The 124,020-nt window shown below is 34.7% G+C and overlaps 5 protein-coding genes and 1 long non-coding RNA gene across 9 annotated transcripts; 4 read left to right on the top strand and 2 right to left on the bottom strand.

The window, feature by feature from the left end:
• Nucleotides 1-29,048: 29,048 nt before the first annotated feature.
• Nucleotides 29,049-33,874, top strand: LOC106663509 (GPI ethanolamine phosphate transferase 1-like). Of its 2 annotated transcripts, none has more exons than XM_014388388.1 (6): nucleotides 29,049-29,677; nucleotides 31,655-32,125; nucleotides 32,188-32,673; nucleotides 32,730-33,124; nucleotides 33,168-33,521; nucleotides 33,578-33,874. In XM_014388388.1, exons 1-6 carry the CDS (start codon nucleotides 29,327-29,329, stop codon nucleotides 33,843-33,845), a joined length of 2,325 nt encoding a protein of 774 aa, XP_014243874.1. In that variant the 5' UTR covers nucleotides 29,049-29,326; the 3' UTR covers nucleotides 33,846-33,874. The 2 variants fall into 2 exon arrangements, with proteins under 2 accessions (XP_014243874.1, XP_014243875.1); XM_014388389.2 differs by having other exon boundaries at nucleotides 29,056-29,677; nucleotides 33,180-33,521.
• A 10,436-nt stretch (nucleotides 33,875-44,310) lies between these two features.
• LOC106663506 (GPI ethanolamine phosphate transferase 1-like) lies at nucleotides 44,311-48,171 on the top strand. Its single transcript, XM_014388382.1, has 6 exons — nucleotides 44,311-44,931; nucleotides 45,638-46,292; nucleotides 46,362-46,723; nucleotides 46,783-47,226; nucleotides 47,534-47,804; nucleotides 47,869-48,171. The coding sequence occupies exons 1-6, from the start codon at nucleotides 44,425-44,427 to the stop codon at nucleotides 48,153-48,155; spliced, it is 2,526 nt and encodes an 841-aa protein (XP_014243868.1). The 5' UTR covers nucleotides 44,311-44,424; the 3' UTR covers nucleotides 48,156-48,171.
• A 33,736-nt stretch (nucleotides 48,172-81,907) lies between these two features.
• LOC106663482 lies at nucleotides 81,908-83,093 on the bottom strand. Its single transcript, XR_001340035.1, has 3 exons — nucleotides 82,683-83,093; nucleotides 82,352-82,496; nucleotides 81,908-82,171 (listed from the first exon to the last, which is right to left on the bottom strand). It is a non-coding gene; the product is annotated as an uncharacterized LOC106663482 (long non-coding RNA).
• A 328-nt stretch (nucleotides 83,094-83,421) lies between these two features.
• Nucleotides 83,422-101,238, top strand: LOC106663480. 2 transcript variants are annotated; one of them, XM_014388343.2, is made up of 5 exons: nucleotides 83,422-83,610; nucleotides 86,775-86,973; nucleotides 97,346-97,398; nucleotides 98,915-99,073; nucleotides 100,968-101,238. In XM_014388343.2, exons 3-5 carry the CDS (start codon nucleotides 97,357-97,359, stop codon nucleotides 101,148-101,150), a joined length of 384 nt encoding a protein of 127 aa, XP_014243829.1. In that variant the 5' UTR covers nucleotides 83,422-83,610; nucleotides 86,775-86,973; nucleotides 97,346-97,356; the 3' UTR covers nucleotides 101,151-101,238. The 2 variants fall into 2 exon arrangements, with proteins under 2 accessions (XP_014243829.1, XP_024082848.1); XM_024227080.1 differs by lacking the exon at nucleotides 83,422-83,610 and having other exon boundaries at nucleotides 86,757-86,973.
• Nucleotides 101,239-102,465: 1,227 nt separating this feature from the next.
• LOC106663418 lies at nucleotides 102,466-104,802 on the top strand. Of its 2 annotated transcripts, none has more exons than XM_014388237.2 (3): nucleotides 102,466-102,629; nucleotides 102,701-103,084; nucleotides 104,612-104,802. In XM_014388237.2, exons 1-3 carry the CDS (start codon nucleotides 102,580-102,582, stop codon nucleotides 104,682-104,684), a joined length of 507 nt encoding a protein of 168 aa, XP_014243723.1. In that variant the 5' UTR covers nucleotides 102,466-102,579; the 3' UTR covers nucleotides 104,685-104,802. The 2 variants fall into 2 exon arrangements, with proteins under 2 accessions (XP_014243723.1, XP_014243724.1); XM_014388238.2 differs by having other exon boundaries at nucleotides 102,500-102,591.
• A 372-nt stretch (nucleotides 104,803-105,174) lies between these two features.
• LOC106663477 (nocturnin) lies at nucleotides 105,175-121,676 on the bottom strand. Its single transcript, XM_014388339.2, has 7 exons — nucleotides 121,451-121,676; nucleotides 107,302-107,486; nucleotides 106,355-106,420; nucleotides 106,167-106,288; nucleotides 105,898-106,104; nucleotides 105,501-105,794; nucleotides 105,175-105,441 (listed from the first exon to the last, which is right to left on the bottom strand). Exons 1-7 carry the CDS (start codon nucleotides 121,492-121,494, stop codon nucleotides 105,244-105,246), a joined length of 1,116 nt encoding a protein of 371 aa, XP_014243825.1. The 5' UTR covers nucleotides 121,495-121,676; the 3' UTR covers nucleotides 105,175-105,243.
• Nucleotides 121,677-124,020: the final 2,344 nt, after the last annotated feature.

Below are 124,020 nucleotides of genomic sequence, written 5' to 3'. Positions count from 1 at the left end.
GTCCCATCTACCACGCGGTGACGCCTGTTGGACAGTTGAGTAAAGGTTGCGCAAACCAAATTGGTGGTCTGGAGAATTTATAATCGGAAGAATTCTTTTCAATAGGGGTTTTTCTCCCGGGTAGTGTGAATACTATCAGACTATCATGAATTATCTTGTTTTGATGTGTGTTTGTTATTTTTGTCTTCTTATCCACAATTGATGGGCTCTGAGTTGCAGTGAGGCTAAGAATAAGATAAAGAAAAAAGAGAATCGGCTACCATATTATTTATCTCTTATCATAGTTCTTCATAACTTGATTGGAAAAAGAAGGTCAATAAATTAGAGTAGGATTAAAACGCAAGAAAGGCTGGAAAATAATAGCAAAAATAGGTTTCCCTGCGTGATGTCCATAGATGGATTTATTTGCGATTCACGTCCCACGTCTGGATTATCTCCTATACAAACTAATTTGGTGACAAAATACTAATCCTTAACTGCAGATGTTGAGAAAAATAACCGCCATGTCCCTTCTAAATTGTTAATTTGTTCAAAAGCATATTATTAAATGTCGGTGAGATTTTAACAAACTAGGACTGTGCCTTTGCCTTACCTGTGTTGAAAATTCAAAACGCCAAACGTAAGAGGCAGTCTAGTGAATATCGTAAAGAAGGAAAGCAGGTTGAATGGCATTTAATCAACCACTAACAAACCAAACTTGTCCACTCATAAAATCATAAACCAATTTTTCCACATTACAAATATTTTACTGTCGTGAGAGAAGTGAAAATTAACATTGTAGGACTTTCCGGTCATTCCTTGAAAACACTGGAATATCGGTAATTTTAAAACATAAGGAAATTAACGTTATCGCACCATCTCCGACGATTGTAATTTGATAAAGATAAAGAGTTAGTTTGATAAAGAGTTTGATAAAGAGTTAAAGTCTTTCGTGGGTCGCTGTTGGCAGTTGTTTTTGATCAATTTCTGGTCTGGAAAGAAAAATTCCGTCGGAATAAAAACTAATCCATTATATTAACCACTTCTTGAAAACTAATCAGACGATTCTTTCAAATAATGAATTTATTACTATAATGCAAATTTGTTTGGGATGAAGGGACCTGCAAAGGGAACTTTCTGAGGTTGAGCTTTGCCTTTTGTCACTATTTTCACGTTTATATCTAGATAAAAGTTGACAGGGATAAAAACATATAAAAAAGATAACAATATGAACTTAATTACTTATCGACCTTCTGTTAAATCGTTAAAATAAACAAAGATGAATTATAATTTAACTAAAAATTTTATTTAAGCCTAGAATGTTTTGGCGTCGTCTAGAAAGTGGATTATTTTGTTTTCGTTTGTGTGTGGTCGACAAGGCTATTGTCAATGTATTGGATTCATCCTCATTCAAGTAGCGCGCCCTTTGTGCCCTAGAAGACAATAGCTTTTAAGCCTTTCTCATGGTCTATTATCTACATTTACTCTCTTCTGATTGATTCTGCCTGTCGGACGTAAAAACCAATTCAATTTTGGACTATGTAATGGTTATTTGCTGGTTAAACACCGACGAGCACATTGTTAATCTTTAGAACATCGAAGTTCTCCATTTGTCCATGGTTCCTTGTAATCAAATTGATTATCACTGAATAAAGCAATTGAATCTATTTAATGAATGATTTCGTGAAAAATATAATAATTGTTTGAACGAAGATTACAATTAACGAGTCATGACATTATAAAACCTTTATCGTCCAAAAAATCCGTTTTAATCCCGATTAGCCGTCCAGATAATTCTTTATTCATTCAGATCACATTTTTTGAAATTATCAATTAAAATTTGATAAAATTTACAAACTCTTTTCTGTAATATTATTAATATGATTGCTTTTATTTTAAAAAGCAATTGTAGGAATTTTTTGTTTAGTGAAATAATTTTTTTTATGGCTACATTCTGTATTTAAATCAATCTTTAATAGTACTGTTAACGTAAACAAGCACTAAACACATATTTCTGCTAATTACAATTGGTGACAAAATAAATTGATTAAAAATAATGATAAAACAGTGTTATACTAATAATTAATGAACAGCCGATAGTGGTATATATTCATTTATTTATTTCAATTTTAAAATTCAATTTAATGATCCTGACTAAAATTTCAGAATCAGGTGGTTCAAAACTCCAAGAATCATGAAAATGGTTTTCAAACGGATTGAGATCCAGACTAAGTGATTTCTATATCATTGTATCGATTTCATTTAGTTCTAAATATTATTTTCATGGCCAGATTTGTCGCAAAAGGTGTGTAGATAACATATTCATAATAATCAGAGGCAAATTCGATTAACCTCTGGATAGGAACTGGTACAAAATGGCTTAAATATAATGCTGAAATGGTGCCTAGAAAAGGATCTAAATATAAACCCCTCCAAGGTAACAATCGTACTTCGCTACGAAAAAGAAGCTAAATATTATAGCTTTAAACCTACGAAATCAAGAAATAAAGCGTTCCAAAAGAAAGTCACATACCTAGGAGTAGTTTAAACGCTACCAAACCCATGACAGAGCACAGAAGGCACAACGCATATGACTAAGATTCTTTGGTAGAACTTGGTAGTAAATTTTAAAATGATGGCATCATACCTTCGGAAATATAACAAAGAAAATCAGGGGACTACTACAAAAAAGCCAAAAAATAGTATGCCTTAGCATCACTGGTGCTTTTAAAATAACACCCACAGCTGTAAAGGAACACTCAGGTTTACATTAATTATTTATTATATACCTTAAATTGAGTGTAATCGAGGAATTTAGAATTCATCGGACAATGGAAGAAAGCATAAAACAAATGCTGGGCATACCAACATTTTTAATAAATCCATTATATTTAGTGGTCTATTGGCCAAATTACTTCTTTCAATTAATTAATCTTTTTATGGTTCTAACTCTCTGACAAATGGCAAAAAGGAGGGAAAAACTAAAGGTTGCAGGTTGAGATGAGGGTGTCCGAGTGGATCGAAGTCACGATAGATCAAGTGGTAAAAAGATTAATTAATTTTTGATAAAATCAAAAGAAATGGTTAAAACTATTTCTGGCTTATCAGACAAAATACTTAAAAAGAGTTAAATAACTATTGAATTGAGACAAAAATGGAAGCATAAAAAAAGAAAATCCTGGTGTTATTCCATAGTATAGAGATGGCTCAAAAATGGGAAATAGGACGTGGATGGGCATAAAGGGACCCAATATGAATTCCACGTGGTCATCGGCCCCACCACGACTATCTTTCAAACCGTTGCCATAGAAACATGTGCTCATGAAATCAGTAACAATCATCTCAAGGGAGCAAAATTAATAAAGTTTTTTTAAATAAATTAGTCAAACCAACACCTTTGCACAGCGTAATATATTCTCTTGTGAAATATTTGGCAGCCTTGATCAAATCACCATGCTAAAAATGGATTGAATTTTTAAAAAGTCCTTTCGAGTGGTTCGTACTTATAAGCTATAAATAAATTAAAAAAAAGTAACGTAACGATAATTAAAAATGGACGATAAAGTGGCAATCGTAGTTAAGGATAACCCAATTTTACGACGCATTGATATAGTACACAAAAATCTCGATTTTGCACGCGGTTTTCTATGAGGCACGGATGTTCGATTATGTAAAAATACATATTTGATACATAAAAATATATATGATACATAAACATTCAAGCGCGTTAAAATTATCCAGTATTTCTTCAGCGTCAAATTGTACATTTATTCCCAACATATTCTATGAATTTATTGATTGCAGAATTATCAGCAACTATAGCCGACGAAGAACATTCACATAAATTACATAAAGAATAATAAACACGATCCCGATCTATGTAATGTTTAACTCTGTGTCTGGAGCGATTCTTTACTAAGGGTGTCAGATTTGGGGATTTCAGAGATTCGAAGCTGTGGAAAAGGACGAGCGATTTTTCTTTAAAATCTTTTTTCCCTACTAGGCGGCATGCCAAATTACCTCATCTATTTGGAAACTGCCACCGATATACTGTTTGTGTTCACTCTCTATTTTCTTTTATCTTGAAGACCCTAGGTTCTCCAGACTCGAGACTCAAAAATTACCTCACTTGAAATAGTTCGATCAGAGATTTCTTGGTTCTCTGCCTGGAAATCACTGTTCTCGAAGTGTGATGTTGACTTCTCATTGGAAAATCACACTAACTGGAGCACCCAATATTCGGATCTCTTGACTCGGATTAATTCCCAACACCGCAGAGTTGTGCTGCCATGAGCTCAGCGAACCTTTCAGTATATAAAGAGTTAAGGGGTCCAGCGTTGTTCGATCTAAAAAAGCCAAATTTTAAATGTTACTCTTTGATTGAGCTGCGTTGGCTTTTTAAAATGCGCTGCGAGGTCTCCAGCTGAACTCGGCTGGAGGGGTAGGGATGGCAACGATATATCATATGTTGATATATTTCTACATATATTGAATATATTTTTATCAATATACTTGAGTATAAATACTTGAAGTATATCGATATATTCGATATACACAGGAAAAAGGAAAACAAGTGGTAACTTGTAAAATATGCTCGAAACGTTTAAAAACCGTAATTTTTATAACTTTAATCTATTCAATTTCATATCTTTTTATTACTACTTAACAAGAATTATATAATTATTAATGACCATGAGTATATTTTTACCATTAGTAATATCATTCATTGTTCCAGTTGGGCCTGCTCATATGGATATTATAAAATAATCGTAATGTACCTAAAGTTAAATATATCGATATAAGTGTACGAAATATCGTTGATGCTGATATATAGTTTTCGATATATCGGTTTTCCGATAGATATAGATTAAATTTTTCTATCCCTAGATAGGGGTGAGCAGGGCTTCTGTTCGCTTTGCAATTCGCATGCCCTCGAATCTGTTTTTCGTTTCTTGGCAGAGTGATCGAAATTCTGGGTGAGATCCGCTTGCTTCACCTAGGTTGCTTCACTTTGTCAAGGGGCGAAATTTTGGGTTTCTTGGATGGTTCAAGATCTAGGCCTTTGATTGGGTTTGTGAGGCAGGCTTGGATCTACAGATACGAGCTGACAGAAGAATTTAATTTTTGATTTTATTACTGAAGTTTTTTACTTTTTTTTTTTAAATGCATATAGAATTTTTATTGCTTTAACATGGCGACCTACGGCAGACGGATTTTTCGATCCATTGTCTATGTACCGATATGTTTTTCTTCTCTCTATTGTAAATAAAACAGTTTTTCATTCATTCATAAAGAATAATATCCCACACGCTACTCTGGTGTGTCGGATTCATTTTATTCAGTATAAAAGTATCAGATAAAGAAAATGAAATATACCAAGATTTGTAAAATGTTATGGTCATTACCTAGAAAATAATTGCGTTGAGATGAACAAGTATTGGTCGATAAGCTTTATAGAAATTCCGTTATCTCAAACAGAAAGTACAGCTGCACAGAGGCCTTTGAATCGCAAACACCTGGGTGAACATTGAAAAAAAAAGTACGCTAGTAACGGACTAGTCTGACATAATGCTACTCATAGAATGTGTTTACGGAAATTACCATTTTACCTTCATCAACGATATAATCATATTCTGTGTTAAGGTCGGTTTAAGTAAGATGAAAATGTCAATAAGATTTGCACACAATGTGAAACACGGCTTTGAAGTCAATCGGCTACGCCCGCCTTAAAACTTTGTTCAATTGCGTTTGCAGACTTGTCACTTCGTTCTTACATGAGTCTTGACTTGAATTTTTTTTATTGTAATTGAAAAAGGTGAACCAGGAAATAAGGTTGAACTGTTTTGGGTCGTGTAACACGATTCGCCTTGATTTCACTGCCGAGGATTGCTTTCTTTCATCTCCAACGCCAAAAAACAATCACTCGCAAGCATTAAATTGGCGGATAATGGCACGCCAACCTTAACCAAAAGACCTACATTTGTTCTATATTAAAGCCTGAACAGGAAGCTGAGCTTTTTGATTTATTTTACACAGTCGTGGACAAGGGTCATTGTTGTCTTGTTCAGATGGGTGTAAACTCCCTAAAAGAATAATTACATACCAGCTATGACACTAAATTGAAAAAGAGAAAAATAGAAAAGTTCGTGATTTTAAAAGTCGCGTCGAAAAATCGAACCTGAACTCCTATCTATTTATATAGTAATTATTAAAGAATCATTTTAACCAAATCAATGATGCCAACCGACCTGTTACTCCATCATAGTGGATACGGAAAAAAAGGGTTGGTTCACTAGCTGTACAATATGTTCCACCATAATTATTTTTGATACCAATTGCAGTTAATTTCAAACGCGCTAGTAAGTAGATGTCGGTTCAATACTTGCCATTGAGCTCACTTTTAAATCGTTGTGCTAAGTTCGCATCAAGTTCAATAAAAACCGCCCTTTACTTCATTATCTACTTAAAATTTTTCAGTACCGATTGCCAGACCTAACTGGACCATAATGAAAGAAACCGGTGATTTAAATTGTTTTATTTATTGCTTTCTCCAATATTTCGTCATACAACTCCCTCCAGCAATAATTTCTGTGCCTTGTTGATTTTACAGAGCAAAACTGGCTAACATCAGCTGTCATCATGACACACACCTGTCCTCACTGACAACTATATGCGCCATCTGCTTGCGCGTTAGCATTATTTTGCTTACCTAAGTCACTCATACGGCTGCCAAGCACCTTATGCCAGAAAGGCTCTGTTGGTATGTGCGCCATATTTATTAATATATGACGATTTTGTCTCTTTATGTTGTAATAACATCTTGACCATTAACCCATAATTAACTTAAATTACATTGTCAATGCTCAATTATTGCGCAAGTGAATGGCCAACTACGATGTAATGGAATATACATAAAAGTATGTTTAATAATAAGGTCAGATTAACCTGTTCTCGGCAGGATTTACAATTTTAATGTTCTTTAAGTTTCTAAAAATGCTTTTATTGTACCAGCCTTGACATAGAACGGTTCTGATTATATTAAGAGCCTAGCTCTGCGCAGAAACTGAGTCGATGACATGTGACAAGGATCCCTGCCAAACTACACATTACAAATAAGAGAGGAAAGCAAATTAAAAATAACTAATACGGGAGTTGAATAGAATTAACCTTAATTAATTGATTATATTTATAGAAACAACATATTTATTTTCCGATCGAGGATTGTTAATCATATTAACCCCATTTTTTAATAACTAGGAAGTTGTATTAACAGAATAAAATAGTCATCAAGGGCGAATAAGCAATGTTCAAACGGAATAAATGTAGATGTAGAAATATATGTAATAGTCGGTGTGTAATATACTGCGCCCTTTAAGAGTTATTGTATCCCTCGTTCTCTGCCTAAATCACACCGGTAAGTCCTAGTTCATCAAGGAACTGGATTAGTAGGCCCGGTTTCAGTGGTTGAATCTATTAGAAGGCCATGTAAATCCCAAAGTACTTCCTCCTGCGGGCACAGTTTGTTAATAGGTGTCTCCTCTGCTTCTTTGCAGAATCTGCATGTGCCGTCTTGGATTATTCAAATCTTCTTTAAGTGTCTATTTAGCTTGCAGTGTCCTGTTAAGAACCTTATTAGGATTCGCAGTTTATTCCTGCGTCCTTTGACACATTCTGTAACATCTTTTCGTTCAAAATATGTTTGGAGATTCTTGGATTGTCTGTGTCCAGTGAATTCTATTGTTCCTTAATTTTCTTTTTGTCCTTCTGTCTTAAATAATCATTGATAGTGTGGGTTCCTATGCCACAGTAGGGTTCGGGTCCTATCAGCGGTGTAGCAGCTCCTTTCCGTGCAAGGGTGTCCGCTTTCTCGTTGCCTTTTACTCCCATGTGCCCTGAGACCCATCAGAGGATGACTTAGTTCTGCGTACCTAATAAGTTTAATTTAATTTTGCTGTTCAACACCATCTTTGAACTAATGATATTTGAGCTTAGTGCTTTGATGGCTGCTTGGCTATCTGACATGATAGCTATGTTCTTGTTTTTGTACCCGTTAGTAATGTTGAGTTAAGTACATCGATTGCATGAACTTCACCTTGGAAGATACTAGTGTATTTTCCCATGGGTTCTGAGTATTTGGCTCCAGGACCGAATACTCCTGCCCCTTTACCTTCTTATATTCTAGATCCATCTGTGTGATAAGTGCCATTCTTAAAGGAGGTGTTTTCCGCCTCATTCCCATTCTTTTTCGGTACCTAGATTTATTTTGAAGTTTTTATTAAATTCAAACATCCTGTTCAAGTTGTCTCTTGGCGATGGTCTTTCATTATTTTGTTGCTACCTCTCCATTTTAGTTTTATTCCTGTTGTAGGTTTCTCTTTGATAATGCTAATGATAGTTTTCTGTGCTGTCCTCGTTACCATGTGGTGTAGGGGGATTAATCCCAACATTTTTTACACCCTAACTGTGGGACATGTTCATTGCTCCCGTTATGTAGATGCATACAGGTCTCTGTATTTTTGTGAGTTCTTTTCTTTTAGTTAATTGTTCTGCTTTAACGGCCTAGGCTACAGCTCCGTATGTAAGAATAGGGATTGCCATCATGGTGTACATCCAAATGGGTTTTCTAGTCTACATCCCCAGTTTCTTTCTGCTATTCTTCTGCACACCATCAACGCTTGCATCGCCTTCGTAGAGCCGATGTGTTTCTTAAATGTCAAAACGGAATAAATACAACTGTTTAAATTAATTACTATCACAATTATGTAAAATGACCTTTCATTTGTTAACAAGAATTTGTACAGAAATAATGAAAGGGACCCAACACCGTTCATCTGTTGATTTAGTCTCAGAAAATCCGTAAAATTTGTTTGATTTTTGTTTCTATGAAATTTCGTTTAATCAGCAAGCCAAATCTTCAATTTTGTTTTTCAATTCTTCAATTTTTCAACTTCAATATATCCAGATTTTATGTAAATTTTTTAAACTCTGAATAATTTTGTTTTGGAAATGCCCGTTGATGATTTAAATGCGTTTCAAGTCGAATCAATAGACTTTTAAATTAAAGATATGAGAAATTATAGATTCTATTTCATCCAGATGGGCAGTATTCACCGTACATTATAATGTTATGAAATCAACCTGTAATCATTTAATCATTTTTCTTTTTCTATCTTTCTTAGAAAATTGTTTTTATTGTGTTAAAATTGAATCAGACACCTTGCAAAAGACGCAGTACGTTATTATTTATGCCGTCTTTGATTTCTTCGATATGAAACAATTACAGATTACGAAATCATGTTATTGTTATATACTTATCTGTCGTTTTATGTTTTGTCTTATGAGATAGTTCTTATTTTAGTAAATATTGTTTTGGCAATCTTTTACGATATGCTGATCCACTTTTCATCTTCTTCTCCTTATTGTTTCAAACTTGTAACGTTTTAAATGTTCTGCACTTTTTACATCATGCACAAAATCTATATACATTTTATTTCCAGCTTTGTCGTTTCTTTATGTTTGATAAACGTAAAATCAGACAGTGTTGAGGATATTAAAAAGCGATATTTTTATCGATTTAATACCGTTGTGAAGGAATGAAGCGAGGAATAGTAGTAGAAAGGAAATGGTATTTTTTCCATCAAGTAATTGGGTTAAATTAATTATCTTTAAGATCATAAAAATAAATTATATGTTTGGTGTTTAATGACCGTTAGCCAATGATTATTTGGAGATCGTGACATGCGGTCTGGTGTGACGTAGGTTTAGAAAAACATTTTCTTTGTCGTGCCAACGTTTCGATCTTTCTTGAGATTACTTCAGGGCCTGGGATTTACAGAACTGAAGATGCTCTCAATAAAGATCGAAACGTTGGCGCGATAAAGAAAATATTTTTCTAAACCTACGTCACATCAGACCGCATCTCACGATCTCCAAATATTAACGGTCACTAAATACCGCACATTATATTAAAATGTTAATTAAAAAAACAAAAAAAAGATTGATAGCAATCAGTAAGTGATAATGACACAAGTATCAATTAAACAGACAATATTTTAGAAACATTGGAGTAATACCAATGGGTATTTTCTACACTCTTGGTTTCAATTTTGTAATACATGTTACCTTGCTCACTGTTACTTATTACCTGCTTGAAGGTAGTTGTAATGTACTTCAAATTAAAAAAAAAATAAATCTTTACGTTGGGTCATATTTGACAGTACTTTATCATTTTGACAACATGTGCAATAAAAGATGGCTACCAGTAAAGTACTACATACTACCAAGTACTACGTAGTGCATTTTTCTCCTTACTATAGTAACCCTGTAATAAAGGAGTTTATTTCATACTTATACTAATTGCACGTATTTCATTTGCAGTAGTGTATTTTATATTTATAAATATATTTTATACATATATTTATGTTCCTTCATTNAGAAAAACATTCAGCAAAGGATTGTTGTTTTTGGAAGTTCCGCCTGACAAATGCTTTAAGAAAAGAATAGTCGAATTAACAAGAGTGACAGATTCGTGTCTCTGCTTTTTACTGTGAGGGAAGAGTCGATGCATTATCGCGCCAACGTTTCGATCTTTATTGAGATCATCTTCAGGGCCTGGGATTTACAAACATTGGTTAAATTGAACAAATACATATGGATGGCAACATATACATGTGATTGGCACACTTACGCAGAAAACAAACACTTTGAGTGAATAGAAATACTTTTGATTGAATATAAAAACTATATTTTTTGCATTGTATAAATTCACTTCTTTCCACATCCTACATGTATTTGTTAAATTCAAACAATGTTTGTAAATCCCAGGCTCTGAAGATGATCTCAATAAAGATCGAAACGTTGGCACGATAAAGAAAATGTTTTTCTGAAACCTACATCACACCAGACCGCATCTCACGATTTCTGAATAATCATCGACTAACGGTCACTAATCGCCACACATTGTTTAAGCACTTTTCACTGGAGAGAAAGGTAAGGCATTTCCGTCTAGAGTTTTCATCTAAAATCCACGGAAAACTGGAGTCGCTTCTCTTAGACAAAGGAAATGTGGTGAACGTATTGTTTAATTTATTTTATCTTTCGATTCTAAACAGTAATGGAAAGAACTTAAGGAATCTTTAGAAAGCGAAAATTCCATTGGGCTGCCATGAAAATAACAATCAAAAGTAGAAAGCCATATATGGAGGGTGGTTCTTTCTTGGTTTTACACCTGACAATAAACAATGATTGACTTATTTAATTATCTGAAAATAATACTTTAGGCTTGAGTCAAGTCATCCAGCTCGAAGGACCCAGTGCCTGAGTCAGCGACACTATTTTTCCACTTGTCTTCAACAAATTAGATTCGGATCTTTTTTTCCCCACTGAGTCACGCTGATTCACGCAGGACGAAAAATGGATTGCACATCTTGAGAATCGGACAGACGTAAAGACTGAGGCGAGTAGAGGTAGAGGATTCTTCGTTCGGGAAAGCCCCCTATTCAAGACACACTTTCGCTTATAGGTTCTTACGATGAAAAAATAATGAAAGTTGTTATTACAAATTTATATCGTAAGTCCGATTTAAATATGAAGACTAGAATATTTGATCTATATTTTTTCCCTCTCTCAGTTAAAAAAAAACCGATTCAACATGCTGGACATTGTCCACAAGAAAAAAAAATTCTTACTCCGATTCATTGTCGGACCGGACGATGACTAAGGTTGAAAAGTTACAGGCATTCCTCGACGATCGCCTTGCTTTACAACCTGGGATCGTAAATTTCATCCGCCCTTCATAATCCTAAAGCTAGCTTTCCCAGCACGTGTTAAGAGGGATAACTGAAATATCCAGATTTTGTACTTTCGAGTAAATTAGTTGTTATTCTGGCGTCCGGTCGTCTGGAAAATCTTCCCTTTCAAAAACTACCTGCTAAGCGAAGACGTCGGACGAAGGGCTACGGCTAATACAGAAGATATTGACGTATTTGTGTTTAATTGTTTAAAATTATTAAAATACATTGTCCATCAAATAACCGACCACCTGATTTTTGCAGGAAAAAATGGCCAAATTTGGAAATGCATATTTTCTCAGCTTTTTAAGTCACAGGCTCTCATTTTTTAGAAAAATTGACGCTGAATAAGATGGCTTTTTTAGATGTTTTTCTAGATTCAGTCATCCAACAGTAGATTCAAAAATTCAGGACCGTGTTAATTATTGCACTTTTTACAAAAACTTCAAATTGAGCTATGAGGCCAGGAAATCGTCCTGGAGCAGAGTCCTATGGGAATCGATAGGAAATTTTAATAAGCTTTCAATTGGTCATTTTCCATTTTCGACTTATTTTTCCATTTTTGGGCAATAATTTCCGTAATGAGGTAAACTCTTCCGATTTTCAAGAGTGCATAAATTTTGAACCGTAGTGTTTCCTTCCATAAATTTCATGTTGTGCAACCTACGAGGTCTTTTTCAAAAGACTGAACTGGGAAGAAGACAATTCTTACTTTTTTTTATTTTGGCATCGTGGGATGAGGAATTGTGTCTGCTGTCGATAACCACTTATTTACCTCGTCACGGAAATTCAACTTTTCCTTCCCGTTTTACAGGTGTGGCAGTTTGGCTTCGGCTTGTATTGAAACAATAGGTTTATGTATAGTAAAATCGGAGGAGAGAATGATCGGTTTTCCCATGAGCTCGGAAAAAACCACGTTTTTACCCAAAAATCGCAAATAACTCGAAAACGGTTGAGAAATCGGGCAAATTCGAAGGTGACCAATTGAAAGCTTATCAAAATTTCCTGTCGATTCCCATTGCGGGCCGCTCCAGGACGATTTCCTGGCTCCAAAGCTCAATTTAAAGTTTTCGTCAAAAGTGCAAAAATTAACTCGTTCCCGAATTTTTGAATTTTCTAATGAATTACTGAAGCTAGGAAAACATTTAAAAAAGCTATTGTGTTCAGCGTAAAATGTTCTAAAAAATGAGACCTAGATAAAAGACGTAAAAGGCTGAGAAAATATGCAATTTCAAAGTTGGCCATTTTTCCTACAATACACTTTCTACATGCAACTGCAAAAAAATTTCTAAAAATATACAAAAGTCTTTTGGTGGTTTCGGAAATGTGTCTTTTTTGTAGGTGCAAGATTTAAAATAATAATACAGAGTTTAAAAAAAAAATTAAATTAATTTGTGAGTGAAGGGCCGAGGCAAAGGGCCTCGGATTTGATTGATAACGGTTCCAAGCGTATAAACGTTCACTATACTTTCTCCAGGAACTGTCACGTTGCTTCATCTATCGACGACATCTAGTCCCCCTCCGGCCAGGAAATCTCTTTAGTCTGACGTCAACAAGTGTCTTAGGCCGTTGATGTTTGGACAATTCCCGACTGTCCCGGCTTTCTCAAATTTCGACACTCCTAGGCGTAGAATTGGATGAAATAAATATAAAGGATATTAAATGGTGTATGTTTTCTGAAATTTGCTGGTCGCTAGGTTTGGGGATAGTAGTTTAGAATCATCATAGTAAGTTTTTCAACTTAAAAAAAAATATATATTTTTCAAAGTTCTCGCTATTAAAACCCTATTTCACCAACATTTACAAGTTCAGTATTGATCACATCTTATTGGAAATTTAACGTAGTTTTCAATTGTATCAACGGATTTGTCCAAAACGTGTTAATTTGGACTTATCTTTGTATATTTGAAGCAAAGTCGTGAAATTTAAAAAATCAGAAAAATTGAAATAACTCCGAAACTGTTGAGATTCGGACCATAGTTAATTAGGACTTTTTGGTTCCTTTTTGAACGTAGAATCGACTGGCAAAGTTTGTAACACGAGTAGCCGAGCACCCTGTATATAAATGATCTTGGAACTGGTTACATCAGTGAACATAACAAAAGACACAATTCATTGGCTTACTCACATTTTTACGATGTAAAACTACGCAATATTATAATTTTTCATTAAATATAGAACTTCGTTATTTTTTTATAAAGAGAGGATCATTATTCAAAATTTCAAAAACTAAAAAGAAGGCAAAAAATTTTTAATTTCAAAATTTTAAACTATAGCTAAGTTAATTTAAAGCCAAGATTTAATTTTTTCATGCTAAACGTTTATTCTGTATTATGTTTGTTTGTTTTCCTAATACTTTTATAAAGGTATATTCTGTTTATTTCTCTCATGATTTCCAGTAATTCCTGCTGTCTTGTACAAACTTTGCTTTTGTTCAGCAGACAGGGATTTATCAGCATATTGTTTTTTGTTGTAAATTTGTATGTGATGTACGTTCTTGAAAATAAAGATTTATTATTATTAAGTTTTAATCTATTCGCCGTAGGTGACTGTATTTAACCTGTGCATCCGTTATATCAGACGCCTTGAACCAATACTGTCGACCTCGAAATTCGCAGGCCACGGATTTCTAATTTTCCTCCTCTTCATCGGCCCGGATGATATTGCACAACGAAAGGCAATGTTCGATTGATTGTTTCATAATGGAGTTACACGGTTGGGTTCCTTCAGAAGAAATCTGTCATTTCTAGGGCGACCAGTTAGAACAATGCGCCTACAATAGTTAAAACAGCTTTCGTGTCTCAAATATTCTTCACTTTCTAATTGACTTTTAATTGTATAGTTGATAGAAAACATACTGCTGTTCTCATTTTAAAAAAATCATATTTTTTACTAAATCTGATTTTTCACCAGAAGTCCAAGTTTTACTCGTGAACCACCGTTGACAAACTCTCAGTGAATTTTTAATCAGCAACTTGCTTAAATCAACTGTACATTACTTGGTAAGTACAATTACATACATAGATTTTAAATTCAACTTAACGGCTTTATTTTTTTAAGCGTGCAAATATTTCCGACCTTTTATTTAAATAAAATAACGTTTTATCTAAATAAAATGATTACAGTATAAAAAAGTAAACATTAAGATAATTCATAATTGCTTAGTGGTCATATTTGACCATATTAATTATTCAAATTAATTATTTTTTTATGCAAGGTTTTTGGTTGAGATGAAATATTATTGTCACGAGCGGGATTCGAACTCACAACCTTCGACTCATATACCGCTGCTCTTGAGCTATCGTGTTCGCGAAAATCCGAATTGCCCTATCCGAAATGTTGGAAGGATTTTAGGTTTTTCAAAAAATAAAATTATAGATGTACTTAGGACTTACAATTTTAAGCTTTATTTATTTATTGCTCTCATCATGTCCTGGAACTTCGGGATTCTGATTATGACAGGCGTCTAACGTTCCTTGCACAAATGTTGATTTGGAGGCTGAAGAAAATGTTCTTCCATACATCCTATCGGCTGTTGAATCCAAGTTCACCTCTAATGGCGTACTAAACCGTTGGAATATTCGAACATGGGCAGAGGAAAACCCGAGAATTTTGTACCCTTGTCATCATCAGGTGGTTCACAGTATCAAGGTTTGGTGTGGACATCTCGAAAATAAATTAATTGGGCCTAATTTTGTCAAAAATTATTAAATTAATGCACAGTTCCTCATTTTTTTTAGGTTTTACCAACACTACTAGATGATCCTCAGCAACAACGACAAAGAACGATTCTCCATTTTGATGGATGCCCCGAGCATGCAATTCTTTTGCAGGTGGTCATAGGACCTCATGGCCCGATCTGTTGGCCTACTCGGTCACCCGATTAAACAACACTTGACTATTTTCTGTGGGGTTATTTAAAAAGCAGTGTCTACCCCAATCATAACCCAGCAACCTCAGTTTAAGGACTGAGGCAAAAGATAGAAAATGCTTGTCAATCATCACCGCTGACTCTAGCGCTCGGAGCACAGGTGAAGAGTGGTTAAAAAGAGTAAATCTTTGCATCTTTACGCAAGGTAGGCAGCTCGAACATGAAATATGATTAATCATTTTGATTACGAGCATCTTAACACAGTGTTTTAAATTCAATTGCTAAAATACTTGCTGCAGCACACGTTGCCGGAAGAGGACGATGATTAATCTCAGGGAAACATCTCGCTACCATTACCAGCTAATTTAATAAATATATTATCCATCCTATTATGATGAAATAAATAGAAATCCAATTGACTGTTTTTTTACTTTTTGCCATAGTTTTGTTATTTTTTGACCAATTTAAAATCCGAATGCACCATTGTTTTCAGCTTAAAAGATCCTTTAAAATGAATTTAAGGATGTAGAGGGTGGTATTTTGAAAATGAACTTTGAGATCTGAGGTACCTCGTATACTTTTTATTAATTATTAATTTTAAATTTGTATAACATTTTTTAATCGTATGACACCGTAATGAGTAAAAAGATAGGCAACTTAACCCATACGCCAATAAACTACAAGTTTCTAATTTACCCAAACATGTATAAACAAACAAAAAATTGTAAAAATGTGTTTTTAACAACTTTCAGATGTGGATTAGTAAAATAATTCGCTAAATTTTCAGGAATGATTGTTAAAATAAACTATCTTCTTTAGACTACGCCCGATTAGTGAGCATAGGCTCCCCCGTAGATTTCCATTCCAGGTTATAAGTTCCTCCAGTTCTTGGATATGAAATGTTATTAATAAATAGTAATCTAAATCACTTTTTCTTCCAAACTTTTTGCCATAATTTGTCATTTTTTGAACAATTTAAAATCCGATTGCACTATTGTTTTCAGCGTACAAAATCCTTTTAAATGATATGTCAGGATGTATAGGGTTATATTTAAAATTTTGAAGTTGAACTGGGCCTGATGTACTTTGTATAATTTTTCTCAAAAAAGGTAAAAAATTGAAACTAGACTAGAAAAGATTAAACATATATTTTTTTATCGTCACAGGTTCAAGAGAAATTCAGCCGGGCCATCCAAAAAGGACACCCTATAGAAAATGGAGACAAATGGCATTCAACACGAAAAACTACAGACGTACAGGCAAGACATTTCAAGCGAAACAACATAAATATATGAAAGATATACGACAAATTAAGCTGAAAAACAAATAAAAAGAAAGAAGGATTTTACAAGACATTAAGTACAAGAACAGACACTAAACACGAGAAATTGTAGAGATAAACAGACACAACCCATTCGGAAAAGAAAAAGTTAGAAAGGTACTAATAAAACGCATTCAAAGCTCAAAAACCTAAAATTACAACACAACTTCGAAACCTCAGCAGAACGATATGTAAAATAATGATGAACAGAATGAATCTGTAATAAACAACGAAAAATCCAAATTTAATACCTCCATCACACACAATACAAATTTCATTTATTCATTTTGGTTCGACCTCTAATAATGGCGAAACTACGAAACGTGGCTGACAGACAAAACGAGAGAACAAGCAGGTCAAGATGATCAGGGATGATCAAACTAATTATATCACCCGTATTTTATTCGTTCGCAGACAAAACAAAATCGAATTTGTGATAAATATCCCATCTAACGCGATGGTTAGCCGAATTTATCTTCTGTACAAAAGTTTCTTATCTAAGCGAATGAATCTTATCTAAACCATGAAAGTTAGAAAGGACGAATCTATAACGAGTCATTGATTATTTATCAGCACTTTATTTTTCAGTACGCGCCAAAATAAGAAAACGAAATTTGGAAAGGGAGCGGTGCCCGTAAAACATTCCGTGTTTTGTCAAAGAACAACCGCTTGGGTTCCAGGATTGGATGCTACGTGGTCTCCGGGACTAACGGACCGGGGAACCATTCAACCTTAATTGTTTTACAGGAGAACAGTCTAGCGATAACCGCCACCTGCTACACGCCTTCACGGGTGGGAATTTGCATGGAAAGTGTAACGGCTCCCTCTGAGGCAGGTTTACAAAAAGAACCTTTGAACCAAGTCTGTCTTTTTTAAAAAATAGTTCTTACTTTTAGTTGTTTGTATGTAGAGTGTTTCACTCTCACAATTCATGTAGAGAGATGTGTTTGTAACTCTTTCAACCGATGATGAGCGTTTAATGCTTGAAATGAAGTTGGTAGAAAACAACCAACTATAAATAAGAACTACCTTTTAAAAAAGATTAAACAACGTACTCACGCCACCTTTATCATTTCTATAGTGTAATTAATACTGAATAGTTTCTATTTCGCAGTTCTTCCCTTGGATCATGGGTGGGAAGCTTTATGCTAAAACACAAGCTTTCGGTGAAAGTGTACAACTTCAAAAAATGAAGTCGTCCTCACAAGTTGACGCACATAATCACATAATTAATTATTCTCGATATAATTGATATCTGGTTTGAGATGTTATTGGGTATGTGGTCCTTCAGTGAATCATACACTGTATTATACAATTGCCAAGCTTTCGGCTCTATATTTAGCCTTCTTCAGGGTACTACAACAACATAGTAAAATATAAATTTTTTTTGAAAACAAATTCAGTTAATTTAAAAACAAAGAGATAACATTAACATTCAACTTACATGTACGACGTCCTAAATAAAAATAATAATATAATAAGTCAACGATTTTTTAATAATAAATACACCTCTCTACACGTTTTTAACATGGATTCTTTTAACAATCTACGGCCAAGTATTCTTTCATTATACATGATTTTTATTTCATCTAAATTAAAATTGTGCTTCTTGTCAATATATATAAATATAAACTATACTTATTATAACCTGACATTTTCTGTTAAAAACGTGTAGAGAGGTGTATTTATTATTAAAAAATCGTTGACTTATTACATTATTATTTTTATTTAGGACGTCGAACTTGTAAATTGAATGTTAATGTTATCTCTGTGTTTGTAAATTAACTGAATTTGTATTCAAAATTTTTTTATATTTTACTATGCTGTTGTAGTGCCCTGAGAAAGGCCAAATATAGAGCCACAAGCTTGGCAACTGTATAATACAGTGTATGATTTATTGAAGGACCATATACCCAATAACATCCCAAACCAGATTATAATCAAAATAGGTCGATAACTGAATAACCTCATAATTGATATCAGCCTTCAATATTATAATGCTTTATTGAAAAATCAGAGTTAAGGACATTTTGTAAGAGTCGGCAGACAGTGAAGGAGGTCTGCAACCTGAGCGAATTATGACAATTCTGATTTTGTTGAATTTTTCGATACTATTCATACAACGACACCTATTGGCCCTGAACCATTTTCTGGCTTATCAAACTGCAAAAAACAGTATCTAATTAGACAATGGAATTAAAAAAAGTCCGTTCAATGGGGCTGTAGCCAGGGACAGAGGCGTGCAAAAAAGTTTATCAAAGGACCATCGCAGAAACTAACGGCAGAACTACTAAATCTAGGATGTACTAGGACTAGAATAACAGTTGGATTGCTGATAGGGCACTGCAGACTCTGGAGGCATATAGACTCGGAAGAGAACAAGACTGCGCAGATATTGCCAAGGAGAAGAAGAAACTGCGGAACAGGCTTCTGTTGGTGCCCTATTTCGGCGGTTCCCAGGATGGGAATGGAAAAACGAGGGCCTGAAGGGGGATACATTCGGGAGCCCTTAAAAAAAGTTTTGGGGTCTGGTAAAATGCTTTACGAGGAACTCTAGATAAACAAAAATGGAGACGCACAATAGACCAATACTGGTCGTAAGTACTGGTGCACAGGTCGTAAAGAGACCCGGTCCTACATAATCTAATCTAATCAACTCATAAATTTACTATGTTTAATACCATAAGTTTCAGTTTTGTAAGTATATATATTTATTATCTCTGGACATTATTAATAATAGTTTCAAAGTCCTGATGAAGGGATATATTCCTGGAAAGCTTGATGATGGAAGCGAATGTTTGCTTTTCTTTCAACTTGGCCTTAACCCAGATTTTTCAATACAAAATTGTAATTTAATCTGTATCTATATCAAACTATGTTTAACAGTATTTAGCTTTATTATACTGCTCTTGTTTTGGAAATTATACTTTCTAGATTCGAATAACTGTAAAATACTTTTGAAACTTCGATATTATTTCCATTGATGTATAAAATGTGGTATAATTTTAGGATTAATACATTGTTCGGCGTTTTTAAAAAATGAAACTGAAGTCGTATCAGCAAAGGCCCAACTTCTATTCTTCTGAACTTGCTCGTTTAGAACAGAACCTCTTGTAAGCAATGAATTTAAGAGGAAAATTTGGCAAACGTAAAAAGTGGTGTAGAAGTCATTGTTTATGATGAAGCAACGCCATTCTGGCAAATATGTATGAGGTGTTTTACAGACACTCCCTATATTTTGATTTTTAATTTTCTATTCAGAATCAAAATGCATTAAATGTTTTCATCAAATACAGAGTTGAACAGAACGCGAAAGGATTAAGACTTGGGATTAAGACCGCACTTTCATTTCGAATCCGTCATGGAATTCACAGGGATTTGAGAACCCACAATAATCCCCCTGGTGGAAAATAAACAATCGTTTTAAAATATTTACCCTTTCAATTATAAATAGAAACTCTTCAGCCGATTTCTATCCAAGGCGTGTCCGATCTGCCTTTCTATCACTTTCCTAATAAATCAGTTGAGATCTATAGATAAGCGCGATTTTCCGTCTTAACTGAACTTCAATCTAGATTAATATTTATGTGAACCGTTTCAAATCTGTTTTATTCTTGTAAACGAGGAAAAATCGAACGGGTTCAGTCGATGTGAAGTGCTGGAAATGAAAGTGCTTTAAATGAACATTCATCAATTGCACATTGCAACAATGGTTATACAGTTGTTTTTAAATAGACAATAAATAAAATGTTAGTACTATAATTGTTATTAAATAAATAAAATCACAAAAATGTATCGAATGACAACATATTCATTAAGAGTATTCCCTGAGAGGGCCAGTCAAAATTAACAGCTCATCACTAGAATAACAAGAGTTAGTAACAAAAACATTTTTTGATGTTGTCTCAAATAAAATTTGTGGTATGTGCCATACATTTTTGGATGGTATTAAAAAAAAGACTACCCCAATACAAGTGTGTGTGTATAGGCTTTCTATAAAGATTCTCTATAAATATATTTAAAAAAAAAATTAAATTAATAAATTAAGAACGGTGGTTTTTGGAAACGACCAGACGTAAAAAAAGCATGATAGCCATTAATAACCTTCTATTTATCTTTCTATAAAAATTAATTCATGGTGGTATCACATGTGCTTGAGGCAGTCTTGATTTTCCTAACAAGTACTAAACCATGTTTTTCGTGAGGGAGGATTATTAGAATATCACCGCGTGTTTCATAATGTTTTATACGTTTATTAATACCTGAAAAATGATAAAAATTAACGAAACGATCGCTATAGACAAACGTGCTGGTAAAAATTCGTTGGCCGCAACGTTTCAGGCATTGACACGGCGCTCATCTCTGCAAAGTCCCGGGTTCGAAGCCAGCGGCCTTCTATTCGAATTCGACATATGAACTCTGCTGTTCGTTAAAACCATAATTTAATTTTTAGTTAATTAAATTATTTTATTTATTTTAGTTTACAAACATTTAAACTTTTTGATCGTAAAATCGTTTAACTCTAATTGTCTCATTTATTGTTATTCGATAGATGGTAATTAAAGTCGTAGAAATAATATATTAAATGATTATGACCGGCATTAAGATTCACTGGTGTTTAATTTGTTTCGGATAAATAATTATTTTCCTTATTATTTTGTTTAAATTTAAACGGGTTTTCTGCAATTTATCTTTCCCGATGGCACCATGGGATATGTTTGTCTATTTTTAAAATAAATTTGTTGGTGTACGGTGAAGACGGTTGCCAGTTTATTGGTTAATCACAAAAGAAAGAAAACAACAAAAGGCAAAAGAAGACGATTGACGATCAGTGAGCATACAAAGAACGTAAGTAAAGTAAGTAGTTACTTCTATACTCAGTGATGACATTTTAAACTTTGGTTAATTTAAAATCACTTAAACAAAATGAACATTGAGCTAACTGAAGAAAAAACAACTACAATTTCGAAAAGGATTTAGTAATGATGGTTTAAGGAAATATGTAGTTATCCAATATAATAAACAAGCAATTTATTATTAAATTATTTTTTACAAAAATGAACAAAAACTGACATACTTTAAATCCAGAATGTTGGTTATTTTTTGAACTAAACATGCCAATTTATTTTTATGCAATATATTTGAGTTACTTATGCATTTCAAGCCACGACCCCGGTCCTTTTTCAAAGCTACAAAATTATATTATATTAAATAAAGAAATCTTTTTTTATGTACATACCTTGCTATTTATCTGAATTGAATTCACCGATTACAAAGGTTAAAAAACATGAAAAAAAGCGAGGCATGTACATAAAAAAAAATTTCTTTCCATTTTTGATAAAAAAAAAGTGTTTATTTATTATAATATAATTTTGTAGCTTTGAAGAAGGGTGGGGTCGTTGCTTGAAATGCATAAGCAACTGAAAAATATTGCATAAAAGTAAATTGGCGTGTTTAGTTACAAAAATCACTAACATTCCGAATTTAAAGTATTTTTACCACCAAATTAAGCTAAAATTAGTATAAAAAATAAAATTTGAAAAATGGACTGTTTTCGTATGTATTTGTATATTGTCATTACTACGTTCCGGAACAAACAAATTGTATACCTCTCACAAAAAGGAAAATCCACTATGGCTCTTATTCAATCTCGGAAATAATTTTTTTAAAATTTATTTATAGCAAACAAGATTAGATATGATGGTATAACATCTTTAAAATAGTATGATGCAACAAATTAATAATTAAAATATGTATATTTTTATATGTTTTTTGTTTGATGTTGATATTTGACGTTGGTGGCATTAGGAAATACAGACACTTCTGTCGTTAAAAACCTGTTCATTAATGCAGAGTTGGTTTTTTTTTCAACTGGCCGAAAGGTCATCGGACAAATGATTGCAGAGCCAGAAGAAGATGTAGATGCGGATATAATTCGCCACCCGGTGGAATGTCGGTGACCACTCACAGTTAGCCACTTGTAAGGAAAAAATGGTAAAGGACAAGATGACCCCAGGAGTGACTGAATATGATAATTTTCAGTTTTTTCTCTCTCATTAATTTCTCACCCTTTGATCTCCCGCGCCGACATTCACCCCTTTCGCTCTTGGAATCGGCCCACAAGACGAATCCAACGTTCTGTGTTTTATCCATTACAGTTCGTGGTCCGATTGATCAATTAACTTTTTTCAATTAATTAATATTTATGAAAGGTATTGGTTGAAATAAAAAAAAGTCAGTGTCACGAGCAGGATTCGAACCCACAATCTTCGGCTAAATACGCCGCTGCTCTACCACTGAGCTATCATGAGTTCGATCCACTCGACACCAACTTCCCATCTCAACCTCACCTCCCAAATTGAAAAATGGCATAAAGGAGGGAAAATTCGTGAGATGGGAAGTTGGTGTCCAAGTGGATCGAACTCATGATAGCTCAGTGGTAGAGTAGCGGCGTATTTAGCCGAAGATTGTGGGTTCGAATCCTGCTCGTGACACTGACTTTTTTTATTTCAACCAATACCTTTCATAAATATTAATTAATTGAAAAAGTTCAGAGTTTTGTTTCATCGGGAAAAATCAATGTTTTGAAAAGTTAACATTTGATCATGTTTTCTTATATTTTCACTTTTAAAAATAAAAAAGTGCTTTTAGTTTAAAAAAATAATTTGTAGTTTTTTTTTCAATTACAAATGAAGAAATACACTGACAGGTAAAAAATGCCCTTCAATTGATTTTTTTCATTTTCTCGATAAAAGAAAATTCTGCCCTTGATTTGTCTCATTGATTTTATCAATAAATATTTGTTTCTGCTATGTTTTAAATTGGGAATATCAATTAGAGGTAAATACACTTAATCCTTAATCGAAAACAAAGATAGGAGATTTTTCAATGTTTACTTTTTATGGAATTTATTCGGTATCATATCTAACCTGAAGCAATAAACTGTTTAATTTTCATCGTTGTTTTCGTAATTTCAATTTTTAAATTTAAAAATGCCACTTAGTGCTGAGGTGTTGCGCGTGGTGAGGTTCTTGTTGATGATGGACGTTCCATCAGATATGCAGCTATTGCCATCAGAGATCCCTACGAAACACTGCGAGACGCGATTAGGCGTTTTCCAGAAACTCGTTCCTTCCATAGAAGGCCTGGTTCTGGACACCCTGGGGTAACAGAACCACAGGATGACCGTTTTTTGACTTTGAGATCTTACTATTGTTCAAGGGATTCATCAGCTCGAGGAAATTCGAGGTGTCCAAATTTCTGAACGCACTGCTCGAAGAAGATTAAATCAGTATGGACTGATGGCTTTTCGCCCGTAAGAGGACGAGAATTGACCATAACACAGAAAGTTGCACGGACGATTGTTCTGCTGTACTTTTTACAGCTGAATGTATATTTGCTCTACGACCTCCAGATGGGCGTGGAAGAGTGTAAAGAAGGCGAAATCAGGGGTACAAAGCCTGTAATTTTTCCCAGAGCCAACCTTTTCAACGTAGCTCAGTGATGGTGTGAGCGGGAATTTCAATGGAGAAACGCACAGAGTTGGTTGTTGTTCGTGGAGGGTCTTTGACGGACACTCGCTATGTGGATGCAATTTTGGACCATAATGCGTTTCCTATCGCCGATGAAATTAGCGACAATCCTATTCTAATGGACGATAATGCCCGTCAACATGTCGCACGCATAGTACAAACGTAACTTCAGCAGCACAACATCAGGGTCTTATCCTGGCCAGCCCGTTCTCCAGACTTCAACCCCATCGGAAATTTATGGGATAACCTCAAAAGAGGAATAAAAGCACGTCCTTTACTTCCTGATACTCTACGATCTTCAAAAGACTCTTCGTGAAGAATGGGCTAACCTCCAGCAAACAGACATTTCCAGACTGGTACAATAGAAAGAATGCTGAGGCGTCTTCGAGATGTAATAACAGCAAGAGGAGGAAATACGCAATATTGAAATGTTGATTAAAAATCTAAAACAAAATGAAGAGAAATTTGTTTTGTTTTTATTTATTTACTTATTTTATTTATTTACTTTTTTATTTATTTTTTATTATTCATTTTCCTTAGCATTTTACATTTTTTTAAAACTTTTTTAACCAAAGATTCAATTATGAAACGTTAAAAAACGTGAAATTTTGATTAATATATACAAATATATACAAATCAAGTTATATTACAAGTGGGTGGAATTTTTTGCCTCTCCGTGTATTTATTATCAAGCTTGGTTACCAATGTGTATAAAAGCATGTAATTTAAATTAACAGTTTTTTTACATGTTTTCCAATTTTATAAAAAGCTAATTATAAATTAAATTACTTAGAACTATTCTGTGATCAAAAAGTTTTGCAATAATACCAAGAAAAATCGCGCAGCTGGGTAAGTCTTTGGATGAATTCTCAGTAAATCCAACTCCAATAGTTGCTCAATTGACCATTTATAAAGTTCAATGACGAGATTTACGTTATCGAATCACAACTATCGTATTTTCAGCATCGAGATGCTCTCCGTCATCACTAGAGTCACAAGCCAGCCGGGTGACCCAAAAAGCCGAGGACCTTGGTCTCTGTGGAAAAGACCGAAACCCTCTGTTCGTCAAGAGACAAGAACCCCTTTTTTAAAGTTTTTTCTTCTTCGCTTTATCGATCGCGCCGGCTTTTAAAATAAATTGCATCCTGCAATTTGCCTCAATAGTGTCGAATTCCTTCAAGGCTCGGGTCAACGTTTCGAAACTGCGAGAACGGTTGATATAGCTAGTGCGATAAGACCGTGATAACGAAATATTAATGTTGATAACATTATCGCAGAATAATAACATGCGATTGGACTTGAACTATATCACATCATGCTAATAAATAATGTATTGATACGTGTCTTGTAGGTTTAGTATATTTCGGTATGCTGTCACTCATGTATCCTCTCATTGCTCTTATATGTATCATGTTTATGAATGAAAAAAGTATAAATAAGAGTTCCTAAGGCCATAGATGATTTTTCAATGACCAAGCTTTCGACTTATTTTAAGGTCATCATCGGGACCTGTATTACTTTCCCATTATGAAAAAAATATTTTTACAATTGATTTAACAACCCATATAACTATATAGAACTTGCAAAAAATCTTAACTATGTTTACAGATTGACATATCTAAGTCTTTTTACAGGCGATCTCAAATTTAGTTGATGACCCAGTCCTAACATTGCAAAGGGCTATAACGTTATCGCCTGTACTGGCTAATATACCATATGCCGGATATTATCTTCTAGTTATTAAAAAATTTTAAAATTAATTCAAGCGCTGTTCCAGGTTACTCATCCGAGGAATAAAAAATTTTGGTTTTTTAAGGCACAGAAACTTAAAAACGTGCCAATCGAGAGAAAACTTTACACATCTTTTTTCGCCCAACGCAATATTTTCTCCTCCTTTAAAGGAAAAACTGAAAAAAACTTGATTAAAAAGTTTCAATACTTTATTTTCAAAAAGGAACTTATTTTTTTATATATTTCCAAAATATTTTTCCGTCATAGTCTGCAATGTAAAGGTTTTTAGGCAACAACATTAACAAATATAAAAAAAATTAATCACCAACTTAGAGGTTATCACATCGAGAGATAAAATAAGAAGATTAGACGCAGAAATCAGAAAAGCACCAGAAGGACATGTCTAATCACGAAAAAATCATAGTCTGCAATGTAATTTTTTAGCATAAAACATGAACGAACAAAAAAAACATTCACGTCAGTAAGGATTGTGAGGAAGATTTCTTTCTTTTGTGGAAGCAATCCAGCTGTGTTAAAAATTTGCTACTTTAAAAATTATAAAATAATTTCAAAATCATGGGTATTGTTATTTATTTTATACAAAACGTAACATCATAAACATATTGCAATAGCATAAAAAATTAATCAATTTTGTTTGTTTCTTATTAACAGCTAGCGTTAAATTAAATTATATTTGGGCCATTTTTTTCCTAGACCACTAAAATAATGAAAATAAAATAATGGTTTACTAGTAATCTACCTAATTTCAGATTTTATTTACGCGATTTAAATTATTTTCTCGCCTTACTTCGCTATTACTTTTTGTTAACAATGGGAGATTTGCGGAAAAAGACGTGCGATGGCCACGCCATATATATGAATAATCTTTATGTAAGGTATTGGTTGAAATGAAAACGTTAGTGTCAAGAGCGGGATTCGAACCCACGACTTTCGGCTAAATACGCCGCCGCTCTACACTTGAACTGTTCGAATCCAGCTCGTGACATTGACTTTTTGAATGTGAATTTCATGATTGAAGGAAGTTATTTCGTCAATCGGAGCACGAAATATAATGGATTTATTAATAATACACACAATTTTAAGGACTTTTGCTTTTTACCGTGATTTCTCTGTTAATTCAAAAGAAATCGTGGCATATTTTTAACAAAAATTAAGAAACACCTACGGTTTCATTTTATTATAAAAAAAAACTTGATCTTGTAAACGAAAGAAATTTAGTATGAAAGTACCGTATTTGAGAAAAAATCTCGATTAAAAATGGGAATTTTTCAAATTGTGATAACATTTAAAATACTACTTCGAGTTGAGCCAAACCGAGCTTAAAAGTTACAGGAAGAATCCAGCTTAAAATCGGTACCAAAAATGTGAAAATCCAATAATGAGGGGTGGAGCTAGAAGAGAGTGAAGTAAAACAAATCGAACTCGTTGTGCGGGAGAAAACGTAAAAATGGCAAACATTTTGATTGAATTTTTTACTTTCATCGCCTATAACTCTGCGAACCCCAGTCGATTTGGATGAAAAACAGTCTCAACCGTCCTTACAGGATTCTTTACCATCCTGCCAAATTTCACTTCAATGCGATCAAAAATGTGATCACTAGTGATTGTTAGATTTTTGAAAGAAATCTACCTAAAATTAAACATCGACTTATTGGTATCCTACAAGTAGAGTGATCGAAGTAAACAAAGCCAAAGCGTGAACAGTTAATAGGAAACTGATTTAATTTAGGGAAGGTTTATCAGAGGTAACAGATTAAGGTTTTATAATCCTGAGATATGTCTCTTCGCTTAATTAAGGCTAAATTACATTTAACAGATAACATCTTCACTTGACTCCGGGGAGGGGGGGTAATTCCCCTTTTCCACCCCCTTGGATCCTCCACTGAATTAATTTAAATTTTTTTAAATTAATTAAATTAATTAAAAAAAATTAACCTTCATAAATAAAATTTCAGTAATTATTATTTTCCATTTTAGTATCTAGAATTTCTTTTATTCTTTTTCTGAGTGATTAAGGATTTTCATCAAACATTTCAACGTTCAAAAACCGTGTTTCGACCTTGTGTCTTCTACTTGACAATGAATGTTTGATAGTTTTATTACAATCAGATACATGACCATAAATTCTACTTTTTATTCCCTGTTTTGTTGAAAAATGTATTTGATTGGATATCCACTTCGCGAGAACCTCTTTACAACATCAAATAAATTCAACTTTTCTTCCATATATTTGAGTTTCTTAGGTAAAGAGCTCATTTTATTTTTATATATTTGTAACAACAGTTGATGTCGGGTATCCCGACGAATCCCCTCGGACCATCCTCGCCGACTGAAGGGACAATGGCCGCGAGCTCTCCTAGGAAGTGATGGTGTTGATAGTGAAAGTGATAATGACACAAGTATCAATTAAACAAACATTAATTTAGTAACAGAGTAATACCATTGGGTATTTTTTCCACTTTTGTTTTTAATTTAGTATATATTACCTTGCTCATTGTTAGTTGTTATCTACTTGAAAGTAGTTGTAATGTACTACCAATTGGGGGAAAAAACAAAAAAAACTTTGTTTACAAACAACAAAAAATTAAAAAACAAAAAATTAACTGTTATGTACGTTAATGTTATGAAATTCCTTTCCCTGAAAATCTGCCAGCTGTTTGTCTTTATATACTTAAAAAATGTTAAATTTATCTAAAATGATTAGACCATCTTGTTTTTTAGCACATAAAACTTTCTTTAGTAAATATTTGTTTTATCAACTTTTATTTTTTTACATTAAAAAATTGTACTTTTTCTGTTATAACAATGTATATAAAACCTTAATTTGAACTACTTTTCCAGTCTTAGAAGTTAGCCATTTTCAATTTTCCAGCCCTCGGTATAAGAAGGAACAGCGGAAAGATAAAACAACATACAACAAAAACAACATTTGTGCAAGTGCCATGTGTATTATTTAAATTTTCATGTGATTCATAGTAGAACATCAATAGCATACCGGTTACATTCCACTATTTACAAATTTAAAAAAAGTCTAAGTTTGGTTGAGAAGAAGAAGTAGAAAATTCCCTGTGTGCGTAAAAGAATGAGGATCGCCTGGTCGGGTCTGATCTTGCACATCGGTGTCCTCCTCTGGAGTCTGGACATCGGGAAGGAACTGGGAAAGAGGTCGGAGCCGTGCTCGTTGGGAGGCGCTCGGCTCTTGCTCGTCTCTCTCCCGGGTTTGAGCAGAAACCATGTCAGCATTCTTGAGACACTACCGGGGCTGCTCACCGTGGTGCACGTCCCAGATTCAGCCAGCGCGCACCTTTCTCTCGTCGCAGGTCTTGACAGAAACCCTCTCATCCCGGGACTCGCCGACGACATCTTTCACCACACCAACTCCTCGATTTTCTCGGGTGCACTACCGGCTCTCTTCCCCTCCATCTGGACCAGGGTAATTATTCTATTTTTGTTGTATGTTTTCATTTTTTTGGGGAAAAATACAAGAAACAAATGTTTTAATCCAAGAGTGACTAAATATGTGGTGTCATATGACGACTCGATCCTAATTCATTCTTACATGTTCACATCCATTTCACAGTCGAAACATTTATTATTTTTGCCAGATTATAATTATTACATTTTATTTTGTATTACCAAAGCCTAATAATTGCCAATGTCGTGTAAATCCATTTTTTAGAGGTGGCATGAGAGCATATTTTGGTCAAAGCAGACCTTGAACATAATCTTCTTGAGAATGGATGTCTCGAAACCAAGTAACTCACGAATCGAAGGTTGAATCTCCGCATTAAAGCGTCCTTCTACTTGTTTGTTAATCCCATATATTTTCTGTTTCTGCATGATCCTATGTTTAAGGTGGGAATTGATGTTGCAACAGGTAGGTGTTCCATTGGTTGAACCGTTAACCGCCACTTCTTTGGCTAATTTGTCAAACGGTGTTTGGATCATGGTGTCCACTGTGCGATACAATATTAGCATAATTGATTTTGTGAGCAGTTACATATTTAAAATAAAAGTCAATTCGGTAGTTTTATTTTCCTATTAATCACCCCCCCCCAAAAAAAAAAAAAAAAAAAAAAAAAAAAAAAAAAAAAAAAAATAAAATAAAATAAAAATAAATTAAATAAAGATAACTTAGGCATCTTACTTCAAAGCAGCAATTAACGTTTTCGGGTTTTAGACTTTTTCTGAGGAGATAATTACGTTGGGATTATACAGGGAATTTTTTTGAGTTAATTTATTATCACTAATTTTGATGACTGAACTACGCAATGAAAGATTTTAAGATGTTTTTAGCTGAAGGAAGACAGTGTGCCACAATGGGATACAGTTGTTTTGGTTTAGCCCCTATTTAGTAGAGATTGCATTGCATTAGTGTCAACATGAGCGTCCATAAAGTGGATAGGTATTTTCCGAGAATTCTCCCATGTTTATAAGGTGGATGAGGTTCTACTTTCTACTAAAAGCGCATTAATAGGTGTAGAAATCATTCCTCCTAGGCGGTACCTTAAGTGTGTTTTGGATAGAAGCCATAGCATATTCTACATTGAATCAGCGCTTGACATTGTTAGTGTGAACTCCATATATTGATTCTCGATGTGCGTCTGAATATGTTAAGGTTTTTCTCGCGTCTTGTCTCAGTGTACGCTGTGCCGAATTGAAGAGAATTTTTTGTCCAAAACTAAATATAGGAATCTGTACGTTGAGCACTTAGAGATTTTCAAATCAAGACACAACACGTTGTAAACTAACTAGATCGAAAGCTTTGGCTTTGTCTGTGCAGACAGTGGCAACTTGAATTTTCGCTTCTAAATGAGTACAAAAGTCAGAACTACTAAGTTAGTAAATTCTTTTGTAAATCAGCTGTTGAGAGATGATGCGGATGAACAAAAACTATCTAATTACATTTTGTGAAAGTTTTCAATAAAGAAGGAGTTTTGGCTTCCTTTTCGATACAATGCTTTGTACAATTGACGTCTATGGTTTATCATGTCTAGTTGACACGAAAGTAGAATATAGCTCAATGAAGAAGGGCACTCTCAACACGACACGCAAGGATGGCACAATTACACAGAAGACAAACACTTTGAGCCCTGAAGATGATCTCAATAAAAGATCGAAACGTTGGCACGATAAAGAAAATTTTTTTCTGAAACCTACATCACACCCGATCGCATCTCACGATATCTGAATAATCAATGAAGAACATTGAATAGTACATTTATAGTGTGATTAATAAAATTATCTTATTAAGCTATGGAAATAGGCACTGGTTCTTTATAACAGGTAAATTTACATAAAATAAATGTATCATAACAAAAAAGAATTAGGTGGCTCTTATCTGAGGCTACGGGCTCTAATATGATCTCATTTGTTGAATCCGGTTTGACTAAAATTACTTTACTTCCAGATGGCGGATATCGATTACAGCAAAGAGGGCGGAAGGTTAGGTGACAAAGAAGTGTTGGACAATTTGAAACAATTGCTAGTCGAGAGTGCGCTAGATGCTGACCTCGCGCGGCACCTCAGCGCCCGCAGCGTTATAATCTTCCTTCGTTTTCTCGGTTATTTGCGAACGTCGAACATGGACATCCTGCGTCAGACGATAAAAGGTGTCGTCGACTTAAAGGCCGAGCTGGATAAGTTTTACAAAGGGGATAACATATCGATAATATTCTGGGGGGAGGGTGATGGACCTCTTTTGCTCTGGGGGAAACGATTCTGCAAAGGTAAAACGCCAATCAGCTCCAATGACCTGACGACCCTTGTCTCTGCTATTTTGAAACGTGAAGTGCCCGCACACTCTAAAGGCATCGTTCCCGACGATTATCTAAGCTCAGATGAAGACAAGGCTAACGGGCTATATTGCAATGCAGTACAGGTAAATGCGAATTTTGTTGTTATCGTCACTGGAATATTAGAGTATTGAGGAACCTTTTACAGCTGTTCAATTTGGCCTCTGCCACACAAGGGGACAACGATATTATACCATTCTGGAAGAAGTTCGATGTCGAAGAAATCGAGAGCAACTTAACCAAATCCAAGAAACTTCTAGAGCAAGGCAAGTACCAAGAATCGGCGGATGTCAGCCGGAAAATAGCAGTTTTCTGTCTAAAAGAATATAAGAGGTTCGCTGCGGTTTTGGACACTGTGAGAGTTGGTTTGATGGTCGTGACCAGTTTAAGTTACTTAGCGCTTCTTCTCACGGAGTTCGCCTATGACGAGGACGTACCCCCTAAGCCGTTCGTCCTAATTTACCTTCACCTTTTCTTCTGCGGACTGTCCTGCTGTTTCTTTTCCTTACCTTTTATCACGCCTTGGCCTAACACTTACCATCTCTATCTTTTACTCCCACTAATTTTTACCTGGGCGGTTATGAGCAGGTATTACGTTTGGCTCCCAAAGTTCAAGACCATCAATTTACGGACAGTGAGTCTTTCCTCAAATTTACATCCAAGTATGTTTTTTATTTTTGAATTTTTCAGGTGTCGAAAGTTTCTTGGTTTGCACTAGTGCTTGTCATGGCAGCGGAGTTTTCTTTGATGAGTTCTGTAACGACCAGTTCTTTTTTCATCTGCGTCCTCGCGCTGCTTCCGACTCTTCCGAGATTCTCGAAAGCTCCACTTATTCTCACAACAGGTTGGTTCCTGATGACGGCAGCGCTCCTTGGGGCTTTACATCTTCCGGCTTACCAGAAACCCGAAACCAAGGCCATCAATTTTGCAGCGACCATAGCACTCTGCACGTCCGGCTTCGCCGCCCTATGGGTTCGCCCTCTTAAAGACAGGATTCTGAGCATTTTCATAACAATCCTTATTGCTGTCGGGATGCTTGTTGAAAATATGGCTCTCTCTTACAAAGGAGACATTTGGTTCTTGCAGTATGTGATTATTATTCCATTGATGCCAATGATCGGAATAAAGTTTTTTTTTTAGATATTTCGCATGGCCGTTAATTTTCTCCCCACTCTTACCGATAATAGGCGAAGCAAATAGATTTAACAGGATCACACACGTCGTCACTTCCGCGTCTATCGTTTTCTGCTTGAGCTCTGCGCGATTCGAAGGTTTATGCTTTTTTACTGTGATGGCCGTTGACTGGCTCTGGACATTGATGGAAAGCTACAGACTGAAGGAACAACTAAACTGCGAATCCATAAGGCGGTCCATCTTCCTCGTATTTCTCCTCCTGATCGCCGGGCAGGTCGTCAAGACTTTGCCGGACGCTTATAGACCTTTCAGAGCCGGAAACTGGTCCAATTTCATCGATATCTACAGGTAGTGAAATTAATTTTATTTTAACACTACACAAATTTTGCATCCGGTGTTCTTAGGGAGTTGCTGGTCTCCAGTTGCGTTTTGACCGTTTTTCTGACGATGATGGAATCCGACTCTCACGTATACACAACGATACTTTTAAGCATGGTCATAACGGCGATCGCCACCATCAGAACCATAATTGTCCCAGGCGACGTCTACACCATCCAGATCCGCGGGATCGTGTTCGTCTCGGCCTACTACTTAGCACTTGTCATGAGGGGGAAATCAAAACCAAAAACGGAGGATGGTATCGATCCAATACAAGACGAACTAAATCAATAAACATACTTTGTTTAGCCGTCCTTTTGTAATTGTTTTACACTTCCTTGAATAGTATAAGTGTCAACTCATGTAAAAAACTTTTAACTTTGGGCAAAACTATAACATTTCAAGAATATGCAATAAAGAAAAAAATCTTAGGGCTTAAACACGAGTCCTAAGGAGCATATGGATTTACGAACGTGATTTCCACCTTGATAAGAAATCAATATTTCCGTGATAACATAATATCCTATATGGGCCCTCATCATTTTTGTCAATTTTTGAAATATTTTATTTTTGTCATAATCTTTGAGTAGACTGGATCGAAAAATCTACTACTTGGAAAACTCCTTATTTGGCCCGGCCGACCAGATTGAAGTTGTAATTTCATTTCATATAATCGAGGTAATTTTTCGTTTCATTTTCATTATTTTGTCTAACATTTTAACTTCACTTGTTTCCAATTTTTTATTATGTGCAAACTAAAGTAAATACTCTATTTTGCAAAATGCAAGATCATGGTAAACTAAGTCCAAGCCCTAAACGGGTTAAGCCCATTGTTAATGGTTATGCGGCATAAAAAAGCCGATCGACTCAGGAGTGTGGAATGTAAAAAAATGACTATGAATCCTGAAATATTTCTAAAATAATTATGATATTTTCCTTTTATCTCGCTTATTTTTATGTTAACGAGCATAATGCTTGCGCCAATCGACTAAGGAGAGTCGGAAGAGCCCCGATATATATCCAATAAAAACTATCAAATATACCGTACAATATGCACTACTAAAACCTTAAATATATGCAATATTGTATGGGCTAAAATACCTTTAATTATACCATATAAATTTCTATAAAAAATTTAAATTACGCAACATGAAATTTAGAGCATAAATACATGGAGAGTTTTTTCTGGCTTATTTTGAGGTTTCCTAACTACCAAGCTAAGAAGTAGCTTGTGAAGCTTAAGTTGTAAATCCATTACATTTCGCGATCCGATTGACCAAATAACTTCTTTCAATTAATTAATTTTTATGTAAGGTATTGGTTGAGATAAAATCTTGCACGCAGAACTCTCATTTGAACACTAGCAGACAAACATTCAAAGGTATAAGAATTTGGGAAAGGGGGAAAAGAAAGTTGAAAAGAGCCCTTCGAAACAATCACTGAAGACACAGGAACGAATTCCAAATTTACATCTTTTATTAGTATAATTGTAAATATTTCAATAATAAACTGTTTTCTTCTTTTTATCTAGTCTTTTGCTTTATCTATTCTCAGATTTCTCCTGCCAAATATCCTGTCGATTACCCCACGTTTCGCATTTATTTCCAGTTATAAATCAAATAAATTCTTAGTTCAACTAATTAATCTTTTGGTATTGATTGAAATGAAAAATTTAGCGTCACGAGCGGGATTCGAACCCTCGCCCTTCGGCTCAATACGCCGCTGCTCTAACCACTTGATCTATCGTGACCGAAAGTGGTTAGACCAGCAGCGTATTGAGCCGAAGATCGTGGGTTCGAATCCCGCTCGTGACTCTGATTTAAGTTTTAAGTTGCTTACCTATGTAATAAATGGCCGGATAACCACAGTGATGAGGCAAAGTCTTAATTTGAATTCCTCCCTCGGCTTGCTACTCACTCCAAAGCTTTGGGTACCTTCGAATTTACGAACTTTCAACCTCAAAACTTGTACAACTAATTCCCTTCATTGTTGAACAACTGCAGCTTTAAGACCAATATGCTTATATAAACTACTCCGGATCCAGAAATTACCGGATAAATTATGCAAATTGAGGGTTTTACGAGGTTTTTCCATTAAATTGCAAATTCTGGAAACACATCATGTCTCGACATGGACTACAATGTCAGGTTAAACATTTTACAAAATTTACAAAAACAACCGAATTGATAAACCAAGGTTTTTTACAAATAATAAAATTAATTCTTTCAATTAATTAATATTTTTATGTAAGGTTTTGGTTGAAATGAAAAGCTAGTGCCATGAGCGGTATTCGAACCCACAACCTTCGGCTCAATACGCCGCTGTTCTAACCACTTGAGCTATGGTGTCTTTGATCCACTCGGATACCAACTTCCGGTCTCAACCTACAACCTTTCGAATTTCCAAATGTCGTGTAATCAGGAATCGATTCTCGGCGACATATGAAATGGCCACGGGGAGCTATTAGTGAGGAAACTATACTTCATTTTAACATTGAAACCCATTATATTTTGTGAGGAATAAAATTAATGTTTTTTTACCGGCTTTGCTCAGATAATAATTAACAATTAAATTGAGTACTGTTAACCTGCATTTTGGACGATAATTAGTAGATTTCTCATGTCAGGATTAGACGTGGCCTATAGCAAAATAGTCAATTCTGGTAGCATGTACATATGTACAATCTCTTTTCACTTTCAGTTTAGAAACTTCGATTGCCAGCTTTCCTTCTTGAAACGCCAGTTTTTTTTATCTGTTTCCTTGTAATCGATTTTTTTTAATAAACGACTTTTAACAACAGGGTTGTTTATCTGAGGCGCAACGTATAATTCCAACTAATACCTTTCCGTATCGCCCTTGACATTGCTCCGTGGAAACAATGAGGAGAAAGTGTAGTAGAAGGACGGTTCTTTGCCCTAACGACTACCAGAGTCATTGTTTATATTTTATCTCGTGTCCACTGAAGAAAATAAGTTATGTTTATGTACACTAAAGAGTGGAACGTCCAAAAGTTTTTTCCCAACATACAGCAAATACATAAACAAGAGATTTCTGTAGAAGTGTGTAAGAATGATGTAAGTCTTGTAGTACATAAACCCTTGTTTATTTGGAAAACGATCATGCTGGCACGTTATGGGATTGCATGAGCAAGCAATATTAGAAGTAAAGCATTACATGAAAATACACTGACAGTCAAAAAATTCCGCCCAATTGATTTTCTTATCATTTTCTCGATAAAAGAAAATTCTGCCCTTAATTTCTCTCATTATTTTTATCAATAAATATTTCTTTATGTTGTTTTAAATTGGGAATATCAATTGGAAAATGCCCTTAATCCTTTATCCAAAACAAAGATAAAGGATTTTTCAATGTTTACTTTTTACGGAATCAGTCTCATTTCTAATCTGAAGCAATAAACTGTTTAGTTTTCATCGTTGATTTCTTAATTTCAATTTTTAAACTTAAAAATGCCACAGTGCTCAGGATGTTGCGCGTGCTGTGGCACTTACTGATGATGGACGTTCCATCAGGTTTGCGGCTATTGCCATCGGATTTCCATACGAAACCCTGTGCGACGCCGTTAGACGTTTTTGTGAAACTGGGTCCTACCACGGAAGGCCCGGTTCTGAAAGCCCTAGGGTAACATAACCACAGGATGACAGTTTTTTGACTTTGGGAATTTTGTGAAACTGGCACCTTACTGTTGTTCAAGGGATTCATCAGCATGGTATGGACTGATGGCTTTTCGCCCGTAAGAGGACCAGAATTGACCAGTACACAAAGAGTTGTACGGACGATTATTCTGCTGTACTTTTTATAGCTGAGTGTATATTTGCTCTACGACCTCCAGCTCTCCTACGATGAGCGTGGAAGAGTGTGGAGAAGGCGAAATGAAAGGTACGAAGCTTGTAATTTTTCCCAGAGCCAAACACAGAGTTGGTTGTTATTCGTGGAGGGTCTTTGACGGCCACTCGCTATGTGGTTGAAATTTTGGAACATCATGCGATGCCTATCCTCGATTAAATCAGCGACAATCCGATTCTAATGCACGATAATGCCCGTCCACATGTCGCACGCATAGTACCTTCAACAGCATAACATCAGGGTCTTAGCCTGGCCAGCCCGTTCTCCAGACTTGAACCCCATCAAAAATTTATGGGATAACCTCAACAAACGAATACGTCCATCACTTTTGGTTCACTCCACGCTCTTGAATGGGCTCTTCGTAAAGATTGTATTAACCTCCAGCAAAGAGACATTTCCATATTGGTATGCCGGGGCGTCTTCGAGATGTAAATAAGGCAAGAGGAGGAAATCGCGATATTGAAATGTTAATTAAAAATCTAAAACAAAGTTAAAACAAATTTAGTAATTTTGTTTTTGTTTTTTAGCAAAGACTCAATTATTAAACGTTAAAAAACGTGAAACTTTCATTAATATATAAAAATATACAAATCAAGTTATAGTACAGGTGTGTGGAATTTTTTTCCTATCAGTAGTGTATAATATTACTGAAAAGGCAATTATATAAAAATATCAATCTTTTAAAGAGCACCACTTTTATGTGTGTGTATGTGTGTAGCAGTGTATTTATACAATTTTTAAAAGAGCAGTTTCATTTCTTGGTGACTGTGAATATTTACAGTCATACAGTTGCTATTAAAAAAAATCATTTTCATAATTGCACCTTGAAACTCACATAAAATGCCGCCTTAGCCACGGCGGGAAGACATAATTGAAAATTCTGCTTTATTAATAAGTCCCTAAAGGCAAAAGAGAATGAAATAATATAATATTATTAATTCTTTTCATCTTAATAATATACAAATAGCAATAAACGAGAAAGTTGTTATTTAAATATACATTAGATTACTAGTAAACAGGCAAAACTATTAGTAAAATAATTGCTTAAATATGTAGTATTATATTAATATATTACGTTATATATTTTTTATACCATTATATTATACTGAATAAGCGGACTTTTGTTTTGGGGTAAAATTTTTAGTTTTCATATAATATTCAGTATTTATTATAATTACTATTGCAAATAAATTCTTTCCGTAGAATTCTTAATATATTTTCATATTTGTTCACCAAAAAAGAGTTCGATTTAGCAGGTAAAATAGATTAAAAATTTACTGATTTTACAATCTTCCCTTGTCTTGTTTTTGTAGTTTCCGACGCCTCGGCTTTGTCTTGGGGTCAAAATAGAACGGTATCATAATAGCCTATGGTAGTGGTTTGCTCTCTGTCCAAGGGCATCCGAAATCACGTGTCTAACGGGCTGGCGCACGTGCGTACCTGCACACGGACAATTGTGAATCGCAGGCGATGAAATGGAAAAACGACGACAAATATAAAATGCCCGGTTTTTCATAAACTGCTCAAAAATGAATTTATTCTTGTTCTATTAATTTCGATTCAATTAACCGATATATTCTTGATAGTTGGATAAATAAAAGTAGAAAATACAAAGCAAAAACAAATAAATGTTAATCCTCATTTTTAATCGCGGATTTACGTAAGAATAGTAAATGTGAAGGTGACTTGAAGACTCATTTTGTAAGCAAATACATGCTCTCATCTTTTCTCCCTTTTAATCCAGTTGTATTCTCTTTTACCATGGAAAGACATCAATTGAACCAGTCGTTGGTAATATTATTGTGAGAATGAGTCTTCGAGATCACCGGCATGTGGATATCACACAGGCAGTTGGCGTTCCTGAGAGCCTGGTCTCCCGGGCATTAGCCTGATTCTGAGAGACTGGAAGTGCAAATATGAAGCCTGGTAGTGGATCTCAGCTCATTAGCACGTTAAGGGATTACAGAAATATTGTCAATGCTACAAGGCGGAACCCTTTGTTGCCGTTCAAGTACCAGATGTTTTGGCAAGGACTTTTAAACCGATTAGGAATCGTTAGGATTAGGAATCGTTTGTGTGAAGTTGGCCCACATTGTATGCCCTTGAAGACGACCTGTAGCAACAGTTCCCACCAGCAGCATGTCAGGAGAATATGGTGTAGCGAGCACCTAGAAGGGAACACCAATTGAAATGATGAGTCGCGTTTCTGCCTGTATAGTGATAGCTGGCTCGGGACAGTTAACCGAGAACAGGGGATGCATACTATGCCCCATTTCGTCCTCCCTTCAGTGCAGTTAAAGGAGGCGGTGTAATAGTCAGGGCGACAATTTCCACTGGAGGACGAACTGGACTTCATGTCGTCGAAGGCGACCTTACGGCAGTCCGTTATGTCCAAGAAATTATCGGGGAATACTCTCCTCAAACTAGGGATCTTTCTGGCAGGATGACAATGCCCCAGACCTCATCGACGCAGAGTTGTTCATCATTGTTTATAAAACTTGGGATTTTCTCATCTGCCTCTTCTCCCGTTGTCACCAGATTATTGTAAAAGTGGCTAATATGACAGTTTCACGCCTTCTTTATTTGCCTAAGCCATAAAGAAGAAAATTTTCTGGGCAAATTATTGGACAACTCTGACTGAAAAGTATGTTGTTTCCAGTAATTTGGATGTCTTAAAACCGAAATTGCTTTTTAAAAAATATATTGTTGGAGTTCAAAGAGGAAAAGGGAGATTTTCTTTCGGTTCAAGAGCTGTGGAAACTGTACACCTTACAGAGAACTGGATCCAGGTGTAATGGGCGCGAACGTATTATTCCTATACGGAAACATTCTTATTTAGGCAATTGAACGCTAAGCCATATCAAACTACTGATTCTGAGATATTTTCTCTCTGCAACATGTGAGCGGACCACGAAATTAGTGAATTTAATGATTTAAAATGAAGTAGATTTCACTAAAGCTCTCCGTGGCCATTTCATTTGTCGTCGAGAATCCAATCCGATTACACGACATTTGAGAAAAAATGGCAATAAGGAGGGAAAATTCAAAAGGTGGGGTTGAGATGGGAAGTTAGTGTCCGAGTGGATCGAGGTCACGGTAGCTCAAGTGGTAGAGCAGCGGCGTATCTAGCCGAAGATCGTGGGTTCGAATCCGGCTCGTGTCATTGCCTTTTTGTTCTCAACTAAAAATCTTAATTAATCGTAATATATTAATTGGTCAAGCGGACCACGAAATTCGTGAATTTTTGAGTACTTGTGCTACCCTGGACGATCCGGGGCATAGAAGCAAAGAAAGAGTTGACATGTTGACCAAAGACGGCGCCAACATTGACAGGCCCGGAACCCTACTGTGGCCTAGCATTTTACCACAAAAGAGTATAATCAAAGTTACCGCATAGCTTACAAAGGAATTACCGGCAGGCAACCGCAACCGAACCAATATTCTGGTTGAACTGACAGAGCACTGCCACTTAAGAAAGCACATGCACCGTAGGACAGACAGAAGAAACACTGTGCAGATATTTCCAGGAAGATGAGGAGGCCGCAGAACACATTTTACGTATTTTTGAAGGAATGTGTAGGTACAGGTACTTCCAACTAGCACAGGAGAAGCCACATGCATGATCCTACACTAACGTGCCGCTGACAAGGCTATGGAGGTTGATTAACAACCTGAAGCTGGCCAGCGAGTTATAGAAAACAGGGGAGCACAATTCAGGTCGAGGTGCAGAAGGCATTGTGGCCTCTTCTATCACTATCCCTATCCGTTCACCGAGCCGAACACTTATGCCGGATGAGGCTTTCCGATGCTCCTGGCTGGATGACTCAATACTGTAAGTTGGCTACTTATAATAGAGCTGCATTAATGTCCCAACATAACAATCAAATCAAATCAGATACGTAAACTTCCGGCAGACATTTGGATGCCATGCCACCGTGCCGTACAGTTTGTTTGTTTTCATCTTTTTTCATCCTTTTTATTACAACTTATTATTATGATTATTTTTTTAAGGACGTTTTAACGGCTGCGGTCATTTCACGCCGTAACATTTAAACCTTCTTTCTTAGGTTAGCTCTACCCTTCTGAGTGCTAGAACGTTCTGATTCCAAACATTCACACATAAACTAATCCATCTTTTTCCCAACGCAAGCTTTAATTTATCCTTTTAAAATACTTAACTTGGAAAGCTAAATGTACGCAAAAACCCATTTTAAATTATAAAATTAATCCTGTTCTTTAATTAGAACTTCGAATTTCGTTCCATAATTTAAACATTTCCCACAGACTTGTAAGGCCATTAATAATAACAATAACTTTTCAATTAATTAATCTTTATATAAGGTATTGGTTGAAATGAAAAAGTTAGCGTCACGAGCGGGATTCGAACCCACGAACTTCGGCTAAATACCCTGCTGCTCTACCACTTGAGATATCTTGACTTCGATCCACTCGGACATCAATTTCCACCAACTTGAAAAATGGCAAAAAGGAGGGAAAATTCGAAAGGTAGGTTGAGATGGGAAGTTGTGACCGAGTGGAACGAAGTCACGATAACTCAAGTGGTAGACCAGCGTCTTATGTAGCCGAAGGTCGTGTGTTCGAATCCCGCTCTTGTCGCTAACTTTTTCATTTCAACCAATACCTTAACGTAAAGATTAATTAATTGAAAGAAGTTATTTGGTCAATCGGACCACGAAATATAATGGATTTAATAAATTCTTAGTATTCTTTTGATATCAGTGGTAGAATTGACAGAGCAATTATTTCAAATTACACGCAAATTACCAGTCAGATTTTATATCCCTCTTTGATAATAGAGCATTTGCTATAAAAATTGACAATAACCTTTTGGCTTTTATATCTAAACCAGCCTGAGTTGACCACCATGACACTATTTGCCGATGTCAACACGTCACAAGATGGTTCGCTAGACCTGTTTTCAAGAAAATGGTAAATTATCAGACGTATAATAATGGGTTAAGAAATATGAATGTACATTATTTGTCACTAGATGTAGTACTTAGTAAAAAAAACGTATTTGATTATGTGATGTGAATATGATAATCCAGTAATAATTCTGTCTTATGTCAGTAGTTTAGCAGTACGCATTTTACTGCACCTTAAACGTAAAATAAAATATTACAAATGATCATATTCATTGGTATAAAAGAAAATCTTTAATCCACAGTGATCCCGGAAGTTAGAGAAACTGTGAAAGTGACTATCATCATCTTCCATCAAAGCGTGCCATGTCATCCACTCCACGGCCATAATATATAAAACACAGCTCAAAATTAATTTTCCTACCCAGAGGGGAAAAATTATGCATAGACTGAGCTTTCCTGGCAATATGAAAACACTTTATTCCGCCAAGAGAGCATCAGAGAAAGCTTTGGCAAATAAAATAAAAACAGTTGCGGTCGTATTTAGAAAGGGAGTGTCAGGGAGAGGAAGGGGCATGAATATCTAGGCCAGGGCTAACGAGTTTATATTACCGGAGGGCATCTCGCTTCATCCCTAGTGTGTAGAAGCTCACAAAACACGTCTTCCTTTCTATAATTTATAAACTATTTTTTAAAGGTAGATAATTAAGTTGTCAGGTATGCAAATGAACCGACGGATGCATTTAAAGTCACTGAACATTAAATATTACAAGATTTTTGTTGTTGACAAGGTATGCTCATTTTTAACCATTTCAAAAATGCATCTAATTGATTTTGTGTTTCCTCCTCCAAATTATTTTCGCATTCATTATTACAGATTAAAAAATGTTATGTTAAAGAACCATACAATGGTTTCTCATTGAAGATTGTATTACATGCGAGACGAACTGGTTTAATAACATAAACCATAATAATAATAATCGATCAATAGCGAGAATAAGCGGACCTGGATATTAACTTTTCAACCGCTGTCGTCATACTTGCGGACATTCTGTACAACTCCCTAATCTGCGACTGTCGTGTAACTTATTATTTAACCAGTTCGTTTTTTACATGTGGGAAGTCTTCAATTTAAAAAGAAAATAATTATTCTACTAGAAGCCTAGGTCTTACAATCGTTTTAACAAAGTCCAAATTAAAAGTTTAAAGAAAATGTGTGGTGATTAGTGACCGTTAATCGATAATTATTCAGAAATCGTGAGATGCGGTCTGGTGTGATGTAGGTTTCAGAAAAACATTTTCTTTATCGTGCCAACGTTTCGATCTTTATTGAGATCATCTTCAGGCCTGGGATTTACTTTGTTTACATTTAACAAATACATTTAGGAAAAGTGAATTTTTACAATGCAAAATATATTTTTTATATTCAATCAAAGTATTTCTACTCACTCAAAGTGTTTGTCTTCTGTGTAATTGTGCCATTCTTGTGTGTCGTGTTGAGAGTGCCAGTGAGATTTTGCTGTTTTATGTTTATATAAGTTGGGTTTTGAAGGGGTGGGAAAGGAAGTAGGAAGAACTTGTATTGTATAAATTAACTTTTCCACATCCTAAATGTATTAGTTAAATGTAAACAATGTTTGTAAATCCCAGGCCCTAAAGATGACCTCAATAAAGATCAAAACGTTGGCACGATAAAGAAAATGTTTTTCTGAAACCTACATCATACCAGACCGCATCTCACGATTTCTGAATAATTAAAAAAAATCTAAAAGGAATGGTTGTGAATAAATCTTGCTATATGTCTACTAACCCCTCGTCATTAGATAGGCAATAAACCGTTATAAGCTATTAAAACAAAATTATTCGAGTGACAGAGGAAAAGAAGGAAACAAGGGCCGGCGATGATCTCAGGTGTTTTTCAGCCCACGAACCTCCCAATTTATGTATATACTCGAGTGATCTAATTAATAATATATGGAAAGTATTTTATCATAAGGTCAAATATAAAACACATGGTTTTTTATTGTATTTTGATATAAATAACATCGAAAATTGTAGTTATAGTTTAAGCCATTGGTAGTTACTACATTAGTTTTGATACCGCAGAAGGATGATTTAATTGGAAAATGATTTGGATTTGGTGTCCTGTATGCGTGGTGACTGCGTTGATACTGGCACTGGGGTGCTATGAGATAGTGCTAGGCCCCGGACACCACGTTCAGGTGAGTCAAAACGGAGAAAATGCACACGAGAACGGCACGTCCTCCGACCGGCTCTTCCTGTTCCTGGTGGACGGGCTCCGGAACTCGTCCGGGCTGAGCACGTCCAACGTCACATCCCGGGGCGTCTTCGGGCTAAGGATGAGCTATACCAGGATGGCGATCGTCGGTGCGGCTACAGGGAGGTACGATCCCGTCACCTCGTTTCTCTTCTCGACCCCCATCAACGCGGACCACGTCTTCGCCAAGGCGGATCGGGTCTACTATTTCGGACCGGAGGCGACGCCCCGTTACTTCGGCAATCCGGACAACTGGTTGACCGACGTCTATCCGACACAATGGCTCAACGACTATCCGGAGAATAAAGGTCTCATCGACAAACCAGATCAATATGTACTTGACAAAGTGCTCAAGGTATTTTCATCTCCCACATTCATTTTCTTTAATTTTAAACATGTGGAATTATTTTTAATATTCAACAGCGCCATAAATTAGTTTTTTGGCTTCCAGCTGTTAAACGCTTTTGTCCCAGTTAAAATGTCACGCATCGGTGGTTTGTAAGAACTGCGGCAAACCTGAAGTTTATACTTTTGTTTACTTCACTATAATATAATATAGGAATGACCCTTAACGATGACAACACTTTGATTGATTAGTCACAAAACCCTCACTTATTAACAAAAGTTCATTTGCATTAAACTGTTTACCAACTAACTCTAAACGTTTATTTCGGGGGGGAGGGGGGTCATAATAGGCCTGGACAAGATGTTTCTGCCACATCTGTTTCGCAATTGTCACACATTTTCCCTAAGCCCCGACTGACCTTTATTTAGTTGTTCGAAGAGTTTTAGACCTTAACTTGCGTCTCATCATGTTATGGCACATCGAAAATTCTCTCGAAATTTAAGATTCCTTTAAACAGTACTTTATGATTAATATATTATTTTTTACATAAAATATTCGAAATAGTAAACATAGAAACTTTTCATTGGTTCCAAAGGCTCTTGGTAACCTCTTGGTACCTGATTTAAGGACTAAAAATGAGTTTGTTGACAGTTTATACAAACCACACTGCACACCTACACAGACTATAATGAAAAGACAAATATTCTTGTTTTAGCATCTAAAAGAGAATAAAGGGAAATTTAATAAGAAACAAAAGTGTATATACTTCATACACCTAGTGACGATGGATCTCGCAGCGAGGGCTGAAGGAGTAAAGTCTCCGAGAGCTGCTGATGCGATGCTAAGCGTTGAGACATCCATATCCAAAATCGAAGCTTATGCCGAAGATGTGTTCGGTCCATCTCAAACGGCGTACGTCATACTGTCAGGTCACGGCACTGACGAATACGGGAGATCAGGAGGCTCGACTCTCGATGAGCTGCACCTCCCAGTTTTTATATGGGGTAATGGTACGAGGCCCGGTGTGATCCATTCGGGAGTACGTCCTGTTACCGATTTGTGCCCTCTGCTTGCGGCCCTCTTGGGAGTCCCGGTCCCAGTCCATTCCAGAGGGAAGATTCCGAGAGTTTTCGTCGCTCCCAAAGTGTTGCCTTACGCTCTTGCTGCCAACGCGCTACAGCTCGGCGTGCTGTGCAGATCGATGGCTCGTTCCGCCGGTCCCTTATCTAGAAAACTAGTCAGCATACCTTTAACACCCTGCCTTTACTCAGATTACACTTTTAATATATCGGTGCACTTGGAAAAGAAAAATTTTGAAGCTGTTTTCAAAGAATCGACAAATCTCATCGAAATAGCTCACTCGTGTATAAGTAAGAAGGATTTTTGGTATTTTTAAACAATTTAATTTTTCAATATTAATACTGAACTTTTATTTATAGACAAAATGGAAGGATTTTACAGCGGTTCGCTTCTTTTCACACTTGTTATGGCTTACCTTGCTTGGATCGGCTTGCTTTGTTCCACCTTGGCCACTCCTCCTCCTCCCGTGCGATTTGCTTGGAGCTGGATTCCTATGATAATAACACTGATGACCCACGTTCTCTTCTTCTTCAAGATCGTCGTCGTAGCTTTGGTGATTTGGACGGAGGCGTGGCCCTGGTATCTTCTACCGGTTTTCGAGCTTCCCGTTTTCCTCTGGTGGACGGCTGTTTCGAGATCCGAAAGGATTTGGCTTTCGTTCTACAAAGAGGGCATCGTCAAATCGGCCATGTATGTAGCCTTCGCAGTTCTAGTCGTAGAGGTAAAAAGATCATGAAAAATATCGCTCTGAAACACGAGAATTAAAATTAACTTTAACAGGTAATCCATTGGACACATTCTAAGATATATTTCTCAATGTTATTTTTTCTGCCGTACGTAACTTGGACATCGACCATGAATTCTCGATACGTTCCCACCCACGTCACTTGCGTCTGGGTCGGTACGACGCTTATAATATTGATAGTGCCTTCTCTACTCTGGCAAATGAAGGAATTAGGTAAATCCTCCCCGGCCATACTTAACGTCGGAGCCGCCATATGGATAATCGGTGGCTGTCTCAGCGCTTACAGAATGGATCTTCGCGCCAAGGAGCATATCGTCACAGGTGTAGTAGCTGGAGCCGGAACTTTGGCTATTTGGTTTGTCGATCTCTACCACTTGGGCATATGGGAAAACTGGATGAGAGCGATTTCATGGATAATTTTGTCAAGTCCCGCAGTCACAGTTTTCGGATCGTCCACTCTCTCTACAAGACTTATCCAAGTGAGAATACACTAATTTTTCATAAGTTTTCTTTAACAAAATCGACAACTAGTAACGATTCATTGGTCTTATAGCCATTCGTTCACTTCTATGATCATAGTCCACAATAGTTTAACAGAAAATAGGTCATATCATGTTTCATATTTACGCTATGGGAAGTTAACTACTCCTATAACAGTGTACTCTGAGGACAAATGATTCCTAACTTGAAATTTTTGAATTTTTCGATGTGCTTTTGATCTTGGTGCTAACGAAAAGTTTCATTTTATGTATATGACTTTTGAGCATTATTTCCCGTCTGTTCTAGGTATGCATGGCGTTGTCCGTTCCGTTGTTATTGGTTTCTTCCGGTCAGGAGCCACTCTCTTTCCTCATCCTATCGATCAATCTGTACGCCTGGCTAAGATTAGAAGCGTCCTCGCCGCAGTATAAGCACCAGAATTACTTGAGAGCCCTCGCCCTGCATTTTTATCTCAACTACGCTATTTCCGTCATCGGACCGCAGCCAATCGTCTTCACGTATGCGCACAAAGTTTCACATTTCTTCTCTTCAGTGGAAAGCCCGTGGATAAACTTCAGTGAGATCATATATTCGTGTTTTTGATGGGTACTCATTGTCCGTACTGATTTGACGGTTTTCAGGTATGAACTGGTACAAGCTGGGCTTGATCGCCTCTCTCGTCATCTCCTTCTGGAGTGCCGTGTCGCTTTACATCGGAGCTAAAACGTCTCTAACCTTCAAATCCTGGCTTGTCCTGGCGGCAATATCATCTGCCAGACATTGCCTCAGCCTCTTCCTCAACGACGAGCCCAACCTATCGGATCTTTTTTACGCTCACTTCATTTTCTTGGCGGTCCTCATACCCTTTTGTATAATTCCATTTGTACTCCTTGTTACAAAATATAGGAACATAATCAGATCTGATTAAAAACCTGTAAACCGAGTTTCTGATTTTTTTATAGTTGAAAATTCCCGAGAGAAAGTGAAGCTATTATTGGAGAAACACGTATTATGATTCTTTTTTTATTTTTATTCAGCTTTTCCGATATTTATAAAAAAACTGGTAGAAAGTAATGTCATAAAATACAGAAGGGACCATACAGCTCTCGAATCACTCGTTTTTACCAGGTATCGTTTTGTTTTTCCGACCGAATCGAATCGCCGTTCATGGATGAGGGCTATTTCGATAGTTCACCCCCTTTTTCGCCTCGTGAAATTGGCACATTTGGACAGGGAAGATTGCCCGTGAAGAAACGATAAAGTTACAAAATAACTAACAAGAAAAAATTTGTTTTATATTTTTCTCTCTAGTTATGCCAACCCATGTCTATACAGAACTGTTTGTCGGTCCGATTGTTTCAACCCAAAGCAATTTCCATTTGTTAAAAACGGTTTTACAGTTGTATATTCCTTTGAAAATTTTTTAATGGAACTTAAATTCCAAACGCTACACACTTGATTATAATCATAGCCAGTCACTAGTTTAACTTTTGAGATAGCCTATCGGTCAGCATTGGCCATAAGCATATGTCCTAACATTCAGTCACGTCTTGCAAATCAAATAACTATTTTTAAAAATGTGTTGTAAATTATAGGCTTTTGTAACTATCGACGTATTTATTAAACGAATATGACGTAATCATTTTTATGAAGATGACAATATTTTATGTGGCTGGTAGTATTTATTGTTATTAGTATATTAATCTTTATGTAACGTCTTCGTTGAAATGAAAAAGTTAGGGCCACGAGCGGGATTCGAACCCACGACCTTCGGCTAAATACGCCACAGCTCTACCACTTGAGCTATCCTGACTTCGATCCACTCGACACCAACTTCCCATCTCAACCTACCTTTCGAATTTGTGTCGCCATTTCATTTGTCGCCGAGAATCGAATCCTGATTACACGACATTTGAAAAATGACAAAAAGGAGGGAAAATTCGAAGTGAGATGGGAAGTTGGTGTCCGAGTGGATCGAAGTCACGATTGCTCAAGTGGTAGAGCAGTGGGGTATTTAGCCAAAGGTCGTGGGTACGAATCTCGCCCTTAACACTAACTTATTCATTTCAACCTTACGTAAAGATTAATTAATTGAAAGGAGTTATTTGGTCAATCGGACCACGAAATATAATGGATTTAATAAATTCTTAGTATTCTTTTGATATCAGTGGTAGAATTGACAGAGCAATTATTTCAAATTACACGCAAATTACCAGTCAGATTTTATATCCCTCTTTGATAATAGAGCATTTGCTATAAAAAATGACAATAACCTTTTGGCTTTTATATCTAAACCAGCCTGAGTTAACCACCATGACACTATTTGCCGATGTCATAAAAGTCATAACGGGGTTATTAGTATTCTTATTGTTTTTTGTAGATTGCATTTATTTATATTTTTTACCTGACTCCTTAGAGACTAAAAGTTGAGAATTATTGATTTTTTTAGGTCAAACCAATGATTACTTTTTTAATGGTAAAATTTCTAGAAGAGTGAAGTATACTTTATACTTATTGTTTTTTTGTAGATTGTATTTCTTTATATTTTTTTATCTAACTCCTTAGAGACTAAAAGTTGAGAATTATTGATTTTTTGTCAAAACAATGATTACCTTTTTAATGGTCAAATTTCTAAAAGAGTGAAGGGTGATGTGTAGCCGTGTAGCATTTTAGAAGTTTGGTCTGCCAAACGCCCTTTCGGTATTTATATACTATACGATTTATTCAGATGTAAATGTCAATACAATGTGATTTGAACGTCTTAAGAAAAAAAGATCTCGATCTTTTAAGCAACAAATGTGGAGACCAGGCTGATTGCCAGGTAAAAATTCCTTATGGTCGACGGGTGTCAAAACAAACAGAAATGATTGATTTATGGCCATGGGGGATTATTTGTACCTCCACTAAGAGTCGTTTATCCCAAGTAAACAAAACAAAGTAGACAACGTCGCTACTGGGCATTATTCATAAAGATGCGTCTACCCTATTCAACGTCTTCGCTTCTTCCTGTCATCAAATGAAAAGCTTTTAAAATAAATTTTCACCGGCATGAGGTAAACATTCCAAACGTTCCAACTTATGTTTCCTTTGTGCTATAATAAGTAGAAAAGGAAGCTTACTGATTGAATGAAGTGTTGAACTGCATTGCTAGTTTTAAAACTCTTAAATGTTATTTATTAACTATTATAAGGAGTAAATATAGAAATATTGGATCATTTTAACAATTTTATAATCATTTAGCCGAAGTTTCAACTTTACCTCTTGGTTTTGTAACCAGGATATTTTTTTTTTTTTTGCTTGGCATTTCATAGTGATCTCTGTTTGAAAAGCAAGTTTGTTATAAACTTATACAACTCGATCATGTATAGAGTGAAAATATAAACTGTGCCAATAACGGCATCATCACAATGAGTTCTTTATAGACACTTCCATAATCAGAGATTTTAAATTGTATTTACACAGTATGCAGGGTGTTCGGCTACTCGTGTAACAAACTTTGCCGGTAGATTATACGTTCAAAATGGAATCAAAAAGTCTTAATTAATTATGATCCGAATCTCAAGAGAGTTGGAGTTATTCCCCTTTTTCTGATTTTTTAAGCTTTCACGACCTTACTTCAAATAAACAATAGTAACTCCAAAACTGAAGGTGTTGGACAAATCCGTTGATACCATTTAAAACTAATTATTCATTATTTTTCTATGTCCTGGCTACTAAAACGCTTATTTCGCCAACGTTTACAAGTTTAGTATTGAACACATCTTATTGGAATGGTTGGTTTTCAAGCAGAATGAAACTGAACCGATAAATGAACAATATTTGATATTTAAATATAATCAAAAAGTGTAAATACGAATACACATTTAAATGGTTTAATTGTGAATGTACATTTATAACAGAAACTGGGTATATAAATAAATTCAACTAAAGAAGCTACATAAATTATAGATGTAAAGTAAAATTTCAAATTTATAAGAACAACCACAATAACAAAGCTTAATTAATAAAATAAAATTTGATATATACAAAATATACCTAAATAGAATTTGATATATCTAATAATTAAATTCTATTACAGCTTTTTTCTATATCTTGATGCATTAATAATATACTAAAATATTTCTTGCAAATGTCTTCCTTTTAAATAATTTGTGAATACAGTCCGTTTCAATTTATAAGCATTTAGCCATTTTTTCTATTGTTTTTAATGTGGAACACATACACACAAAATGATAAACAATTTCATTTTACAACATATGGCAAAGAGAGCACTTATGTTTCTCATCTTTTGTAGTAATTGAACAATTTAAATTTAACAGTTCGAGTTTTCATGATCATCGACATACATACTCTAGATATTATCACTTATGTATACTTTTTCACCAACTTCAATATTATATAAAGTTCAAGTTAGGAAGGACTTTTGTATATTTAACAACTTTTATTTTGGTTCCACCAGTTCTACCATCTCCAAAATAATTCAATACTTATTAATAATATGTGTTTTAAATTGTAATAATTAGTATTACTAAATGCTCTTGAAGATTTAATTCATTGTAACACTATTTATGAAAATCTGAAAAGGAATAAGTTTTAACAACAATCACAATCTTATTGAATTGTTCAGATAGTATAAAACAGTAAATTTACTGTCAAAAATATAAAAGTGAAATATTTAATTCAATAGTGAAATGCTAAAATACATTTGATCGTGACAGGACGGGTACAGCAAGGAATGATTGAGAAAGTAAAACTACCGCTTATTTATGTAAGTTTAAAAAATAGACAAAAAATAAATTGATAAAAAAATGAAAAAATTTCACAAGTTATGGAGCGAAAAAAATAAGGTAGAAAATACTGAACAGGTCAATCAGAAGCTAGCAAATGTTTTAAATAAACAGATATACGAAGAAGCAAATAACATATACTATAACGCAAATAAATATATAGTTAAAATAACTATTAACTAGAATAAGCTGTCAAGATGTTCACGTACTATAAGAATTATTGATGTTTTCAATGGAAAAAAATAATTAACAACAGCAAACGTGAATAATAAAAATAAGTAGGAAAAAAAATTTGTAAAATATATTTCAAATAAAAAAAACTATCTGACTAAATTCAGAGAGTTTTGAGATCACCTAACTATAGTTCTACGTTTAGTTAAGACAGCTATACAGAGTTTACAGGTTAAATTTCAATACTGCTCTGGTGGATTCAGTAAATAAAAAGTAGTTCAGTGCAACCAGATCGAGGTTTTTATCCTGACCTATTCCTGAGATATTGAAATTTTTGTGATTTTAGTCTAAAACCAGATTTTTTAATATAAAATCGTAATTTCTCAACTTTATCGTCATTAAAATACAAATCTGACCTTATTTCGCAAAGTACATTAAATTTTCCTCAAGATAACAACATTTCCGTTGAAAAGTTTGCGCTTCTGAGTACATTGTAGCCGCTCAAAGAATAACAAATGGCAAAACCCATGTTTTTTTCGAATTACTCAATTGCGGCTCGTGCAATGACTTTTCCATAAAATTTTTGGGGGATTTCACAAAAGTTGCTTATTTTATGTGTATTCCAAGGACCTACTCACTTTTACACTTTTTACAACGTTCTTAGTGATATATCCTTTAAATATGGATGGAAATGGATCTGATTTTTGTTACCAACTAATAAATGTTTTAATTAAAAATATTACATGCACGATGCTCTTGTGTTGGGTTCGATATCACTTTTTTCAACTTTGCAAAGGCTATTTCACTAAGAACGTTGTAAAAAATGTTTGTCCTTGGAAAACTTATAAAATAAGGCAACTACACATTCATTGATTTATTGTAAATGGCAGGCTCGCTGGAACGAAAGTAATGGAAAACTAAAAATACATAAAAATACGGTGAGGCCAAGGCCAGTGGAGAATTTGGAAAAACGTAACAAAATAATATTAACAAGGTTGCGAATAGGTCACACCCTTCTCACGCACGGTCACCTGTTAGCGGGTAGAAGTCAAAAACGCTGCCCACTCTGTGGAAATCCTGTAACGGTGAGAGACCTATTAAAGGAATGTAATTAGTTAAGAGAGTACCGAGAACGGTTTGACCTACCATCTAATCTGGAAATATTGGGTTGTCCGGAAAATAATGCAGGATTTTAAGTTTTCATTCAAAAAAATCTATATAAAATATTCTGTTTACGTTTACAGGATTACTCATTTGTATGAATGTCAACACTTATTAATCCTCTTCCAAATGATATTGTTTGNGGAATGATTGAGAAAGTAAAACTACCGCTTATTTATGTAAGCTGTCAAGGTTGAAGTAATACTACCGAGATGCTGCGACCTCTCTAATATGAATGTATTTATTCGCGTGAATGTTTTGTGTAAATGGACGTGGATGTCCATATTTATCGAGTACTCCACAAGCCCGACAAAAGGAAATTAGTCTAACGGATGAATGAAATTCTGTACATACTGTATGAATGTATTTATTAGCACGAATGGATTATGACTATCGTACCGACTTTTTTTTTAGTTGTATGGGCAGGACTTCACTCGTGCACCTGTACTCTGAGCCTGCCAACTGTAATCATATTCTTAGCGTGAGTGGGTATTGTTAGTGAGTCTGTAAATATTGGAGTATTTTTAACAAACCACGTGTGGGATGGTAGGAACGAGCAACAAGATACTCCTCTGTTTGGTCGGTAGGAAACAAAATTAAAAGAAGAGTGAATGAGATAGAGATGAAGTTGAAATGAAACAAAGAAAAATGCGAGAAGTTTATATACGTGTGGTACCGGCAATGACCCTAGTAATTAGCCGGCCGAAAGAAAAAGAAAAAAAGGCAACTTTGATGAAATTCCAAAAAAATTTGATGGAAAAGTCATTGTCCTTTATGCCACAATTAAGTATTTCCAAATACATGGATTTTGTCATTTGTTATTCTTTGAGCGGCTACGTGAATTCAGAAGCGCGAATATTTCAACGGAAATGTTATCTTGTAGAAAATTCATGCAGTTTGGGAAATAAAGATCAGATTTGTATTTTAATGACGCTAAAGATCAGAAATTACATAGATCAGAATTTAAATCAGGAAAGTGTCAAGATAGAAACCTTTTTCTGGTGGCACAACTTCGTTTTATTTAGTGAATCCACCATGTCAGTATTGACATTTAACTCGGTATCACCCTGTATACACGATCAAACAAATAGACACACTCACACTAATAACAAAAAAAAATACAGCGTGAAAGACGGATCAAACCAACATGAAAGTTTGAAAACAATTAAAATAGAAGCACAGTAAAAATAATTTTCACGCAAAGCATAAGTTGGATGAAATTATTTCTATTTTGTAAACAGAATGAAACAGATAAACATTTTTAACGTAACAGGGCGTTAATGTTTACAGCAAAACATTTTTTCTCGCATCAATGTCTATTACAAATACATAAAAAACTTTCAACAAGTGAGTTCCTAGTGAATGCGAGGTGCCCACATTCCGTGCTATCTTCGTCTGTCAAATGGAAACGTGTGGGCTTAACGGCCTTGCGGATACCGAACCCTCGGCAGCAACGAAGTTTTTCCCACCTGACGACTGGGAAAAAAGGAAATAACTATTGAATGAACCCAAACAAAAAAAAATCCTTCAGCCTGTTAAATTTGTAGAAAAGGGCATGCACTAAAATTTATGGTGTAATATTTGTATTTCAAGTGTGCACTGGATGAATATTATTTTAAGAGAAAATTAATCAATTGAAAACTTTTTTAAATTGTCCTTAGATGCTCAAATCTCTGCTATTATATCTCAGCATACTACATAAATACATAGCGGAAAAGGTTTTGAGCTAGTAAATGTTATAGTGAAAATGTCTTGTGGATGTGTCAGTTAAGGATGATTTTTACAAGGTTTTGCATAAAACTAGTAACTACATCATGAACATTCGCATAACGGAACGTTCGAGTCAGATTTTCATTAAGTAACAGCTTCAAACATTCAAACTCACGACTTTCCACTTCGATGAATATTAAAACCGAAATTACAAATTCGAAAGTAACTGATTTTCAGCTGTAAAAAATGATTATGTCGCACACCCACAAGAAAAGTGACACAAGGCGAAAAATTATACAAACCGGATTATTTAGTTTTTTGAAGTATTCGGGCTTATGTTGCTACGGGAAAAATGGCACAGCTGTAGGTGGACTCTTAGCTGCTACGCTGAATTATGTGTCAATTTTGACCTGGCGTGAACCACCATTCACCAGTCACGAAAGTGGCATGCATACCTTAGTTCTGTGTCGAGCTTAAAACATCGGTGAGAGGATATATCAAGAAAAGTTGCACATTTCGACTTATGCCAGTTTTCTTCTTGTCTAGTGAAGGATTTTATACCGGAGTCACATTTCTCACTATAAAAAACAATGGTACAAAATGTTTTTCGTAATGTGAAATTAATTAAGGCCCTGATGATGACATTAAAATAGGTCGAAAGCTAGCCAATAACAACAGAATTTACCTTTTTCTTCAAGACCATACCTTGATCTAGAGTGTTCGTGAATTATTTAAGTTTCATTTCTTTTATTTTAATAGCATTCTTAATTATAATATTGTTTTTTTCATAATTTTTTAACAATGTTGTCTTTTAACTTTTTTACTATTTTATAGTTTCAACGATTTTTAAAATATTTTATTTACATTATTTTTAATGATCTATTTTAATAAAACAAACATTTTTATATAATTAATTTGGTATTTAATATAACTAATTAGCCCTGGCTCCAGGAGAAAAGCACATTTGGGTCAAAAATAACCTTAGTAAAACTTACTACATGGATATTTATGCCCATTTGTTAGGTTTATATTTTGTCTGTTACTATTACAAAGAGTTAATAACCTTAATCATTCATTGACCATTATTATTGTTAGAGCAAACAAACAAACTTAAATTACCGAGAGCCAATATATGCAAGAAAATTGTCACAACTCGAAAAGGGGTAGATTTTAGGGGTAGTACAGCCGGATTGTTAATGTTTTGTGTTTTCGCTTAAGTCTTGTAGAAACGAAAGACAATATTGCTGGATCATGATAGTTTTTATTGTCAAAAACAATAATGGCATGTACTTAATACATAAGTAAAAAAGGTGAACTTCCATTTGTCTCTCCTGAAAAATTATCTTGTTTTGAGTTGTGTCACTTTTCTTGTGGGTGTGCGATGTATCCTCAAACTCGTACAAGTGGCCCATTTGTTGTTTTAATTTACATTAGGCTATGTTTTAAGCATTATTTCCCTCAGTACTATGCTGATTGAACATGAAAAATAAATTCCCTTAATAATTTTATATAATTAATGAGCCCTGACTAAAAATAATCTTAGTAAAACTTATTATATGATTATTTATGCTCGTTTGTTAGGTTTGTATGCCGTCTGTTACTATCACAAAAATGTTCATAACTTTACAGTCATTCATTGACCACCATTGTCATTACAGAAAACAAATTAACTTAAATTACTGAGAGCCAATATATGGAAGAAAAGTATTACAACTACAAAAGGGGTATTTTTTGAGAGGTAGTATAACTGGAATTTTAAAGTTTTGTGTTTTCGCTGAAGCCTTGGAGAAACAAAAGACAATAGATCATGACAGTTTTGTTTTTGCCGTACAATATGTAAGTCTAAAAAGTAAACTTCCAGTTGTTTCTCCTGTAAAATTTTCGTTTGTTGAGTTGTGTCACTTTTCTTGTGGGTGTGGGATGTATCTCGCACTCGTACAAAAAGTGGCCAATTTGATGTTTTAATTTATATTAGGCTATGTTTTATTTACCTATGTACCATGTTATTGAACATGGAAAAAAATTCCACTTAAAGGCACATTCTCATGATTCCAATTTTCATTTTTTTCAAATTTAGTTGATCAACTAAGGATGAACTCAATCTGTCGTGAGTACCTTCTTTCAACGGAAGTTTGATCAACTTTTTGATGTTCAAGTACCGAGTTATTCCTTTCATGTTAAAACATACAGATTTGAGAGATTCTGTTTGTTCTATTGCCAAAAAATCGAAAATCCTTTCGTGAAAAGTTAAAAGAAAATCAGATAGAAATAAAACAAATAGGCGAATAAAGAAATTTGCAAATTGGAAGGAGTTTACATCTTTAGTCGACGCGGCTAGGCGATTCTAAAGGCCTTCTATGCAGTGAGAATAGGTGAACTAGGATGATAAATGGATCTTCATGAGAAACTCTTGATCTAGGAAAGTAGAATACAAACAGCTAAATAAAAAGCTCATTCAACTCTGCACGCTGAAAGAATACATTTAAAAATACAACATAAATCAAAAGAATACAAGTTAAAGTTCATAACCAAAATTGTATGAATATACACTGCTCCCCAAAAAGAGAATTTTGAATTCTTTTTTAATTTGACAATGTTTTTAGCCTAATTTTTTGTTTTAATACTTTAAAAATAATATAACAATTATAATTAGAACGAAAGCATATGTTTTATCGCCGACTGTAACAGAAAACCGCGTTATTCCTAATTTGATTTAAACTTCTATAACTACAACATCAGCAAGGGAATTTAATCCTTTAAAAATGCCTTTAGTCACTATTGTTTTGGTGGCACAAAACAAAACGATTACGAAAATACCCATAATCAACGAGCAAGTATATTGCACTCGTTGAGGATGGAAGAAATCTGAGTTACGCTGCCAGAATTTGAGATTTGCCTAAAACGACGGTTGTCGGGTATTCAGCGGTACCAGGAAACTGCAAGGTATACTGAGAGACCAGGGTTGGGTCACCCAAGAGCCAGGGACAACGATTTATCAAATTGCACACCGTGAGACATAGTATTTCCACTGCTTCTGAAACGACTCAAAGTCATCGAACTGTGCGGGATGTGTCCATTAACGCTGAATCAATAAAAAAGGAGACTTGTAGAAATGAGTCTATCCCAGAAAGATAGCAATGGGTCAAACCGACATTGGACAGAAACTTTAATAAACGTTAGGTGGTCAGAAGATCCCTGGTATTATCTCCATTCACCAGATGAACGGTTCGAATTTATCGAGCGGCCTAATATCTCTACAGCCAATGGAACCCTGCCGGAAGAGGGTCCATTGGAGGAGGAGTTCAGATATCGTGTGGATTGGAAGTTCTTCGGAGATAATTTTTTTTGAAAATAATATTTGAGGGGCTTGATGAAGAAGTTCTTTCCTCCACTGCGACCTAAGCAGATGTATTGTCGAACCCCCTTAGCTAATAGCCATTTCCTTCGTGGATCTCCTTGGGTGAGACATTTCCAACCTAAGTGGCTGTACCATAAATGGTCTAATGCTTTACATTCGCAAAGGATATGTGCCGATTCTGTGGTTCCTTCTGTCGGAGTCTGTTTCCGTCTCAGCTTTGCCCATCTTCTTAAGATGATAGTTAAGAGGGCACTGGCCGGCATAGAGGTCTATAATTCTCAAATCCTGCCTGGTGAGAGAGAGAGGAGTTCCTTCGCCTTCAGTTTGGAGTTATTTATATATCTCTTAGCTTGCCTCATACCTGGAGTGTTTTTTTTCTCAATCCATTTTTCCAGTTCTTAAGCACACACCCAAAGTTTGCTGTTCTGGCTCGTCGATGAGAGAGTTGCCCCTCTTTGACTAGTCGGTCAGTTGTTTATACCCTTCTACGCCTTCATGTCCGGAAACCCATTTTCAGTTAATCACACTTATATTATGCTGTACCTTTGAGATGCCAACAACTACACATTAAGGCCAGCCGTATGGGACGAGCTCGGACTTTGGGTAAAACAAAGCAATTACTCTCCTAAAACCTTAGCTGAGCTAAAATTGACGTTAGATGAGATTGGGGACGAAATTCCTCAAGATATTTAAAGGGTTAATTATGAGCATGATGAGAAGATTAGAGTGGGCAATAACAACTATGGAAGGTAATACATGCTTTTAAAGATTTTTATGTTTGTTTCGTAATGTTTTATATTCTTACTGAAAAGATATCTTTTTTATATAATTTTTTTGTTTTTGAGATATTTTATTGTATTTTTATTTTCAGACTAACCAAATCTTTTAATATAAAAAATATCGATTTTAATATTACAGAAAAGGCAAGTTCAAAAAATCAAAATTTCCATGTGCGCTACTATTTTTGTGGAGCAGTGTGTATTCTTCATTCTAAAGTGTTTTTTTTTTAATTTTCTTATTTTATTTAGGAAAGGATTTATCTTTTTGGTTAAGCTTGTCCTCGCAACTGTTAGAAGGGAGGTGTGTTCTTAGGACGATCTTCAACACAGGAAATAATGTGTAATCTAACGATTTGGATGAGAGATTGTTGTTATTAATAAAAAAACATAACTGGCAGATTTTTTCTTTCAGCTACTAATTGTCGACAAATTGCGGTCCGGCGCCTGGAACTGGTTTCGATTCCAGGCGCGACGCGGCGACTAGACGTACGGTAGGCGCCGCGCCGTTTTGATTCGACTATTCCTCCAAATTCCTAATCCTACGAACAGCTTTTGATAAATTATTTATTATCAATGCTTTTTACGAAAATGCATTTCTTTTGTATTGATGAGAGATGCTTTTGATTGTGTAATGATTGATCTACTGTCCAGTACGTATTTGTTTTCATCTTTGTTTAAATCTTTGTTTCAAGTTTATTTTTGAATGATCTATGTTATTTTTATGATTAAATAAGGTACTGCAGCTTGTTAAAACATAAAAAGTTAATATAAATTAATAATATTTTTATTGTTGTAAGATTGAATTTGGAACGTTTTAAACTTTCTTAAAGTATCTAGCACAAAAAGATTGAAACAAAATACGGAAATACATGTGAAAATCTTTAGAGAAGTATGTATTAACATTTTTTTCTGCCGTTTCACCGTATTGTCGAAGGGCCACCCTAACTAAAATATCACCAGCATAAACCCATAAAAATTGTATTCCTCAAATATTCCTAAGAAACCCGTGATTTATCAGCTGCTTTTCTTTAAGATAAAAATCAGCTGTGTCTGACAATATATTTCGTATACATTAGTATCTGACGAAGGAAGTAGGAATCAACCGTAGTAAGTTCGAGATCAGGGATGCGGTCATCAAAAACAAGTAAGTTTTGTAATTTATGCCAAGCTTTCAACCTTTATTAAGGTCTTCATCAGGGCTCTACAAGTAATAACAATATTTATAATTAATAAATAATAAGTAACAGAATAATACTCTCATAACAATGGATAACTTACTCGTTAAATATTAAAAGTAAAATATTGTAGTATAAAGTATAATGATAGCGATTAAAAACAGCAGTATACACAGCATGACTGTCGATAAGTGTCAAAAATTTCTGGAGATGTTTCTACTCACCACATACAACAAAAACTTCCTTTAAACCCCTGTCCAAATCTCAACGGTTAAGAAGTAATTTCAGGTTTTGGGTGTTTTTTAAATTTTCGACTTAAGTCCACTAAATTGCTTATAAACTTCAAAATTACTGACTGTAGAAAAATCTTGTTTGTGCCATCTGAAAGAATGTTAAATTTTCTGTAAGGAAACCTATTAACATTACAGAATTGGTGAAAAAATCTGCAGGAAAAATTCAGAAAAAACGAAAATGTTGAAAGTTGGAATTTTTTAAAATGTTGGATTGGTAATTGCTAATAAATTCAAACTTCTGGAGCTGTGCAAATTCCCTCAAAGGTTCTCCATTCAATTAGCTTACAGAGGTATACTCACTGTTTTGGATTGCGCTTCTGGGAGGCTCAAAAATTTAGCATTTTGTTGAAAAAAACTGGTGTTGATGAAGGGGAACGTTCAATTCTCCCCCCCCCCGTGTCAAACGCAGTCAGAAGTTTTTTCAACATCAATCAGGACCATACTATATCTTGGGATTTATAAGCATTGTTTAAATTTTACAAATACATGTAAACAAATTTTCTAGCATCGTACAAATTCATTTCTTTCACATCCGACATGTATTTGTAAAATTTAAACAGTGTTTACAAATCCCAGGCTCTGAAGTTGATCTCAATAAAGATCGAAACATTGGCCCGGTAAAAAAAAAGTTTTTCTAAACCTACGTCACACCAGACCGCATCTCACGACCTCTGCATAATCATTTTGTGTATTCTATGTTTCGTACATGCGCAGAATTCATTTATAAATAATACAAAAATCACAGCGTAATCTAATTTTTATCAGGATTAATATTGAAGTTTGTTGCTTAAAAACGAGCAATAATTTAAAGAATTTTAATCTTATTAATCAACTCGCCTGTAGAAATAATTAAATATTTAAAATTATTAAGTGTGATTCAGCGGAACGACTTAGTTATCGATCGATGTCACTACTTAACCCCATTGGTTAACGTGATCATCAAACTGTGAATCATACTCGAACAACTTAATTTCAGGAAGGAATAACATTAATCTAACAGTTAACAAAAAAGAAATTGTTGTTTTCAAATTTCGATTACACTCACGATTAAAACAAAGTAGCATTTAAAAAAAAATAAAGAAAAAAATAAAAAAAATGGGGAAAATTGTAGTTATGAAAGTCCACTGAGGTAAGACCTAAGGCGGAACCCAAGGTTTCTTATATAAGACTGCATGTTTTCTCTATTTGACTTGTATCCGTAATTCCGGGAGCTCGGACATATTTGCCCCGCTAGAAAAATCTATGGTAAAAGGTACACAATTATGCTAATGCTGACTAGCGGTTGATCTAGGATCAGTTTGAACCGTGGTCCTTGGTGCAATTCTCCCTTCTCTGAACTTGGTTCAAATTATGAACGAAGAGAACACTTAGAGTGAACGAATTTAGTTTTAGATAAGGTCTAACTATCAATTAATTTTTAGGTATGTTTTCTACGTAAATGATATTATATAAGTATATTGGAATACTAAATTCAGACATAAATTAACATTTTTAGGAATAAATTTATTTTCTCGTTATCTACAATTCAACAACATATTTATATCTATTATCCGTACTTACTTTTTTTTAATAATCTATAAATACAATAACGCTAGTTCTATTCGACATAGATTTTTTTAAATTCTGTTCTCAATCCAAGACTCGTAGGCGAATGAATGTTTAAAACGTGTTTACCCCACATTTTAAACAAGTTTTACAGCAGAAAATCAGGTTAAGTTGGTTCTACATGTTAGACCGAGCTTCACATTTAAACGATTCCACATACATATGGTCAATTATAGCATAATGTTTTACAATAATACAATAAACGGCAAACGGACTTGGTGAGTGAACTTGTTTAACTTTGCCTGAAACATGCAACCTCAACCATCAAAGTTCACCTTTGAGGTGATCTTTAATCAAATTTTGAAAATCTTTTTAAAAATGAAAGTACAATAATTTTCTTTTATATGACAAAAGATTATCAATAATTGACCCTTATGGTTTACTTATTCCTTTGGAAATACTACTTAAACTATTTCGATTTTATTTAGCTAATCAAGTAAGAAGTAAAAATTTCTTAAAATTTTAAAGGTTATCCTTAAGTCCATTATATTTCGTTGTCCGATTGACCAGATAACTTCTTTAAATTAATTAATCTTTATATAAGCTATTCGTTGAAATGAAAAGTTAGTGTCACGAGCGGGATTCGAACCCACGACCTTCGGCTAAATACGCCGTTGCTCTACCACTTGAGCTATCGTGAAAAAAATTGAAAAATGGCAAAAACGAGGAAAAATTCGAAAGGAAGGTTGAGATGGGAAGTTGGTGTCAGAGTGGATCGAAGTCACGCGATAGCTCAAGTGTTAGAGCAGCGGCGTATTTAGCAGAAGGTCCCGGGTTCGAATCCCGCTCATAACACAACTTTTTCATTTCAACCGAGACCTTACATAAAGATTAATCAATTGAAATTATCCTTAAGGATCGCCTTCATTTATGAGTATTAAGTTGTGTGTTATTAAAAGCCATTCATTGTCACTCTTCTGTTAAATTGAATTCAGAAATGCATTCTGTTCTTCACCAGCTAAATTTTTAGCGTAAATGTTAGGAAGGATTAGACTATCTTTTTGTAGAAATGATGAATGATGGAAAAAAGATAGCCCCTACTCGTACGTTGTAAGTTGTTTTACAACGATCCGGAATTCGAGCCCTTAGCTCATCATCAGATTGAAGGATTTCTAAATTGCAAAAGTGAACCCGCCGATACCCCTGCCAACGCGACGTTCCAATGAGAAGCTGGTTTTTTAATGGCGCTCAATTTGAACGTGCGAAAAGCGGGAATTATAACACAAGTAAATATTATAATGGTAAATACTTAATATTATTAAATTATTAAGGATTAGACTATTAAAGGATTAGACTATTGTTAGATGTTAGTCTATTGTTGATATTATTGTCAAAAAGTGACCCGCTCAGAAATTTCAATCACGTTAATTTCTATTTTTGTTTTTATTTCGATTAAAGGCGTTAATTATCAAATCAAGGCTCGAAAAGAATGCAAATGACGGGGGCAGTCTTTGGCCCTTTTGTTTAAATACACGACAACAATGAACGAAATGCCATTGAAGGCGATACAATTAGCAATTATAAAGCCGATTGTCCGAAAAAGCCAGTAATGAAAATCGTCCGAGTGGTGACAAAAGGTCCGGCGAAGTGGTAAACACCATGATGATATGATATGTTCTGTTTTTTCTGGGAAATTCTAATTACGTTTGAAGTAAATGGTATTTCAGTTATTGTTAAACTTTCAATGTAGGAAAATGACCGTTTGAAAGTCGAACGCGAGAAAACTCAAGTCGATCATTTCCTTTCAAATAATATAACTACCATGATCCATGATTTTTATTTTTTGGTTTCTCCTGTCGAACTGCCTCTCAGCAAGGACAACAGGAAAGTTGAGGTACCCATACGACCCCCCCCCCAAGAGCCTCTGCTCAGGAGGGAAGAAGGGTAGTCTTTTATCATTTTTTTATCAGGGGTTTTTCGAAGATGTGGATAAAAAACATTAAGCCCACTATGAAAAAGTTCACATTCTCTCCTCTTCGGGGCAAGACGCGCCCAGGGTCCCACCATACCCTACGCGGATGACGTCCCCAAGACAATGGCAGGTGTAGTGACTTATCAACTGTCCCAATAACTGGCATGTTAATATATAATTAATGGAAAGAAAACAAAATTGCCTAAATATTACACAATAATAACATACATATATAAATCTATTTAATTGTTGATTCAAGTGCAATGAAAGTTAAATAAACAAGAAAAATTTGTATCTGACATTTTGTGCAATGGTAATAATTAATTGATTATTAAGTTTATTCGAACAATTAGATCTTTTATCTTGATTAGCATGTAGAGAGCGTCTTTGCTTAATATTACTCTTGATAAACAGAGATATTCCATTTTTAATCAAAGTTTGAAAATGTCCTGCGGGATAGGGATAAAAAAGGCGGCCACAAAGCCTTCTGCACCACGACCTGAGTAGATTGTACTCCCCTGTTTTTTATAACGCAGTGGCCAGCTTCAGGTTTTTAATCAACCTACATATCCATGCCAGTGGCTTCTAGTGAAGGTTCTTGTTTGTGGCTTTTCATGTACTAGTTGCAAGAATCTGCACCTACATTCACAAAAACATAAAATGTGTTCTGCTGTCTCCTTCTCTTCCTGGCAGTATCTGCACAGTGTTTCTTCTGACTGTACTCCTATCCGGTCCATGTGGTTTTTTAAGTGGCGGTGAGGAGACCAACAGGAATCATGGCTGCGGTTGCCTTCCAGTAATTCCTTTGTAAGTTTTCGGATGGTCCTTCTATGATTCTTTTCATGTGCTTCTTGCATGCGGTATAGTTACACCAGATTTTGGACTCAGTAAGGATCCATTTTGATATGTATCCTCTTTTGTGGGAAGATGCTAAGCCACAGTAGTGTTCAGGATCTAGAGAGTCCATGTTTCTTTCTTCCTCTTTGGCCAACATGTCAGCCTTTTCTTTACCCTTATGCCCGCATACCCAGGGTCCCACAGGGTCAGGTCATTAGTGTCGTTGACTTCCATCACGGCCTCCATGCAGTTCCAAACACTCTTTACCTTCACTTCGCATGAGACTAGGGCCTTCTTTAGTGCTGGCTGACTGTAAGAGAAGATGGCTATCTTCCGGGAATTTTTCCTAGTCTTTTGATTTCCCTGCAGAGTATTCAATCTCTATAATTTCAGACTAGAAAACTGCAGCATATTTACCTAGGTATACCGTAAGTTCGGTCTTTGGATTCATCTCGAAGACTCCTGCGTGCCTATGTTGGTTTTGGAGCTGCCAATAAGTAATGCATGTATGTGGTCAGCTGGTCTTCCCGTTGCGCCCGCATACAGGAAAATCTAGCACTCCTATTTTATGAAGATGTTAGGGCAAATTATTACGGTTTAGCCGAAGACGGATTATTGAGCTGAAAAAATTTCTAGGGCCACCAATAACCTTCCCTTTGATTTTGAGCGATACCTCGTATTCTTGTTGTCATGAGACTCTTTTAAATCTTTCCAAATGAGCTATAATATCGGATACAGTGATGGGATTCAATCTCGTTCCACAGTAAACGGCCTCTTTAGCTAGATCAACTGACTTATTGACCATTTATATTATGCCTATTATTTCCTTTAACCCAAATCATTTAAACCCAAGGATATTGAGATTGTTTTCTAATTTTTTAACCGTTAGCACACTTACAATACGATGATAAGATGATAACATTTTCCTACCGCGTTCAGATATGCGATTAAGAAGTTCCAAAATGGCCATGTCTTAATCACCACCTACCTACGGTTTCGGGGTGTACTCGAGTAATCTCCATGAGACCAAACTTATAGATAGAGACCAACATGCAAAGTAGGTAAAGTTTGCCAGTGTTGTGATGTTCTTGTAGGTGCCGGTGATGTAGAACATTGCGTGAGAGCTTCGATAGCTGGCTTAGCATGGTTTAAACACACAACATTCATTGGACCATATCCCCGATCCCACCAAATATTTTGAATTGTATCTGGTCTATCATTATGAATTTTATATTTACGAAATTCAGCCTTTTGTTTTTCCCATTCAGACTTCCACTCTTCACCTCACTAATATTTTAGGTTTCGTGAAGGTGTACAAACTGCATCTCCTGGGTTTGTAATAGAAATAAAAGGGGGTGTCGGTGGCCGCGACGGTTTAGGCGTTGACAGGGCGCTCATCACTGTAAGGTTAAGGTCCCGGGGCCGCTGGATTCGAACCCGACATACTTACAATTGAGCTTTTTTTCAAAAACACCGGCACCCCGAGGGTTCATATGACCTCTGCTATTGCGAACCCTAGTAAAAAAATAAAAAAAATAGAAATTAAATTCTCATAATCTTGAGGAAGGGTAATTAATGTCTCTATTTTTTAGAAAGTGAATGTATTTATTAGCGTGAATGTGTGATGTGAGAGTGTCTAAGGAGGACTCGATTATTCTATCACCATAATTGAATGAATGCTATGTAAATAGGAGTGAACGTATTTAAGAATGAACTTGAGTATGAATGGGTTGGAACTGCATGCGTTGGGTGCTGAATTGCCCTGGACAGCCAACACGCCGGGGTTGGGAAATTGTCGAGCCTGCCAGCTTTATCTGTAGTCCATATGCTTATCTTGGTTTTGTTAAGAAGAGGTGGAGGATGGTTTTGTGGTGCTTGGAAAATCATCTTAAATGGGCAGTGATCAGACTGACTATAGAAGGTTTCCTGATACTATAATTTATATGCTGGTTTATTATCATAATGAGTTAAAGATGATCAAGTAACTCGAAATGGTTGCAAGCCCACTAGAAATTAAAAGAGTGGAACGCATCAAAATAGAGAGTAGTTAAACTGACATCGAAAAAGCATTTTTTCAAAGCATTAAACTATGCTAAAAAAAATTCGTCTTTTGTTTTATTGCAAATTGTTGTTGATGCTGCTAAACTGCCTGAAACATCGCACAGTCTTAAAGAAATATTTTTTTTAGGTGGGCTGTAGGTTGATCCAATGTTTACGTGCATTGTATGGGTAGTTTGAATTGACGCAGATTGACTGTAATCTTTAATTCTATACACTTAAAGTCTTATTCATTATATTCAACGTAACAAACACCAAAACCACGGACGCAGTGCATAAATATGCGTTCATTCTTAAAAACTAATTTATACTTATAGCGTTGCTTCAAGAAAAAGGAATGGTTTACATCGGTTTGCATAGATTTGGGCAAGGATTTGTTTACCCTCTTCGCCGATTTGGCCGATGGATGAGCAATTTCAATTCGAAAGTTGAAGTCCTTCAGGAAGTGCTTAGAGGTCAATTTGTATGAACTTTCGGCCCGACCGTTCAGAGCTCCGTTGCGCAATCCGAAGCATTCCGGCCCTCGTAGTTGGTTTTTTCTTTTTTTAGGTAACCATTCAGAGATGTCTCTGGGTAACGCTTCCCTCCCTCTCATGAAAATAAGCGGGTTCCGTATATATTAAAAAAAAAAATTAAAACACTTTTACGTAAATTATTCATAATATGATGGAACGGTCATGCAATGTCTTCAGACTTTCTAATCCTTTTAAAAACTAATGTGTTTAAAGACAGAATATTAGGATTATATAGTGTGAACATTGTTAATTTTTTAAACATTAAGTAGTTAATCTATATAAATGTTTTCCAGCTCATCGATTGTCGCAAAGTAAATGGGAAAATAACGTTTTCAAAAAAAGTAAAAAATAAATTTCCGATGAGGTTGTTTTACAATCTTTAACACTTTATAGGGAAACACTAGTTTTAAACTATTTTTTTAAATGTTTTGTGCCTTAAAATATTTCAATGAAGGAAAAAGTAGTTACCGCTCTCTAGGGTTACTACCGAAACCTATGTAGGGATATTTGATTGTAATTAGTTTTTTATTAAAGTTTTTTTTCAGTTTTTGTATTGTGTATGGATTTTAAGATTTGCCTTTTANAACATAATTATGCTCATCTGGCTCGAATTCAGAATCGATCACCGTTTCATCTTGGATCTCATAATGGTGTTGGCTTAATTCGGCCAAAAAATGATAAGTATTGATTTTATGTTTTAAGTACCTAATATTAATTTTGATATTTAAAATCGACGTAAAACTTAGAGTTTGTACTAGAAATGAACTTTAGGAATAAAATTCGTATAGAAAAATCTTGTAGAAACGGAACGTACTCACTGATACGTAAAAATCGCTTCTGAATTTACAAAAACGTCTTGTCAAAAATGTGAAATTTAATTGATGATGCACTACAAGATTCACTAAATATTGTCGAATTAGTCTTATCAAGCAGAAAAGAATTAGGAAAAATATTTAACAACTTGTCAAGTAGGCATCTTTGGGCGGGGTTTTGAATAGGTAATGGTCAAAATATCAACCACTTATCCATGCCTTCCATTTTCATGGTAACATCGCTAGAATATTTTTCAAGATGGTATTTTTTCACCTTCCTCTAGGTACCGAAACCTATGTAGGGATATTTGATTGTAATTAGTTTTTTATTAAAGTTTTTTTTCAGTTTTTGTATTGTGTATGGATTTTAAGATTTGCCTTTTAAAAGGGCTATCATAAAAATCTAAAATGTGTGGGTTTTTTAAATTGGATGTATGATTTGCTTATACATTGAGAAAGGGTTGTTATTTCTTTATATTTTATTTAAGGCAATAGTACATAAACCAGTTACTCATGTTTTTTATTTGAATATTTTACATGACAAGGCGCTGTATTTAATAAAAATTGTATATCATAACTTTTTTTAAATATTTTATACCATAGTTATGGTTTTTTAACCAGTATCCCATTTTTTTTGTTTGAACGATATAAATTTTATTCATTTAATTAATTGGGTATATTACATAAATTTATTATTTATCTCTCTAGAATCTCTTCTTGGGTGTATATACTATTCATTTTAGTTTTACGTTTAAATCCAAACTGTATGTAATTAACTCTGTATGTTTTAAACGTTCTGACTCTTTTTTTATGATATATTGTAAGTGAATTTTTGTTCTATTATTAACATTTTGTAGTATTCGAGCAATTCCAATTTTTGTGTGAGAACATCTAAGGGATCTATATATTAGATTATTTATTAAATTCTTTAACAAGATAAAAAATAAAAAGATGATTTGAGAGTGAGTTTAATCTGCCTGAGTTGCTTTAGTGTGCCAAGAAGTGATTGTTTTAAAAAAAAAGTTATATTTAGATAGTTTAGTCTATTGTTTGTTTTGATGATGTCTGACAACGTCTTCTATTTGCAGAAGAAAAGTACTATACTGATTTTTTATGACGATCAGAAATTAATCTAAAAAACATAACTTTTATCTAACATTACTAACATTTTCAAATATATACAGGTAAAATATACAAACATTAACGACTAATTTATACTTTCAAAAGAAAGGAGAACAGTTTGTAATATAATTAATTTAATCATTAATGATGATGTCTTACAAGGCCTTTTATTTACAGACGAAATGTTCTGTACTGATTTTTCATTTATATTTTGAATATTTGTATGCCACAATTTTTTATAATATCGGTGGAATATTCATTAATGCATTAAAAAAAATATACATTTTTTCCAATCTCTGTATGATAAAGTCCAAGGGCTCTATCTATTAGATTATTTATCAGATTCCTTAAAAAGAACAAAAATAAAAAGATGATTTGAGGGTGAGTTTAATCTGCCTGAATAAGTTGTTTTAGTGGGCCAAGAAGTGATTATTGAAAAAAGTTATATCTAGATAGTTTAGTCTATTGTTTGCTTTTTGTGTATCTAATGTAAATTTTATATTTTAAGCTTTAACGATTGTGTTTCATTTTTTATACAAAAATATCATCAATACATTTAATAAGGATAAGGGGCTTTATATTAGTAAATATAAAGGGTTTTTAAAGATATGGTTTATGTATATCCCACGTAACAGATAAGGAAACTCCCATAGCGATATCTACTAATTGTCTGTAATAATTATTATTAGTTGTTTTTTATATCGTGAATGACAACATTTTAGTTAATTATTTTAATACATTATTTAGATGACCGTCAGTGCGTTTTCGCCAGGTGTTTATTATTCTTAAGCGGCGTCAAGGTTGAAGGCTCGGCTCTTCCCTCAGGCTTTACGATTTCAAACCTCATTGAATTTTTTTAATTCATCTGTAACAGAGAAAATATTTTTTTTAAATTTAAGCCTTGGGGCTTTGTTGCTTCCTATTTTTACACTCAAAGAAAAAAAACTGGACACTAGCATTTTTTCTTTATTTCAATCTGTGTCTTTATCTTTATTTCAATGATAACATTCTTATTTGAACGATGGACCCGTCTCTTCATCATTCCCCATAAATAATTTATGGGATTCATGTCAGGAGAACGTACTGGCCAATAGATTGTGGTAATCCTTACAATCTCTAAGTAATGGGTGACAACTCGAACTACATGTGATCGTGCATTATCATGCATTAACACGAAGTTGTCACCAAAAAATGAACCGAATGGGATCACAGCTTCCTGAAGAACTTTGTCAATGTACCTTAGTGCATTCGAAGATTTATTCTGTACGAAAAGCAATTTGGTATGTGTATGAACGTTGATTTCACTCCATACCATAATTGACTGTCTTTGAAAAGGAAGTGAGTTACGAATGGCACATGAAGCAAAGCGTTCGCGACCTCTTTTCCACACACGGTCCCAATTATCTGACTGCCACAAACCAAACAGAACCCAACTGTAAAGAATAAAGCCCCCACATTGTTCAAGTGTCCAAGTCCAATGTCTATCCAATAATAGAGACTCTATACGTCTAGGGATGTCTAGAGACTATGCTCTTCTCACGAAGCCTTTTGATGTCTGTTTTAAAGGTCACATTACTGTTTGCAGTTGACTACAGGACAAAATGAAAATAAGGAAATAGACAAATTCAAGTCAAAAAAACAATCCTAGAACCTTCTAGGAAATTTCGGAAAGAAAGAAACAATATAAGGCGCTAAAGTAAGGATAAAAAACTTCGAATCCTAAAAGGATTCTTAACAGGATTAAGGACTTAATGGGAATTTGAATAAAATTGGTATAAACGAACATAGTAGTGCAAATTCTGCAGAGAAGCAGAGGAAACATTAACACACCTACTAACAAACTGTGGTGCTACTTATGCCCGCAGGAAGAAGTATTTTGGGATGTACAATGTGACCGAACTAGTCAAGTTCCTTGATGAACTAGGACTCACCGATAGGGCTCAGTATACCATACATCCTGATTAATACATCTACATACAAATACATTAAGGATCACTAAAAACAAGATATAAATAGTAGCTTCCTGATAATTTTTTTTATTGAGTTGTTTCACATGAAATGGCCGATTTTATGCAGTTATTAATCATCCACTTTTGTTTATAATGATAAGTTTCCCAATCGATTACACACTTTTTAGTATACCTCCAAATATGCACATGGAAACACGCGATTTTTCGTGCAATATTCCTTTACGAGTTTAAACTCGGGCATTCGGCAGCTGAGGCTGCAAGAAACACCGGTAAGACATTTGGGGGAAGGAGTGTAAATGAACGGACTATTCGCTGTTGGTTTGCTATGTTTTTGGAAGTTTTGCGAAGTTTGCAAATACCGAATTGGAAAACTAGCCCTGCGGAACAACTTTAATTGACAACGATTTCCTTAAGCTTTTCATGTAGAAGAACAACCAATGCCAGACAGTCAGAGGACTTGCAGCACTACTAAATGCAAGTGTAGCTACAGTGTCAAGACAATTAAGGAATATAGGACAAGTAAAAAAACTTAATTTATTGGTCCCTCATGAGATCACTGGGCAACAGCGTTTTGTTGCTCGCCAGGAAAAAACCCAGCCTTTTTTTGAAAGAATAATCACTTCCAATGAAAAATGGATTGCATATGACAAATAGCGTCGGTCAGGGCAGTGGTTAAACATCGACGAAATTGCAGGACACACGTCAAAACCAAATTTACACCCAAAAATTGATGGTGAATATATGGTGGTCCATGGATGGAAGTACGCATTATTCCTTTTTGCCTTGAGGTGAGACCATTAATTCTACATCGTACTGCAAGGAAATAGACGAAATGCATAAAAAATTACTCAAAAAACAACCTGCATTGGTAAATCGGAAAGGTCCGACAACGCCAGGCCTCATGTCAAAACATGCTGTAAACAAATGGAAAGAGTTTGGCTACGAATTTCTTCAGCATCCACCTTATTCTCTAGACTTGTCTCCAACAGATTTTTATCTGTTTAGTAATTTAGACAACTTCGTCAAAGGAAAAATTGTTGAAAATGATGTTCAAGTCCAAAAACTGTTTTCAGATTTTGTTTCATTTCAAAGTTCAGTATTCTTCAGTTCCGGCATAAAAAATGTTGGTCACGGCTGGGAAAAATGTGTAGAAAATAGAAGGTAAATACTTCAAATAAAATTATTTTATTTTTATATAGTAATTTTACCAAAAAACCTTTGCCTTGGAAACGGTCATTTCATGTTAAACAACCCAACACTATACAAGGTCTTGCAATGCTCGATCCTATTATAAACTAACTGTAATTAATAAATTGAGAAGTCATTAAGGCAGTTTATTTTTATTGAAAATGTTGCAGAGGAAACCAGGCAATAATGACGCATATTTCACAATAATTGTGCCATTTTAAAGAAGGTGAGAGGAGTCTTACATAAAACCCGTATTGTATCTTTTGCTTTCACCTTCAAAACGGTAAACAATTACACTACTATCATCATGTCTATATCTGTTTACTCATTTCGTCAAAATTTCACTTTAATAAGATTATTTAATTTTTTTTTAAATCTGAATTTTAGTTATGCTAAAAACTCTTTTCTAAAACAACCCATTAATGATAAGATTGAGCCTTTTGATAAAAGAAAGAACAAATGAGATTGAACGGTCCAGAACCGGTTCGGCGGAGCCTTGAAATTTCATCCAAAAAGGATAAAAATTCTCAAGCTCAAAACGTGAACAAACTGAATATGTATATATACCATTTATTAAATGCAGACAATTATTGATTATAAGTGATATTAGGAGCTAATGTGTTATGCTTATTAGCCGCCAATCATGCCAGTTCGCCTTGGTGGTTGAAGCTATTGGAAAAAAAGATCATCACGAGAGTCCTGTTGTCACGGTTTCAGACTTAATATCAAGGACGAAAAAAGTACCGGTGAACTTTGAAGCCTTCCCGTGGAAAAAAGACATTTGGGCGAAACGGGAAAGGCGCCGGCATAGGCCAGACCTTAGAGGCTCCGGTGCTTTAAAGGGGTTGTCTCATTCCATAAAATAAACCAGATCTATATACATTTAGATATATAAAAACTTGAAAGTAATTATGTACTTACAAACGAAATGTACTGTACTGATTTTGTATGTCATATTAATCTAAAAAACATCATTTTTTTTAAACATTACTAACATTTTCAGGTAAAGGTAAAATGATGATCTTTGACCAGGCCCTTCTATTTGCGGACAAAATGTTCTGTACTAATTTAGTATATTTTTCAGAAATTAATCTAAAAACATCACATTTTATAACAATAGTAACATTTTCAAACATATAAAGGTAAAATATAAAAAAATTAACAACTAATTTATACTTTCAAAAGAACGGAGAACAGTTTAAAATCATAACTAATTCAATCATTAATGATGATGTCTGACGAGGCCTTCTGTTTGCAGACAAAATATTCTGTACTGATTTTTTATGATTGTCAGAAATTAATCTAAAAAACATCACTTTTTTTCTAACATTTTTAATATTTTACAATATATAAAGGTAAAATATAAAAAAAAATTGACAACTAATTTATACTTTCAAAAGAACGGATAACAGTTTGTAATTATAATTAATTTAATCATTAAATGTCTGACAAGGTCTTCACATTATCCTTTTCAAATGAACTATTAACACAATTCATAAAAAAAAATTGTGCAAATTATGGTTTTGAATAAAAAAATAATTGCGTTTTGATCCCAACAATTCATTAAAAATAGAAAATGTTTCATTTAGTCCAGGAGTTTAATTTTTAATTTGTAGGATGTACACCTTTCCTTCATCAAATATCACAATAATATAAAATAATGGATGATCTGGATGAAAAAACTCATTACTTTCCTATGTATTTATTTCTATTCTTTTTATATTCAACAAATAATGCATATATATTAATCGTTCTATGGTTAATTTTTGATTTCGAATTATATGTGACAATTTACAAAAATCTCCTGCAGTTTTATTTCCAAGTTGTATATACTTTTATAAATATGTTTCTTTATGTGCACAAAATTGTAAAATAAAGTATTTCTATCTATCTATGTCATATAGGGATATATTTTCACAGTTATTAACAGCTCGAGATTATGAGATAAGTTAGGAGTACAAAATGCTCTCGATGCCATAAAAATTAAAAGAGCGGCGCACCTTCCCGTGCGATGAAATGTCAAGGTTGTCTCTTTGAATATCTGCTGCACATATTGTTTGTTTATTTTTTTTTCTCTCCATACCGAAGATATGATTTTTGATTAGGATACCCGAGTCGAAGATCGAGTAGTTGAGCGGTGAAAAATAATTGAAGCCATAGTATTGTTTTGAACTGTTTTTGTGCCTTAAAAAATATACTATATATACTTTCAACCGTTACTTCATTCAAGTTAAGTAAAATAAAGTGATAATAAATATATACATAAAATATATAAATAAAAATATAAATATAATAAAATAAAGTGGATATTCGATTTTGGCAAGAGAGGCGATTTTGTTTTTGTTTTTGACAAGTAATACGCACAATAAAATGTAATGCAGGTCCAGTTTTATCTTTTTTCAATGTTAAACGTTATATTCGGATAAATGATTTTCAGTAGCTTGTCAGAACCGTATTGTGGTTTTGTATTATTTTTTTCTGTTATCGTAATCAAGGTGTAAGGTTTGCAGTGACCACCTTTTGTCACACCACCTTCACACCGATGATTCTATGCATTTCCTGCCTTTAGCCTATAATTTTCTTCCACTTTGAACTAATAACATTTTTTCATTGGCAATGTAAGAAATATTGTAAGAATGAATAGTTTTTCGAGTTTAGAACAGCCACTTTTTTCAGATGTTAATTAAGGAAAACATTTCAAAACCATTAAACTAGTACGCTACTTTTTTTGTGGAAAAAGTGTTATTTATTAAGTTTAATATTCATCTTCATTTGAATCGTTTTTATATGTATAATTTTTATTATTGATTATTGAAAGTTGTTGATTAATTAAGCTTTTTTTAAAATGTACTATATACATTTTATAAAAACATATACATGTACCTTTTATAAAAAAGCTTAATTAATCAACAAATGTACCTGAAAAAATTAAGAAAAGAGGCATGTAATCATATGTATGTTAACGGAGGTAACCTATACGATCACGTTGTTTTTAAAATTATATATTATGTTGTATTTTATTATTTTTTAATTAATTATATATTTTATCTTTTTAATATGTAGATGCTGAGCTTCACCAAATTTAAGTAATTTTTATAAATGCAGTTTTCCTCAAGACATATGTTTAACACTCATCGAGTTAGAGTAAGGTAATTGTTTTTAATTTTGTTTCTAAATTGTTCAACATTTTTAACTGCTATGTTTTCCCATAATAAATAAGCCTTGATGATAACGATATAATCGTCAAAATCTCGGCACAAACTGAAAGGATTGTCGTCGTGTTGTGACTTCACTGAAGATCCTTTCTCCACGTAAATTAAAAGTGTAACCAAAATAAAAGAAATATTTAAGGCAGTCTTTTTATTATTATGCAGGTATGCTGCTATCAAAAGGCAATAAGATTGAGTACTTTTCTTTAACGTTATAATCGCATGTCAGCATTGACAATTCAATGTGATGAGAATAAAAATTTATTAAACGGGAAGTGGTTTTGATCTATTGCGTAATGGTAGGGTGATTAATTAAAAAGTGTCGGTGTGTGTTTAGGTGTTCATAAATATGCAAAACGTTTCGAATAAAAAGAGAGTGCTATGTTTCATGCTAATGGTCATTGGGCGACTTCCGAACAATCTTTTTTCGGCGCTCACGATCTAACCCCCGAAATCTAAAAGTAAGATTTTGAACTGCGTCTAAACGTTTATGCAACTTAAAAAGAAAGAAATTAAGGGAAGTCATGAAACAGGGATTGTCACGGTTTGCCCAGACTCATTAGAAGGGCCGTCACGGAAAACTAGACGTTTTTCATAGCTACCCTTTCCGAAAAATTGATTTTGAATTGAAATGTGAAGGACTCGATAATAGAGCAGACCCTGACCTTTGTAGTAAAAGCCGTCTCACTGAAATTTTCGATGGGGGAATCCGTAATTGCGGATTTCTAAAAAAATATAGTTTCTGTTATTAAACATAGTTGGAACCAAAAGATTATAGATAAATGTACGATTTCCTGTCATTGACTCTTTTCCACGAGAAAATATAAACAAATTCCAAAATGAGAACCAAAACCTCGTATATTATCATCTCAAAAGTTTCAAATATCACTTGTTAAACTTTATAAATAATTAAATGAGCACATATGTATAAAGAGACCAATCGGGGGACCGCGGCGGTGAACTAGTTAGGCAGCTATTTGCCACGGTAGCGATTCTGAGTTGTAATTCCGGCATAGTCATTGACTTTTTAATTGATAATACGAAAAAATATTGTAAAGTGGCTTGACCCTCCTTGACACCAACGGTTGGATGTTAAGCCCCTCCTGTACAAGAATTACTTTACTTTTAATAAAGGACCAGGAACCCCAAACGGCACGAAGCAGAAACAGAGGCAAACAAAAATCACTCATCTTTGAATAATAATTACCAAAAAAAATCAAATAATTAAATGATATATCGAATTCATTTTTTATCTTATTATTTTTTATATTCGATAGACGAAAACAACTGATATATTAAAGGTCTAGGTGAAGCTAGAAAAGATAAACAATGAAATCTCACATATTCGAATCATTTCCACCAAAAAATATTAAATACTTAAATGACGTACTAAAAGTGATTATTTATTCTATTAATAGACAAAGGCAACTGGTTTATTAAGCTCAAAAACCATGTAGTTTTCGAAAAAAATACAAACAACCAAAAACCGAATAAAATTATTGTCTTACCCGATGTCAAACGACCTGTTGGGTAGATTGGAACAAGAATTAAGCTCATTAACCACGTAATTTTCGAAAAAATACAAAAAAAACGAGAAAAAAAGATTATTTTTTAATTGTCTTATTTAATGTTAAATGACCTGGTGGGTCGAATGGGTCAAGAATTAAGCTCATTAACCACGTAATTTTCGAGAAAAACACAAAAAAAACGAAAAAAAAATAATTCTCTTATTCGATGTCAAACGACCTTTGGGTCGATTGGACAAGAATTATGTTCATAAACCACTTAATTTTCGAGAAAACACACAAAAAACGAAATTTTTTTTATTGTCTTATTTGATGTCAAACGACCTGCTGGGTCGATTGAACAAGAATTAAACTCATAAACTAGTTAATGTTCGAGAATAATACAAACAAACCGACAAAAACCTTATTTTGTCATATTCAATGTCAAATGACTTGCTGGTTCGATTGGATCAAGAATTAAACGTCTAGGTGAAGCCACGAAAGATAAAGTAATCAAAAATATTCCAATAATAGATTTTAAAGCAACGTTAAAGGGAAAAATTGTGCTTGGCCTAAGATTTTTTTCACGTTTGGCAGGGTGTTTTATGTCTTCAAATAGGCATTCATGTTTCGGAAAATTCCGAGTATGTTAGATTATTATTATTTTTTTTTAATTTTTTTTTTCTCCCGGGGGCTTCCAACAATAAAGTCATTTCAGCCCCCTCTCACTGCACTGTTGTGGCCGATGGGGTACACAATATTCCGCGATCGGCCCTACAGTCTAAAAGATCAATCATTTACAACAAACAAATAAATAAATTACTTATAAATAAGTACAGGACACAATAAAACACAACACAGATACACTTATTTACACAGATATTCACGTTTTATGCACTATTTACAAGTGAGGAAACTCTCTTAAAAAGCGGAATAGGGGATCCAACATTTGACTTGCTCGCCCGAGTACCGTTTTTATGTCAGGGTTCATGCCTACTCGTTCCCTGTAGGGGGCCAGGGCACGGCACTCCTCGACAAGATGAGACACACTGAGCAACCATTCTCTACAAGCGGGACACCTGCGCGGGTTTTGACCCAGAAGCAGATGCCCGTGTGTCAGACGGGTATGGCCAATCCTCAACCGAGTTAACACGATCCTTTCATTTCGTTTCAGATTCTCATGAGTCGTGCCCTTAACTCGCAGGAGCTTCTCGGACGACCCGGCCCACTGACGCTGCCAACGCTTTCCCACAGCGTTCTTTACTGCTCGCACAGCGTCACCGGGCCGGATCGCGGTAGCTTGGTCTGGAGGGCGAGACGTCCCAGCTTTCGCTGCCTCGTCTGCACGTTCGTTGCCCTCCAGCCCGACGTGTCCGGGTACCCAGACAACTACCACCGTTTTTCCCAGGCGCTCCAGCTCAGCATATCTTTCTAGAAGGAGCACGACAAGAGGGTCCGTGGCGAATCTGTCCTGGATTGCCGATACTGCACTCAGGGAGTCCGTACAGACAAGAAAGGCAGTGCCCTCATCGTCTCGCCGACCTCCGTTAGATCTTTACCAGAATGGTAAAAACAGAGGTCGTCGACATAGAGCATTTTTTTTATCTGCGGGGGGACCAAGTCGGCGATCCCGTTCACCGCAACTAGAAAGAGCGTGACACTCATCACCGATCCTTGGGGGATACCGCTCTCCTGAACGTGATCCCTGGATAGCACGGACCCAAGCCTGACTCGGAATCTTCGATTTTCAAGGAACCCGCGGATAAACCGTGGCATTTTGCCTTTAAGACCGATTTCTTGACATTTCCGCAGTATCGCATACCTCCAGGTAGTGTCATACGCCTTCTCGAGGTCGAAGAATACGGCCAGGGCGTGTTCTCTGTTCAGGAACGTGTTCTGAACAACTCCCTCGAGCTGACAAGCATGATCCACCGCAGAACGATGCCTGCGGAATCCTGCCTGATACTGGCTATAAACTCCTTTCGTCTCAAGGTACCAGGTCAAACGAACATTGACCATGGACTCCAGGAGTTTACTTAGGCAGGTTGTCAGAGAAATCGGTCTATAACTCGCAGTCAGACTCGGATCCCTGCCCTCCTTAAGGACAAGTACAATAAGCGCCTCTCGACAACGGTCAGGATAGGAGCCCGTATCCCATATGTTGTTGAAAAATTCCAACATTCGATGCTTAGCCCGCTGGTGCAGGTGGCGAAGCATCTCATACGGGATACCATCGCGCCCCGGACTAGAATTCCGGGTGCGACCCAGTGCCGACTCCAGCTCACTCATCGTTAGCGGCATGTTATACGCCTCTCCAGTGTCGCTGTCGAAGTCAACCGCAGTTTGTTCCGCCTCATCCTTGAGTATCCGGAAGCGGTCACTGTACGTCGCCGAGCTGGAGACGGCAGCAAAGTGCCTAGCCAGCTCTTCAGCCACATCCGATGCCTCAGTCACACTCCCGCTGTCTGTTACCAGTATCGGCACCGACGGAGGCTTGTTCCGGCCAGAGATGGCTCGGACCCTGTTCCAGACATCCCTGACAGGGGTATGACAGTTCATGCCTGAAACGTAGCTTTCTATGTAGTTTCTTTTTGCTTGTGTTAAAGTGCGCCTCTCTCTGGCCCTACTAACTTTGTATCTTGTTAGATTTTCCTCCGTCGGGTGTCTTCTGAAACGTCGGAATGACCGCCTCTTCTCCGCGTGTAACCTACCTCAAACGTCGGTCCACCAAGGTACTCGGGGTCTGGAAATAGTCCCACGAGTCCTGGGAACCGATATGCTCGCGGCGTGGTTAATCTCACTCTCGGTAAGATCGAGATCGATGTCCATATTTCCAGTGAGATTAGGTGTTGACATCGACGAGGAGAAAAGCTCCCAATCCGCACGCTTCAGATCCCATTTGGCAGGGGTGTGGTAGACAGCTCTTGAGACGGAACTCCTCAGAAGAATTGGGAAATGGTCACTCAAATGGGGGTCTTCCAATGGAGTCCATTCCAGTTGAGTTACCAGGGACGGTGACCTACCGACAAGTCAATCGCACTCAATCGTCCGTTGCTCAAATTTATATGCGTAGCAGCACCAGTATTTAGGGGTATCAATGCTAATTCGCTAATGATATCCCCCACATCTCTGCCCGTGGCATCGGCGAATTCAGACCCCCACCAAGGGTTGTGGGCATTAAAGTCACCCAGCAACATGATAGGTGGGGGGAGACGCTCGATCAGGGCAGAGAGCTCACTGTCTCGCCACGACATGTCTGGGGGAAGGTAAATCGAGCACAGGGTCATTGGTACTGGTGCTGCTATTCTAACGGCGACCGCCTGGATACCTGTCTCAAGTGTCACCTCACGTGCCTCTATTTTCTCTTATGAAAATGGCCACCCCTCCGTGAGCCCTACCCCCCGGATCAGGCTGCACCTCTCTTGAGAAGGTTTTGTACCCTCTCAGTTCGAGAAGAGCCCCCGGTCGGATATGGGTCTCCTGGAGGAGGATAGCCAATGGGACGTGTACCCTGGTGAGGAGCTGTAGCATGTTTCTTTTGCTGGATACTCCTCTACAATTCCATTGTAATATGGACTCCATCATTTATTCGGTTTTCTGAGGGTGCTTCCTTTGCTTTGGTCTGGGTCGACCTTTCTGCCAGCCTTTTTTCTTTCGGGCAGAGTTATCCGAAAGCACATCGGAGGACGTCTCTGACTCCGATGTCGCCTCGGCGTCCGTTACCCACTTAATACGTGGTAGACGACTGTTGTTTTTGGACGCCCCTGTCGCCGAAGGTGGGGGAGGTTTCGGGGGCGCCATTGTAGTCGTCGAGTCTTCGGGCTGCCTTTCTGGGCTAGCCCTGGTACATTATGGGGAGAGGGATGGTCGCTTCTCCTCACTGGGATAACGGTGAGGAAAAGGCTCTTTTAGTCGCCTCATACGACAGGCAGAGAAACCGTGGGCCTATTCTACCCCGGAACCCACACGGGTTGGGGTGGTTAGTTAAATGTGATAATAATATCAAAATAGAAATAAGCTTCACTTTGCGTGAAATTGTATTAGGTCTATTAGGTTTTATTCACTTACTCCAAGATTTTTTTTGTGTTGGACGCCATGATTGAGCAGAATGTCTGTACTTTTCTGTTTGGTGAAGTTTGTTACGTTTCAGGGAAATAGGAAGGCAAAAATTCGAGAATTTTTGTACGTGTATATTTTATTGAACAGTTTGTCTTTGAAAGCAGTAATAAAATCATAATAGAAAACTGTTTTAAAGGTTCTCTAAATATGCAACCATGAACTTCTTTCATTCCTTCCCAAATCTGTCTAAAAATTTGAAGAAATTAAACTAAATGCTCGAACAGGATGGGGACTTTAGTAATTACTAATTTGTTATTTAATCTAATATTTAATACTATTTAATTTAATAATAATTTAATCTATTTAATCTAGTTATTTAATACTAATTGTCAATAATTTAAAAAATCATGTTTTATATTTAACAATTGAAAGGTTTATTACATTTAAACACGTTTTTTATTTCACTAACATTTTTCAACATTTCTTTTTTGACATAAATTTTTGTTCTACCGTATTTTTAATTAAAGTGTGTCATGATCAAACAGGGAGTTTTGAGAGATTTTAGTGTGTTTTTATACATTAGCAAGATAATTCTTCGTTTCTTCTGCTCAGATTTAAAAAAGGATCTGTTCTTTGACTGTGGTAAGCAGATAGTGCCTCCCTCTTTCTGTTATAGCTAGAACTTCATGGTTGATGCATGGTTCACTAGGTTTAATCGCTGAAAAAGCGATAAAAAGCTTCAGCACAATAAAAACAAGTTAGTTTAATGTAATTAATTTTACGGTAAAAATCAAATTTTGTACATTAAATAATTTTAATGACAAGATTCTATCGTTAAAAACTGACAAAAAAATACAGCTGTGTATTTTTAAATAAATATAATACAATAATCCCGTACCTTGAGTTTTCATTATATCCAAAATATTGCTTTATTTTCTCTGGAATGTTTCTAAAATTTAACCTGACCAGGATATTTCAGCATAAGATTCTTGACAAGTTATCAATGCTTTTTTTGACATTTGACCCATTTAAGAACTGTGCCTCTTGCAAATTTTTAAACGTTTATTTTTTTTGTATTCTCACCTGTGTTTTGTGCGTCTACAGATTTTTAAATGAGTTGAAAGGACGGTTTTGATCCGTTGGTAGTCGAGAAACCGTGCCGCACTCTTTAAAGATCTTAACGACGACAACATAATTTAGTAACTATTAGAAAGAAAAATTTATTTTACCTTCTTGAAATTTTTGAGTAACTAGTAATCTGAGTACTCTCATCTAAGGCAAATTTACAGGTTAATTTTGATTTTAACTTCTCGTGTTTACTTCCAATCTTTCCCTATGTTTGGCTTAGTTCCTGCGATATCATTTACCGTTTTAAGTACTTGTTTTATGGATTATTCTGTCGCAGTCATCATATATATCCCGACCTTCAGTTTCTATATTTTTAAGGGACTTTCTTCAAAAATGGAATTACACTCATATAACGATTAATGTAAAATTTATACCGTTTACATAATTCAATATTTTATATGATAATAGAATTTTGGACATATCAGCTATTTTACAAAAACGAGTGGATTACAGAATCTAGGGCTTTCCGAATTTATATAACCGTAATTAGTATTTTTAGAAGCTTATCTCAAGTATCTTTACTCACTAGATGTCCAATTATTGGCAATAACAAGCAATAAAAAAGTTTGTAGAATCAATGTTTAACTTAGCTGATAGAACGGGCGTAATAAAATTACTACATGCATCGACCGTGATTGAGTCAATTTGTCATTGAGATATGTCACCAGTGAATTTCACAATCAACCGAATTAACACTGGAGAAAACGATATGTTTTCTTTTGTTATTTTACACATTTATAAGGATTTACAGTTTGTATTCTCAAAAAATATTTTTCGATAAGTATAAATAAAGATCGGCTTTGCTGGTTTAATTTAGAGATTTTACGTCACCCGTGTTTATCATCATCTGACTCAACACATGGCGAAGAAATACATTATTTTTTGCAGCAAAAGCCTTTTTTACTAGTGAAATGAAAATTTTTGCTTTATATTAAACTGTTTATTTTAAAATCGAGTCGAAAACAGAGATTAGTATGGAAGCCGCGAAAGTATAGATCTCCATGAGATGTTAAAAATTTCAGTGAAGTGGTATGTAAATTGGATCTTGATATTTTATATTTTAATATTTATTAAAACAATTGTATAACTTCTTTCTCGATGCAATGAAAAATGAGGATGAGTTTATGTTGTAATGTCTCATATTCGTGAAATAGTAACAGGTGCGAAAAATTATTTTTTGAAAATGTAATTTCTTATTGAACACCTCCGGTCATTTTTGACTGACAGACGTATTTTGGCATATTCTGAGGTGGATTATTTGAAAAATCTACCAAAAAAGACACGATTAATAAGATCACTGAGGTGGCGAATCAACGCTGCACAACTTACCTCCCAATACAGTGAAAATATTCCGTGATTAAAATAATCCCATAACCTAACAAACCTACCTTTTATTCAAGCTCCTATCACCTTATTAGTTTCCTTCCTGTCCTAGGCAAAATCACTAAAAAGCTTTTTCTACAATGTTTTATATCTATAGCTGAAACTTCTAATATACTAAATATTGCTCTGGTGTCTTTATCGATGTGGCTCAAGCGTTCGATCAGGTACGGTTTGCTGTTAAAGTTCAAAGATATCCTTCCTTTCACGCACCTTTTAATATTAAAATTACATCTGATAGACAATACTGCCGCTCGCTCAGAGGCTTTTTCTTCTTATATTTCCATATATCCATCATGTATCCCGCAGGGTAGCGCTCTAAGGCTCTTCCTATTCGGAATATACAAAACGAAATTCCTATTTCCTCTACCCATAATAAATGCTGTCTTGCTGACGGCACTGCCATCGTTTTGTTTGTAGCTGATCATGACAACCAATTCCATTGAAACCGTATCCAGTCTAGATCTTGCAAATGGAGAATAAAAATTAACGAAATCCACTCATATCACTTTTACACTGCAAATTTACACTTAACCTACAGTCTATTTCAATGGAAAACCTATTCCAACCTCAGGTTACAACCTTACACCTTATTAACAAACTCACCCATTTACAAGACCTACTGATGATGATGGATAGTAAGAAGTAGTGGATTATATTCCCCAAGCACTGCACCCTTCTGGCTTATTATAAATTTCTAGTTCATTAGTTTTTTTTTTTTTTTTTGTATCTCAGTTTATGTCTTCATTGCTTCACATTCGAAGCTGTTTCCTCCCCAGACTGATATGAAGATACGGAATTAAAGGGGATTTAAAGGGGATGAACCAAATAATCTAATCCCAACAAAATCCAATCCGTCCAATCAAAAAAGACTAAGAAAAAATATTTAACTGTCTCTACTAGATTTCAAATCTAACAACCCACAATGACCTCTAAATCCTATTTGTAATTGACATTATTAAATCCCGATACAAGAATTTCTACAAATATTTAAACCTTCACCCCAATCCACCTGTTAACAGCTTTCTTGATCCGCGATTTCTGGAAATCTTACACGTCTAGGATCTCTAAACGGTTGTGACCGAGAGAACTCTTGAAAGATTTACTCTTAAGAGATTGTCACTTCTCAAATCAAGTGAAACATGCTAGTTACTATGTCTGTTATATGATTTGCTTGTTGCTACTAAAAATTGCAGTTGTAAGAATTACAAGAAATAAATATAAACAAATTTATATAACAAATATTTTGTTTCGTATTTTGTATTAACATCCGTCCATAATCATGGTTCAATTTTAGCTTTGAAGCTAATATTCCCTCATATTTTATCTGAATGAGTTTTGTATGAAAAAAACAACAAAAAAAAACATGCGGATATAAAAATGAGTAATGGATACGAAATTCTTGCCTCGATAATCGTAACAAGTATGCCACTTTTGAAATGCGTCAACCTTATTTTTATATTTTATTAGGTTTCGTGGTCCGCTTGACCAAATAAATTCTATTGAAAAATTGAAAAATAGCAAAAAGGAGGGAAAATTCAAAAGGTGGGGTTGAGATGGGAAGTTATTGTCCGAGGATCGAAGTCACGATGGTTCAATGGTAGAGCAGCGGCGTATTTCGCCGAAGGTCGAGGGTTCGAATCCCACTTGTGACACTGACTTTTTATCGCAACCAAAACCTTAATTAATTGAAAACTTATTTTTATAATGACGATAGGCTTGATCTGGGACAAGAGCATTTCGAATCGCTAATTAAATCAAACGGACCAATTTGTTCGAAATATCCCATTTATTTAGCTTTCATTGTCAAAAATGAGAAAGCCTAAAGAATTAATAGTCCTATTGGCCATGTTAATGATACAGTCATGATTCATCAAAAGAATTTTAGTTAGTTAGCTTAGTTTTTAAAACTTGGTTTTGCCAGTTTCTCAAAAGATTCAAGGATTGATAATTGAATATGAATATTAGTGCAAGCTCAATGAAATTAGAATAGTAGTGTATTATTTTCTTTAATTTTCCCACCAGATGATTTATACAGGTCTGGAGGAGTTTAATTAGAAAGAAATGTGCATTAGAGTCGCAACTACGGATTCCAGATTGTACGAATTTGGTCACAAAAGGACAAAAAATTGGACAAAATCCTTTCTTTTTTTGTGCACTTTCACGTTGGGTGCGGATACAACCAATTTTATAAGAAAAATAAAATAAAACACAACAAATGAAACGACAGGGATTCAAACACAATGCCCAGAAAGATAGCGAAAGTTGATTGTAAATTCAAAGTTGTTTCCTGTCAACAGGCCCGTCGGTTATTTAAGATCGGCTGAGTGAAAGTATTTCATTTACCAGTTTAGTATGAAGAAATTCGATTCACTTTTTAAAAGCCAGCATACATTTTATGGCTCGATTTGTTTTCCTTCTTACCACGTTGTATACAATTTCTCTACATGTGAATTATCTATGGAAAACATGTCACGACCAAAAAAAAAAAAAACAAAAAAACAAGACCCTTCTTGTTTGTTAATCGAATAATGTTTTGTTTTATAAATATCTTCAGGGAATGATCCAATTTAAAGATCTTACGAATCTTGCACTTACAAAAGTTTATATTTGTTAAGGCTTTCTTAATCTAAATTTGCTCTTTGTCGTGAGTTTAACAGTATGATGGAATACTTATTTATATATAGGAGTAATAAAGTAATTGATATAGTTAATTTAAGGACTTTAAACTATGGATTATAATTTTAGGTGTTGTCGAATGAAATTGGATTTATATAGATAAAACATATACTAATATGAACCCAACTATTTAGTGATTCAAAGGATCAATTGAAGGTAAAAGGAAAGAAAGAAAAAATGAAATCAAAGTATACGACGCATGCGCTCCTTTTCCAAGGCAATCGCTGAAAAGAAGAAAGCAAAGAGATATCGACGCATTCGCATTCAGAGGACGGGCTCAACAGGTGGCTCTTCGGTTTTGAACTTCTTTCTTTAGACAGGACATAACGAACAGTAAGTCACACCTGTCAACTTATAATTTGTAAATCATGCTTACTTTTACTATTAGTTTCTACTAAGATTTTTGTCCGCTAATAATACAGGTCAAGTTAGAAAACAAAACTGTCTTAAATGGTACAAATTAAATTTTGCGTTTTTTTCAAAGTTTAGCTTTGTTTATGAACCAAATTTAACATATTAAAAGTCACGTAGTAATATGTGGATAATCACATCATCAAGTCCTACTTTTATTAATACAGAAATAATCATGTTTGGATTATTTTTTTTGCATCAAGTAAAATTAAATGGTTGATTATAAAACTTGCAAAAAATTTTGTTTTTGTTTGGAGTTGTTAAAAAATAATAATTTGTATTTTCAGAAGATGAACCATCCAATGTACGTCAAATGCACTATCTCCTCAATTGATAATAAGACTTAGTAAGACTGATTAATTCTTTTTTTCTATATTTCCTGTCTTACTAGAAAAGTTCCATTATATGCATTTTCGTAATAATTTTTTTTAGATTTATTCCTTCGTCATATGGGTGGTTCACCTGGACTTAATTATGCTTTGTCCAATGTCCCTTGTTTTGATAAGTATAGAATCTTTTCTGATTTTATTTCCCCTTTTGTAAAATTAATTTTTGTACAACCGAAAAACGAGGTTAAGTTGACTATTTAACCGTTAAATGAGATAGAGAATGAACTAAGCATGAAATTAGTTCATATTAATGCATTACATATTATGAAACTGATTCGGTTAACTATTCATACTAATACGTCACATAATACGAAATTAATTCACATTAAAACATAAACAATTTCAGGTGCAAAGTACATCATTCCCTGACCTTTGAAAGTAAATAAACTTTATACTAACAAAAATGGACAAGAAAACAGAAAAATTATTAAATTTTGTCGTTATAAATTAAAATAAAACTCCTTAAATTTTCATTCTCGCACAAGGCTCTTCTAATTAAATAACAAAACTAGAAAATATGTTGTAATATACTTTATATTATATAATTTGCCATATTTAAATTAGATTTCTAAACCTTTGAGAATCTGTAATAAGATAGGCTCATAAACACATTATTTTTGAATTTTTATACAGAGATTAAATAGCGGATTAAATTTTTTGTTTAAAAATAAAAAATAAAGAATAGAGGTATGTTAGGTTCGAAGTTTATTGTTATCACCTTGCGTCCACCTGCATAATAAATAAACGCATTTTTATTCGTATTTTAAAGCTTAGTTGTCACTATTGATTCTGGATTTGTAAACTGTTAGGTATTTATTTTTATAAATTATTATTTCGTAAGCACACTAAAGACCAGAAATCAAATTATCATTTGATATGAAAAAATTGTAAATTTTGCATTATTTATGACAACGTTTTTTTGTACAAGTAGTTACTAATACATTTTTGAAATTGATAGTACATAATATTAAAATGAATGATTATTTATTGGTGTGAGTTTATATGTAGTTAATTTTGTATTTGAACGTGATTATATGCTTTTTTCTTTAAATATTTGCAAAACATCATATATGTAAAAGTATGTGTTATTTTATTTTTTAGTTCAAAATTTGTACAAATTAAAAAATAAATATTATTAAATTGTTTAAAACACTGCATAATAAATTTACCACGAAAAGCAAATCATAAGTAATTAAAATATTTCTAATTCGTACAAAATCGGACGAGTTTTTTTATTTGGCTAACTAACATTTTTATTTTATTTTTTATTTTTATGCTCATGGTTGTCAGAGTAATATTTGCTTTCAGTTTGACTATTCCTTTATTAATGGCCATTATATCTTAGTAAAAACATCTTTCGTATGTGTGCAGTTCAACATCACTTCTTCACATGTTCTTCGTTTTTATTTCCTAAGAAATCGGGGTGATTAGAAGATTAATTTTAATTTTTTTTGTATTTACTAGGTAGAATTTTAATGATTGATTTATGATCAGTTCATTTTATTCGAAACAATCATCTGTACTCCATTATTATTATTTTATACAAATTACAAATCACGAATTTATAAAATAGTAAACGTTTTTAAATTTCACTCTTGGTTTGATTCTGTGATAGTTGTTTTATTTAATTTATTAAGAATTCAAATGTGTCACGAATTATTACTTGTTACATAACGTGTTATGACGTGATGGTGAAATTATAACAGTGCAGATATAATGGAACTGTATTGTTATATCTTCTATTATTTCTTATGGTTTAAAAACGTTTAGGTCCGGCTATCCTTTTATTCACGCTTATGTAGGTTTAAAAAAAGCTATTGCTTTGTAGGTACAATAATTGTAAACATTAAAAAAACCCACAAACAAACAGAAGGGATCACATTTTCATAGAGGGGAAGCGCGTCCCTGACCGGATCTATTAAAAGGAAGGACGGCCCGAAACCGGGATTTAATTAACAGTATCAACATGTCATTAATTTACTTCAAAGTGCCGAAAATTTTATATAGACGAGTGTTTTTCGAATGTAAACAAAGACTGTAAAAACCGATTTTGTTTATGTAAGAAACACTTCACTAAGTACGCATTAAACTAAACAAGCTCTCTTAACGGAATCAGTGTTGTCGACAGTTTTACCAAAATATGGGATGGAAAGAAAAAGCGAGTCAACCGTTTACATCCAGGGGGAGTTCAATTATTCTATATGGAATAATGTGATATTTATTGATTACGAAATAAACTCTTTCGTTCTGAATTTTTGGTATTTTAGACTATTTTCCTAGTTTTTGCTAAAGATAGATTATATTTGATGACATCAGGATTTCGTCGTTCGTTTCAAGCACTTTTCACACTCTGATGCTTCCTTCACAAGTGATAAAAACTGGCTATAACCCACGCTTACGAAATTTTAAGCGGAAAGGAGCGAAAAAAATCTATAAACTACAAGGTTATAGCTATCTCAGAGTAGTAAAACAATGTCGATACGTTAGTTAAACGAAAACAGTTTAACTCAGTTTATTAAATTAAAGCACAATTAAATCAATTAGCTCATTAATTAACTTGTAGCGATGGAACAAATTATCGAAATAGAACAAGCCCCGGTAGTGGTATAGATCGACAGCTTAAACTGAGTATCTATGGGTCACCAAAAGCAGTTATAAACTAACAAATGTAAAAAACGTGTACTGGCATGGTATCAGCGATTTTTGTAATCCCTGTCCGTTATTTTCATAGCGACAGAATCTATCCATTTATCTTTGAATTTGATTGAAATTGATTAGAACACTGTATATAATAGCATTGTTGGATGCTTCCTATTTGATTGGCGGGATTGTGTATTAATACCTTTAGAGAGGACTAACAAACTTTAGAACTTCATAGCCCATAAAAACCGCATTTAATGATTGTTATTTCAACTCATAACTCAATAAATTGGCCATAGTACTTAAAATATCAGAAGCAGCACTGATCTAGATTAACCGAGTTTTATACATTTATGAAACAAACCACAGATACACTAAGTGAGAACACCCATGAGCTAAATGACAGGCTTAAAAAGTTAAAGTAAAATTGGCCACTAGTAGGATACTTCCTTGATGGTGCTTAGCGTTAAACAGATTACACATCAGAAAGGGTTGGGCTTTTTGATTCATGTGGGATGTAGCATGACCTCTTACACAAGAAACACATTCGCGTCGCATTGGGCTTCACAAATAAATAACTTGCGTATCATAAGTTTAAAAATCTAAGAAACAACTTGTCAGCCAGATACTACAAGAGATCTTGCCTTACTAAAATGTTATCATCATCCCATGACATAAAATATATGTAGAATACATTTTTAGGTTTTTAGGTTCACTAGGTTCAATATAGTCATATCATTTATAAGAAAGGTCTATTTTAATATAGAAATATGGCTGCAGCTTCATAAATCATTCTCATTTTATGCGGGACAATTATTTTTCCAAATAGATCAATGAGTTATAACACAACTTTGAAAATTTCAGAAGATTTTTGTCATAAACATACTACTCGACTTAGCAACCCAAAATTAACATGATCAATTAGCTATGAAACTGTCATATAGTGATATTATTTGTCTACTCTGAACAGAAAATAGAAATTATATTAACAAATGTATACATTATACATTGTGTACAATGGTTTAGTGATGTTTCTATCTAGAGAGATCTAGATAGATTTTTAAGCTAGAGCTCAAGGATGGTAAGGTGGGACTGTAGGCGAACGGCCAGGACAGTATTACTGTGAGTAGCCAGGTTCGCATTGTCATCTGGAAATATGTCAGCAGTATATATTATGAAAGGATTGGACCAAGTTTATAGTAGTTTAGTAGCTCATAGTACATAAAAGATGGTTAGGGATGGTAAGGGTGCGAGGTTTCAGACGGCCGTTTTTTAGAGGTACACGAGGGTGAGGGTGTCATAGGGAGGGAGGGTGCATAACCATACATGCATGTATACAGGGTAGCATAAAATGTTCCAAAGTCCAGCCCTGCTACATGGGAACGGACTCGTAGTGGCTTAGTGCCATGTTCCTGGCGGGAATTTAGAGAAAAGGCTGTTCTTCTATCCGCCCAAGCACTTCCGTCCTTCGTTACAACCCCGGCGTCACGGGATACGAAGGATCGGACCATCGAAGCGTATAGGGTTGAGGACGGAGTCCCTCGAATGTGTGAGAAGTTGCAGATGGGAGCACATAGTAACCGGTGGGGCCGGCATGGGCTTCCTTTACCAAAGGCAGTCTCCTCTAGGGGGTGGTTAATAATTCCACTTTAAACAAAAACGCTGGAGGAGCTCCAATACTCTGGGATATAGAGTCCCCTTCTCTATCTAGGGAGTGCGTGGGAGACTAGGATGATGCATTTCAGCCCTTGGGTAGCCCTTTACGCGCGGCATACGGTCTGATGCACAATTCAAGACCCGACCTCTCGGAAAGGGCAAGCGGAAAGTGAGGCCCGTCTTGGTCCCTCGGGGCTGGAGCGGCTTCTACACCAACACTTGCGGCTGTACCACACATTCAGTCGTGAGCGGAGGTGCGTCATCTCTCATCTTGATAATCAAAACGTCCGGTAAGGCCATGAGCCAGGTACGAACGCTAAAGATCCTCATTGTCCTTTTAAGGACGACCGAGTATTTCGGAACGTAGTACATAAAAAGAAAACAAACGGTTTTAAGACCTGCATACATGATAACTTTAAAGGGGTTTCAGGGCAAGCTTTTTTTTTTCTCACAGAGTATATATAAAATTCAATGTCATTCAATCTATAGTCTTTTTTTCCAGCTTAAAATAACGGCCATGGAATCACAGGATTATTTTCTGATGAGATCATTGAAACAGAAGGCCGGATCGACCTTTTATTATCTCACTTTTAAAAGTCGGTTCGGAACTTGTGGGAATTTTCAATTGTTTTCTAATTGGAGAATGTTACTGTTAATGATCCTTTAATAGCTGATTGAAAAGGAACAAGAGAGTAATTATTTTGAAAATTGTTGCAAAATTCACTGTTTGAATTACACATCCATTCGTAAAACATAAAACCGTTCGCGTCTCTTTTTAACGCACTAATTTTTTCAATTATTCAATCGTTTTGAAATACTTTTTCATGTTATCTTTTCAACCATTGCTCAACTTCCAAACAAATAAAACCAGTATAGATAAATATAATCTCGTTTTGCGTTAAAAAGGAAGAAAAATTCTTGAATGAGTGCTCGGAAAAAAATGATTCAATTATGATTTAATTACAAACATCACGCAGAGCCTTTCAAAATCAAATTGAAAACTAGTACAACTACAGTACAAGTGAAGTGTACTCAGCTCAAGATAGGCAAGATTAGCATTAATTCGATAAAATAATTATATTTCTTTTTTAGCAGCATTGTTCTTGTTTTCAGACGATATCCTTCAGAAATAGATATAGAATAGAACCTATGGTGTCATCAAAGAAAAAATAATACTAGTGACATCCACCCATAAATAGTTTATTATTTATAAATTAAAATGTCATTACATTTACGACCAAAACAAATACCACAGATTTTCAGTTTGCATTAAATCCCCACAACAGTTATCACTGTCACAAATTAATTAATTACGTTAATGTATTAATTAATCATTAGTTAATATCATCATCGTTATCTGTTGATCGTGATATAAAATTAATTATAAATTTAAACGCAAGAATGTAAAAAACGCAAGATTTACTGAAATTATTTTTACAAAAAAGTGCAGTAAAATGATTCAAAACGTGCATAAAAATCAAGAAATGTGTAAAAACGCCAAAAAATCGAGCAAAATATGTTATAAAGATTAACAACTCCCATTTAACATAGCAAAAATTTTATTTATCTAATAAAATGAATTACAGTCTTAAACATTGTTTAAGATTGATTGTTTATTTTATGTGCTTGGGTTAGTCGGCCTTGGGATTATCAATTTTCTATTTTATAAAGTCAAGGAGAAGAGGCCCAAGGAATAAATTGAATGTCGTGTTTAGAACATTTTCTTGTGACGTTCGGACGTCTGACACTCTTCATCAGCCTGTTTCAGAAAGAAATCATTAAAATATCATTTAGCAGCCATACACAGTAGTGGAATTATTGGCTTTTTAGTATCATATGCGTTACGTTAACGATTTTAAACCCAATACGTACAATATATAATTACATTTGACAAATATACAATAGCTTTTAAAAAATTAACGTTGCGAAATTTAATATTTCTTTTTACTTAATTTCTTTGTATCTGCAACTGAACATGAATTATATACAACCAGCAGATTGGGTAATTTGTGTTTGCGGCATTACGGGCGTTACAGAGAAAGCTACCCTTGGCAGCCGCTCTGGATTAATGAGATGACATTAATCATTTAAGAGGACTCTTATCCATATTCTTTTCAGACGTTTACCTGGTAATTATGGGGAAAGGAATTACCGTATTTGTGTGTTAGTGTGATTTTGTAATTTACTATGAAAACGTCTGTAATTTGTTTTGATGGATGAAAAAACTGTTGGCATTTGAAGAGCTCTGTGAAGTGTGCTATTGTTTACGTAAAAATGGACAGAAACAATTAGTCTTAAAATTTTTGGATTGAAAACTTTGTAATCTTTGAATATTGGAATACTTGGCCGATCCGTATACTTGGCACCCGTACATCAAAGTAGGTTTGAGTAGGTATGTGTATGTCGAAAGTTTTGATTTTAATGGAAATTTTGATTGCCGGTTGAGTAGGTAATAAAGCATTTTAAATCGTTTGTTCAGTGTCTGTGTTTTAAATCGTGTGTGTGGATTCCAAGTTAGTCTTCTATCAAATGTAAGTCCTAAATAGTTAACTTTGTCGGATTGAGGAACTGGTTAATTGTATAAGTATATGTTAGGACAGTCTCACGACGGAGTGTAAAGGTGGTACGTTATGACTTTGAGGAATTAAACTTTATTTTCCAAATATTGCTCCATATTTCAATTGTTGATATGTGGTTTTGTAGCATGAGTGAAGCTGGTGTATAAGAGAGATGATTTGCTAATGTGGCGGTAAGAGCATTCTCATTTGTGGGCATATCAGAAGTAAAAATTGTGTACATTCGCAAGTTGAAAACATGGATGAAGCCCGTTATAAAAAAAAATTTTACACTCAATTCGTTAACGAAATACTGTAATCACTTAAAAATTGTATATTTTCACTTGGTTTTTATGCATAAAAAATAGTGAATATTAAAAAATTAGGTGTTTCATAGTGACTCGTTGTTTCAAAATTTGTTGAAGTGAGGAGCGTTCAAGAAAGATGTAGTTTAGAAAAACACCTTTTTTATTTTTTGCCGCCTTTCGACCTTTATTCGGGTCATCTTCAGGGCCCTGGGTAAATTTCAAAACATTTGTTGATTGGAAAAAATACAATTTAAGATGTAAATTAATTAATCATATTGGTTTTGTGGGAAAGGTTTGTGGGATGTGATTTTGTATTCTGCATAATTTCATATTCAAACAGCAGAATACAAATTCACGTACATATATATTTCCCCAGGCCCTGAAGATGACCCGAATAAAGGTCGTAACGTCGGCAAAAAAAATGAAAAAGGTGTTTTTCTAAACTACACCATCCTTGAACGCTCCTCACAATTATTTTAAAAAAATAGAGGAAAAATGCAATTTTGTGCAGTGAACCGTAAAAACGTGCAATTTCGTGAAAAATAACATTATTGTAAAAAGGATATAATTTCCATTAAAAAGAACTAGGGAGAAGGTAGATTTCTGTTCGTTGATTTTTGAGGTTGTCTTACATGAAACGTGTGGCCTTGTGTTGTATCTCTGGAGGAAAATATGTCGCGGTTTACCAACTTTGGCATTTTTAGTCATAGCACCATGCACCGTGTCAAGGTGGGCCAACAGGGTTCAGAATTGAATCGACCATCAAGATCCAATATATAGTCCACCAGGCACACGAATTAGCCTTTTTCCTTAGATTTTCTTGCCGGAGCTTGTAGAAACTTGTACGAAGAAACAATGCCAGGATAACTGTAGTCTAATTTATAGAAGGCACTTTGATGCAGTCAGATCAGCTTGTTTTTCTATTTTCAGCGCATTATACAGATGCCATTGATGTTATCACGGTTTACAGACCTGTTGAAAAGTTCAAATTTTCCTGGAAATTTACTTTACGATTACCGCACCCAGTTTTCATTGTGAACACATTCCTTTTTATCTGAGAACGGGGTACGTATACATAAGAAAACGAACAGTTTTAAGACATTTTACGCATTTATTTGAATGACTAAGCAAACACACTGTACAACCTGCGGGCTTAAACTAAGACTGACTGTGCAAGCTCTCCCTATCTACAATCAAATCTATCTATGTAATAAACAATACTATTAAAATACAAATAATAAATTGTATCGATTTTTTATCTATCGTTTGAAGTGGGGTTTTCACGTCCTGCTGAGGCATTGTTCATAAGGTGCTTTTTGAATCTCTTGGGAATCAATGCAATCAGAGAGAAAATGTCACCATCAATACGCTTCTAATATTTGAAGATCAACAATGTTACTACTTTCAAACCTAAAAATGTTAAACATTATTTGAAAAATATTTTTTTAAGCCATTTAGACTAGAGTCCTTATTATCGCATTCATCGCTATGGCGAAAAAAGTTTTAAAAAGTTTTTATTTATTTGATAACTTTATGCGCATAATTGCAGTCGCACTTGCGATTGAGTGAATAAGTCGACAATATAATGAAATGTAATATATAATAATAAAAAGTAAAATAAATAAAAATACATTGATTTTATGAAATTTCAAAGATCCTTTAACGTGCTTAAACTCATTTGATAATGAAATGCCAATTATTAATTTAATCCATCGCAGAATGGACTAAAATAAAACAAAAGGAGAAGTGAATTAACTCTAGCGGTGTCGGACACAGTAAAACCCTCAACAAGACTGGCAAGCCCACTGCGTGGTGGTCAAATCCATTGATCACTGGCATCTGAGAAAACATCTACACAACATGGGCATATTCAACGATGATCCCATCTGCAGATTATGTAATGAGGAGGAGGAAACAGCCTCCCATATCATCTTAGAATGCGAAGCAAGAGCTCAATGGAGATTTAACATAACATACAGAGAAAAACCTAGTGAATGAAATTATAGCAGCGACAGTGAATGACCTGATATTTCTGAGAAGTATGATATGGAGTCTATTGTACTAAACTAGAGAACTAGGAAGGTACAATAAGCCAGAAGGCTGCAGGGCCTGGGAGCACAAACCCCACTTCCTAGTATCCTCATTACCATTACCAATACAATAAAAGAGTGGAAAGGCAATTAAACTAAAAAAAAGACTAAGTACGTGAATATTGAAATGTAAAATTATGGAGTTCTTTCTTTTTTTAGATAAAAAAAAATTTTTAATTTCCACAATGCATATACATGCATGGATATTGAAGAGTATGTATGTAATTTAAGGATATAGGGGAAGAACAACCAACTCATGAGTTGATGAGTAAAAATTAAAATTAATAGATTATCATGAGATCTGGATATTTTCTTAAGGAATTTCAATTATTATTGAATGCTATGTGCACATGCTTAAACTCATTTGATAATTAAATGTCAATTGTTAATTTAGATGGTATTTTTTATTAATCCATTTGTTTAGTGGTCTAATGACCAAATTATTTATTTTATTTAATCATTCTTTTTATGTAAGGTCTTGGTTCAGGTGAAAAAGGTGTGGTGTCAGGAGCGGGGTTCGAACCCTTATACGCCGCTATTCGAACTACTCGAGTTATAGCGTCCCGAAAGTCATGGGTTCGAACCCCGTTCGTGACACAACCTTTTTCATCTCAACCTTACATTTTAAAAAAAATTCATTTATTTTTTATTTTCAGATTAAAAGACAATGGCTTCCTCGAAGACATTAGCAATGAAGGTTGTGGAACTGGTGAGTCAATTTTTTTGTTAATATTTTTTTTAATAAGCAATCACAATATTCATGTCCAGGATGGTTAATTTTCCCATCGAAATACTAAAAAAGTCAATATTATTTGCAACAAAACATGTTAATCTAAGAATTTTAATTTTCATTGGATTTGCTATAATAAGCGTCAAACTGCATTAGCGGTTGTATGTTACGGTTGTCATAGATTATTAAATTCTTTGTGTTTAAGGAATCAAGAAAAAACAATTGGAATTCTTATAATTAGCAAACAAAATACATGTAAATTATAAATACGACAAAACAAATTATACTAAAATAAATTACAATAAAATACACACACACACACACACACACACATACGATACCGTACCATATGCTTATATACAGGAACAATGAAATTGTCATTCTCATTATCAACCCATTACGAGGAGTTAGGACACAATGATCTACGATTCGCGAAAAAATTTTTGTATTTGTATTGTTTTGCATTTTGTCCAAGAATCATTACAAAACATTTGAAATGAGTCAGTCGGTAATCTGTAATTGTTATGCACAGTTGAACATGTTTAAAATTCCACACCCTCTCCTGAAGTAGACGTGCTCGTGATTATTTATAAACAACACTTAACGGTTAACTTATTTTTACTACTGCATTGCATAGTAACCTTCAAAAAANAAAAAAAAAACCTTGAATTCAGGGTGGCTATATTAGTATATGTATGGTATGTCTAAAGTACGACATAAATCGGTATCGAAACTCGACTTTCCAGACTCAGCTCTTGTGGCAGCTTGCGTCACAAAGGTTTGTTGAAACATAGACTTCCTACCTTTGTATTTCTTGTGTTTTGCTGTCCTTATGTACTGTGTACCAAAAAAACGTGTATCTGTTGATACGTCACAACAAACGCAGTATAAAACGTCTGCATAGCCCTTAAAAGTCTCACTTGAAAACTCACGCACTATTGAACAAGATCTTTCATCTTTGCGGGGACTTTCGGCATTTTTAGGAGTAGTCAGTTCCAACACACAAATAACGTTTCACGATGGTAATCGTATGAGAGACTGGGTAAAACTGAGAAATATAATGTTAGGGAAAGAAGAGAACTGAGGTCGTAGTATTTCTATGAATCCAATTAAACTATTCCAAGATAAAATTTACAGTGGTACAAACACTATTCCGGAACGGAAGAATGAGAGCCCGCAGCTCTTTTTAGGAAAATTTTTCTTTTTTACCTGCTCAGAAACATTAAAATTTGACGTGCCAAATACCGATATGCCGGATATGTAAAACAAATATGCAATTATAACCCACTTATGAAAAAAATGCATTTATGGCAATGTATGCACAAATATGCAAAATAAATATAGTTTAAATTGATTCCAAATGCTTCAAAACATATACAGTTTGTTAAAACTGGATGTTTTAGTTAACCAGGAAAAATTGCAAATTCATACATTTCACAGCCCTGCTTATTATACTAAAGATACTAAATTGTAATACTGTTTTTACTGTTAACAGGCACTGGCTGTCATCATTTACTGGCTGCACTATGAAACGTACGAAGCAGAGCAGCTCCTCCATCAGTTCATCATAATGACTGCCTTCGCGGGTTTTCTCATCGTCGTTATCGGAAGTTTAATTGCATATCTCACAGGGGGCAGCAATGCGAAACATTCGGTAATTTTATATTTGAACAATTATTGTACAAACAGGAAGTCCTCCGTTTAAACCATTGTCATTATTCGGGCTATTGGCACGACAGAAATCCGGGACATCCTGCGTCAAATTAGATAGACGAACGGAAGCAACTGTCTTCGGCTATTACATGTATTGAATTTATTAATTTGCTGAAGATTTTGTAATTTTTAATTTAACATAAACGTAAATAACATTAAACATTTTTTTCAAATAAACTTCCGTTTTTAACAAAACTGTAACAATAGATCCAAATCAACGTTCATCATTTATTCTATCATGTTTCACCAATTTGTATTGTTTAAAAATGTTAATGACGCCTCCTTCCAAATCACTTACTGATTGCTATCAATCGTTTTGTTTGTTTTTTAATTAACATTTTAATATGCGTGGTGTTTAGTGACCGTTAGTTAATTAATGATTATTTGGAGATCATGAGATGCGGTCTGGTGTGACGTAGGTTTAGAAAAATATTTTCTTTGTCGTGCCAACGTTTCGATCTTTATTGAGAGCATCTTCAGCTCCATAAATCCCAGGCCGTGAAGATGATCTCAATAAAGCTCGAAACGTTGGCACGATAAAGAAAATGTTTTTCTAAGCCTACGTCGCATCTCACGATCTCCAGATAATTTTAATACAATGCACACTCAAACGTTCAGTTGTTTTGCAGAAAATGTGCCTAGCAAGACTCCTTAAAAGAAGATTACTCCTTATGTGCTTCCTGCCAGCCAATTTTCGCCCAAACTATTTATACATTAACCTACAATTGGTCGAAAATCCTGTCAAATTTCAACAAATGTTTGGATGTACTGGCGGTACTTCAAAATATATGTGTACAATTCGTCACCTATTTCATTGAGTAATTTCCAAAAAAGGATAACAAAAATTATCGTTTCTTTTAATCTATCTTTGAATCTCTGATCATATCGATCTGTTTACTATTAGAGTAAATTATAATAACTTTCTGCATATTTTTATTATTTCAAAAATGTTTAGACGGAAAAATTGAAAATGTTAAAACATTTGTCAATTTTATTATTTTTGTGTGGTGTTTACTGACAGTTTGCCAATGATTATTTGGAGATGGTGAGGTGCGGTCTGGTATTAGGTTTTAGTTTGTAAAGAGTACAAATACTTTGATTGAATCTAAAATTTTCCTCTTATAAATTCATTTTTTCATCTAAAATTTTCTAGCATTGTATAAATTCCTTTCTTTTTTTAAATCTAAAATTTTCTTGCATTGTATAAATTCATTCTTTTTTTAAATCTAAAATTTTCTAGCATTGTATGAATTCATTTTTTTTCACATCCTACATCAATTTGTAAAATTTACACAATGTTTATAAATCCCAGGCGCAGAAGATGATCTCAATAAAGATCGAAACGTTGGCATGATAAAGAAAATGTTTTTCTAAAACCTTCGTCACACCAGACCGCACCTCACCATCTCCAAATATTTATTATTTTTATTTTTTACGTGAATTGCCAATATGATATAACGATCGTACTTTACATTCTTATATAATGTGTGGATAGGGCAGCTTAGGAAAATGCCCTTCAACTGCAATTAATATTACAGAGTAAAATATAACCTTCTCAAAGTGTAAAATATTTCTGTGATTAAATGTGTAAATGTGGTATAAATAAATTTGCTTTTATATATTTAAAATGTTTTTACAATTACATCTATTACAGGAAAGTAAATAATGCAAGAACCTATTTTAAATTTTGTTTTTCTTAAACGGGGAATCCATCTGCTTAGCTATAACAGCCTTTTTTTCAGTCTTTATAGAATCTCTTAAAAAGAGAAAAAAATTATTTATAAAGCAGTTAATTTTGCGTAATTTATTACTAAATTTGTGTTTCCATATTGCAGGACTTTTTCTATTGTATCGCCGGAGGTATTCTCTACATTGTTGCTGGTGCTCTTTCAATACATCACTTTCGCAAGTGGAGGTTCAGCTCTTCAACTACCAACCTCGGTCTCGCAAAGGGAGCTATGGCGATCATACAAGGTTTCGTATTCTTCGCAGATATCTTCTTTGTTTACAGTGGATAAACTTGTCTTCTTCTCAAAAAAGGACAAACGAATCGACCATTTTTTCATTGTAAATAAAACCAAACTCACCAAACTTATATTTTTATAATAGCTGTTAACTATTTATGTCAATCTTAATATATTGTTAAAAATAAATATTTTTGTTTCGATTTAGTGATGTTTTATTTAATTTTATTTTTGGCATAAACATGTCTAATTTTTTTTTAAATTCCATAGCTCAAGTTGGTTCAGTAAAAGTGTCTTCTTCGAAGTAGTAGATGATGCTGAATGTAGTCAAATAGTCCTTTTTTGTTCTTATTTGCCTTTCTACAACAAAAGATTGTCTCAAGGAACTACAAAGGAGAGGAAGGCCTCAGGAGAGCATTCAATGATATGGTATACAGATGGCTCCAAAACAAAGAAGAAAAAAAGAGGTTATACTGGCATAAAAATTCTCATAAGTTCTAAGCAGCTATTAAAAGCATTGGCATGTATAAAAATTACATCAAAATTAGTCAGTGAATCCAAAATATCCAAAACCTGGGTGATACCTTGGGTGCTAGGGCAAGGAATTTTGGGTAACGAAAACGCAGACCCAAACCTACACTTGGAATAACAAAAGCAAATATAGAATCCTCCATCGCAGAATAGAACAAAATAAAACAAAAGAAGTGAATAAACTCTAACGGTGTTAGACACAGTAAAACCCTCAACAAGACTGGCAAGCCCACTCCATGGTGGTCAAACCCATTGATCACTGGCATCTCAGAAAACATCTACACAACATGGGCATATACAACGATGATCCCATCTGCAGATTATGAAATGAGGAGGAGGAAACAGCCTCCCATATCATCTTAGAATGCGAAGCAAGAGCTCAATGGAGATTTAACATAACATACAGAGAAAAACCTAGTGAATGAAATTATAGCAGCGACAGTGAATGACCTGATATTTCTGAGAAGTATGATGGAGTCTATTGTACTAAACTAGAGAACTAGGAAGGTACAATAAGCCAGAAGGCTGCAGGGCCTGGGAGCACAAACCCCGCTTCCTAGTATCCTCATTACCATTACCAATACAATAAAAGAGTGGAAAGGCAACTAAACTCAAAAAAAGACTAAGTACGTGAATATTGAAATGTAAAATTATGGATTTCTTTCTTTTTTTAGATAAAATAAATTTTTAATTCCCACAATGCATATACGTGCATGAATATTGAAGAGTATGTATGTAATTTAACGATATAGGGGAAGAACAACTCATAAATTGATGAGTTATAATTAAAATTAATAGATTATCATGAGATCTGGATATTTTCAGGATTTTCAATTATTATTGAATGCTATGTGCACATGTTTAAACAGATGGTATTATTTTTAAAGTTTATATGTTATTTTCTTTTTCAAAGTTAAAAGTGTTATTTTAACCTAGTCAAATCTATGATAGCATGCGTAAATATGTGAGCTTTTCACTTGTTTATTTTATTTTTAATTTAAGGTTTGTCGAAAAACTGTACTTGAGTCTTCCGACATGGATGTCTTGTTTTTCTTCTTGCTTTCTTTTCACAGAGGAAGTTCTACATATTTTGCAAAGAGTAGCTTGAACTATGGCATGCGGCTATCTACGGTCGGATGGAGTGAAGGCAGAAGAGAGTTCGAGCCGACAAGTGGTCCTCTACCAGAACCTGAGAGAGAGGTTAAAGGAGATCGCTTTGTACTTGAGGGCCGTTCGCGAGTGTCTTCAGGGAATGAAGAACGTCATGGCACAAATGAAGGACCAAGAATAGATTCTGTAAATGACACTCAAGAGGGTCCGTGGGTGAAACGAGCCCTGAGGTTGGCCAGGGGGCTCTACATGCCTCATGTGTCAAGGGTACCAAAATACAAGAGTAAACTTCCTATGAATGATTTCCATGGCATAATGACAAATCCCAACACGAAGCAAACATTTAGGTTTGAATATTATACAATTGAGTTTACTTTATTATTTGAGAAAAGACATGTTCTGTTTGTCATTTCTAGTGGATAAGCTTAGCAAAAATGGGTTAACACCCACAGGTTCAACCTCAAAATTTCAATTGTATTGTTTCAATCAGCACTTTGTAATATTATTATTGTTACAACCCGTAAAATTAAAATTATATTTAAAAGTCTAACTAGAATTTGAAGAAAAATATTTAGTTTCTTCACATACTTTGAAAAATTGAACCCCTTTATAAGGACTTTGAAACTATTTCTAATGATATAAGAGAAAAGGATCCAGAAGTTTTTATCAAATTTGAAAAATACTCAAGTCTGATGAGGGAGGCCCCCATTTGATCTCAAATGATTTGATTAAATGAAATACCAACCCGGCAAAGAAAAAGTACGAGATTATTTGTAATCTATTATATTTCGTGGTCCGATTGACCAAATAAATTCTTTCAATTAATTAAACTTTATGGTAAGGTATTAGTTGAAATGAAAATGTTAGTGTCACGAGCAAGATTCGAACCCAGGACCTTCGGCTCAACACGCCACTGCTCTAACCATTTAATCGTCACGATAGCTCAAGTGGTTAGAGCAGTGGCGTATTGAGCTGAAGGTTGTGGGTTCGAATCCCGCTCGTGACAAACCTTTTTTATTTCAACCAATAACTTACATAAAGAATAATTAATTCAAAGAAATGATTTCTAATGATCATAGCTAAAAAAGATCAACATTTATTTATATGTATGTTACAACATGTAACATCAACAAGTAGATATTTATATTTACATAATCATGTTAATCGTTTTTAGATAATTAAAATAGTTTCAAAGTACTGATGATTAAGGAAATTCTTTGACATTTTGACAAAGGGATTATGTGTTTTTCTTCAAATTTGTCTTATCTCTTTATTCTTATATTCAACTATATGTGTAACATTAAGGCTGATATCATTCACTTAAAAGTAAAATTATATTAAAATTTGTAACTTCTAAAACTTCTTAACAAAACGTAGTATAAAATCATTCTGCATTCTTAAACAAAAGGAATTTAGAAAAATTATAACCTGTTTACCAGCCCATAAACTACCGTTATTACAAAAATTGGTAGAGCTGAGGCAAATACTTCAGAGGAAGCAAAGGATAAAAACGTGCCTCATATGTAATTTCAATAAAATTTAATTTAAAATAAAATGTGCTAACATTCGTAAGGAAGACTGTTAGAGAAGGGTGAGCCTCAATAGGTTTGCTCTAAAAATCCCTTCTTAACAGAAATATCAATTACTTTATTTGATTTTAATTTTGCATGAATGTTTATCAGGATTTGTTTTCTATTTAGTAGCATGCCTAATGATTTTTTAATTTTCTTATTAAAAATTCGGTTATTATTATTATTATTTAAAAAAATGGAATATTGATCGAGTAATAATATTTCCCTTGTTGATGAAAGTTGTTTACTTTCTTATAGATTACGATTAAATTCAAACCATTTTTTTTCAACCTTTTTTTGCAGATATCAAGATATGTGGAATAATCTGTTACAGAGGTTGCTTGAAAAGGGCCAATTGGGTGAGTCGATGTCATGAAAAAAATAACAGGCACAACACACAACTTATTAAAGATATTTAAATTTAACATGAAATTTACTCCTAGTACAAAAAAAAGTACAAAACTGCTAATAAAATTATTTTATACTGACGTGAATAACACTTGTAAGAAATTTTATTTTACGAGGGCATTTCAGCTACAAAGTTATAGATTCGAACCCGGGACTTTTACCTTACAGTGATGAGCGCCGTGTCAACGCCTAAACCGTTTCGGCCACTGACGCCCCGAGATTCTTGTTTATATCGAAGTCGATCATAGAAACCATAGAAAAAAAGAAAGGATTTGTGAATAGATTTAGAAATTTCGGATTATTATAGTTAAAAAATAGCTTGCCCATAAATTAGGTTTTATTTAAAATGCTATTAAAAAAACTAAGCACAAAATAAATGACTACTTTATAGTTTTTATAGTAAATTTTATTATACAAATTTTTCTAAAATAAATATATTACAAAATAAAACTCAATAATAAAATAAATATATATAAAATATATACATAGTCTTAAATCTTAAAGAAATTTTATGTTCCCTTTTGGTATTACGAGTTAAGTAAATTTTGGTTTATGTTAAGATCGGAGACTAGTGAAAAATGATCGGAAGGGTAGAAAAACGAGGGGACACGGTTTATTCCAATCTGTTCGCTTGTTGGAAATTGGAGAACGTCATTGACTTTGAACTTGCCTTTTGAGTAGAATATGTAGTCTAATGTGTGACAGACTTCGCCTTCTTGACGAACCTGAAGCAATTGTTATTTTTAAAGTTCAGGTAAATCTATGTTTGAAATGAACCAAGTACCTTCCAGGTAGTGTACGGGGGTTCGCCTTGGGACGTACAGTAAGCCGAGGCCAGCCTTAAACCAGGGTGAGATGTGATACTCGAATAAACAGGTTCGATAGGCTCAGCATTAAAATCGCCACATAAAATCACTGGCCGGCCATTTGCTTCAGATGATATAAATTCTAAGAGGTCTTTTCCTTGCTCGTTCCTCAGAGCTGCCAAGAGTGCACCGTTCCTTGCCTTAAGATGAGTTGTGGCAACACACAATTCCGTACCACATGAACGATTTCTCAAAATTGCTAAAAGAGCCACCTTAAAAAAACACAAAAACTCTTAGATAACATTTAAAAAGTGTGATGACTAAAAAAGAAATTAAATTAAATTAATAGTTGACAAACAATACTTAAAAAATTACTTGATTGCTTTGCACTTTCCAGACTTCAAGTATTCTTGTAACGGCCTTGATCAGCTCGAATTTGTTAGTTCTAAAGAAAATAGCGCACCCATCTGGCCCATTATTTTCCTTGATGTACATGCAGGGAGAGTCGGGCTTGGGAAAAAACATCCCTTCGTACCCTTGAGTCCCGAGTACCTTTTTCAGATAATTAAAGTGGTCCACTTCCTAAAAAATACGAAACGAATCATTTCAAGCCCAAGTCTTCATAGGAAAAAAAATTTGTTTACTTGCAGACAAATGATGTCTGGGGAAAACCTCACGATCTCCTGTGTAAGCAGATTACGCCTTCTCTGCCAATGAAGGGCTTCCACTGGGCAACAGACAAAGTTGTCGTTGTTAAGCCCCAACGCTAAAACGATAAATATTTTACTTAATTTGTTTGTTTTGTTAGGCAAATCGCTGAATAAAAGCTTACTTTGAGATAAAAGGTTCCATTGGAGCACTCGGACTGAAGATGGATCTTTTAAAGGGGGAACTTCACCTGAAAACAAATTATAATTTAACCTTTTTTATTGTCTTTTATCCTAGTTTGTTGAAGTCGTGAGGAGCGGTCAAGCAGAAGGTAGTTATTTAGCTGCGTTTCGACCTTTATTCGGGTCATCTTCAGGGCATAAAGTGTGATGCTATTCTTGTAGTGCCATTGGTTTTGTGTAAAAGTGTTGTAATATTGACAACACTTTCACACAAAACCAATATGACACCTCAAGAATAGCACCACACTTTATGGCCTGAAGATGAGCCGAACAAAGTTCGAAACGTCGGAAAAATATAAATAAGGTGTTTTTCTAAACTACCTTATTCTTGACCGCTCCTCAGGACTTCAGCAAATTATGAAACAACAGGTCACTAAGAAACACACATTTTTATCGGAAGAAGATATGAACTATACTTTCTCATTTAGTTTAGTGATTTTATCAACCTGTAAAATGTTCTAATGATTGAATGTTTGAAATTTTTGTTAATCCATAATTTATATGTAGCGAAACAAGATGTATTTAATTTTATTGTCATTACAAATTTGATGTATGCCACTTAACTTAATTACATAACATAAACAACGATATGTTTAATGGGGATGCCAGTACTCAAACTAAAAACCCTGTACCATTTTTTTTCCATACATAATATATGAAATGGTGTTTATTAAATCAATGTTGTGCCTTTTGATTTTATCATTGTTTTAACTTGTTTTCACCTATAAAAAAGCATCATGGAAAAGCGTTATATCGAAAACTAGAAATAACATTCTCAACATATTACATATTTATACTGTTGTCAGAATTGAAACAAGCATTTGATTTCAAAAGAACAGTAAAAAAATATTTGGTCACTAATTGATTTTTCAATTGAGGTCAGACTTACTCTTGTAGTTTGCCAGATTGACTATTCCAGCGGATTTAAAAGGCCTTTGGAGAAGGATGCTCCCTCCAATCTGCGATGAGCAATACTTCAGCAGCTCCTCCTTGGACATCTTATCCGGCAGCTGGACATCGTTGTCCTCAGTGTCTTCGTTGAGGATCTTGGGTGCTGACGTAAAGCTCCCCATCCTGCGCAATGAAATCGGTGAAATTATTTCTCTCAAATTTCCCTTCCTGATAAGAGGCATATCAGTATTGTGTATGACCCAGTTTTGTTGCAATTGAAACGCATTAACCTCAACCTATTTTTTTTTATTATTTATTATGGTATCATATGTAATTTTGTTACTTGATAAATGTTCCATACGACATCCCTCATAATTTGTCTGAAATACCTTAACAGTTGTTATAAGAATTTACAAACTTTACAAGGGTTAGAATCCTTGTACATAATAGCATCAAGCTGCCCTGTGTAAATAAATCGGAGGTTTAAAACAAATAGTTTGGAGAATTTTTCTTCATTCCATCCTTAATTTTCTCATCCTAGACAACAAAAATCAAAAATCAATTGATAAAGGCTCAAAGATGGGGAATGTGTTTTTCTTTTAATTTTCAACTTTTTGTTCCCACAACGGCCATGGAAATAGACGAGCAGGGAAAAAGAGCAGACCTACTTACTTATTTTACTTTGACTCTATTATTTCATTTTTCCATTACGTAGGTCTTTTAGGAAGAATGGATGAAAACTGTTTGTTTCAAAACAATTGTGAAAAAGTCCAAACGGCCAAGACCCCAGGAGCTAAACGTTCCCTGGAAGCCCCAGACTTCCCATACCCACAAAACAGCAACAACCGAGCCGACCATCCCCACAAAACCCACCCAATACCACACTGCATGCCCTAGGATATCCCTTTTTATTATTTATTATATATTAAATGTATTAAATAGTAATGTATTAGTCCTTTAACGATAAAAGATACCCACAGTTAAATACTTGTAAACTATTAGGGATCATTATTGATAGTCACTTATCATGGTGCCAGCAGGTGAAGTATAGTGTCAGTAGGTTGTCTTCCCTTTGTTTTCTAACGTTAAAAATTCGAATACTATCTCGCTTGAGATGCGGCGTATTGTCTAATTTGCACTAATATATTAAGAAAAACATTGTAAATTATATATATGTAATTAATTTACATGAACAGAATACTAGAGCAAAAAATAAGTTGTCTTATTCATTCTGTTCAAAGACTAAAATTAGTCCTAGTTTTGCACTTGCTGGAGTCAAGCTATTTAATAAACTTCCTATACATATACCAACATTACCTGCAAGAGTTTAAAAAAAAAGTTTGCAAATGGCTATAGTACCCTTTTTACACTCTGAATGAATTTTTTTAACGCAGAGGTTGAAACAATGTGAAATAATAAAATTTAGATGTAATAAAAATCAAAATATGACATATTCAAACAAAATGTAAATCTAGTTCACGAATAATAATATTCATATTCATATTATAATATCACTATCCGGCAGCGATAAACTAAGTATAGAGGGCTTTATATACACTGACAGGCAAAAAATTCAACCCACTTGTAATATAACTTGATTTGTATATACTTTTATATATTAATCAAAGTTTCACGTTTTTTACCATTTAATAATTGCGCCTTTGCCTAAAAAAGGAAAAGAATATGTAAATTGCTAAGGAAAATGAACAATAAAAAAAGACGGACAGATAAAATTTGTTTTAGATTTTTAATTAACATTTCAATATCGCGTAATTTCGCGTAAGAGGTTAGCCCATTCTTCAGGAAGAGTCTTTTCAAGATTGTGGAGTATCAGGCAGTAATGGAGGGGGTTCTTATTCGTCTGTTTAGGTTACCCTATTAATGTTCGATGGAGTAAAATATGGAGAACGGGCTGTCCAGGCTAACACCCTAATTTTATTATGTTGAAGGTACGTTTGTACCATGCGAGCGATGTGGACGGGCATTATCCTGCATTAGAATAGGATTGTCGTTGATTTTATCGATGATAGGAAACGCAAGATGTTCCACAATTTCATCCACTTAGCGAGTGGCCATTAAAGACCCTCCACAAGCAAAACCAACTCCGGGCGACTGTTCATAATAAATGAATGCGATAATCACTGTAATGCATTAAGACTTTTCTTTTTCATCTGAGGACACTCATACTTGTCCAATTCGCCGTGATTTACATGTGATTTTCTTTTTTTATTTCTAACTTGCCAATTTTATACAGTGATATTTTTCAAGGTTTTAAACGTGTCTGGTTCAAAAACGACTAAGCGAGTTTAAAAAAATCCGAAAAGGGGTTTGGCGGACCGTAAGCAAGCAACAGCTCGAATAAATCATTCGCGGGCTGGGTTCAAGGCTCCAGGTTCGCCTCCCTGCCAACTCCGTTTGTTTTTAAACCTAGGCGAAGGTTAAGGTTAAACGTGTCTTTGTTATTGAAAGTTATCTTCGACCTGTACTTCACTTTCGTTCTACTCGGATTATTTGAAACATTGAAACAAAACGTTCTACGAGGGAAAGAGTAAATTTACAAGATGATGACAATATTTAAGATTTCGTCACAAAACATGAGCCTCCTATTTATATCATATTTCTTTAATCGAATTGAATTTAACCATTTCTATCTTTTAATAAAAAAGAAACAGAAAAGTCTACTTGCGAGCTTGTCTAACAGTTTTGTGACTATCTTGCTCATATTCACGACTGCTGTTAATAAAACATAGATATTCTCAAAATAGATTTAAACGTTTTTTGTTAATCTAATACTTTTTAAAATGTAATTATTACACAAAAGCAACAATAAAAACAACTTTGAAGTACAAGGTGTTGAACAGTCTGATTAAAAAACGACCGCGTCTGTGAAACTCAGGTGTTCATAATTTTAAAAATGTGCAGATTTTTACCTTAAAAAGTTTTTGTTATATATAAAGTTTTTCCGTTAAGACTAAAAACATCTTCAAGTTTTAATCCAAAGGAAAAAATATGGTCATGGAGAAGACACATTTTGGGTCTATATTTCTTCTCGTAGTATTATCGGTGTCACTATTACTTCATATTTTGTTGACAATATCAGGCCCAGGCAACGATTTTGCAAATTACAGCAAAAATCAATCTGAAACAAATTTAAGTATGCTAAGGTATATTTGAAGTCTTATTTTAAGTTCGTTAGATTTTGTGGTCCGATTGACCAAATAACATCTTTCAATTAATTAATCTTTATGTAAGGTATTGGCTAAGATAAAAAAGTCACCTGAAAAATGGCAAAAAGGAGGGAAAATTCGAAAGGTTGGGTTCAGATGGAAAGTTATATATATAACGAAAGGCGTTTTCAGCCGAAGGTCGTGGGTTCGAATCACTGACTTTTTTTATCTCAACCAATACTTTACATAAAGATTAATTAATTGAAAGATCTTATTTTAAGGTATATTTGTGGCTCCTAACTCATCATTTCACCAAGTTGTGTCTAGTCACAGAAAGTTGTAGAAACTCATAGTAAAGCTCACGATGGTCAGTTCAGCTGGGCAGTCTGAAGGGATGTACATAGGTAGAGCCCAGGATGTAATCGACTTCATTAAAATAAGGTTATGTTCAATTCGATCAGACATGACTGATAGACAGTGAGACTGCGATAAGGGTTCCTCCACCACATTTGAAATGGCCACTTTTTCGGAGCGGTCGCAACGGTAGACATCTAACCTAAGATCAGAATCTAGAAAATCGTGATTCAGCCAGGTTTATGTGACATTATGTCGTAGGTGAAGTATATTTAATTCGTGATAACTGTCCCTTGGTACTTAGACCTCCTACATTTTGATAACAACTTATCATATCCTTTTTCTGATTGAGTTTTGCTGAAGAGTATGGATGAACATTTTGGTGGAAGATGTTGAAAGACTTTTAATCCAAAAAAAAAATATTTGTGGTCATGAAGAAAACACATTCTGTCTTCCTTTCTTTGGCTGAATGTTTACGATACATAATTAAAGTTATTTACAGCTATCTTGAAAAACGAACTTTCAGATTTGGTCAAACGATGGTCCATTGTTGCTGGAGTGCCAACAACCTATAAATCTTAATTGTTCAATTGCACTATTTACCTACACTGATGTGTATGTACAGCCTAAATAGTTTTTACTAGGTGAATAATGGAGCTTCTAAGAAAAAAATGAAAATGAAAATCAATCTGAGGTTGTGGCAGTGGGTTCATCTCTACGAGAAATTCCTATGGATGTTACCTCACCTCACGACACNATATATATATATATATATATATATATATATATAAGTTACAGTAAGTTATCTGCAGCAGTTGCATTTATTTTGCAGCCTTGCTACTTATTCGCGTAGGCGTTGTATCTGGCGATAAACTGTTTTTCCCACGGGAAAGCAGTCTATCCTCGACTCCGACGCCGTGCACTTTTCCTCAGTTTATCTTGTATATGGAATAAAAGTGTTTTTTTAAAAAAGTGGTGTCGATCATAAGCAGAGATAACTTACATATAAATATTTACATAATATAATAAATAAATATTTACAAAAATGCTTAATTACAGTGAGAATAGATATTGCACTATTATTGGTATAAGAAATTACAAAAAGAAATATTTCATGGTTCAAAAAATAAAATAAACCTGCATGCACATTAAGAATTTCTTTAGACTTACATGCCTCATGTTTTTTTCAAATTTTCTCAATGTATTGGCAACATATTTATGAAAAGAAAAGAAACATGTAGAGAAAGGTAAAGACCCTTTATTTCATGGAATCTAAATGAATTTATGAAATGTATTTAGTCGGATTCTGGTTTGGCTCCGATATTATTTATGTTTCCTTGAACGACAGAACTAAATAAAGTCTAGACAATTGGTTCTGTTTTATTTCAACCTTGTTTAGTTATTTTTACTTGAAGTCTTAAAAAGTATTTTGAAGGTTTTCGTTCGTCTTTTTTTGACTTATTTCGGTCGTTATACTTCCTTTTTCATTTCAATGAGGACCTTGCTTAAGCAGCACCAATTAAATTTTTTAAACGGCTTCTCTGACGGAAAGGCCTTCGAGCTGATCTACCTATCCTGCAGATAGACTCATCAGAAAAGCCGACCTCTCGCCTACAGGAAATGTGCGGTAGGAGAAGGGCAGAACGCGAATGCCAAAAACAAAACGATGGCCTCGCCTCGAGTTAAAAAAAAATATTTTCAATCAAGTATGACAATCCCTCGGGTTTAATTAAAGCCGGTAATTAGTCATTGTGTCATTTCGGTACGGCGGTAGTCATTGTTTCAGGCGACCCGAGATCGCCCACGGTCTAAACTTAGCAGGTAAAAAGTCGGTTCAACGTGAATATCCTTCATCACGAAGATTAAAGTGAAATGTGGAAATGTACCAAAACGAACCAAACGAATTCAAAAGCCGTTACTAAAGATCAACTCGTTCAGCTAATTATTAATATAAGGAACAAAATAAACAAAAATCTTATACATTCATAAAATGGCGTCTTGTTTTCTTACAGCCACAAAATGTAAAGGTCAACAAAGAATCAGGAATACCCATTCTACCTTTTGTTTTTGGAAGAAAGCTATAACATAGAGTATGAGAATAGAAAAGTTTTTATTATATCCAAAAGATAAATTTTTTCACAAAAAACATATCATATGGCATGGTCTCTACCCGTCATGGCGAATTGGCTTAATTCAACTGTTAGGAAGAACCGTGGTAGACGAGTGGTATCAAAAGTAACCCGCGGATCAAACCAATTTACTGTTTCGTATTATAATCGATTAAAAATCCATGGGGTTTACGAAGATTTGAACCCAGAACCGCTAACGCTAACGTGGCAAACACAAATCGGATGCTCTAAATATTGACCACCGTGCTCTCCCAGACCTTTATAATAACATTTTACTTATTATCAATTATTTTAATTATTATTTTTTAACAGTTAATCAATTCTTGTATTCGATTACATAAACTGCTCAAAAATGAATAGGGATATTGCCAATTTTGTAGAATTTATTTTCCCTAGGATTTTTATTTTATTTTTATTATAAATTGCATTAAAATTGATTAGAAATGATTATATTTTTTACTGAAGGAAAATATAATTAAGGGATTTTGAAAACTATAAGGTTTTAATTCTATACTTTTGCATATTGACACAATATTTTTTAAAAGAAGTAATACCATGTATATTGTCCTTTGTAAGCTGAAACCATCATGTACCTATTAAGCGTGCTGTAAATAAGGTTGTCACTATTTCACCATAGATGTTGCAACGCTGTACTCAGTTCGTGCATATCACAGTGGATGGTGATCAAAATGCCTTCTCTGCAACGCATCCCACATGTGTTCAATAGGGTTGAGTCTGGAGACAATGGGGAAAGGGACAAATAGGGAATTCTCAAGTTTTTTAAACATTGATGAACAACTTTGTCCCTACGAGGCCTGGCATTGTCGTCCAGATATCGAAAAACCCTGCCAATGAGATCCCTGGTTTGAGGGATGTATTTCTCGATAATTTCTTGGAGATAACGGACTGCGGTGAAGTCGCCTTCAACGATATGGAGTTCAGTTCGTCCTCCAGTGTAAATCTCAGTCCAAACCATTACACCGCCTCGTCCAAGCTGCACTGGAGGGAGCACGAACTGGGGGGATTGTGCGCATCTCCTGTTCTCGGTAGACGCTTCGGCACTATACAGACAGAAATGAGACTCATCAGTAAACGTAGCACCATTAGAATTGGGGTTCTCTTCTAGGCACTCGCAGCTACATATTCTCCTGAGTTGCTGGCGGCGTGCTGTTGCTTAAGGCATTCGTAATCGCTTGTCTTGACAAAGGCCTTGTCTAAACATCTTGTACTTTAAATTCACTAATTTCGTGGTCCGCTTGACCAATTAATACTTTACATTTAATTAAGGTTTTTAGTCGAGATGAAAAAAAGTTAATGGCACGAGAGGGATTCGAACCCACGACCTTCGGCTAGATACGCCGCTGCTCTACCACCTGAGCTATCGTGACCTCGATCCGCTCGGACATCAACTCCCCATCTCAACCCCACCTTATGAGTTTTCCCTCCTTTTGCCATTTTTCCATTTGAAAATTTTTTTTGGCATAAAGGTCGTCGAGAATCCAAACCGATTACACGACATTTGAAAAATGGCAAAAGGAGGGAAAACGTATAAGGTGGGGTTAACATAGGGAGTTAATGTCCGAGCGGATCGAGGTCACGATAGCTCAGGTGGTATAGCAGCGGCGTATCTAGCCGAAGGTCGTGGGTTCGAATCCCTCTCGTGCCATTAACTTTTTTTCATCTCGACTAAAAACCTTAATTAATTGTAAAGTTATTTTGTACTTTATTTATGATCTGGAGGGCACTATGAAAAAGGTTCCGTCTTGCAGCAATGATAATATTTATGTCGTAGTGTGATGAGATCCACTACCAGGCCTCCTATTGACACTTCCAGTCTCTCGGAATCTGGCTAAAGCCCGGGAGACCATGCTCTGAGAGACGCCAACTGCCTCTGCGATATCTACTTGCCGTTGACCTCGATGACCTCATGATGATGTCTTTCCTGGTTAAAACGAATGCAACTGGATTAAAATGGAGAAAAGACTAGAAAAGGTATTTGTTCACAAAATGAATCTTCGAGTAAACTTCATGTTTACTATTCTTAAGTAAATCCGTTATAAAAGAGAGGATTAACATTTGTTTGTTTTTGGTATTTGTATTTATTTCTAATTTGTTTTATACAATTAACAAGAATATATCGGTTAATTTAATAGAATAAGAACAAATTACAAATACCGTATTCATTTTTTAGCAATTTGTATTACAGGCCTTAACAATGTAGCCGACTAGCTCGCCCACCTCGTTTTCTTACCATGAAATAAATAGAATCTTTGATATTTCCGGACATCTCAATTATTTATGTGTAAGCCTATTTAAAAGTGCATCTCTTCATTCACAAAGAAAATAATACACGCTTTCCTTCTACCTTCTAATAACTGAATAATTTAAATTCACAACTACTCCCCTTCCCTTCATCAGAAACGACATAAAATGCCTTTTGTTATAATCGGTAGCAATTAGCAAATTCAATATTAACTTGTTTAAAAATTTGATGAAATCGTTCATTATTACGTTTATTTAAAAATAGACTAGAAACTATAGAACTCCGTATATAACTGTTATTGTTATTAGTGTACAAATTAGGCAAATTTTTAACTTCCTTGATCTAATATATTTCTTTCCCAATTACATTCTCTTTTAACTGTTTTGTAATCGGCTTTGATTAATTTTCCAGATAGTTTCTTATGAATTGATATGCAACTCTATATTTTACAAATTTGTGGACTCCTCCCTGCTTCCTAGTCGAAGAAATGTCGGGGCGAATAGAATACTGTATTCAAAAATATTTTTGCAGTGATTCTACTTCATTATATTCTTTTTATCCCCATGTTTGCGCAACAAATTGAACATAACAAATGATTTTGACTTATGAAAATAGGATTTAGTTAATTTTAGTAAAGGTCTAACTAATTTTGTCGCCACCAGTCGCGGTTATTCTTCAAGGCCTAGTTCATTATTTTGGTAAAAATTATACTTGAAGGTTTGACCTTATAATTGTAATTTATTAGGTGAAAGCTTAATTATGATTAAAGTTTGGGGAGGTTTAGGGGTTGATTTTAAACTAGGATTTGATACCGTATTATTCGATTTGCAATTTAGGTTTACCTTAGTGGTATTATGTTCTTGAAATCAAAATAATTTGGCGGTAATTTAGTCTACCCAGAGGAACCTGCTCTTTAATCGATGATCCACGAGCAATTTTACTTTTTTATAGCTTATATACCTCTGTTATGGAATGTATTTTCAACTTTCTTTTCGAGAAATATATCAGGTCAAGGTGCAGCAATAAAGAAAGCTGGTGGTGGGTTACTTTCTTATTAAATTGGGATTTAAAAATGGAAACTGTACAATAAATTAGGATTTGATAGTAATATACTTTGAGCTTATTGATAAGGAATCGTTATAAAATAATTTGCCCCATGTTAGTAATTCTTTGGCTACCCATTCAAATGACAACATTTAACCCTTCCTCATTTTTATTGAAACATTCCTAATATCAATTAAACACCTCTCTTTAACTCTATCAAATTGACATACCAATTTCATTTATTAGACATTTGCCTTTGCGTTTCGGGGACGCTTTCCGTGAAATTTTTTATTACTGATGTCATCTGGACAAAAATTGGAATTGGTCTTGAAACACCGTAAGTGTGAAAATTTGTGGTCTTAATTGCATAAACGGATAGCAAAATTAGATAATCACTGATTAATAAAAGAAACAACACCTTTGCGAACACTTACAAAACACTCATCCTTTGAATGATCGGAATTATGGTATGGAATTTGATAATAAGGTCTTGTGAGAAATTTTGTGTTTATTTTTAATAAAATTAACTAGAAGATTTCATAATTATGAAAATACACCAAGTTGAGACAAAATGGTAATTACAATAGGGAAAAATATACAAACATTTAATTGTATTTTTGTCCGAAGAAATCTACATTGTTTTACTCATTTTTGCTCTGAATTTTACTTACTCCTCTTAAACAAAAACTTCTGTTCACTGGGGGAAAAAAAACTATTAAAACCGGCAGTGTCGTTGGGCTTTGCGGGTCATGCTACCGACAGAACACGGGGCATTGGAAGAGGTCTCGTATTGACATAGTTTTGAAAACAATTCGTCTTTTTAAAATCTAAAGCAATCTTAACTATCCGGTTTTCATTACATTAATAATTTCTCATTCGTTTTAAAAAAAGAAGAAAAATGATACTGATAGGTAAAAAACTATATACATTGTTTTGTGAAGAGGTCTAACGATTGCATCGTCTACTTAAGAAAAGGTCATTCCAGTATTCAAAATATACTTACGAACACAATTTAAACTTGTGCATTACTACCAGCAGTAAGTAAACATCTAAAAAATTAAATATTATAATATAAGAACTATTGCAGGATATGTTCTACATTTGCTTCAGAGTCTCTTGCCAAAATTTTAAATTCAACTGTCACTAAATGTTATTTATAGGTTGTTCGACATTGTTTCCGCATATTGAAGCGATTTTCTTTTCGATTTCGTTTCCGTGTAAAACGTTGAAAAGGACAAGAAAATTCTGCGTGAAAGCGTACATTCTCAAGTCAGATTTACGAGTTTGTCTTTTTGTCTAACTTAATTTTATTGGGATATCATTTCCAGAAGAAATCCCCTGATAGATTTTAATCTATTTACATTTTCGAAATAGTTAAGAAAACTATTGTGTATAATTGATAATATTTCAATTTTTTTAACATTCACCGTTATCGACAGACATCACCAAAGAAAAAACATTAAAAATTTCTATACACTTTTTTCCCTTTTTTTACGAGGTTCGCAACAGCAGAGGTCATATAAACCCTCCGGGTGCCTGTGCTTTTGAAAAAAGCCCATTTGTAAGTGTGTAATCCAGCGGCCCTGCATTGAACCCGGGACCTTTACCTTACAGTGATGAGCGCCGTGTCACGCCTAAACCGTTGCGGCCACCTTCGCCCCTATACACTTATTTATCCAGTAAATTGGTAAAAGTATAAATTTTAATTGTTTTTTGAAGTATGATATTGTAAGGGACTAGTGGATAGTCTGGAAAAGTCCTTGACATTTCAAAAAGCTTGCAGAATATTCGTAGTGTAGGAAGTACCTACGGTTGTATAATTGACAAATGAACACAACCTAGCTTAATTTTTTTATTAGTTTTAATCTTTATGCGAAGTTCTATTTCTATAAGGAATTAACATTTTAAATAAGAAGAACGATTTATGCTTGTTAAAGGTTTTAAAGTATTATCGATTTTATAATCATAAGGGTTTTTTCAAACGCTCGGAATACCCGAATTCAGTTTTTTAATTTTTATTACGTCCTGGAAAAAATTGAAATATATCAAATCAGTTAAGTTTAAAAAAATTTATGTTAATATAGATTCAAAATTGAAATTTAAAATAAATTTTTAAAATAATTTTTGAACGCATGCAGCGTACAATCAGTGCAAGTTGTTGATAAGTTTATTTTAATTATGTTTAATATACAGGTTCATTGATATTATAGACAACTTGGGCAAATTAAAATTATTTAAATTAAAAAAATAACGGTTCTTTTTTCAAATTCTTAACGTCAGTTAACGACCTCAATTAACAAGCATTGAATTTTGAATGAAGAATGCAATTTTCATGTCAACTATTTTATTTTTAGAAATAAGTTTAGCCGAGGTACAAAATTGAATATCTAATTGGAGACGAGTAGCAGCTTAGAAACTTAGTTTTGCAGACATTTACAGTCAAGTTGCCACGAACCTATTTTCAAACAATTAAAAAAGCTATCGCGCATGTTTGATCGTTTAAAATGTTTAGCACATATTTAACCATTGTGGAATTTTTGCTCCTGTGTTTTAAGGCAAAAGCTGTGTAGATATTATAAGGATATAAATTTATTTTCAGGATTATATAGACGGGATTAATTAGGGAAAGGAAAGCTAAATTGTTGAAGAATTAAAGAAACATCATGATAGTTTTTATTGTCAACAAACCTAATGGCATGTATTTAATACTTAAATCAGAAAAAGTAAACTTTCATTTGTCTCTCTTGTAAAATTTTCTTTTGTTATGCCACTTTTCTTGTAGGAGTGCTATATAGCCATAACAATCTTTGATCAGCCATACTATTTTCTTTGTTCTAATTTAATAATCTGATAAGGCTTGATGTCAAAGATAACTGGGACCCTGCATGCGAAATCCGTTGTAGAATTGAACAAGCTTCCAGAAAATGAGGAAAGTCTTGACAAACCGGGAGTTATCTATCAGGCTTTGTACTCGAATACTTCGATCCTATGTATTCAGTATACTTCTCTAGGGGGTTGAAACTTGGACCCTTTCAGACACATTATGCCGGAAGCTGGAAGCATTCGAAATGTGGACGCACAGCTGAATTCTGAAGATACCTTGGACAGCCAGACTCACTAATGTGGCTGTATTACAGCGCATGAATAAAAAGCTAAAAATCCTCGATACCATAAATGGAAGAAAATTTCAATATTTTGGATAATGCGCAATGAGAAATATCATCTGCTGCAGGTTATCTTTCAAGGAAAAATAGATGGGAAGCGTGGTCCAGTGCGTAGAAGAATATTCTGGCTTAAGAACTTAAGCCAATGGTCCGCTGCTGATCTATTTAGAATAGCTTTGGATTGAAACCAGTTCAGGCTACTGATCCCCAACGTCTACGAGGACATGGCACTTGAAGAAGAAGAAGAAGAATAAGGCCTGTCGTTAATATTTTGTTGAATAAGTTTAGAAATATTATGACAAGACAATCAAGGCCGTTTAGTTGGACAATGATTACGGCTCCGGCATAAATAAAACCGGGGGAAATAAAACATCATGTTTCCTACCTGCAAATATCTCGTTTTGCCTAAAAGAGGATCGATAATCACTAAACATGTTTTAATTTTTGGCTGGGAAAACCGATTAAGAAATAAAAACAAGGAAACGGTTTTCGATTCCGCCTGAACGATAGGTCGCTCGGCCTCGGATCAGAAAAAAGTAGAAACGATGTCGAAGAAGGCGACCAGACTACAATAAGGCGACTCAAGGCTGACCGGTCAGGAACAAAATTAAATTACTACTACAAACGTAGTACAGAAAAAAGAACTAATATGCATCCATATATGGTATATGTTTACATATACAATTTTTTTTTACAATTTGAACAAATTACTTTAAAACCTAAATTTAAACTGAAGTGCAACATGGAAGTTTCAAAACAACATGATGCCTTTTGGGAAAAGCCGATATGTATAAAAGCGTAAACGTTAGCAAAGACTATTTAAATTAAGAGGTCATGGCGTTGAGGTTGGTTTTCATTGACAAGATTTATTTTACAAATATCCGGATGACAAACTCTTTTAAATTTAATATAAATAACGAAGTTAAATCAGAATAAGTTAGCTCTCATAGGTATTAAAACGTAGGAGGTCAAAAGATTTTTATGCATCAGCGATGTCTTCTATGATTAAAGTACAAACACGATCCATTAATACCTTTTCGTAAAACTCTCCCCCTCTCAAATTTTTCCCTTTCTTTCACAAAAATTCTGACACGAAATGTGTATCAATTCGGCATCGCTATCTTCTTCAACACTTCCATAATAATGTTTAATCTCACGTTTTGCAGATTTTCCGTTTTGTGCGAGAAAAAAATGTTTGTCCTGAATTCTTATTGAAAAATTGCCTGTAAAAGTCAGAATGTTGAGAATTTGACGCCACCGTCAAATATCAACATTAAACAAATAAATTTGCTGTTGAAAAAGATCAAAGATTGATTGAATTTGTGCGATGAAACGACTGTTTTCAGTTCGTTTTTTAATGGGGTTAATTAAAGTTATAATAAATGTTGTGTTCTTAAAGTTAAGACAAGAAAGAACAATAATGATAATGAAATTTCTTTCTTTTTAATTTTTTCTAGGAGGAGGATAATGAATAATCGTTCACTGGATAACAAAACAACATGAAAACAAAAATAATGAATATAAAGTATAGTATAAACAAAGGAGACAATCGTTAAACCGGAAACGACAATGTTGGAATAAGAAATTTATTCGTTGTTTTCATTAAAGTGCAAAGCAAAAGACTTCAAATTGGAAAATTTCTTGTGGATTTTTTTTTAAACCAAAAACTATTTAAGTAATCTATCGTGAGAGTGATATATTCAAGGTACTGACATCAAAACGAACGAGTCTCTCGCGTAGCAACTTTGCATTTGTCCACTAGCCCAGTTTTTCTGGAAATCCGGAAGGAGATTCTTGAAACAACAGATAAAAATGAGGAAAAGATAAAATTAAGTCAATGCTGTGGGCATTGGTACGTTCCGGTACTGGGCCGGTGAGCGTATCGATGTCGTACCCGGGGAAAATCGATGTCAGCCCCCCCCCATTGGCCTTGACACCCAGAAATAGGCGTAAACCGTCTCCACGGTATAGGTCCCGTAATCCCGGGGTTTTACGCCCGGATTAGTTTGTGATTAAGCGATCCTACCTCATCATCCGGGAGCAACTGCGTAACGCTCGTGCGAGAGTCATAACTCGACTGAAGTCTGAACTCTGAAGTCTGAACTTGTACCCGGTTTCATAGCGACACCAGACGTGAACCCGGCACACTAGAACGAGGCCCCTTTTTTTTCTACTCCAAGCTCCGAAAAACCGTCTGGTTTTAAAATTTATCGGGTTTCCCCGAGGATTCCGCAACGGGTGCTCCGACCGTCGGTAACGGACTGATGCGGATTCCGTCAGTCCGAAGGATTGCGCAACCGATCCCGTTCCCAGACCGCAGCGTTATTGCCTTATTTTTATAAAAATAAAACGATATTTTGAAAAAGCAAATTTGACTACCGGGCGAAAGTAAATACATCGAAAAACTGTCTTCAATATGTAGAAATCTTAAGAAAGAATCTTTTGTAAAGATGATGAAACCTTTAAAAAAATTAACCAACATTTTTGTAACGTCCCTCCTAACTAATGTCTACGGTATGAAATTACTCTCATCAATATTATGAAATTTCAAGAACTGTGCTTCCTTATAACGCTATCAGAGCCAATGTATTTTGGCTACATGGACTATCGTTTATTGTACAAATTTTCTGTGCCAATCGAAAATGTGAGCAATCAAATTCAATCTTGAAATACACCACAGTTTTTTAAACAGAAATACAAGGTTAATGTTTGGGCCATATAAAAATTAAAAGACGGACATAATAATTCCATCAGACATCCAAGCAGCCCTAAAACCATAATAAAAAAGGTTATCCCTAAACTGGTAGATGAAACACCCAGACGCTGGTTTTGTTTTGCGGTATTGTATAAATTAAACTTCAGGTCAGATGTTAAGAAGTGTATATGTAGGTATATAGGTATAATGACATAAAAAAACGCTGTTTATAAAATACACTGACAGGCAAAAAATTCCACCCACTTGTAGTATAACTTTATTTATACATTTTTATATAATTGCTAAGAGAAAAATAAATAAAAAGACGGACAGATAAAATTTGTTTAATTTTGTTTTCGATTTTTAATTCTTTCAATGCCGCATATTGCCTCCTCTTGCTCTAATTACATCTCGAAGAAGCTCTGTATACTTTCTACCGGTCTGGAAATGTATCTTTGCTGAAGGTTAGCACATTCTTCACGAAGAGTGCTTTTAAGATCGTGGAGTCTATCAGGTCTATGTGATGGACCTATTCGTCTTTTGAGGTTATCCCAAAAATGTTCGATGGGGTTCAAGTATGGAGAATAGGATTGTCGCTGATTTCATCGAGGATAAGGAATGCATGACGTTCCAAATTTCATCCACTTAGCGAGTGGCCGTCAAAGACCCTCGACGAACAACAACCAACTCTGTGCGTCTCTCCACTGTAATTCTCGCCCACACCATCACTGAGGTTGGAAAGATCGGCTCTGGGAAAATTTACAAGCTTCGTACCTTTCATTTCGCCTTCTCCACACTCTTTCACGCACATCTGGAGGTCGTAGAGCAAATATCCACTCAGCTGTAAAACGTACAGCAGACCAATCGTCCAAAGACGGCTGTGCTCTCGAGCAAATGCGAGCTGTCCAACTCCATGTGTACTGGTCAATTCTGGACCTCTTACGGACGAAAAGCCATCAGTCCATACTGATTTAATCTTCTTCGAGCAGTGCTTTCAGAAATTTGGACACCTCGAACTTCCTGAAGCTGATGAATCGTTTGAAAAACAGAAGGTGCCGGCTTCGCAAAATTCTCAGTCACAAAACGGTCATTGTGTGGTTCTTTTACCCTAGGGCGTCCAGAACCGGGCCTTCCATGGTAGGACCCAATTTCTCGAAAACGTCCAACGGCGTCTCGCAGAGTTTCGTAGGGAACTCTGATGGCAATAGCCGCTTACCTGATGGAACGTCCGTCATCAATAAGTGCCTCACCATGTCCAACAACCTCAGCATTAAGTGGCATTTTTAAGTGTAAAAATTGAAATTAAGAAAATAAAGATGAAAAATAAACAGTTTATTGCTTTAGAATTCAAATGAGACTGAATAAACATTTTAAATTCCGTAAAAAGTAAACTTTGAAAAATCCTGCATCTATGTTTCGGATTAAGGATTAAGTGTGTTTACCTCTAATTGATATTCCCAATTTAAAACCTAGCATAAAAAAATATTTATTGGTAAAAACAATGAGATAGATGAAGGGCAGAATTTTCTTTTATCGAGAAAATGAAGAAAAAATCAATTTGGTGTAATTTTTGGCCTGTCAGTGTAGTTTTAAATCTATGATTTCCTATACTTCGGGATATTATAGTAGGTAACATTTGATGTTCATTGTATACACGTCATTGTTTTTGCTATGCAAGCACCTCATCTTCCTCCAACCAGAGACAACATAGTTCATAATATTGTTAGGCGCTTTTGCTACATTAAAAAACTTGTTACCTTCTTTTCCCAACTTTTAAGCTTACAGTATGTGATTATGTTCGCAAAAGACAGAGAATTCTTTATTATTGCTATTTTTTCCTAATTCCTTATTATTGCTTCTATTATTTCTATTTCTTTATACTTTTTGTTATTAACTTTAAA

Source organism: Cimex lectularius, unplaced genomic scaffold (genome assembly GCF_000648675.2).
Source record: "Cimex lectularius strain Harlan isolate CLEC.00 unplaced genomic scaffold, Clec_2.1 scaffold199, whole genome shotgun sequence".
NCBI classification, from domain to species: domain Eukaryota; kingdom Metazoa; phylum Arthropoda; class Insecta; order Hemiptera; family Cimicidae; genus Cimex; species Cimex lectularius.
Note: the sequence above shows the minus strand (reverse complement) of the source record. Positions and strands in the feature narration are given on the sequence as shown.

Excerpts from the sequence above, each read along its gene's own strand:
- LOC106663509 (XM_014388388.1), top strand. The coding sequence starts at position 29,327 with ATGAGGATCGCCTGGTCGGGTCTGATCTTGCACATCGGTGTCCTCCTC. Across the intron at positions 33,125-33,167 it reads GGAGACATTTGGTTCTTGCA|TTTTTTTTTTAGATATTTCG; the intron begins GTATGTGATTAT and ends ATCGGAATAAAG. Across the intron at positions 33,522-33,577 it reads AATTTCATCGATATCTACAG|GGAGTTGCTGGTCTCCAGTT; the intron begins GTAGTGAAATTA and ends CGGTGTTCTTAG.
- LOC106663506 (XM_014388382.1), top strand. The coding sequence starts at position 44,425 with ATGATTTGGATTTGGTGTCCTGTATGCGTGGTGACTGCGTTGATACTG. Across the intron at positions 46,724-46,782 it reads TCGCAGTTCTAGTCGTAGAG|GTAATCCATTGGACACATTC; the intron begins GTAAAAAGATCA and ends TAACTTTAACAG. Across the intron at positions 47,805-47,868 it reads AAGCCCGTGGATAAACTTCA|GTATGAACTGGTACAAGCTG; the intron begins GTGAGATCATAT and ends GACGGTTTTCAG.
- LOC106663480 (XM_014388343.2), top strand. The coding sequence starts at position 97,357 with ATGGCTTCCTCGAAGACATTAGCAATGAAGGTTGTGGAACTG. Across the intron at positions 97,399-98,914 it reads CAATGAAGGTTGTGGAACTG|GCACTGGCTGTCATCATTTA; the intron begins GTGAGTCAATTT and ends TACTGTTAACAG. Across the intron at positions 99,074-100,967 it reads GCAGCAATGCGAAACATTCG|GACTTTTTCTATTGTATCGC; the intron begins GTAATTTTATAT and ends TCCATATTGCAG.
- LOC106663418 (XM_014388237.2), top strand. The coding sequence starts at position 102,580 with ATGCGTAAATATGTGAGCTTTTCACTTGTTTATTTTATTTTTAATTTA. Across the intron at positions 102,630-102,700 it reads TATTTTATTTTTAATTTAAG|AGGAAGTTCTACATATTTTG; the intron begins GTTTGTCGAAAA and ends TTCTTTTCACAG. Across the intron at positions 103,085-104,611 it reads AACACGAAGCAAACATTTAG|ATATCAAGATATGTGGAATA; the intron begins GTTTGAATATTA and ends CTTTTTTTGCAG.
- LOC106663477 (XM_014388339.2), bottom strand. The coding sequence starts at position 121,494 with ATGACTCTCGCACGAGCGTTACGCAGTTGCTCCCGGATGATGAG. Across the intron at positions 106,421-107,301 it reads CAATCTGGCAAACTACAAGA|GTGAAGTTCCCCCTTTAAAA; the intron begins GTAAGTCTGACC and ends ATTTGTTTTCAG. Across the intron at positions 105,795-105,897 it reads GGAAAGTGCAAAGCAATCAA|GTGGCTCTTTTAGCAATTTT; the intron begins GTAATTTTTTAA and ends TGTTTTTTTAAG.